The sequence below is a fragment of the Eublepharis macularius genome, chromosome 1 (assembly GCF_028583425.1).
Source record: "Eublepharis macularius isolate TG4126 chromosome 1, MPM_Emac_v1.0, whole genome shotgun sequence".
NCBI lineage: Eukaryota > Metazoa > Chordata > Lepidosauria > Squamata > Eublepharidae > Eublepharis > Eublepharis macularius.
The window spans coordinates 97173076-97317254 of NC_072790.1; the positions used below are offsets into that span (position 1 = coordinate 97173076).

The 144179-nt window shown below is 42.1% G+C and overlaps 1 protein-coding gene across 2 annotated transcripts; it reads right to left on the reverse strand.

Annotated features, from left to right (window-relative positions):
• Positions 1 to 1786: 1786 nt before the first annotated feature.
• Positions 1787 to 73172, reverse strand: SCML4 (Scm polycomb group protein like 4). 2 transcript variants are annotated; one of them, XM_054997419.1, is made up of 7 exons: positions 73002 to 73172; positions 59372 to 59501; positions 55016 to 55216; positions 46364 to 46555; positions 21409 to 21675; positions 6546 to 6691; positions 1787 to 1912 (listed from the first exon to the last, which is right to left on the reverse strand). In XM_054997419.1, the coding sequence occupies exons 1-7, from the start codon at positions 73155 to 73157 to the stop codon at positions 1787 to 1789; spliced, it is 1218 nt and encodes a 405-aa protein (XP_054853394.1). In that variant the 5' UTR covers positions 73158 to 73172. The 2 variants fall into 2 exon arrangements, with proteins under 2 accessions (XP_054853394.1, XP_054853402.1); XM_054997427.1 differs by having other exon boundaries at positions 21409 to 21678; positions 73002 to 73157.
• Between the last annotated feature and the right edge of the window lie 71007 nt (positions 73173 to 144179).

Here is a 144179-nt window from a genome sequence, read left to right on the forward strand (position 1 = left end):
TCTGTTAGAATCGCTGCCTGAAGAGCCAGAGAAAGTCAGTGGCGGCAGCAGCTTTTGCAAATCGTTCCTCCAGTCACAGGCCTGCTGGACAAGAGGGCTCTCAACGATTGTTTGGGGGCGGGCAGCTGCTACTTTCTCCCTGGGCGTCCTGCTCCCAGGGAGCTCCTCTGGAGAAAGCGGCCGCATCGGTGAAGCTCCAGCCGCAGCGACAGTGGAAGAATCTGCTGCTGCTCTAACATGCCCTTCCCCTGCTCCTGAGCTCCTGGAGAAAAACTGGAATGAGGGTATGGAGAAAGTAGCAGCTGCCCACCCCCCAAAATTGTTGAGAGCCCTCTTGTCCAGCAGGCTTGTGACTGGAGGAACGATTTGCAAAAGCTGCTGCTGCTGCTGCTGGCTTTCTCTGGCTCTTCAGGCAGCGATTCTAACAGAGAGGGGAAGGACACTCGGACTTCAGTTCCCAGGAAAACTTGTGAAAACAATCAAGTGTTCAGCCCCTTCCCTTGCAGATATATAAGGAAAAAGACATATCTCTGCAATGCAAGGAGCTAGAGACTTTAAAAACAAATGAAAGCTGGGAATTCAGAGAACCTGATACACCTGTCATGACAACGCTATACCACTATTGCACTAATTGCTATCTGTTTAAAAAATAGAATGAGTTGGAAATGGGCAAGAAAATAAAAAAGCAGCACTGGCAAATGCACTGCCAACATTCCCAACAGGGCACTGCAGCAAATGAGAAGCACGCAGAACATTTCGGAACAGAAGAAAGGGGGTTAAAAACAAACGGCTTGACCCCTCATTGCAAAGGAGACACAAGTGGCTTTGTCTGAAAAGATTTTAAACGTCTGTTAGCCACTAGCAGCCAAACTGGTTGTGTCTGAAATGGCAGAAAAAATCCATTTGCAACCAGCAGCCAGAATGGTTTTCAAAGGCGGTATGATGATAGTTTTATGATCCCTTACTCCTGTGTTAAGAAAATGTCAATAATTATACCACAAGGTTAGACTATTGTCTGGTTCAAACATGGCCACTTGATCACTGCTCACTCAGCATTAATTGACTCTCAGAGCCAAGCTACAAGTGACGCCTTACACAGGTTGGACACTTGTCAGCTTCCCTCAAGTTTTGATGGGAAATGTAGGCATCCTGGTTTTACAGCTTGGTTCTCCATTACAGCTGCAAGACCAGGATGCCTACATTTCCCATCAAAACTTGAGGGAAGCTGACAAGTGTCCTATCTGTGTAAGACGTCACTTGTAGCTTGGCTCTCAGTTGCATGGGCTTCTGGTTCACAGAACAGAATGGCATTTGGAACAGCAAGAAAGTTCTGTCCGGATGGCTCATTCATGCTAGAAAGTCAACTCTTAATGCTGCAGTCACCAAGTTATGAACATTTGTGAGAAGCAGAGAATTTTTCCTAAAGCCTCCCAACAAATCCTCTCAATCTAGCAAATTTCTCCTTGTGACAGATTTTCCTCTTGTAATTACAAAAATAGGACTCAACAATAATATTAATAATAACAATAATAACAATATGAATAATACAAAATAATTATCATTATATACTTTTTGGAAAATTATTAACACAAATGTGCCAAACAGACCCCCCCACACACACACACCTTGGATAAAAAAGGTGAAGATGTACCCTTTTATAAAGACAAAGTTCTCAGTACAAAAAAAGGAGAAAAGTTTGAAAATGGATCTGTTCCTGTAAGGCAGCTTGTTACCTTTCATTTACTTTCTCAGATTACACCAGGACTATTTTGGTAGTTCGAAAATGTCAGAACTTGGCTTGCTTCAGTTTATCGATGTGATAACAGAGTTTCAGTGCTGGTCCCAACTTCAGGCCCAAATATTTCATGATCATGTCACTCTTCAGTAGCAACAAAGCATTGCCATCAATCTCCTGGTTTAAAAAAGGAAGGACAAAAGAGGAATCAAACAGACAGATTGTCCTTTATGATCAGTGCTATATATGAAAGAAGTTGCTTAATATTTCTCCAGCTGAACAGATAAAAAATTGTGTTAGAATGAGAATTTGATTTCTTCTGATTTTATTCTACCTTTTATCAGTTTAAGACTGAGGAAGATTCACACAACCTTGAAAAATTGATAGACAATGATATTTGCCTAATTCATATTTTAGATGCCTATATGCAATATTGTTAATAATTTGGGCTAGTTTGCATTACTGGTGATGGAGTTTAATTGCAGCAAGTTGAGACCCATTTGTATGATTATATCAATGACCACTGGTCAATACATCTAGAATATTTTTCTCAAATGGAAGCTTATGGTCACTCTACACATTAATTAATTTAATTTAATTTAATTTATTATATTTATATTCCACCCTCCCCGCTTTCACAGGCTCAGGGCGGATTACTTCTTTTACAAGTCTTCCACAGAGCCAACCTATGCTCTGCACAAACACACATCAGCTTGAGGATTCTTATCTAGAGATGGACACGATCCGCATTACAATCGGAAAAAAACCCACAATAATGGCAATTGCACGATCGGGACACTGCGGATCATGCTCAGGCACGGCCAACGATCCAGCGGTCGGGGAGGGGGCTGGATCGGGGCTTGATCGGGGCAATCATGTTCGGATCGGGAAGCCAGACACTCAGGCGACAGCAATCTATTCCCCTGGCAATTGAGCCAGGGGAATGCCTGAGCTCTGTTTACTCTCCTTCTGTCGCCCTGGAAACCCGAATGGAAGCCCAGCTTGCCTTGATCAGCAGGGCTTCCTTACAACCACAGAGCAGCAAAGCAGTCACCAGCTGGGAGAAGACACCGAAGGGAGGGAGGGGGAAGGGGGTGTTCTGTAGCCATGGCCACTCCAATCTCATCCCTACAAACCCTGATAGGCAGGTCTGACGGCGAAACACAGACAGCCAAACACAAACACAGATGCCGCCGGCATCAGCCACCGTTCCTGTATCACTGGGAACAGCGGGGCACCCCTCCGCTTTTGCCTCCATGATCCACGATCCACGATCCATGGATCAGAAATCCATGGAGATGATCGGTGTGGATCGTTAATTCAGGATTGGCGCCGGCGCCGATCCATTATCAGCTTGATCGGTATTGTTTTTTTGGATCGTGCCCACCTCTATTGTTATCTAATAAAAGGAGAGTGCAAATGGGCTTGGAAAACTGCCATGGGGGGGGGGAGCTCCTGCCTTTCTCTCAAGCTCCCCCCACCCATGCAAAAACAGTGCAGGGAAGGAGAGTTTTCCCCTTTCTGCAACCACCCATGCACAAAATATCTCCATGTGGAACAGCAGAAAAGGGGAAATGTCTCCCCTCCGCACTGTTTTTGCTTGGGGAAAAGAGCTTGGGAGAAAGGCAGGAGCTCTCCCTCCCTCGGCAGCAGTTTCCTGAGCCCATTTGCATGCTCTTTTTTAAAATTGAAGCCAATCCCCAAAATGATATATGTCTGCAAGGAGCACGGGTTGGCTCCATGGAGAACTCGTAAAAGAAGTCACATGTACAATGACTGTAACTGAAAAAGTGTCCTGTATCTTTAATAAAGACTTAAAGTGTGGAAATGGACAACTGAAGCTTTTAATGGCATTGAGGTAAATAACATTTGGTAAAAAACATCCCATTAAGCCTCTATAAAAGAGACAAGCCATTTTTCCCCTCCAAGCTGTTGGCAACCCTAAAGGCAAGAGATAAGCTGCCACCACCATAGTCTCCACTGTCAGAGGTTGAATTAGAAATCTCACCTGTGTTAATAATTTCTGTAGTGGTTTGTAACTGCCAGGGGTGATGACCTTCACTAGCATTTCACACACTGCTATAAAACTGCAAAAGTGTTTAACAGCTGAAAATATTTCATGTTTTTTGTTATCATCTAATCTTGTGAATACTAATGATCAAAGTCAATATTTCAAATAGCCTTAAGTTCTATGAAAAGATCTCCTTGCATTTCCAGTCAAAAGGATCAGATAGTTTTCAACTGTCTGGAGAAAAAGTGCTCTGTCCCTTTAACAGAGGTTTAACAGGCGTTACTTCCACCCATGCCATGAAAAGCTTCAGCTGCCCATTTCCACAAATTAAGTCTCTATTAAAGAGACAGTACTCTTTCCCCCCAGGCCTGTTGGCAGACCTAGATAGTAGGTGACACAAAAGATCTCTATCTTTGACATTAGAGAGCCACTGCCAGTGCCAGAGGAGAAAACATTGACCTTAACAGACCAATAGGATGAGTCATAAGACAGCTTCCTGCAGTCATGTGATGATTAACTCAAATAGTTAGCTGGTTTCATTGTGACTACTTAAGGTATAAAACACTATGCTTGGTAACGAAACAGGAATGGAAAGATTGCTTTACCAGCATAACTAGTGTTGTGTTTTTCTGCAGTTCCTGCTTTGCAAGAAGATAAAAACACAAGATTAGCTTGGCAATAAAAGCTCTCTGTTTAAGAAATACTACAGAGGATGGTAAGCTAATTGGAAGAAAGCTAGAATAATCAATATAAAGATGCTTCAGGTCTAAGACACAACATGCTTTCGGTTATAATATCCGTCATTGGAAAAGGCAAGATATAACTCTAAAAGAGCAAGTTTAATTATCTTCAACTCAAAAGCGTTACTCTGCCTTCAATATTCATTTTCCAGTTACAGATCAGAATTAAATAAGCGGCACGTTTCATCACTTGGCTCACCCTCACAGCGCTTTTCGTACTCCATCTGCATTCCTTGTTTCCCAGCTGAGTGTCTAGGTCCAACTTCCTCTGAAATTGCTGGTGTTATTTGCCAAGAACAACATATCTGGAAATTTGGGGAGATGCAGGAAGGGGTTGCCAACAGGCCTGGAGAAAGTGTCCCCTGTATTTTAATACAGCCTTAATGTGTGGAAACAGGCAGCTGAAGTTTTTCATGGCATGGAGGTAAATAACATCACCTGTTAACTGGCATCCCACTAAGTCTCTATTAAAATGATATGGCATTTTGTTTCCTCAGGCAATTAGCAACCCTAGGTACAGGTTGTCCTCCTCTGCCATCTGGTCAGCCTCAAAGAATGAAACACTACTTACACAGACGCACCCCTATGGACAGAAATACGACTGTTCGCAGAGGACATGTTGGTGGTGGTAAGCTGTTTCTTTCTGGTGAGACATGGACACTGAAGAGTTCAACTAAGAGTCAACATCTAAGTTTCCATCTTGTTCTGTAGTCCAGGCATGTCATGACCAAATTAGCTGACTGCAATAGCAATGATTTCAGGTGCTTGTTGGGAATGTCAATGGCATTCAGGGCGGCAAACTAAATTATGCACCTGCTCCTTAGAATGATTTAACTGGAAGGAAGACATGGCTAAGGTTAATGGAGTAATCACGTCTCTCTCACCTCTGAGGTCTTCATGCTAATCTAGTTTAGAGATGAAGGTTGAAAAATTGTGTGGAAATGAGTAATTCAAAAGCATAGTTGAGCAGAATTAATCAAGCTTCAGACACCTTGCACGCTTCTCCAGAAAACTGACAAAATACAAACTTTACATAGGGAACACTTCCATATACAAATAGTGGAACCATGTAACTCTTAATGCCTACCACTAATATTAATCACTGTGCTGATGTACAGAACATAAAGAGCAATCCTAAACAGGTCTACTCAGAACCAAGCCTCATTTTATTCAATGAGGCTTTTCCCCAGGGAAGTGTTCTTAGAATTGCACTGATAAAGGTGCTTTGCCTTCCTGGAGGCACTACATGTCACTTTAGGACTCAAAGATAGGAATAAAATATTCTGCTCTGCCCCACTTGGTGCAGCAGCCAGGAGAAAAAGATGGTCACTAGAATTTATTTTACATTTGAGCTAAATTCTGATGTGGCACCCCCTGCATTGGAACAGTCTTGAGAAAGCAGAATTTCAGATAAACAGAAGATCTGTTTAGCTTGGTTATTACTGACGCTAACAGCAAGATTCTTGATAGTTCAAAATAGGAAACCTCTTTGGATTATATTTACAGTTTGAATGAGATGGTTGATTTCTAAGTACAACTTTTAACGTACACATGAAAATAAGTTACTTTAATCAAAGGGTGAAGAATGAGGCCTTCTGTGTTCTTAATACTGCTAGCAGAAGGGGGGAAACAGAGAGAGAAGTAGGATATTCAATATGTGAACATTCTGAAGGAGTAGTAGTTCTATCAACAGTAGGGCTTGATGTAGTCTTGACAATTTACATGTTAAAATTATGCAATAACAGCCAATAATCATGATGTGACAAATGTGAATAAATTTGCATTAACGAAAGGCAAATTCCAAGATAGCGTCCACACTAATTCATAGCAAGAACACCTCAGAGGCATATTGATGGACACAGGCCAGCACAATTTGTTATCTGGCAAATCAAATGCATCCTACCAGCCAGGAACTGTGGGATGTCTGATACTTCACAGCTGTGGTAGACCTCTGTACTGGGATTCATGTGCTTCATTCACAAGTTGTGCAGATTTGGTTTATTAACTTGAGGATTAGATATGGATAATTTCAATCTACTGTAGACAATATCATACATACATGTTTTCTGAAGAGCTCCACATGGGGTCCTAGAGCATGGGGGTCGGCATCCTTCACAAACCACACTACATCATCAACGGTCCACATTAAAGGGTTTTTGCTCAAGGGCCGAACTGCATCTTGTCTTTCTGGTGAAGGACTTGAGGCTAATGGTACAAAACCATTCAATAAATGCTTATTAACTTGTTTGGAAAGCAATGTGTCTGCCATTGTTTGTCAGTCTAATAAAGCTGGGAAAGGTACACACACAAGCTACATACACATGCTTCAACAAAGGAAAAATCAAAGTGAGGAAGAAATAGGAACATGGGATTCAATATGAAGAGGAATCATAACTTTTCCCAAACCTACAGCTACTATTTACTGATTAAAATGTTCTGGAAAGCCATCTACAGATAACAGAACATGGATCTCTTTACTAATTTGGCCCACAGATAAGTTCTGAGTAGATAAAAATGTTACATGTAAGACAGCCATCACTCCCTCTGCAGCCAAAGATGTTTTTCAGTATCCTCCTAATCTCTGGTTTTTATGAAGCAGGTTGTCCCCAAAGAGTGCCTGTTTGAAGAGCTACTAAAACTACACAAAGATGAACGTAGGGCATGTGACTTTTTAATGGCATCAAGTCTGAGATGATTTAAGGTCACATCAGCCCCCTTCAGCATTAAATCAAGACAATAAAGCACACTGGGATGAAAGTGCATTTATGCTTTTATTCTTAGTCTCTATAGAATTATAAATCTCAGTTTCTATCTCTGTGCCCCTTCCCCTCCTGAACTTGTCCCCATTCATTTGCTTATTTTCATTTTTAAAGTACCATATTAGATTAAAGGAAAGCTGCTTGTTTTTCACTTACATCTCCAGTGCACATGAGCAGAAGGGAGGATGGTGGATTAGGAGGAAGTAGCATATTTTCAAGTAAAATGTCAGTCGTCACTATTCTCCTTGCTGTTACACCTTTTTTAAATAGCTGTTGCAGAAGCAACAGTAATGCAAGAGCTTCCCAGTTTGGGATTTTGCATAGAACCGGGACTGTAGAAAGTGGTAATTGGCAGGTGGGGGAGGAGTACTAACATAAAGTGGCCTTTTTAGTGTCCTTCTGTTGTGCTGAGTTCACCACATAAACTAACCCTGCAGTTCCTCTGCTCCACTATGTGGACTATTAGGGAGTAGCTTAGGTCAGTGTAGATGCATGTGGTGCATAGGAATCAGATGCAGTGACATCCCAAAAACCCTAAAAAGGGGCTGCCTTAAATTCACAAATAGCAAAACAAAAGAAACAACCAAAAAAACCCATCTGAGATGCTGTATTGTCGAAGGCTTTCACGGCCGGAGAACGATGGTTGTTGTGGGTTTTCCGGGCTGTATTGCCATGGTCTTGGCATTGTAGTTCCTGACGTTTCGCCAGCAGCTGTGGCTGGCATCTTCAGAGGTGTAGCACCAAAAGACAGAGATCTCTCAGTGTCACAGTGTGGAAAAGATGTTGGCAGGTCATTTATATCTACTCAGGAGGGGTAGGGTTGAGCTGAGTCATCCTGTAAGAGTTTCCCAGGGCGTGGAATGCTAATGGCAGGAGGCTTCACTGTATCCTGAGGAGGTTCTTTTGCATATGGATTGGTGCTTGATGTGCTAATCTTTTCTGCAGAGCTATTGTCGGGGATTGAGTGTTTTGTTAGCTTGGTGTTTTTCAGAACTGGAAACCATGCTCTGTTCATTCTTAAGGTTTCTTCTTTCCTGTTGAAGTTTTGCTTATGCTTGTGAATTTCAATGGCTTCCCTGTGCAGTCTGACCAAGTAGTTGGAAGTGTTGTCCAGTATTTTGGTGTCCTGGAATAAGATACTGTGCCCTGTTTGAGTTAGGCTATGTTCAGCCACTGCTGAACATAAAGACAGGAAAAAAGACAGACAAGCCCAATGCTCGACAATGCACGCATTGTCATCAATCTGACAGACCGTCAACTCTCACCAGAAGAAACCTCCATTTTGGCAAAGGGAGGAAACTTTGCAGTCACCCCCACCAGAATTCCTGTGGAAGACATCATTGCAAATGTAGAAGCTGCCATTTAGCATCTACCTGAAGAGGAAGCTGAGGAAATAAGAGGAGAGACAGCCAGGATTCTACGAAAGGCAAAGCTTCCCACCAGCAATATAACACGCAAGGAGAGAAATGCCATCAAGACCCTCAATGCAGATCCAGACATCATCATTCTACCAGCTGATAAAGGCAATGCTACAGTGATCGTGAAAACAGAGGAATACAAAAAGAAGATTAAGGAACTCCTGGACCCCTCCACCTATAAAAAACTAAAACGAGATCCCACCTGCAAAATCACCAGGCTAACAAATGTGCTGATCAAGAATTCCTCACTACATCCCGACACGCACAGAAAACTATGCAAGACAGAAGCACAGCCACCTAGACTATATGGACTCCCTAAAATACATAAGGATTCAGTCCCACTCCGACCCATTGTGAGTGCCATTGATCCACCGACATATGAATTAGCTAGACATCTGGCCGATCTCCTGCAGGACCACATAGGGAAAACCTTGTCTTACATCAAAGATTCAGCAGATTTCATCAACAAAATCAGTTCTCTGAAACTCAATTCACAAGACATACTTGTCAGTTTTGATGTTGTATCCCTGTTTACCAAGGTTCCAGTAAAAGACACTATTGCACTTATTAATCAGATTTTCCCAGAGGATGTAACAGCCTTATTCCATCATTGTCTGACAACCAGTTACTTCCAATGGGATAACGAATTCTATGAACAGATGGATGGGGTGGCCATGGGGAGCCCTCTCAGCCCAGTTATAGCAAACTTCTACATGGAACATTTTGAAAAAACAGCTCTAGAATCAGCACCCCACAAACCTAGTGTATGGTTCCGGTTTGTGGATGATATATTTATCATTTGGAGCCATGGGGAGGAAGAATTGATGGGGTTTTTGATCATCTCAACAACATCCACCTGAACATACAATTCACAATGGAGAAAGAAATCGAGGGAAAACTCCCATTCCTGGATACCTTGGTCATCCGCAAAGCAAACTTTCAGTTAGGTCACAAGGTCTACAGGAAACCAACTCACACTGATCGGTACTTACACAAAAACTCCAATCACCACCCCCGACAGAAAAGAGACATAATGAAAACATTAGTGGATCATGCAAGACGGATATGTGAGCCGCACTTTCTCAATGAGGAAATTAATCATCTAAACCACGCACTTCAGGCAAATGGCTACTCCAGAAATGAAATCCGAAGAGCGATCAAACCCAGGATGAATCAAACAACCAAGGAAAAACAGTCTCCTACAGGAAAACTGTTTTTGCCATATATCAAAGGAATTACTGATCAGATGGGAAAGCTTATGAAAAAGCATAACCTTCAAGCAGTATTCAGACCCACCCGAAAAATACAACAGATGCTATAATCAGGAAAAGACAGTAGAAACCCCCTCACCTCTGCAGGAGTATACCGTATACCCTGCAGCTGTGGACAAGTTTACATCGGGACCACAAAGCGTAGCATCCAGACAAGAATAAAAGAACATGAAAGACACTGCAGACTTGGACAATTTGAATATGTTCATCACAATTCACAAATTGAATTCTTATTGACCAGTGATTCTGGCGACACACATGTGTAATTCTATAAGAAGTATACTGGTACTTGGATGAATTTTTGTAGAGGCTTTCCAGCCCTATTATAATTGTATTGGCTCTGTGGACATCGGGGATTGGTTTGAATGTTTCCCCCCCTTTTGTTTAGGTGAGGGTGTGATATACGTTCTACCATGCTTGTTTAAACAGAATTTGCTTTATTGTCCACTTAGAGTTCATTTTATGTACTAGTAAATTTTGTATTTTTGCATAGAACTGTGTCAAGTATCTTTAGTGTTATATTAGTTAGTAGGTGACGGTTATACTGTTCGTTCCGGTAGCCTCCACCAAATGCCTGGCGGAACATCTCCATCTTGCAGGCCTGGCGAAAAGATAACAAATCCTGCCGGGTCCTAGTTTCCTCAGACAGAGAGTTCCACCGGGTCAGAGCCAGGACTGAAAAGGCCCTGGCTCTGGTAGAGGCCAGGCGGACCTCCTTGGGGCCAGGGACCATCAACAAGTGCTTAGTGGCTGATTGAAGCGACCTCCGGGGAACATATGGGGAGAGGCGGTCCCGAAGGTATGCTGGGCCCAGTCCACATAGGGCTTTATAGGTCAACACCAAAACCTTGAACCGGACCCGGTACTCAACTTATAGGAATTCCATACTTTGATAGGAAAGTGGAGAGATAGATTCATATCTACCGATCTATTCCTGAGGAGGAAGTCCTGAGATTAGCAATCTACACATCAAATTATAGTTCAGGGCAATAAAGGAGTAAACAGTAAACAGATGCCCTGACCTGTTTATTGTTCTAACTCTGGCCGTTTCCACACTGCCTTAAGATAGTGGCAGGCTTCTGGAATGCTGGCAGCTTCTTTGCTGAAAAAATGCCTCGCGTCCATTTTAAAGAAAACATTGCACGAAGAAGCCGATAGCGTTTCGGGAGCCTGCCACTTTTTTAAGGTAGTATGGAAACGACCTCTCTGGTTTCTCCCCCTCTGAAACCTGAGGAAAGGGACAGTGTTAGAAATGGAGTCTTGTTGTTGTTGTTATGTGCTGTCAAGTTGCCTCCGACCTATGGTGACTCTATGAATGAAAGACTTCCAAAACATCCCATCATTAACAGACTTGCTCAGATCCTGAAAACTGGAGGACATGGCTTCTTTCATTGAATCAAGCCATTTCGTTTTAGGTCTTCCTCTTTTCCTGCTGCCTTCTACTTTTCCTAACAAGCACCTGAAGGTGCGTTGAGAATCAGCACGTGAAAGTTCGTTTTTGTGAAGGGAGTTGGAGAGATCGTTTTGTGGTGGTAAATATATTGCCCCATGAGGAAGTGTGCATGAAACAAGCCTAAGATATCCGGAAGCTTGTCGGGCAAAGGAGCCCCCTTTGGGGGTTTCCAGGCAGTTCATCATATACCCACCTGAAGATAACATCATCTCCTCCCACAGTTGACATCTTCTTTCCACTTCTCCCCTGAGGGACTTTGCATCGGTTTGTGTAACATCAGCGGATGTCCTCAGCACTGATATACGGAATACACTTACAAGAATATCCATAGGACTGGGTTCATGCTTGGGGACACTTACGCTATTTAGTTATGTTTCACTCTGCTGCTCTTATGAATTATGAATATTGTAGTGATTCACCATTTATTGCATTGGGTATGAATTTACATGCACCTTTTGTAGTGAATTATTGTTCATTGTCTTGTGTATAAATTTATGAAAAAATCTTTTATAAACAGTTGTACTATATAGTATATATGTACTGCTCACATTATTGCTACCGGTTCGGTTAGGTGAGCTGTAGGGTTATTGCCTCTCGATTGTTTCAGTAGTTTTTTTTCGGCCTGTTGGACTCCCGGGTTCACAGTTAAGTAGCCATGTTGGCTCCTTCTTTGGTCCTCACTTCAGAACCGGTATCTGGGCTTCTGGAGGTTTGCCAGTCCCCCTAAGCTCTTCCACCTTGTTCCAGCCTGCCTCCCCTCTCCGGGGGGAGGGCTTGGGGGTCCGATCTCTCGGCTCCCAAGGAACCAGGAAGGTCACGGGAGGGAGCTCATAAAACTCCCCTCTCATGCTTTCACTGTCTCATTCTGGAAGTCCATTACTTTTGTCTTCTTGATGTTCAGTTGTAATCTTGCTGTGGTGCCTTCTCCTTTAACCTTCATCAGTAGTCATTTCAAGTCTTCACTATTTTCTGCCAGTAACATGGTATCATCTGCATATCTCAAATTGTTTATGTTCCTTCCACCAATTTTCACTCCACCTTCTTCTAGATCTAATCCAGTTTTCCTTATGATATGCTCTATGCTCTGCATAGAGGTTGAACAGGCAGGGATATCATATGCATCCTTGTCTGACATCTTTGCCAATTGGAAACCATTCTGTTTCCCCACATTCTGTCCTGACAGTAATCTCTTGTCCAGAGTACAGGTTGCGCATCAAAACAATCAGATAGTGTGGTACCTACATTTCATTTAATAGTTTCCATAGCTTTTCATGATCCACACAGACAAAAGCTTTGTTGTAATCTATAAAACACAGGCAGATTTTTTTTTAATTCCCTGGTATGTTCCATTAGCCATTGTAAATTTGCAATGTGATCTCTAGTGCCTCTTCCTTTTCTGAATCTAGCTTGAAATCTGGCATTTCTCATTCCATATATGGTAAGAGTCTTTGCTTTAGAATTTTGAGCATCACTTGCTCCATTCTTTGGCAAGGACTAAGCTACTTGGTGTGGGCCATAGCCATAGGTATTTTAAGGCAGTTTATGAATTCTTTTTTATATAAAATTTATTTTTATAAGTATAGGCAGAACAGAGAAAATAAAATAAAATTATAATTGCATCAAAAGAAAAGAAAGAGTAAACAATATAAATAGCTCAGGGTTTTTTTTTATAACCAGCACATATCAATCCTTGAATGTGTTTGGTGTCTGTCAGAAAAGAAAGTATAGTCTCCAGTATTCAGATTTTTGACCCTGCAAGCATCTTCCAATTGTAACATTTCCATACAATTAAACACATTTTGGGGAAGTTTGTCTTCTTTGGGTTTTTTTCACCTATCTTTTTTTTAGATCCAATACCCCATTCATATCTCCGAAGATCATTATCTTCTTGAAAATCGAAAATGTATTTGAAAACATTTTCATTAAAAATTTTCTCTTGCATTGTTTGGCGCATATATTGTTGCTAGTGTGTAAATCTTGCCTTCCAGGAGCCTGATTTTCAAAATCATATATCTTCCAAGAAGAAAAAATGAGAATGAAATCCCGATTATGATCCAATAGTTTAACCTCTTTGTCTATCTGTTCTCTCTAACCTGTTATACTGTTTACGTGCTCTGAAGGGATAGGAGAGAGGGGGATTGATGGAGCTGTAGAGCCTTCTGGTTTTACTATTGTTATTTTGAAACAGAGAAAGAAGGAGAAACATAGATTATGATTTAGGTTACCTCTCTATGTTTAATGATATATAACACAGACGTACTGAAAGTTTAGATGTTTTATAACATGTTAGATATTGTATATTCACTGTTAAAGGACTAGTGATAATGTGACAATTGGGTCTTTGGAGTTCTTCAATTACTCCTAGACCTTAGATATTCTCTCTAGAATGTAAATTAGTGTTTAAGCTAAATACTTATCTGTTCTTCCCAGCCTCACTATTATGAAAATCCAAATCTACAAACATAGATGGCTTGGATAAAACAGATGAAAGAGCTACTCTTTCTAGAATATAATTTAGTGTTTAAACCAAATACCTATTTGGTGTTCCCAGTCACACTATTATGAAAATTTAAATATATAAGTTTTGGCGGCTTGGATAAAATAGATGAAAGACTGAGGGAAAACTGGTATAAAAATGTTTATTTTTTATATTGATATATAATAAGGATCATGTATCTTACTGCTCATATCTTCTACCTTTGTATTTCTATCTTCTACTCCTGGAATGATTAATGGATTAACAATTTTGGCTAAAATGCAGGGGATTGGAAATGGGACTTATGCATAATATATACAAAAGAAAGAATTATTAGAAAGGAAATAAGAAATAGAGTAAGTGGATAAAAAAGCATAGAAATGAAATAATGATTGAAAAGATTAAAAGGGAAGCTTGAAGGTATAAGGGGTGTTAACTGGTTATGTAGTGGCTTTCTGTATTTATGGATTGATGGATATATGCCTTGTGCACGAATCTGCTATTGAAATCTTTGTTCTTGTTTGTTGTAATCCCTTTCCCCATTTTAAAAATCTGATAAAAAATAATTTACAAAAAAAATCATATATCTTCCACCAGAGTCTCTTAATTCTTCTGTAATATTTATTTGTAAATTGTTTATATAAACTGCAACTCCTTTTTAAAATTACAAATTCTTAATAAACACAGAAATACATATGAGCAAAAAACAGGAACAAAGCCCTAAAGAATCATGGAAATTGTAATATGATACAACAGGAAGGGTAGACCATCCTGTTCTTCATCCACCATTATAACGGAGTCCCTCATGTGAGTTTGTCACTGCTTGCTTCCCTGACCAAATCCAAGGGGGCTTGAGTCCCTCAGGCCCCATGTAGTTCACCGGTTTCCCGGGGGCACACAGCCCCTCAGCCTCCCTCATAGTTTACACCTATGATCTATTCTGGCTTTCATATCTTTGGATGTCTTTCTTAGGGATAAACTATGTGATATGAGTTTAATGCCAGGTCTGCGTTTCCTGGTTGTGAGTCATTTTCTCCACAGCCAGACAGCAGCTAAGGTCAACAACTCTTTAAAAAGTCTGTGGAGGGCAGATATGGCTTGGGACAATAGCACGGGGGGAAGAAGGTCATAAGATTTCCCATGCAGCATTTCCCCTAAGACCAAATGACTGTGGGGGGAATTATTTGCCCCACTTTCATAGAATCATAGAATCACAGGGTTGGAAGGCACCTCTATAGTTTAGCTCTTAGGCATCTTACCTAAGATCCTTTTACCAAGGGGTTGTGAATTGGACCATCACATCCATAACATGAACTGTTAATGTGCACTGGCATTGTGCCAGTATGCTGACATCACTTCTTGTGAAACCTGGAAGTGATGTCATGAGAGGGTCTAGGATTTGCAAAAACATTATGATTTTATCAGAGTTTTTAGAAATTTTAGAGCATTCCATAAGTCACTTCTGGGTTTCTCCAGAAGTGACATTAGCTCACTAGAGTGATGCCATCACATCTTCCCCTGAACTTTGCATGTATGAGCCAGTGCAATGAGCTTGATGAAAGGCGTGCATATAATGATGTATCTATGGTAAAATCTGTGGTACTGAACCTATTGTTCAGTGTGCCAAATATTCATGTTCCGTGTATTAATTTTTGTGCCATAGTTGCATTCCAAGTATATATATTTCTGAAGCTATGAAGAATAGATTGCAATAACTTGTGATTAGAGATGGGCACGATCTGGATTACGATCAAAAAACCCCCACAATAATGGCAATCTCCCAATCGTGACCTGGTGGATCGTTGTCTTCCACGGCAAACGATCCAGCAGTCGGGACTCCGGGGCGATCGTGATAGGACCGGGAAGCTAGACATTCAGGTGCCAACAATCTGTTCCCCTGGCAACGGAGGCAGGGGAATGCCTGACCTCTGTTTGAAACTTGATAATATTTCCCCTAGTGAGGAAAAGCAAACAGTTGAGTGAAAAGGTGGCTTCCTGAGAAAAATATAAGCAAAGTGATTGGGAGAGGAATGGGTTAAGAGAGAAAACTTTGAGTGCAGCTATCATCAGCAGAAGCTGTTTTGCGCTCTTCCTGAGTTCATTCAGTGCCATTGAAAGAGTTAAGAAGAGATCTCTTTTCAGTGTTAACTCTTTCAAAAAACCCTTGCTTTGAGAGCAGCTATCAAGCTGTTTTGCGCTCCTCTCCTGAGTTCGTTCAGTGCTGAAAGAGTTAACTGAAAAGAGATATCTCCCTCCTCCTGGCTTCTCAGCCCAGTGCCTGCTTTTTGCAAGAAGTTGGTATGTGATTTGATGTTTCATTTGTGTTTTTCCTATTTAAAAAACCATAGGATCCGCGAGGATCCATGTGGATCCTGGTTTTACTTTCTTCCTGTTTAAAATATGCTTTTGGAAGACTGGCTGCTTGCTTTTAAAATCAGGTGGGATGGAGGATTCTATACCTGCTTTTTTTAAAAAGCTGGCTGAAACTTGTTGACGGGGTGTCTCTCTCTCTCTCTCTCTCTATTTGGAGAGGCAGGGACGGGTTAAAAACTTTTCCCCCCCTCTGCTCTAAGTGCGTGCATGTGTGTGTGTGAGAAAACATCCCCTCCCTGAGGGGAGGCGGCTCGTCGCTGGGTTAAAAACTTCCCCCCCATCTGCTCTAAGTGTGTGGGGGGGCGCCCCTCCAATCCCAGATCCCAGATCGGAAACGGGACTTGATCGGAGTGAATCGGTGATCTGGGGGTCGTCACCAGCATGGATCCACAAACAGCTTGATTGGTATTTTTTTTTGTATCGTGCCCATGTCTTCTTGTGATACTCTGAAAATCTTGTTTGTCTCGATCCTCTTTCTAATCCTGCTCTTCTGCTGCAGACAAATGCAGTTGCCCACCTAAACTATTGCAAATACTATGAATGCAGAAATCTAGGTTGATGTCCTTTTGTATTTGGAATTTGTTGTAAAACATCTTTGATTTGCTTAAAGGGCCTGAGTAGATAAGTGAGCTGAGAATAAAGGATACCATCCATTGGGTATCCTTTCTAGAATATTTATTAACAGGAAGATTTTTCCAGCCCTTCTGAATATCTGAGGGAACTGTATAAGATAAACCTCACTGAAAAGCATCTCCCAAAGCAGAGCCAACATAAACAAGCCCTTGCTATGGTTGCTATCAGACTGTATATCATGTAAAATTGAGGTCTCTTAATGTATACCTGTGTATTAATTTTTCATTTGTGCATCTGAAATATTATTTATTTACATTATTTATAGTCCACCTTTTTTGCTGAGACTCAAAGTAGATTACATAGTATAAGTCAATGCAACCAATGGCTGAGACATTTAATAAACAATACAGCAGGCAATTTCAGGTGAGTAGCTATGTTGATTTGTAGCAGAAGAGCAAGATTCAGGTCAAGTAGCACCTTAAAAACCAATTAGATTTCCAAAGTATGAGCTATTTAGAGTCAGAGCTCCCTTCATCAGATACGAGGAGTGGAAAAAGGAAGGGGTCTTTATAATCCAGACAGAGGGTGGAAGGAATATGGTAAATTAAAGTGTCAGGAAGCTAACTGTAATGTATATTGTAGGTAGCTTGATAGAGCCTAGGTGTGAAGGAAATTAGCATCTGTAATGCGAGGAAAATTCTACACCACAATTCAACCCTGGGGGTTCCATTGTTCCAAATTTGCAAATAAACTCAATTCACGCCAATCTCACGGCATAATTTTCCTTTGAAATTTCTCTTCTTGAGTACTGCTACTCTTAGGTCAGCGATGGAACATCCTGGCAGACTGAAATGCTCTCCTGCTGGTTTTTTAATGTTGTGATTTTTTTAATATCAGATTTATGCCCATTCATTCTTTAATGAAGGGACTGATCTGTTTGTCCAATACAGAGAGTTGAAGGGCATTGCTAACACTTGTTGTTATATATAACAAGATGTAAATAAGACTGAGATGGTATAGCTGGTGCTGCTAGGTCCAGTGATTCTGTTGTTGGGAGTGAATATGGGGCATATCCCAGGGCCTGCAAGAAACCAAGACACCAGCTCTGCTCCCATATTCACTCCAATAAGGTGTTACTAGGTCCAAATCTTGCTTCAATGCAATAGCAGAAATTTGTAAACAAGCAGAAAATTAATACAGAGCTAAAACAATAGTGCTGAAATACAACATAAGCAGATTGATGTGACATATTAAACAAGCACAGAACTATTCAGTAGGAGCATACTTAGAGCAACAGACCGTACGCAGTAGTATAGTCTACAGACCCTATCCCTGTAACCATGCATCTCTCTGAACCATTCCCTTACACCACTGTCCTATTATCTGTGTAAGAAAGGCCTCCTAAATAATTTCATTTTGCACAGTTTGTGGAAAGTCAGGAGAGCAGGAGCTTCCCCAGCCTCTTTAGGCAGGCAGTTCCATAAGGTAGGGGCCACTATAGAGAATGTGCCTGTATGCATAGCTGTTGACTTTGCCCATGTGCAGGGTGGTACCTGCAGAAGGCCCTCTTCAGATGAATAAAGCTGCTCTGGCAGAACATAGGAAAAAAGGTAGTCCTATAGATATGAGAGACTAAGGCCATGAGGGGCAAATTGTTATGGTTGCCTGTGACATTCCACGTTTCTAGGCACCTCCTTCTGGCTGTCCACTGCCTAGCCATCTCACAATGAGGCCAGGCCTCATTGAAGAATGCATTCTGCTCTTCAAAAAAGCCCTGGTTTGACTTAGCTGGGAAAAAAGGGATATGTGCACAGGGAGAAAAACCACAGAAAACCTGGGGGGAAATCTACTCTGTAGCTGATGCAGCCTTTTACCAAGCAGAATATTAAAAAATCTGGGAAGTAGTTTGGGGACTGAATCAAGATATTTTGACCATGCATACAGAACTCAGAAGAGAAATCAATGCAGGGGGCCAGAACTGACAAAAAAGGCCAGTGCAGAAAAGAACTATGTTAAAATTCAAAAATCGTTGCAGTATGTCAAATTATTTTAGATGGAGTATTTGCACTTTTTCTGTACAGCAATTGTAAATAGCCAGGTTTTTTCCCCTGTAGCTTAGAAGCATCTTAATTTTACTGTTGCTTCTTCTTGTATCTTCCTACCAAACTTCCTACCAAACTTTCTCAAACTGGGTCGTGCAATATGTTGTTGCAGTATGTCAAATTATTTTAGATGGAGTATTTGCACTTTTTCTGTACAGCAATTGTAAATAGCCAGGTTTTTTTCCCTGTAGCTTAGAAGCATCTTAATTTTACTGTTGCTTCTTCTTGTATCTTCCTACCAAACTTTCTCAAACTGGGTCGTGCAACGCACATATTGCTCATGTTGCCTTGAGTGCTCAAAAGTCTGCCGGAGCAATTCAAAAATTCTTCTGGACCAAGGGAGGCAGATGCCTGACAGCTGCGCTCAGGTTATTCTCTGCAAAATCATTAGCTCAATTAACGTATGGAGCTCGGCTTAGTATTAAATCCAACTGTACCCCGATGGAAATAACACAATCAAAATTTCTGAGAGGTATTTTTCAGGTCCCCCCTTGTACTACAAATGCTGCAATCCGACTGGACGCAGGCCTGATAACAGTAGAGGCCAGATTATGGATTGCAGCAATTCTTCATTGGTTAAAGTTAACTTTTTTTCCTAAAGGACTTGTAAATCTAATGCTAACTGATCATTGTACACCAACTTGGGCCAGCAAGATAGATAGTAAACTAGCCTCTTATGGCTTATCACAGCAATTACTGCTCAGTATGGGTTATAATCAAGCCAAAAAATCCATTAAGCAGAGAATAATAGAGGTCGAGAGACAACACAACTTGAACAGATTCAAGATGTTACTGTTTGATCCTGACCCCATGGTTAGGCTAACCCCTATGCCTTATCTTTTCAACCTTGCCAATCACGAACACAGGAGAACCTTTACGTTAATGCGTTGGGACGCTCTCCCATCAGCTGTACTGGAAGGCAGATACAAAAGAACGCAACTGGAAGAACGCCTGTGTCCCTGTGGTGATGGTCCCTAACTCATTAGTGAAGCATTTTAAAGGCTAACAAAATTTATTTCAGCATAAACTTTGTAGTAAAGCTTGCTTTATCAGATGCATAGGAGTATAAATCCATTAGGTTCTATACTAATTTATATACCCATCAGAAGGGTGGGTGGGCATTACTAGAGATCCAGCCCAAACTTAGATCCAGCCCAAACAGTAGTCAGTTCACTCAATATGGGTGTGAGCCACCTCCAACTATTTTTAGTCAGTGAAAATATAAAACTTATGCAGGATGAAGTGACATAAACAGACACAATAAGAAGTTACAGAGGAACACCTCCACTCATGACATTCCAAATTGTTCTCAAGGCCCCTCAACTTTATGAATGGCATTTGAGGGGTTGCAGTGAGCTGCACTGGGAAAGAAGACGTGGGGGAAAGCCCTTCCACGAACTTGCTCCATTGACACTCGGATAGGATCCAACCCATTCTTTATACTGTAGATCCATTAATAAATTAAGAAGAGGAAGCTAGTATTGACTTATATTAAGATGCTTAACAACTTGGATAAATACGATTTTAAAATGTAAAAGATATAAGCAATGCTTCAATAGTTAGAAATGAATGAAGATGATTTTAACATTTAATTGCTGAAGGCCAGATAATGTGATGCTTTCGCAAACTAATACATGATTCAGAATAAATGTATACCACCAGTTACAGAATTATCCAACATACTAAATAAACCCCAAGGAAAAAATATCATTTTGAAAAATGGGAAACAGTTGAAAAAAATGGAACAAAGCTCCGTAACTTCATTAAAAAAAAAAGAAAATATGAAAACTAGTCATAGCTGAAATAATGCATGCATCTTAGACTCCATCAGGGTTGTAAAAATACTGTATCTATTAACTACAATTCTGTTTCTTTCACTGTCTTTGCAAAAAAAGTCTTTCAAACAATTATTTAAAAATGGGTAGTTAAAATTTTTTATGTGCCTACAAATGCTTGTGCCTTTAGAGTTCATATTTCTTTGCTTCCTGGGGGAGTAGATAAGAGTTTCAAATGTAATCTTTGACATTTGAGTCTACACAACTTGTTACCAACCAAACCTAACATGCAGCCCATCAGTCATGGCTAATAGTCCACTAGATGTTTGATGGCTCTTTTGTTTCTTGGCTGCTTTTAGCTATTGTGCAGGCGTGGTTTATATAATAATGTCATGGCAAAAGCAAACGTTTAAGAAAGGATAGGTATATAAACCTTGGAAAGACTAGAACCTAGTACATTATATTTGTTGGCTGAGATCCAGTGACTTCTTTTCATCAAATGAAGAGCCTTCTTTTGGTGGAAAGAGCCTTGCTTCAGAAAAAGAAGATTTTTCGCTTAGCAGAAGGAAGACATTGAACCCAATCCAACAAAAACTCTACCAACACATTTTAAAAATGCAGAAAAGCAATTCTAAAATCTTATTAAACTTTTACTGCATAAGAAATATGTGGATGTAGATCAACACAATCTTAGCATTATCAAGATGAAATTGTTATCTTACCACTTCTGTTTCCTTCCAGATAGGTTCCATTTCTAGTTGGGCTTGATGTCTGATGCCTTAAACCAGTAGCTGATGGTCCTCCAGAAGGCAGCTGACCAGAACGAAGACTGCAGGATGAAGAAGAACCTCCTCCATGACGTCCATCTCCAGAATTCTGCCTCATGGAATACATGGAGCCCATACAATTAAAGGCAGAATCAGTGGGATCTACACTGTAGTGCTTTGTGGTCATTGGATCAACCAGATACTCTTCAGGTATGACCGTTCCTGCTCAAAAGAAAGTAGTCTGGATCAAAACCAGTGCATGATTAGCTTTAAAATTCTCTTGTCATTTTCAGTCAGTGTTAAATATCAGAAAACAAATTTATTAATAAACTACAGTATTAACAAAAAATTAACTTTGAGTTTTAATTAAACAGTAAGTATTAATAACAGGAAATACTCAAAATTGATTTCTGGGACAGTTCTCTCTCCATGTGTGAAATTAATTAATAATACATACAAGTCAACTTACTTGAGAATTTAGTTGACTATGATTGTAGTGCTTGGTTTGCTTCAGAAAGCTTTTCAATATAATTTGGTAAAGTGTACGGTTAAAGGTTAGGGAAGTGTACGAGCTGAGGAAGCTCCTGGTGGGCTGGGGCACAGGCCTCACAAGCTGAATTACACAGTAACTCGTGCTCATCAGTCCCTTTGTTTGCTTGCCCTCACAACGTGAGGGCGAGGAGAAAGGGGGTGCAACTAGCTGAGTAAGAACCTCTGTCAGCCAATGAGGAAGAATTATAAATTAAAATAGGTTTTGACGTGGCTAAAGACAGAAATACACAAAAGGCTTATATGTTCCTCAGCAGAAAATATAGCTAGGTGATGTTTGGCTACCAGGTGATGTTTAACTACCAGAAAAGATGGAAGGTTTTATGGATGCTGGTGACTGAATCTGACACTCTCTGTGGTTAATGCACTAAATGCACTAATGAATTCACTTAATGCATTAAATGAATTCAAAGGAGGACAGATAAATGTTTTTTTTAATGTGTGTGGTGCTTAGGATACCACCGTGAAACGGATGGACAAAGATTGGCACAGATAGAAAGATAGAACTTTCTAATGAAGGCTGTCTCTCTTACCATAATGGTGTTTTGTGTTGTTATATGCTGCAAATCTTACTGAGCAACTGTTTTATGCCAACATTTTCTTAGGCTCTATAGAAGACAGAAGAGACTAGAAAGGTGAGTTGAGGCAGGCTGGAGTGCACTACATGCAGGCCCCACTGGCGTCATTTCTGGTTTAAACCAGAAGCTATGACATCTCAGTGGGGCCAATAGTCTAAAAATTGTTTGCAGCATGCTAGGTTTGCCAGGTACCCCTCCCCTCCCATTGGAAGGGTTGAGTACCTGGCACTTACCTTTTGCAGAGCATGAGGTGTTGTTTTGTGCACGTGCACCCTGGAGCCAGCATGATGATGTCAGTTCTGGAAGTGATGTCACCACGCGGGCTGCATGAGCGCTCCCACGCTCTGCACAGGGCCAATTTGGTCTGTTTGGGGCTCCTGTTTGGGGCCCCAAATTGGCCCCAAACAAAGCATGGAAATGCTCCTGCAGGTGGTGCAACGACGCCACTTTTGGAAGTAATGTTGCCGCGCCAGTTGGGAGCACATGCATGGCACACACTCCTGAGGTGCCTGCTGGTGGCAGGCAATCTCTGTGAGCATGTCCCTTCCTGCCTATCATAGGAAGGGACATGCTCTGGTCTAGGTTGCCACCTCCAGTTGGTGGCTGAAGATCTCGGAATTACAAGTGATCTCCAGGCCATAGAGATCAGTTCTCCTGGAGAAAATCCCCCTGAGAGTGGATTCTATGGCATTTATACCCTAATGAGGTACATCTTTCCCCAAACTCCACCATCTCCAGGCTCCACCCTCCCAAATCTCGAGGAATTTCCCAATCTGGAGCTGGCAACCCTCCTGCCTCTGCTCACCAGGAGATATTGCAATTCTTCAACAAGAAGAAGAGCAGTGGGGGGGGGGATTCTCTCTCTCTTGCAAAAACCACCCTGGATTTCCTGCCTCTTGTTACTCCACCCCACCCCTCAACCCCGAGCTCCTGGAGGAAAATCCGAGCGGAGGCTTTTTGCAAGAGTCAGAAAGAGAATCCCTCCCATTGCAATCCCCCCAGCAGAGAATTGCATCAAGTGGCTGTTCTTAGTAAGACTACACTACCTAGGGAACCTTGTGGGACCCAACATGTGAAGAATATGAGTTGGGTGTCTCGTGTAGTTTGGCTCATAGATTTTAAAAACCAGCCAATGACCCCTCTGTGTTTTTAATCCTGTACAAATAGCAAAAGAAGTGTAACATAAAGATTAGGTAAAGGTAGGTAAAGGTAGACCCCTGTGTAAGCATCGAGTCATTACTGACCCTTGGGGGGATGGCACATTATGTTTTCTTGGCAGACTTTTTGTTACAGGGTAGTTTGCCATTGCCTTCCCCAGTCATCTACACCCCAGGAAACTGAATACTCATTTTACCAACCTCGGAATGATAGAAGGCTGAGTCAACCTTGAGCCGGCTACCTGAACCCGGCTTCTGCCAGGATCGAACTCAGGTGTAAGCCTGTACTGGAAAAAGGGTTTGGGGCCTGATTAATAGACTGCAGATACATAGATGGACCGGAATAACAGACAACTGAGCTGAACCTAGGGTTGTTTAATTTGCATGTTTAGCAAAGGCCCATGGCGCATGTATATAAAAAAGAGGTCACCACGACTAAGAGGAGTGGTGTTATACAGGACTAGGCTAGCTGGAAATACTAAAAAAAAAAGAAGAGCTGAAGCTGCTGCTTTTTGGAAGGCAAAGCTTGTTTCCAAGCTTTGGAGCTAAGATCATAGAGCTGAATCTGCTAGCTGGAAGAGCTGAACCCTTCTTCTTGGGAGAACTGCAGTAACTGACAAGAGCTGAAGAAGCAAGGAAGAGCAAAGAACAGGAATTGCTGGCAGCTGAACTTGTTGACTCTTTGAGACCAGCACCCTAGTACAGAGATGCCCCACTTTATCTTGCTAGGAGAAAAGGGGAACTGCTCCTAGGGCAACAAGAAAGCTCTAGGATTCAGACAGCATCTTTACAGAGTCCTGCTGTGGCAAGGCCTTTTGGATATTTCGGACTCTGTTCCAGGCATAGCCTCTGGCCAAATCCACAGAACTGTCTGCGTACTTTACCAAGGGATTGTGAGTAGAGATGGGCACGATCCGCATTACGATCGAAAAAAACCCACGATAATGGCAATTGCGTGATCGTGACCCGGCGGATTGTGATCATCCACGGCCAACGATCCAGCGATCGGGAGAGGCCTGGATCGTTGAACTCGGGCTCGGATCGGGGATCCAAACACTCAAGCACCAGCAATCTATTCCCCTGTCAATGGAGCCAGGGGAAAGCCTGAGCTCTGTTTGCCCTCCTACTGTCACCCTGGAAACCCGAATGGAAGCCCAGCTTTCCTTGATCAGCAGGGCTTCCTTCCAACCACGGAGCAGCAAAGCAGTCACAAGTTGGGAGAAGACACCCAGGGGAGGGAGGGGGAAGGGGGTGTTCTGTAGCCATGGGCACTCCAATCTCATCCCTGCAAACCCTGATAGGCAGCTCTGATGGCCAAACACAGACCTCCTGTGTTAATGAATGGGACCTGAGGGGAGGTGGCTCATCACCGCCTCGCCGTGCCCGCCAGGCCCGGCGGCGGCCGCCACCCACCTTCCCACGTAGCTGGGAATAGCAGTGTGGCCCGCTTTGGCCTCCACGATCCACGGCTCGGGAACAGGAGATGATCAGTGTGGATCGTTAATTTGGGATCGTCGCCGGTGCCGATCCACGATCAGCTGGATCGTTAATTTTTTTGGGATCGTGCCCATCTCTAATTGTGAGTAGGACTTGGTGCTGGGGTCACTGGTTACTGATCCAGTATTGATAACTTTGGGAAGGTTTCATAGTTGTGTTTAAATAAATTGCATTTATATTTTGAATTGATAAATACTGAACCTGGCCCTTTTGACTCTGGGGGTTACACAGGTCATGAGCAGAGCTTGGGCTGCAGTACTGCAGCTTACCACTCTGCGCCACAGTGCTCATAAAAATTAAAAATATTAAAGATAAATAAAGATAATGATTAAAGAGAAATAAATTAGAACTTTGTTTAGTGAACTCCCAGTTTTTAAAAAAATTAAAAGCAGTCACAGAAGACAATTTTGTGTGGAGGAAGGGGACGAGACAAGCATGAAACTTAACCCTTTCCCTGGTGGCCTTTTCCCATACAGAATTTCCTTCTTCCCAATTGTTTTTCCTCTGCATGGTTCTAGCAGGGCCAGTGCATCCATGGAGATGGGTCCAGCAGCCGCCTCGAGAGCTGAGGCGCTGGAGGGGGCGCCGGGGGCAGGGGTGTGTGCCGTGGAGCTGGTGGCAGCAGTGCTGGTGGCCGAGCAGAAGGGCTGGGAAGCTGCCCACATGCCGCCCTGGCCACCTGCTGTGCCCGGCCCGCAGCTGCTGCACCTGGCTGGGAGTGTGTGCTGACAGCGGCAGCGTGGGTCATTCCAAGTGGGCAGCTTCCGTTCAGTTGCCCCGTGCTGCTGCCACCACCTGTACGCAGCTGCAGGCCAGGGGCAGTAGGCAGCTGGGGCGGCACGGGGCACGGGGCAACTGAGCAGGAGGGCTGGGAGGCCACCCGTACACCGTCACAGCTGTCTGCCATGCCAATGGTGCTGGCTCGCAGTGGCATGTGCGCACATGGGGGCAGCAACAGCCCCGAAGCTGCTCCCAGCCTCAGGCGCCAGAAACTCTGACACCGGCCCTATGTTCTTGATGCATCTTCTCAAGCTGAACAACTTGCTGCAAAGGCTTATATCATGAGTCAAAGAAAATCCAATCAAGCCTTCTTAGCCACAGCAATTTAATTAACTAGTACAACTCCAGAAATGGAATTCCTTTTATGACTGAAAAGGACAATTCCTGATGCAACACCACGTTTACACTGTGGGAAATAATTGTGCTTCTGACAAATTACTGCATTTGTCCCCTTAGAAAAATTGTTCTTAGTATGATTACCGGGTGGCGTTTTGAGAGTATATAAAGAACAAAAGTGCTCTGTGGAAATTCAGTTCTAAGTAGTAGTACATAATTCATAACAACATGTTTTTGAATCTGAACTTTTACATTCTTTAAACTGCCTTTTAGCACTGCAGATAGAGGCCAGGTCTGGAACTCTGCCTCAGTATTTCTAAGAATATCCATGCCATCATGATTTGAGTAATTGTGGTAGCCTTTGTGGGGGATGGGGCGGCTGCAATCAGGCAAATTGCTCTGCATTTTTCAGACAGCAGGCAGGAAATTCTGTCCAGTATAATTCTCAGGGCCCTGAACTTAGAAATAAAAGTTTTAGCCTTTCTTGTGTGTCCAGTAGCTTACAATGTTTATTTTATTTTATTTTATGTCATTTATAGTTCTCCTTTCTCACTGAAATTAGTACAGTCAGTATCAAGGACAGTTCAATAAACAATGCATTAAGGTATATAAATGAGAATTTGCAAAGATGTAACATCATCAAAAATCCAATACAGAGGACTGTTGTTGTTGTTGTTGTTGTTGTTGTTGTTTATATTTATATTTATATTTATATTTATATTTATATTTATATTTATATTTAAAATTTTTATATTTATTTATATTTATTATTTATTATATTTTTATTTTATATAGAAAAATGCTGAAATAGAGCATAAGCGATGCTAAGACCAACATTAAACAAACAGAACTACCCAGTAGGATCACATTTAAAGCAACAGATAGTACATAAGACAACAGAGAATACATAGTAGTGAAGTCTATGATCCCTATCTCTTTAGAGAAGCATCTCTTTGAGACCACCTTCTTACAAAACAGCCCTCCTGAGTAGCAAGCCCTCTTGAATAAGTTAGTTCTGCATTGCTTGCAGAAAGCCAGGAGAAGTTAGGGATGCCAACTCCGGCTTGGGAAATTCCTGGAGTTTTTGGAGTAATACCTGGGAAAGGCAGAGTTCAGGGAAGGGGAGGAACTCAGCGGGGATGTAATTCCATAAAGCCCACCCTCCAATGCTTCCATTTCCTCCAGGGAAACCGACCTCTGAAGCATAAAGATCAGTTGCAATTTTGGAAGAATGCTGGATCCTACCTTGAGGCTGGCAACCCTACATTGGGTTAGACATAGCATTTGCCCTCTTTGGGCAGGCATTCTCTGACTGCTGGGCTGTCACACCTGCCCTTGTTTCTAGTGCTAACAGGAGAACAGTAGGGTACAGAAGTTATGCTGTGTGACATGCTGATGTCACATCCAGATGAAAAACTAGACATGATGTCCTGATGTCAGCTTACTCTCTGTAAACTCTATGGTAAAAACCTAGACATGATGTCGTGCAATATCACATCCACTCCTTGCCATGTTTCCAAAGCTCCCAGGGTTGCCAGGCAGAGACCTGGCATCCCTTCATTTAGTAGAGATTTGGATGTAAGGGAGTCCATGGAAGACACTGGGGTGGATCCAACCATCCTCCAAGTAGCCTTCCTCTAGAGCCTTCCTCCAACTTAAGTGACTCTTCCTCCAACAGAACATCCACTTAAGTTAGGGGAAGGCTCCTTAGATTGGATGATGGCTTGAAACTCAAACCAAATGGAAAGGTGGGATATAAATATTGAAATGATTATATAAACTTTGCTCAATGGAGTGGAAGGATCCACCTCAATGGAGACAGAGGGAAAATGGAACAGAATCTAAAATAGAGACCTGAGACAACTGAAAATACCTTTGTATACCTTAGACACTATTAGTTTATCAGGGAGAGAGAATGATTGGCTGAATTCCCCCTTCCCGCCCCCCACCAACAGATCTAAGTTTTCCTGCAGGCAGGATTGTTTTTGAAAGGGAGAAGTTACATGTTTGCCAACTGATTTAGAAAAAAGAGAGCCCTGAAAGACTATGGAAGCAATTCTAAACTGGTCTACTCAGATGTAAGTTCCACATTATTCAGCAGTGCTTAGTCCCAGGGAAGTCTCTTTAGAATTGCAGCGTATGATTGGGCTTTTATCAAGTTTGATTGATTTAACAGACCCCCCACCCCCCACCCCCTGGCGGCACTTTTACTTACAGGAATTGTCAAAGTGCTGTGATGGGGTGGGGGAGACCAGTGTCTGGGTAGCACTGAAAAACAAACAAAGATGCATCCCAGCAAGTCTATTCAGATGTTAAGTTCCATGTTATTCAACAGTGCTTACTCCCAGGGAAATGTCTTTCATATTGCAGCCTATGACTGAAATCTTCCAGGGCTTTTATCAAGTTTAATTGATTGAAAAGACCCCTGCCCCCACAGCACGTTTCCTCCCAGTGATCCCAAGTGCACTGATGGGTGGGGGGGGGGAGACACATCAGTCCCCTGGGTAACGATGCAAAACAAACCAAGATGTACCCCAGCAGGTCTATTCAGATGTAAGTCCCATTTTATTCAATAGTGCTTATTCCCAGGGAATTATCTTTTGAATTGCAATGCAGCCTATTCCTTCCATGTTTCCAAGTTTATAGGAGGGGAGGGGCCTCCCTGGATTGGCAAGGAGGGGAGACTCTTCCCAGGTACCTATGGGGTGGGGGGTGAGATGATGCACTCAAGACAAACGCATTGGTTTCATTTTCCCTTCCAGCCAACAGAGTTAATTAATAACATATGGTCTCTCTCCCCTTGGCATCTGATTGGCACTGTTCAGGAAAAATGCTGGAAGGCACGGACCAAAATGAAACACAAACTTTTTAGCGGGAGGGACTTGTTTGAATTTATTTTCCTGGATTTCTTTCAGCATTCCGGAAGCTGCTTTAATGAGCTGAACCAATGAGTTCTGTGTGTAATTTCAGCCCATTTTCCCATTATGTACACCCCTAAATTCTACTTCCTCCCAGATGGCTTCTTAGCCACCATGACTCTAGATTATATTTCCACTTTGGTACAGACAATGTATGGACCTTTCTCTCTTTTCTAATCTTTCTCCCTTTGTCTCCCTTTCCCTTGTCCCACCACCCACTTCACACAAGCTTTTCATTTTTTCATTCTTTCATTCTGTTCCAGATCTCTGATATCCACATTGCCAGCTCTCTTGCTCATTCTCCTCTGCTCCCCTAGAGTCCTGCTCAAGTGATACTTCCCCTTCTGCTAGCACCCTACACCCATTTCATTTCTCTTTTTGCTTCTGTGCTTCATGCCACTTTCCCCACCTCATCTCATTCAGAAAAGCCCCCAAACCCCTTAACCTCTCCTTTTCTCTTTCCTCTCTTAACCTCTCTCGTGCACACATGCCCTGTTTTTTGCTCCATCTTCCTCTTCTGCTTTTCTTTTGGGGACATGATATATATATCCATGGATGGGCTCTGCTTGGACTAGCCACAATAAGGACTGCTTTCACTGGGCATTATTGAAATGCTTTCAGTTGGATCTTCAGATTTGTGTGTTTGATTGCTTCCTTACTGCATATCCCAAATCTTATTTAATGCATTGCTTTGCATTTTTCAAAATCTGTGTACTTTTCCTTGGCTTTTTGTTTATCATATTCAATAAAGATGAAATGTTATATTCTCTCTTTTTTACCATCTCCCATATTTCCCCAGATATTACCCTAAGATTGCACCCATGTATATACATTCCTGAGTTGGAAAGTGCACATGTAAAGAGTATACACTTACATCCACCTTGGACCCTTGGGTGTAAGAAGAGAGATTAGTGAAAATCAAGGGGATCTCTCTCCCACCCTTTCATTCCCATTTCATTCCCATCTTTTCTTCACTTTGTATCTTTATTCTTTCACTAGATTCCTAGTTTGCATTTTATTATAACATAGTCACTTTTGAATTTGAGAATTAAATATATATACATTGTACAAACAAACATTTAATTTTATAACACATAGACCATATGGGGGTTGGTATAGATCACTGAGGAAATGTGACCTCCAGCCCATGGACATCAGGAGCAGACCCATGGGGGTGAAGGGATCAGGCCAGGCTGGCTTGATTCCAATCTCTGCCATGTTTTTTATCCAACATGTGCACAAAGCAATATAATTGTAAGATCATGGCTACTCAAACTGAATACATAAGCCTTAGGTATTTTCTACCACCTACATAGGAAAACAATACATATGTTATATTTTCATTCCTCTTAATCTTTATCCCACAATATGCAATATTTCACTATATTATCTTTCCTAATTAAATCTCTCATTAACTCTTTCCATATCCACCAAGATGTTCCCCCCTTCCCTCCCTCGCTCTCTCCTTTCCCCACTGCTCGAATTATTTGCTTCTGAAATCACCCCATGACCCTATCCCTGTACCTTTTAAGTGCTATAATATTTTTTCTTATAATGGGATGACCACTAGCGACCCAGTTGCAGCACCATGATCTCATGTCTCACCCATCTTGTCCTCTGTTTTATCTGTGTCGTAGTTCACTAATTGTCTGCCCTGTTTCTGAGGCATTGATAAGAGGATCCAACCAATCTTAAAGTCTTATTCTAAAGACTATCTAAATAGTTAATGTCTGTTTTTTTAAATTTTATATGTAACTCAGGGCCTGGCAAGGCTGGGCCTACTTGTACTTCCACAGTAGCCTCAAGACAGGAAACATCATGCAAAGGGGGTAAGTGAACATATCCCTCCCCCAAGGAAGACAGGTGGAACTCTTGTATTACAGATGCTAATTTTCTGCACTTCGCACGTATCAACTTAACTACGTCATATATTACAGCTAGCTTCTAATTTGCAATACCTCTCCCACCCTCTACCTAGATTTTAAAGACTCTTACCTTTTTTCACTCCATGTGTCTGATAAAAGGAACTCTCACTCTCAAAAGCATATACCCTGGAAACCTCTATGGAAATTGGTCTCTATGGTGCTACTGGATCTGGATCTTGCTCTTCATTTTTTGTTTCACCCAAACAAAATGCTACTTTTATATGGATTCCACAGTAGTGCAAATATCTGACTTATTTTAGAGAATGGAATAATTATACAACACATATGTAAATATTAATTAATATGAACAGTTTATAAATTATTCAGAAGTGCAAAGTGACTTGTGCTCCAATAAATACTAATAAATATTTTAAAATCATTACTAAAGCCAATCCATATTCTGTTGCCAAATAGGCCACCTCTCCTGCTTTAAGGCCTGCCATGGACTGTGTTAAAGTTTCCTGCATTGCTGTTTCACTGCTACACCAAGATTGCCCTGCACGTGTGTGCTCTGGTACACGTGTCAGTTTCCTGTCTACTGTTTGATTACCTTGCTGCTGCAATAGACTGTGTAGTTCCCTGACTCCATGTTTGGTTAACTGCACAAAGGACTCTTTTCCTGGGCAGCCCTGCCTAGACCTATATCTGGACTTCCCAGTGTGTGTTTGGACTTTATTACAAGTGCGCCCCGTGCCTGCATTGCCATCTGCCACAGACCGTGCCTGTTCCCTGCTTTGGACTGTGTTTTGTGGGCTGTTCCCCCTACCTCCATGGAAGCCTGCCTCATATGGGCCCAAGCTGCTGCTGGCAGCCGGGCGCCTGCCGGGGAAACCTCCAGTGAGCCTGGCTAGGCGCTCTCTGGTCAGTTCCCGCCTGGAGCCTCCCGCGGGCCGGTCGCCGAGCTTGCCCTCGCTACCGGGCAGCCTGCTATCCAGCCCCAGCTATGCCCAGCCGGCATCCATGTTCTCAGGCAGCCAGAAGACCCAGGGAAGAAGACTGTTTTGGGAAGCCATTTCGGCGAAGTGGACACACCACGTCCGCAGCGAGAGTACCTCGCCCCGCTCTGCATATCTTAGGAGCCGCCCCGGAGAAGGAACTAAGTGCCGACCATCCCAAGCACTTAGAGAATGCATCTCAAAGAAACCTCCGCATTCCAGAAACTGATGACATCAGGGCAAGCCCTGTCCGCTGGAACATCCATTCAGCTCACTCAGATTTCCCCCTCCCTCTTTTGTCCCCTCTTCCTGAGGTGTCACTTATCACAATCAGATTGCCAAAGTGGCCCATCCAAGCCATTCAGTAACCCATTAGAATCTTTGTTTTAATCTGTGAGAACCACCAAGTACAGCACCAGCCCCAGGGTATGTTTTGGGGTATTTAAGCCGGTCTCCCAGACTGCATGGTGCTTAGGCCATTCCCTATCCAGACCCCCTTGCTGTCTGTCTGTGGATCCATTGCTGGCATTGGAACACCTTGCTGTTGTGTCTCTGCTCCGCTTCAGGATAAGTGAGTATTTCCCTTACCATCGTTGGGAACCTGCTAATGCGAACGTCTCTATATTTCTTACTCTGTGTTTCCTAGTCCTTGTATGCTTTCTTGTGTGTATGTGCAAGTTCAGGCTTACGCCACACTACTAGTAAAGACACGTGTTTGTTGAACCTATTTGTAGTCTGCCTCTTTATTGCTAGAGTGTCTGGAATCGGGACCTCCGTAAACACAGGTTAGATCCACGCTAATTTTAGTTACAGACTGCAAAGCTAATTTCCCCCTTATAAAAAGCAGTTCTGGTAACAATTCCACAGATGAAAGACAATAAATAATTCCAATAAATATAACAATATTGCAAATTTACAACAATATCAGCTGTATCCAAGCAAAAGGACAATGTCCCAACGTTAGAAGAATATAATCCAATAAATGTATTCTTCTCTTCTCTTGTAGGTAACAACACTGGAAAGAGATACTCCAATGAAGACTTCAATCCAACAAGTATTCCACAAATGACTTTTTCAAAAAAACTAAATCTTAAACTGTTTATTTCAGGTGGAGCCATGAAGATGGGGAAAGGACCCGGAGGATCCCCCCTGTCCAAGAAGTGGCCAGCTAATTAATCAAACTTGTTTCTTGTCAGTCACTTCATCAGGGGCCAGATGATCGGTCCACCAACTGTTAACTAAAATTGCAGCTTGCTGTTTGGTGTAAATACTTTGAATCCAATTAAAAAACTCAGTCCCGCAATCCATTCTATGCAACGTTTTCATGAGAAACTTCCAAGAGACGTTGTCGAAGGCTTTCTCAGCATCAACAAACATAAATGCAGTTTTTTCACCTTTTCGTCTTGAATGTTCAATTGCACTAAGTAGGTATCTGATATTATATTTCATATACATCTTTGGGACAAAGCCTGTTTGGTTTTCATGTATCACCTCTGAGATGCATCTTTTCGATCTTTGAGCCATTATTATTGTAAATATCTTATAACTGACGTTCAACAAAGAGATAGGCCTGTATGATTGCGGTGTTAATGGATCATTCCCCTCTTTATGTATCTTTTTTTTTAAAAAAAATTATTTTCTAATTACTAATTACTAACATCAAAACTACAAACAGAAAAAGGAAAAAGAAAACAAAGGGAGAGGGAAAAAACAACATAAGAACACAGACTATAACTACAAGTATTGAATTCCCTTCATAATACAATTATTTAAAGTTAAACTTTCTAATATGCTATTAGATTGGTAGATCTTATAAAATACAAACTATAGTCAGGATCAGGTCTTCTTCCCCCCCCCCTGCGTCTCGGTCTCAGTTCTCTTTGAACAGCTACAATAGCTGCGCTCACTCCCTGCTCCCCACTCCCCCCTTCAGATTCTGGATCTTCTTCTTGCTCGAACTCTTGATGATTAAGCACAAAATCCTTCAGCTGTACTTCCGATATTATCTTGTAGGCTTGGTCTTTATATCTAAACCAGATGCCTTTCGGAAATAACCATTTGTATTTTATATCACGCTTTCTCAGAAGAGCTGCAAACCTTTTATATTTGAATCTTCTTTTCCGAGCTAAAAATGGAACGTCCTTCAATATCTTAACCTTGTTGCCAAGAAAGTCCAAGTCCACGTTGGTCGAATTGTATAAAATGGTGTCCCGAGTCTTCTTAGATGAAAAATCAATAATAATCTCGCGAGGCAGCTGACGCTTCATTGCATATTTTGAAGATGTCCGACGGACTTCCAGAATATCGCTTTTTAACTCTTCTTTAGTTGCCTTTGCGAATGACGCCAAAAGTTCCGACACCAAGTCCTTTAAATTTTCACTTTCCTCCTCCTTCACATTCTGTAAACACAATACCATCTGAGCACGATCCACTTGTAGTCCTATCAATTGATTCTCCAAAAGCTTTACTTCTTTGTTTGTAGCTCTCATGAATGTTGCATTTTCACGAGCAGATTCCTCTGCCTCGAGCGCTACATCTTTAATGGTTTTCACTTCATTTTCAACTGAGCCAACCCTTTGTCCGATTTCATTTAGCTTATCAACAAAGGGCTTCATAGCTTCAATGACCGACCGTTTAACCACCTCTTCAAGAGTATCTCCCTTCCCCTGCAACACAGCCGAAACCGATTTGCCCACAGCAGGGCTCTGCTTTTTTGTCGCCATCTTAGGGGGGGGAAGTCCACCAATTAAGTTCCAAAACTCAATGAAGGGGAAGATATCCAAGCCTTCTTAAGCTTCAACTCCCACCAATCCTTCGCATACGCTTAGAGTAACAGAAGGGATCCACTTACTTACAGGTTTTCACCTTAAATCTGCTTGTTGCCGTTCTCCATGGCCCGGCAGCACGCGATGTGCTGCGCAAGTCTGCCGGCCTCCATAGGAGCAGATGGGCTATTTACCCCCTGGATCGACTTCAGGGGGCTCTTCCCGCAGCGCTCCGGACCCTGACCCCCTACCTGGGAGTCCTGGGGGTTAACCCTCGCAGGTCAACCGCCCAGTCAGGCTGCTCGGCCGCTTCCTCCTGGACCTGTGGAGAGGAGCGTCCGACATGGCCGGGAAAATGAAACCGAATCCCTCCCCTCTTTATGTATCAAATTTATATTAGCTTCTTGCCACGTTGAAGGTAAGATCTTCTTAGTTTGTATCTTGTTCATGGCCTTTTGCAACGGTATAGCCAATACATCCTCAAAAGATTTGTAATAAGCAGCTGTGAATCCGTCCAGACCTGGAGCTTTTGCAGTCTTCAAAATTTTGATTGCAGAATTTATCTCTTGTATCATTATTGCTTGATTTAAGATAATTCTATGCTCATTAGTAAATTCTTTGATTGGTGTCTCCAATAAATATTTCTCCATTTCTTCTTCATTTATTGATTCTTCTTTATAGAGATTTGAGGAAAAAGCTCTGATTTGCTCTTTCATTTTCTGATCTCTGTAAATTACCTGGTTGCCTTCCCCGATTCCCGGTATCCTTCTCTTCTCTGATTCCTTCTTCAGACAGTATGCTAAGTATCTTCCAGGCTTGTTTGCAGCTTCAAAGTGTCTATGCTTTAAATACTTCAACTTTTTCTGAATTTCTTCTGTCTCCAGTGGATCCAATTTATTCTTCAGCTGCTTAATTTCTTCCCATATTCCACTATCCCTTGTTCTTTTATGGTCATGTTCCAGTTTTTTCAATTTTTGAGTTAAATTATGTCTTGTTTCAAACTTAATTTTCTTCTTTTTGGATGCTATTGCCATCAATATTCCTCTTAGATAGGCTTTATTTGTTTCCCAAATTGTTGTAGGGTTGGCATCATTTGTAGTGTTTATTCTAAAATAGTCAATTCTTGCCTGCATTTTTGCAATACATCCTCATTTAAAAGTAATGTATTGCCCAATCTCCATCTTCTTTCTCTCTTATTGCCTGTTTGACATACTATCTCTATCAGATTGTGATCTGCTATGATCCTTGGGTGGATTTCTACATTTTCTACCTGCATCAAAAGACTCTTAGATATCCAACACATATCTATTCTGGAGTATGTTTGATGTCTGTCTGAGAAGAATATATAGTCTCTATCCTTTTTATGTAGCGATCTCCAGGCATCCTCTACTTCCAAAATTGACATGTAATTGAATACATATTTAGGCAAATTTCATCCTGTCCGTGTCAATCTATCAGTTTTACAGTTCAATACACCATTCATGTCTCCACAAATTAGAGTTCTCCTTCTTGAAAATCTAAAAATTTCTGGAAGAATCTCACATAAAATTTCTTCTGGCCATCATTTGGTGCATATAGAGAGACCAAAGTCCATATATGTCCATGAGAAAGTCTTATTTTTAAGGCCACATATCTCCCATCATCATCTTTTAATTCTTGTAGGATGTGGTGCTCAGGGCTGGCCATGACAAGCAGGTGGCTCACTGGTACTGGAGATGGCCCCAAGGTTAGTTGCCAGGAAGTCAGTAGCAAAGGAGCAGGCAAAGAGAGTCCAAAAGTCAGGCCAAATGTCAGAGCCAATACATCAGTCAGAGAGAGAAGCAGGCAGGAGGGAAGTCAGAAGGGACGCCAAGGTCAGAGTCCAATCAATCAAGGAGCAGAGCAGAGCAGAGCAGAGCAGAGCAGAGCAGAGCAGAGCAGAGCAGAGCAGAGCAGAGCAGAGCAGAGCAGAAGGCAAGGGCAGGTCAGGAGCTTCCAGGCACAGAGCTCTGGTCACAGGGAGTGACAAGCTAAGTTGCTTCCACACTTGGCTTCTTCAACTTCTCTCTCTTATACTGTCCTAATGAGGAACAGGTGTTGTCTCTTTGCCTGATAGCCCCGGCCGGTGCTGTGCCTGCAAACGAGCACTTTTTCTCCTCTCCAACAGAGCTGCCTTTGCTTTATTTTTCCTCTTCTCAGCTGGCCCAGGGAGCTCTGGTTTCTCTTTTGCTCTGGGGGAGTCTTTGTCTCCAACAGCTTCAGCAGAGGTTTCTGGCTGTTCCTCGTCTCCAACAGCGTCTGCAGAGATTTCTGGCTGCTCCTGCTGAGTTTCCTCCAGAGCAGCAGCTGTCACAGCTGGCTCTGGCTCCAGAATAGATCCAGCTGGCTCTGGCTCTAGAGTAGCCCCTGCTGGCTCTTCCTGCTCATCCTCTGAGGAGGACTCTGGGCCAAGAGGTAAGGTGGCCAGTCGAGGCTGAGGCTGACTCATGACACAGGATTTCAAAGTTTGAATTATTGATATATATGGCCACACCATTTTTCTTCAATTTCAATGAAGATACATAAATATTACCTATTTTTTTTACAATTTAGTAAATATTCTTGGTCTTTTTTAATGTGGGTTTCTTGAATGCATATAATATCTGCCTTTAATTTCTTCAATTGATTGAATGTTCTTGATCGTTTGGTGTGAGAATTCAATCCATTCACATTAACTGAAATTATCTTAATCTCATTCATTTTCCTTCCTTCTTTTTCTTCTGCTTTCGTTTACTTATTGCTCCTTTCTCTCTATCTGAGGGGTTTGTGTCATCTGTGCCCGATGATTGGTCTGTTTTTTCTGATTGCAATTCTTGTAATAGAGCCTCCACTTCCATAACTGATGTTACTGTTCTCTTGCCTTGACTTAAGTATACTTCCAATCCACTTGGAATTTTCCAGCGGTACCTTGTTTTGTTCTGCTGCAGAAATTTCATCAGGTTCCCAAATTCTTTATGTTTTCAAATTGTTGTTGGCGATAGATCTACATATTGATAGCACGTCTCCTTGCTGTGCTGCATGTCACTAATATGGTGCATTTTCCTCATATGTTCACATCCATTCTGGTAGAAAAGTGAACTGCCCTTTCAATTATGCCACCACAGAGAGTTGCCTCTGCTGTTGAGGTGAGAGTGCCAGTCCTTCGTGCTGGCTCAGCAATCAGCAGCATGGACAGACACAGGACGATAGGCTACAGCTCCCAATGTATCTGAACTAAATATTCTGCCTAACTGCATACATTCTGCACATATTCTAAGCCAGGTAATAACCAAAAGGCCAGTTTAGTTTAAAACCCACTGGGCAACATCTTAGCATAACTGCTTCAGAGCAGCACTAAACCACTGTCATGAATGAAAAACAGTACAGTAAATAAATGTCAGTTTCTGCTTTGTGCAAAGGAGATGTTTACAAATGGCACATTATGCTAATATAATGTCCCCTTCCCTGAATCACTGTCAGCAAGTGTCTGAATAGAGGTGTATGGGTGGCAGTGCCATAACCCCACTTCCGACTTTAGCTTAGCTGTCAAAAAGAATGAAAAATCCATGTACGCAATCATCACATTCCATCTCATTGCAAACACTGCAGACAACATAATGACCTCCTCTTCACAAACCTTTTTAGATCAGGCAAATAGTTTTCTATTAAATTTTGTTGTGGTTGAGTGGATTGCACGGATCTCCCATTCCCCTTTTAAATCTGACCTTAATATTTTATTTATTGTTTAAGGGATAATGTTCATAGGAGAGGAATATATGAGGCAATAAATGGCTTGCGCAGGTAATTAAATGCTGAACCAAAGCTGAGACTACTGATAACCATAAAAGCCATTTATTTTGACTATGCTCCAAAGCCGTGTACTGCTCTTATTTCATGAGAGAAGACAAGAGCAAGCCTAGTGGGGGAGCAAATAAGAGAGAAAAGAGAACACAGCATCTTTATTGTATTTCAGTTATTGAACTTGTGTTGCTTTTGTCCCCTACAGAATATCACTTTGAATCCATACTGTAGACTTGCATGACTACTTTGTCCAGCCTTTCTACAAGATTTGCAATAAAGTTCTAGATGGGTTGAAATTATTTTCTTCTCCAAGATGGAGGCAAAGTTGTGTTGAAGTATAAAACGTGCAAAGTGTTTCAGATTTAGGCTGTCAAATGAAATTGTAATGCATTTCTGTTGCCAGTCAACTAGAAAGAACTAGTTTAGTGACTTACCTAAGATCCCAGAAAAACATAACAGAATAAGAGGTTGTAAGCAGGAAACCCATAAGGACTTAACAGGGTCACTTCATTTTTAAATCTGCAAGTGAATGTCATTATATTGATATAATGTTATGTATCAGGTTCTCAGAAGTCCCAGTTAACTTGCCATTGTTGCATATTCGTTTAATTTATTCTTCCATTCCTTCAAGTCTGGGCATTACAGCTTTCCATTTTGCTGCAAATATTACTCGTGCCACCATCACCATATGCTTGAATAGTTCTTTAGCTATTTGTTCTTTCAATTTAGACAGCATTTGATGATATAACAGCCACAAAATATTTTTTCTTCTGAACCACTTGCCAAGATTTTATTTTTCCTTGTTTGTCCATTATATACTCATAATTAATATTTTCAAAATTCTTTCTTGTGCTATTATCACAATAAACATCAACTGGGGATGTCAGTGGAGAGGATGGCAGACTTATTCTATTTCTTCATTGAAACCACATTCTTAATAAACCATCTCTCAATATATGCTTACCATCTTGCTTTTGAATTGTTTTTAGTGATCTTATTCCATAAATAGTTCTGTATTCCTTCTTTAACATCAATTGTATCTAATTTAACGTTCCTTTGATTTGAGTTTGATCCAGTCTGACACCAGATGAGTGCAGCTACTTGAAATTTGGTATGGCTAAGCCTCCTCTTAACAAAAGGGGGTACAGAAAAAAAGGGTAAGAAGGGAAGGAAAGACTATGTGCTGCAAAGATTACTAAAATACAGAGTTCAAGAACAAAAACTTTTACCAATATTAAAATAGAGATTAATATAATTATTAATTAATTATTAAGCTTAACTAACATATATTTTCCATCTGTACTACACAAACACAATTCAAGCCTATTCCTGCTTATTATTTAATATTAATAATAATAAAAAGACCTTGTTATTTCATTATTATGCCATGCTATCTTTTTCATTTTTAACAATAACAATTATTAGCAATTTTCTTGATGCAACTGATTACTATGACCTTTAGTATAAATATAAGTTACTATAAGAGATTTTAATGTATTTCTATTCCCTATCTTGTATAAAAAAGATATTCTTATATCCCTTCTGCATCTCTTTACCTTGTGTTTATACTTTACTTTTCAATAAACATATTAACTTTATACCAATATTTCCAAATTGTACAATCTGTTTTACCAATTATTTACCTAAACTACCAATTATCTTTATGTAATTGACCATGTTAAAATCAAATTATAAAATATATCAATATACAATTGGTTTCCAGTTTCCAGAGTTAAGACCTCCTAAAATTTTATCCACTATAAACAAAATTTCTCGTCAAATTTGTTGATAGATCTTCTATTGATATAATTCGTCAACTTTGCCATCACTGCATATTCTGACATTTTATCCTTTCAGATTTCTCTAGTGGGGCATTCTTCTTCTTTCCATTTGCTTGCCATTACTACTCTTGCTGCCATCAGCAAATGCCGAAGTAGTTCATGTAATGTTCTATCGATGTTATCTGGTATTATTCCCAACAGCATGATCTGGGGTTTCATGGCAAAATTAACTCTTAAAATCTTCTGAATCTCAGCATGTATATCTTCCCAATTTTTTTACTTATTTTGCATGTCCACCACATATGAAAGAAGGAGCCATCTGCTTCTTTACACTTCCAGCACAATCCTACATATTTCTTGTCCACTTTTTCAATGGTGTAATAAACCATCTAAAAAACATCTTATACCAATTTTTCCTAAGTGACTGACATGCTCTTTTTTTCATCCTATAATACTTGGGATCTTATTCTTGGTTTCTTTCCTCCCCATACAAAGTTATTAATCATTTTTTTGCTATTTTTAAAAAAATCTTTTCATATATATAAATTGGTAACATTAAAAATCTGTCCTAAATACAGGGGGGAAATTCCTCTTTCACAGCTGGTTTGAAACCTAGCCCTGAAAAAGAAACTATAAACAACTAGGAAGGATTGATTTTGATGAGGGTAAAATGGCCTGAATGGAAAAGTGCTTCCACTCATCTACCCCACACACAAACTTCAGCCACATAACAGACAAACAGAATTGCTACTTCCTGTGGCTACTTTGACATTAAGGGGAAAAAAACTCAGGGAAAACATTCATGTCACTAAACATCATGTGTAATTTGACCCTTAGGCCAGTCTTGGACTGGAAAAGCAGTTGAAAAGGATTTGGATGACAGGGAGCTTGATGGTATATTGTTCTCAAGAAATTGTTATATACTAGGTACTGATAAATTTATGGCCTATATGTTGCACATGGTTTGTGATATATTTATGAAATGTTTAGAAATCAGGTACCACCCCAACTAGTTTTAGGACCAGAATTATAGTGGGCCTGTATGAAGTTGGTCTATTTGTGCCTAAGGATCACTGAAAGTCAGCAAGCGGTTTGTTTTTTCACAGGGCTTTTTTCTGGGAAAAGAGGTGGTAGAACTCTCTATTATCACACGTGCGCGCGCAAAGTACATGTGCACTCCTGGAAATGTGTGATGATGTCACTTCCAGAAGTGCCGTTCCTCCTGAAAGTGACATCGCTCCTGGAAGTGACACTGCTTCCCGGAACCCAGCACAATGCATTACAATGAGATAAATATTAGTAAGCTTGGGAAATTACACTATTATGAGAAAGGGTTTTTTCTCCTTTCTGTATCCTCTACAAAAAGTGAAATCTTCCATTCCCTTTCCCAAACATTTCATTTTTTTGGAATCATATTTCAAAGGGGCCTCTAAAAATCCAAAAACCCATCTCACAAATCTAAAGTCTAACAGATTCCCTCTGCTAGCGTAGAAAAAAAATTCCAAAATTCTTTCTCAAAATTCCACAGAGTCTGAAATTCCTAATCTAATGAATATTGAATTTTCAAATTTTCAGGGAGGGTTTTGCTTTACTGGAACAATTCAAAATTAGATACTCAACTTTAGCTGCATTAGATTTATACTTAGTTTAAAATGGCTTTTTTTGTTGTCTGCCAACTCTACCTTGCCAATGGCTAAGCCATTGTGACATTGTGAAATGCTCATAAATAATCTAGTGACCCAGACAAACACCCATATGTCCACTGCAATTTCAGTGATGTTAATCAGCTGAGGGTGGGGAGAACCATTTGAGTTACAGCTATTTAGACATAAGAACACCTATATGCTGATGAATATATTGATGAAAGCCTTCTGTGACTTGGACACAGCTATCCGTTCCTAGTATAAAACTGGCATAACCATAACTGATATTTTAACTAACACAGAACAAATTTGCATTCAAAAGCTGTGGGAACCATAACAATGTCAACTTCAGTCAACAAAAGAATGAAAGCAACACACACACACACACACATACATGCACAGCCCCATCCATCCCCATGAAAAGAAAGCAGAATGAACTCAAAGCAGCACACACACACGCATGTGCACGCACATGCATACACAGCCCCACCCCACCTGAAATGAACTCAAAGCAGCACACATACACACACAGCCCCACCCACCCACGCCCCCAATGAAAATAAAACAGAATGAACTCAAACAGCACACTCATACACAGAAATCCCTGAATGAAATGAAAGCAGAATGAACTCAAAGCAGCTTAACTTCCTCTGGAGAGCTTGCCCCAGCAGTTCTGCTTGTTGTCTCTCTCTCACACATACACATGAATGGAAAATAGCAGAATGAACTCAAAGCAGCTAAACCTCCTCTGCAGAGCCAGCACCAGGCCCAAGCAGCATCTGCTTGCGCTCGCTCTCTCGCTCTCTCTCACTCAAGAAAGCAGAACAAACTCAAAGCAGCTTAGCTTCCTCTGCAGAGCCTGCAGGGCCGAAGGAGGAAGGAATCATGTGAGCAGATTCTAGAGCTTCCGGAACAGCGTTCTGGAGCATTCCCCCTGAAAAAAACCCTGGTTTTTCACCATCTATATGGAAAAGCAGAGATCCTGAAGGACATTGTGCTCCCCAGTTTCAACCGGGTTCAGCTGACCTTTGCAAATTCTGTTAAGAGCCTAGGGTTATACTGGATCTAGTGCTGCTACTAGAAATACAAGTTAACACAGCTGTAAAAAAATGCCTTCTACAAACTCAGGGGTTTTCTGCACAAGTTTTTTTTCTCTTGGCTCTGACCTTATATTTCTTCAGTTTGATTCCTGATTTCCACGTGCATTTGTTTGCCTTTAGTTTTTGCTTCAGGTATTTTGGTTTTTTCTTGATTTTTTTCTGGTTCTTTTGAGAACACTTTTTAAAAATTGATCTTTTTCTGGAAACCAATTTTGAGTTGATTTTTTCCTTGTGCATAATATTTTTTTGGTTTTGTTTGTCCCACCCACCTTTAGCCCACTTTTTGATGATTGGACATTCATATTCATTGAACAACTCCTCCCCCCACTCCCCACTCCTGGTTTTAGAAACATAGAAACATAGAGCTGGAAGTTACTCCAAAGGTCATCTAGTCCAACCCCAAGGGTCATCTAGTTAACAAATTAGGAAATTCACAGCTACCTTTCCCCCCTATATTTTTGCAGAAATATTAAAAAAGGTACATCTCCAAAACAACTGAACAGGCTAGAGACTTTTTAAAAATGAAAGCTAGGGATTCAAAGAATCTGCTACATGTATTGTTACAATAGCACATTGACAGAATGCTATGAAAATGATGATTTAAAAAAAATTGCAAAAGCCGGGGGGCCCAGGGGAGGGATGTGTATAGCCACTTCTGGTACCAGAAAAAGCACATCACTGCTGTTGCTCTGGGTTTCATTTCAGCAGAGGTCAGTTTGTCATGCTGGTGCTGGCCTCCACATCCTAACTCTGGGTCAGCCTGGGTCAGATTGGGGCAGGGGGGGACTTAGGTATAGATGGTGTTGCTGCTCCTCTTTTAGGCTTCACCATACAAAGACCTCCCCATGTGTTTTTTATGTTTTTTTTGAAAAACAGCCCGTATATTGATATAACATTATAAGCATATCCAAAAAATAAAATGTGTGTGTGTGTTGTGACATCACCAATGTTACCACTGATGGTGACAGCACCTTCTCTTGAAAATCTTAATTATTTAAGGCATGTTCAAAATAAAATAAACCATCTCCACAACTATAAAAATGCTAAGGGAGGTCAGATGTACAGAAGTACTGTATTCAAACTGATTTCAGTGCTTGTGGATCAACTGCTAAGAAAATCAGGAATACGTCAAGTGTGCAGAAGAGCCCTCAGTCTAGCCTGGAAGATGGCTCCCAACCTCAACATGGCTATTCTGGCCATCTGGATCCACAGCACAGTAACATTGAGACTAGACTATTGTAATACACTTTACATAGGTCTCCCCTCAAAATCAGCTTGGAGACTTCAGTTGACGCTATCCCTCAGTTACCAGGCTCAATTCAAGGTTTTGGCTATCACATACAAAGCCCTTCATAGCCTTGGTCCCTCATATCTACAGAACAGCCTTGCTCCTTATGCCCTGCCACAGCAGGTTCGTTCATCTGAACAGGGGCTTCTGCAGGTGCCACCTTGCTCATGGGCAAAATCAACAGCTGCCTGTACACATTCATTCTTTGTAGTGGCCCCCACCTTAGGAAATGGCCTGCCTGAAGAAGTCAGGAAAGCTCCCATTCTCCTGGCTTTCCACAAATTGCAAAACTGAATTATTCAGGAGGGTCTTCTTACACAGGTAATAGGGCTGTGCTGTAAGGAAATGTTTCAGAGGGAAGCTTTGGTAAAGGGATAAATATACTACTGGGTACCACCTGTAATATACTAGCATGTACTGCCTATTGCTGCAAGAATGACCCTATTGGATATGCAAGAGTGATCCTACTGGATAGCTCCACATTGCTTAATATATTGTATCAATCTGCTTATGCTTTGTTTCAGCATTTTTCCAGCTCTGTATCAGATTTCTGCTTGTTTTCAAATTCCTGTTATCCTTACCCTATTATATTATTTATTAACTGCTCCAGTTACTGATCATATTGACTTACACTGTGTAATCTGTCTTGAATCTTGGTGAGAAAGGTGGACTATAAATAACATAAATAAAATAAAAATAGAGTAAAACAGAATTATTATGAAGCATATTTATTCTGATATTTATATGCAATTTTTCTTCCCAATGGAGAGCCAAAGCACCTTAAAACATCAATCTCCCCTTCCTCCATTTTGCCACCTAAATGCTATGTCGGACTGCGTTGCGGCTAAGTAATCACACCAGACACTTGTATGGGTTAGAAATGGCCACAACTGGCACCTCGGCACATGTTGTTCTGTCGCCGGCTCTGCCTGGCGAACCTTGCATCCAGATCTGTCGGGGTGAGCAGTCCCGCAGGCCCACTCACCCTGTTGGGATCTGGTCCAATGCCTAAAAAACCGCCACAGGAGGCAGGCCAGCGGCCCGACTCCCGCCAATGCTCCAGCTGCTGCAACCAAAAAAGATGGAGCCACCCCTTACCCCCAGGGCCCCTAACTTTGATGCCCAGAGGGAGGTGAAAAAAACCCAAGTGGCCTCGGCCAACCTGGCCCCTTGCGGGAAAAATTCCTCCCTGGCTCCCGAAGGCTACCGGCTCAACGGCCCTGGTGGTCTCTGCCAGGGTCCTCCAGGGGGCCCACTCTCATCCCCCTGAGTGTGCTGCCCCATTGTCATGCCCGTCCTCAGCATCGATGCAGCCTCTTCTCCGGGGGTGCCTTGCCTGTAACTGAAGCTGCTCCTGCAGATGCTCGAGTAGCAATGGCACTGACCACGCGGATGGACCGGCGTTGGATGGACGCTCTGCCTCCACTCTTTGTCGCGCCTCCTCTCCGTCCTGCCCCGGGTGCCAACCCAGCTTGCCGGTGAGTCGGCAGCTTCCTTTTATCTTCACAACAACCCTTTGAAGCATGTTAGGTTGAGAAGGTGTGACTGCCCCAAGGTCACTCAACAATTTTCCATAGCAGCGTGGGTGTTTGAACCTGGTTCTCTCAGATTCTAGTCTAACATTCTTATCTACCGCACCACACTGGCTCTCAGAATCTTAACTGCACCATTGTTTTCTTCTTGCAACCACTTTCCAAGTGCTGGTTCTTTATAATTCTAACAGATTTTATTCTAGTTTTTGCAAGTTCACTTCATCATATGCAATTATACATAACTGCACTTCATAAAATATATTTTCCTATGAAATGGAGGTTGATTTTTAGTTATTTATCCATATGTGTATTCACTATTAAAACCTACCTGACTCCATTCGTCCATTTTCATATTCTTCTGGGTTTTCTGAAGTGTTGTATTGTGGGAAAGGCTGATTGCTGAAAAGATTGTCACACAATAAGCTACGGCAAAGCTTTTTTAGGAACCGCAAAACATAGCCAATGCTGTTCACTACTGGCAGGCTCAGGAGGTGTTGTTTCCCATCAAATGAAGCAGAAACTGAGGGAGAAATTGGAAAGAATTAATCATTCAATATAATCAAATGAATGCCATGTATTCTAAGACATCTCTTAACGGACCCCATCCCTTCGTTGTTCTTGGTTCAGTCTCAAGTTCTGAACATTCATGAATAAATGAAGGATGACAATGGCACAGATCTCTATTGAGTTTTACTGTTCTAAGTAGTAAAAGAGTCCAGTAGCACCTTTAAGACTAACCAACTTTATTGTAGCATAAGCTTTTGAGAACTACAGCTCTCTTTGTCAGCAGAGCCGGATCCAGGCGCGTGGGCACCTGGGGCAAACCTTGCCTGGGTGCTCCGCGCATGTGCAGTGCGTGCGCACTCCTGGCGCTGCGTGATGATGTCACTTTTGTGATGTCATCACGCAGGGTGGGAGCCACACCCACCTGCGCAGCAAGCCGTCCGCTCCAGCGCCCAGTGAGCCATGGAACTGGCAGCGGTGCAGGTGTGCGCTGGGGTGGCTGGCTGGCTTGCTGCGTGCGCAGGACCTCCCAGCCCTGCGCTCAGCCACCCACATGGCAAGCCAGCTGCCCCAGCGCACACTCTCGCTGCTGACAGCTCCGCGGCTCACCAGGTGCTGGGGTGGCCAGCTTGCTGCGCGGCCAGCTGAGCGCAGGGCTAGGAGGCCCTCAGTGCAGTTAGCATGCCCCACTGCCCTGTGCCGCCCGCGTGGCAAGCTGGCCCCCCCAGCACAGGTTGAGCCGTGGAGCTGGCGGCGGTGAGGGCGTGCGCTGGGGCAGCTGGCTTGCCGCGCTGGTGGCTGAGCGCAGGGCTGGGAGGTCCTGCACGCGCAGCAAGCCAGCCAGCCACCCCATCGGCAGGGCTGGCGAGGGTCTCCCAACTCTGCACTCAGCCTCCTGGGCAGCTGGCAACCACGCCCAGCACCCCCTCTTTGGCGGCACCCGGGAAGACTACCCCCCCTGCCCCCCCTCAATCCAGCCCTGTTCGTCAGATGCAGAGAGCTGCATCTGAGCTCTTCGTCAGATGCAAAGAGCATATGCTGCAATAAATTTAGTTAGTCTTAAAGGTGCTACTGGACTATTTACTATTTTGCAACTACAGACTAACACGGCTAAGTCCACTGTTCTAAGTATTTTTCAGATAGAGGCATTTGAATTTCTCTTCCAGAGCTACTGAGTCTTGATAATCTCCAGATTCATATAAAGCTTTTGCTACTGATCAGATCAGGAGAGGGAGTGCATGAAAGGACAAGCCAGCACTGGGGTCATTGGGGAAGGTGGGGGTGAATTTCCTGCATTGTACAGGGGGCTGGACAAGATGACCCTTGAGGATCCCTTCCAGCTCTATGTTTCTTACTGGTTTATCTGTCTGTATTGAGCTAAGCCAATCCTCCACCATCCAATGAAAACTGATCTTTAGTTTTTTCCGTTTTGTAACAAGAACTTGAGTCCTTGGTAGCTTTTTCTTTATGTATTATGATTTTTTTCATATTGAGTGACATAAGTGCAGGTCAATGCTAAATGTGGTACATCAGAACTAAAACAAACACCATCAACAAATTCATCACCACAATTTACTATATGAAGTGACAAAAAATGTCACAACAGTTTGGGGAAAGGCCTCTCTATTGACTGTGTCAATTGATCAATAGTAGACATCACACAAGTTGGACCCAGGTCTGAATGGGAACTAATCTGCACTCTTTCTCCAGTGTAGATACAGCCTATGTTATCTGCTGTTGTGGATTTATATCATGTTAGTTTATTATGATCTAAATTAACCAGTGTGTTAGTTTAGACCTGTTAAGAAACTCCCTCCACTTTACTTTTTAGGTCTGCTAACATCTTCTAGACCAGTATTTGTGCTGCTGAGTTCTATGATTTGTATTCTGGTATAGCAAAAACAATTTTAAATATATTTAATTTTTAGCTCTGATGCTTCAGTTTGTGAGTCAAATTAATTTGAAGTCTGGAGTCAGATCCACAGGGCAATAATTCTGTTCATGTTACCAGTAATTAAATAACACTTGTGCAAGAACAAAGGAATGGATCTCATTGGCCACAATTGATTTTCAGGAACAAACTCAACTAATTCCATGAATGACTATATATGTGGAAATCACTGAATTGCCAATTCAAAAACAAAATAGATTACATAGTTGGAAGCAGAAGATGGAGAACCTCTATTCTCTCTGCTAAAACAAGACCAGGAGCTGATTTTGGTACAGACCAGGAATTGTTAATATTAAAAATTAGAATAAAGCTGAAGAGAAATACTAAAAGAATCATAGTGCCAAAATATAATTTAAATAACATTCCTGAAGAATTTAAAGACCAAGTTGTAGTGGCACCTTGCAGAAGAATATTGTGATCTCAAGTTGTGTGTGGTGTACTATAGTCCCTCTCAAGTTGTGATTGGTGTACCATAATCCCTCCCTCTTGTGCCCAGTTGCAGATTAGGCCTGAACATTCTTTTCTGCCAATATAAAGTACTTTTCTCTTTAAAATCTTGTTTTTCACTCTAATGTTCATTTGTCTAATCATAGTTTCATGCTATTGAATTTAGGAGTGAGGTGTTTAGATTAGCACCGGGGACAAGAGTTTCAGGGAGGATAGTAATACTCTTCAACACTTGCTGGACACACTCCTTATCAGTTGTCCTTGCATACATCATCTTTCTCTTTGAAGGCAGTTAGGAGAAAACAAGTACCAGGTGTAACTATGTAACTTAGTATCTATATAAGCCTAAGAAACCCCCTCCCCTGTTGAACCTCAACTCAGGCTGAACCATAGAGCAGCGCTGTGCAACCTGCCAGAACCAGGGGTCCACCCGTTGTCATCTCCTGGGGTTCCCAGCAGCAGTATAGGGGCGTAAGAATAAGTTGTATCTTTTGTCCCTTTTTTTGCATTTATTCATTTATTTCCTGTACATTACTGGAGGGATTTAATAATTCTGCTTTCTTTCTACACTTTTGTACTTATTGTCTTCAAATCCAAAATAATCATTTCCCCTTGTAAAGACATGTAAAGAACAGATTACTAAATTTAATTGATTCTGAGCTGGAAGAACTGTGGGCTGAAACCAGAGATATTATCAAGAAATAATGTGCAAAGACTATTCCTGTAGCCAAAAGAAAAGATAAGCCTACATAGATGACTGATAAAACTCTTAAAATTGCTAAAGATGGAAGAGAAGCAAAAGTAAAAGGTGACAGAAACATAATGAGAATTCTAAATGCAGTTTTTGGTAACTTGCACACAGAGACATCCATGAACAGGGACTCACGAACAACCACAAACATGGCCCTGTTCACGAACATGTTTGTGGTTGACTGTTCATGGGGACCAGCTGGCTCTTCTCCAGCCATCATCCAAGTCAAGATCCCTACTGCACCACTCCCAGAAACCTGACCTGAGCAGGCACCAGGAAAGGTACCAATAATAAATAATAGCTTGGCCCAGAGCCTGGCAGCAGCCCTGGAACTTGAAGGGGTAGATCCCTATCCCACCACACACAAAGAAAATTCAAGCTCCAATGCACTCTCTATATCAAAATGCCAACAGCAGCTGTCTCTCCCTCTCCAAAGCCAGAGCTGGGAGCCCCCCTCCCCCCTGGTCTTTGTTCCCTTGTAACAAATTTGGAGCTCTACACTTGAAAGGAAGACCTGCCTATCAAGCTAAATTGGGCTTAGATTGGGGTTTCCAGGGCAACAGCAGGAGTTCAGACAGAGTTCAGACAATCCCTGCCTAAATTGCCAAGGGAATTGATTGCAGGTGCCAGACTGTCTGGCTTGACGAACAGCAACAAACAAGGCTTGCAACAACCACCTGTTCATTTAGAATGGAGCCTCACGAACAGCTTGTTCGCAAACAGCAGATTGGGCTGTTTGTGGCTTTTTTTTGTTTGTATTGCTATTCATGCCCATCTCTAGTCATGACAGGAATTACATTGTTCCTGGTGCTACTCGGACATAATGGGTTGTGCTGGGGGCTGACAGAGTGTAAATTGGCCTGCTAAATTGCATCCAATTACTAGTTTGGTAAGTGCATCCAATGTGACTCCCCCTGCACCCCCCCATCCCCTGGTTTGGTCCCCCCAGGGCCCTAACAACCCTACTAAACTGAGACACCAAAGAGTTGTAATGTTTTGCATCTAAGTATTTCAGATTTTATTTCTGCTTGTTAATGTATTTAAAACATTTTTACTGTGGGTTTAAATGAAGGCCTCTGAGGAAAGGAGGAGGAGGGCTGGATAGTTGAATGGAGTTGGTAGCTATACCCAAGAGGCGAAGTGAACAGCAGTTTTTAGTCAGTGCTAAGGAAAAGGTTCAGACAGGCTTTATATACCCTCAGAGAGAGGTTATTCAGACTAAAACAGGCACACTGTGTGAAAGCCTGAAAGGGGTTTTATTCTGGCTAAGTTAGGCAAACTATGTGTGTGCCTGGGTCAGTCTGTGTATATCTGAGACAGAGATTATTCAATCTAGGTCAGGTAAGCTTTGTGGAAAGGCCCAAGCAAATCTATGTCTGTGTGGATGAGATAAAAGTTTATTTAGTGATCCCATATTTGTCTCATAACCGTCCTCACATGCTGACTGTTCTGTCATACTATCATCTATAACAAGCCTTCCTATTTCACCAGTTAAGCTGAGGAGATCTAAGGTGAAAGCTTTTGGTGGCAGCAAAAAATTTTCAAGGGAGTCGGGGAGGCAGCAATATATAGATCATAGAAACAAAAAAGGGAAGATGTTCTTGAGGTAAAAGCCTGGGTAAAGTACAGAACACCTGAAGCTTTGTGTAAGTGGAAATAAAAGGAGTGTTGATTGTGACAAGAGCCTTCCTGAGGTGTAAGGTAAGGAGGATCTGAATTGAAGATCCAAAGGCAAAGGTTATTAAAAACAGCAAATGGTTACATGAATGGTTTCCAATTGGCAAAAATGTCAGAAATTGATGTATATTATCTCCCTATCTGTTCAATCTATATGTAGAACATATTATAAGGAAAGCTGGATTAGATTTAGAAGAAGCTGAAGTGATGTGGAAAAGGCCATTTTATGGATAAGAGCACATCTCTTAGACAGCTGAGTTACAAGGATATAAAGGTCAAGGAAAGATCAGTCTGGTAGCTCATCTGTAAGGAAATGAAACTTCTTCAGCAATTCTCTAAGAGAAAATCGAGTAACTGCTCATGTCTATTTTTTGGTGTTTGGCATTAAAGGCACTGACAGTGTCATTAAAGTGACTTCTTTTTTATTCTGTGCACTCACTGTATGTAATCTGTTTCTACCTGTGCCTTTATCAATAAACATTATTCAAAATGTGCTGGTTATTTCCAGACTTCCACTGTGAAAATTGGTAGAAGGTACATTAACAATTTGAGATATGCAGATGACACCACATTAGTGGTAGAAAATAGTGAAGAATTGAAATGGCTACTGATGAGGGTTAGAGAGAAATTGACCTCAACCCTTGCCCACAGTCCTAGAAGACAAAAGGCAAAGGACAATGACTAGGTACGTTTTAAGGTCCAGCTGGAGGAGGGGTGTCAAAAGATGTCCAAAAGGGCTCCACAAAACATTTGGTTTGCAAATGCACGTACTAAACCAACTCACAGTGCAATCATATGCAGGGTTAGCTCTTATAAGACCATTGAAGTCAATGGGTTTAGAACATATGGCTCTTGCTTAGGATTACACTGTCACTCACTCTTGGGGTTTTAGGCTATGAGCAGGATAGTCATTTTAAAAGTCTGCATTGTACAGACTAAAAAGGAATCCTTTGCTTTCTTGTCAAATCAAAGAAGTATACTGGGCTTAAGAAAGGCCCAGAAGGAGACTAAACATGTCTTGATTAGTGTCTGTGTGCGCCTTGACTTTTGAGAACCATCCTCATACTTGGACTTCACCTCAATTGTCCTAGTAAAATGAATACAAACTCAATGCTAGCATCCATTTTCAAAGGGCAAAGGCACAAAGCAACACAATGATCTCCCTTTAAAACCGAGGTATCAGAATAAACATTGATGATGTGCAAGGTCAGGACAGAATTTTCATTAGTCCTGCCAGATCTGGGTTGAGAAATTCCTAGAGATTTTGGGGTAGAACCTGGGGATTGCAGGGTTTGGGAAGGGGAGGGACCTCAGTTGAGTATAATGCCACCCTCCAAAGCAAGCCCATCCTCCAAAGCAAGCTTTTCTCCAGGGAAAGTCATCTATGTGGTCTGAAGATCACAACGTTCCTAGGTCCCTCTCCCCACCCCCAGCAATCACCAGGGGTGGGAGGAAATGCTATGTCATGGGGGGCTTGCCAGCAACATCATAACATCGCCTGTGATATACTAACATTACTCCTTGTGAGCCTGGAAATGATGTCAGCAATGCACTGATGTCACGTCTGAATCCCCCGCCACCAGCATTAGAATAGGATTGCCAGGTGTCTGGTTTTCCCCCCAGACAGTCCAGTTTTTTATCGGGCTGTCCAAGGCAAAGGAAGTTAAAATACTGGACATATAAATGTCTGTTATTTTTGCCCATGGCGGAGGAGCAGCTGGTGGCTAGCCTTCAGGAGATGGCAGCAGTGCCGGCAGTCCTTTCTGCACTCCCTCCCCCCTAGGGGAGTGGCCATCAGGTCTGCCCAGCCTCCTGTGCCACCTGTACCACCTTCCCCCTGCTTCTAGCCAAGCAGTGGAGAAGTGCCTAGCCAGCTCAGCCTCCTCTGCGCTCAGGAAGTGGCAGGCCCCCTCACCCACCCTTAAGAGCTGAAGAAGTGCCCAGCCAAAGAAGCACTCAGCCTGTCCAGCCTCCTCATGTGCATTGGAGAAGTGACCAGCAGGCATACCCAACCAGGGGCAGCAATAACGTCACTGAAATGATGTCCTCATTCAAGAGTCGGGAGTTTGTGTATGCTTTGTGCACTCACAAGAAGGTTCACTTTGGTGAGTGCCAGGGCCCCTGACCATTTTTTGTGGGGGAGGCCATCTGGAAACCCTACACGAGAATGGTTAAGCCTGGAAGATCAGCTGTAATTCCAGGAGATCTCCATACTGTACCAAGAGGTTGGCAACCCTATCCTCCTGTTTTCAAGAGTAACAGGAATCTGTAAATCACATCACAATGTATTGTCTTCCCTGAACCCCAGCATGACCCTGCAGTGTTTTCAAGGGGAAAGCTGCAAAATACAATGCAATGGGATATTTCCTGTGAAGGCTGTACCATTGGAAATACACTTGGTCTGAATGCTTAGAATTGTCAAGAAACTGACTTTGCCTAGTCTGTTTCTTGGCTTTCCAAACCTTTGATTCAGGTTTCTAGGCCTGGCTAAGCGTAGACAGTCTGTCCCTGGGAGAGTGCAGGCATCATGACTCTGCAGGTTTCAGAGGTGAAACTGAAACACACAGCTGCAAGATGACATCAGAGGTTCAAGGTCAGAGGCTGGAAGGGCAGTTTTGTATCTATATTTCATCATCAGTGCAAGGGATTCTGAATGTGAGTACATGGCCGCTTTAGAGGAATGTGCAACACCCCTGATTGTTCAATCCATATCAGACCATTGCAGCCGGTGTGGAATAAAGCAAATGTCTTCATGCTAGTCTGCCCTCTTGTTCTGTGAGGTTGCTGGTAGATGACTGCACTACACGTTCTTTGGATCTGATTACCAGGATTATTGCTCTTGGATTTTGGAACTCTATCTGGACTTTGTGCTTTTAGCCTGATAAGGTAACATCTGCATCAAAGGACCAAACTAGTACTTTAGGATAGTTATTGAGCTTTGTTATTTTTTTTTCTTGTTTGCACATTTCTATGTTCATAATCTTTTCACTCTTCTTAATAAACTCTATTGCATATACTTGTGTGGTGTTATTTGGGGTGTGAGTGCTTCAACTTGAATCCAGTACTATGGTCTATTTGCCATAGCTACCCAATTAATTTGTAGAAATCCGTCAGCAAAGTGGTCTACATAGATGGCATTATAGTTTGCTGAAGTCCCTCTCCTCCCCAAACCCCATCCTCTCCAGGCTCCCTCCCTCCACATCTCTAGAAATTTTTCAACCTGGCGCTAGCAACTTTATTCAGGGCTGAGTTCTTGTTGTTTAACACCTAGTATGGCTTTGAGATTTGTCTCTTGGTCTCAAGCCGAGGGTTAGCCAGAGAGACTGTTGGTGGAAACCGTTATCCTGGGAAGTGAGGGTTCACTCCCCAGTTTTGAATGTTTGGCTCTTGCTTTTCTACTCAGGGCAGCTTGTGAATACAAATATATTGTTCCATGTTTCATATTTGAAGACCATCTTAATTCCTTTGCTTGTTTACAAGTTGAGGAAAATGCGAGATTATACTACAACATCCTAAGAGAGGCCTCTAAAATACTGGGCTTTTCTAATTTTTTGTCAGTGATAACTGAATGAAAAGTTAGCTTAGAATCTAGAAGCTTCTGTTGTAAGAGCATATTGTATTTTAATCACAAAATACTTTCTCACTCTTACCTGACACCATTTCACCTCCATAGCCCTGCTTGACAAGCGAGAAAACTGTTTTTTGTTGGTGTGCGCAGTCAATGCATGCTTGAACTGCCTGCTGTAGCACCGTGGAAGGCCGTTCAGGCCCAAAGTGGTCCGGAAGTTGTTGTACTCTTTTTCTCTCAAGATATGGCCCCATATTAGCTTGTTTGTTGACATAAATGCACACTGATGAAAGAAAATCCCACAGTAATTATCACAAGAGGTACCAAAAGGTCATCAAAATATCATTTCTGTTTTCTGTTTATGTATGGATACATTCCCTGAACAAAAGCCAATAATATCAGGGTACATCTAGACCAGTGGCTTTTCATGCAACTGCACCTCATCTGCATGTAGAATGTCCCATTTCTAAATTGGTGAGGGGGGGGGGTTACATTGAAGCTTGTTACATATCAACAGTCACAACAGAAGTCACTACAAAACAATGAGATATTTGTATATTTTAAAATTTTGTATACCTTAACTTTTAAAAATATATATATTTCACATCAACAGAGCTGGAGAGGTGGTTTCCCCTTAATTGCAGTAGTGTCCTCTAGGGTATCAGAGTCGATGGCAACCATTCATCTGGGAGAAAATAATCTAAGGGTCACTCTACAGGTTACTTCTTTTATGATTTCTCCATGGAGTCAACCCATGCTCTGCACAGACTCATTTCAGCCCTGGAGACTGGCTTCTATAAAAAAATGAGAGTGCAAATGGTCTCAGAAAGTTGCTGCCGGGGGAGGGAGAGCTCCCTGACTTTCAAGTTCCCCCCCCAACCAAAACCAATGGAAAGGGGAGACTTTTCCCCACTGCTGTTGGTCCACGTGGAGGTACTGTGTGCACATTCTGCTGCTGCATGTGCACACAATACCTCCACGTGGGAAGGGGGAAACTCCCCCTTCCCTGCCCACTGTTTTTTTTAAAAGCCAAGCTCTGGAGCTGACATGTGTCTGCATAGAGCATGGAGTGGATCCGTGGAGAACTCAAAAAAGAAGTAACATGTAGAGTGACCCTGCTTTCATTCTCTGCTGGTTACCATTGAGAATGAAGTCTGCTGGTAGCTACATAAGCCTCTCCTGGCTGCTGTTCCTTTTAGGGATGCCAGGGACCTAATCAGGGTGCTGGAGGCAGGTGGGCGGGGACAGTGGTGCACTTACCTCCCATGCATGCTTTATGCATGCACATGCTCCCACACTCCCCCTCCACAGAGGAATCCTGTTACACACTGACTGAAAATTGCCCCTTTGGAGGCAGTTTTTACTTTGAGCATGCGTGTGCACATCATGGCACCTTCCTTCATCACATTAGAAAATGAACAGGAAAGAGGAGGAGACAATCCTGTTCATTTTCCAACAGGATGAAGGAAGGAACTGCAGCTCGTGCTTGTACGCTCAACCTGAAAACTACCTCCAAAGGGGAGGTTTTCAGTCAGCATCACTGGGATTCCTCTTTGGAGGGAGAGCATGTACATGAGTTTCTCCCACCCCCATGCTCCCCCGCTGCTGGCCAGGTGAGCAGCACCAGGGAAATGGCAGGTGGAGAGCAGGGGATCCCCCGCTCCGCATAGGGGGATGGCAAGCATAGTTCCTTTATGTATAAAATGTGTAGTGGAATGTTAAGGATTGGCTTTCAGAGAGAAAGAGAGAGAGGATAATATATATGGATACTGAGAACTATATCTTGTGTTCAATTGAAACTTCCATTTTTCCACTGGAAAGGACTGTATTTTAAGGAAATAATTACTTCATATGAAGTCCACACAAAGGTAAAATTTACACATATGGTCTGTTCTCTCAAACTGTAAAATCCAAATTTCAAACTTTGACCCTGAATCATAATTACATTTGCATTAAAAATAGATTTGGGGGTGAAAATTGGTAGTAACTAGACAATCTGTACAATTGGTTTCCATTCAGGGAGAGGAACAAAAAAATGAATGTCATTTTTAGAGGTCAGGTGGAAATGGATTAATATCTGATTTCATAATAGATGATCAGATGACTTCAGCAGACACTATGGCAGATCTTATGTTAATGCCAAATATGTTTCAGTATTAATGTTAAAGTTAACGTCCTCAGAAAAGGAGAGCTTTTTATGCATAAACGAGTGGTGGCAGATTTCTCTGAAATCCATAAATCCATAGTGGGGGAAACTCATCTGTGAAAAATGGGAATTGACCTCAGCTGCTTCCTCAGAAAAAATGGCCAACTATAAAGAATTTGTTTAAATACTGAAGGCTGAGTGTACACTATATTGCATTATGGATATACTGTTTCCTGAAGATAAATTGTTTCCTGAATATATATACTGGATAAAATTTAATACAGTAGACCACAGAAAGCTCTTAATGACAGCACAAGAAGTTTTGCAACACTTCTCTGACAAAACAGAAATCACCCCTGCCATTCAGTTCTTAGCTTGAGTTCTCAATATAATCTATCTATTGTGTTCTTCTATCACTCAAACTGCCTCCTTTGATTAACTGCAGATGCAGACACTTAAAATTCCTTGAAAGGGTTTAGGACTAGAGTTACTTTCTGTGCTGCTTCTACAAGTACACTATTTGTACATCCTTGCAGAAACTCATTAGAAAGCACAAATGATTTCTCTCAGAAAGGGCACTCTTACCTTTGGGTAAACATATTAGAGTCTGTCCACATAAAAAGAATCAAGGATTGAACTCCAATTTTCAGGTTGGATGGGGGCCAAAAGACGTTCCAGTGGCACCCAGAAAAATATCTAAGCTTGCAGAGTGCAAAGCAGTATTTACTGTTTCATATATAAAGAGAAGGACAAAATGAAGAGCCTTCACTTTTAAGAGGCCATTAAAATACCGTGCTTACTTCAGGGGAAAACTTGGCATTAATCCAGGGTTGGATTACATATACATATTCAAAAATGAAGGAAAAGATTTTGTCTGCATATATTAATATGTCTTATACTGGTGATCTACTTTGTGCTTAAACCTTCAGCAGAGGATGCTGCTGAAGCTAAAACAACAGCCGTGGTCTGAGACAGGCGTCAGGAGCTTTTCCATATCATTACATGAATCAGTAAAATGCTTTGTAGCACAATTCAGCCTCAGCTGTAATGGGAGAGTCCTGTGTAAACATTTTGCATACCAGTATCTTGTCATTTAAAAGAGATAACAGAGATTCTAGGCTTTCTGGCAAGTGTGTGTATGTGTGTGTGCGTGTAGGTGTGCTGTTTATTATAGGCAAGGTATAAGTCTATCTAAAGTAAGATGTATTATTATTGCTGGCTGCAAGCCTGCTAGAGTTGTCATCTTTCAGATCATATAGAATTACACTGTGACAGAAATCAGATAGGTGACAAAAGGAATTATAACAGAGCACAGGACATAGATGATGGCTGTGCAGTATTGGAGATAATATACAGTTAGTATCACCTTAATGAAAATCTAGTGCTTAGAGTGTTAACAGCCACTCAGGCTGAACAATAAAAAGACTCAAAGCAATCTATTCTGGGTAAATAGGACTATAATGGCAATAACACTTAGCATTACATAGCACTTTAGGCCATCAAAAGGCCATACAAACAAACAAAGGAAACCATTACTAGCGCAAACGGACACAAAGTATATTACAGCAATCTGATGACAGATTTATTAATACAAAGGAGAACAGAGTTAACTCTCTGCCCATTGTGCTAGGCTTCTTAGTTCAAAACTGGTGAATTTTTTTTGTGTGTACAGTTGATTTTCTACTAGGTACAGTCTTGATTGCTAGAAACTGAGAAAGTGAAAAGGGTGCAGAAGAAAAATGACGTCTCCAGTTGATATGGCTACCAGAAAATGCTAATTTTCTTTATCTGATATTAGTAATAAAAGTTTAAATATTTGTTTTATTGACACAAATATCTCTGAAGCATGTGGCTCAAAACATGTATATGTTGGATTTTATTTAAATGATATGTTTTCCTACACCTGTGGAGTGTATTTTTTTCTTTGTTCATGCAGCATTGATAAGCAGAGACTTCCTGTGATTCCTCTATAAAAATCTGAGATCCAAGATCCAGTTGCCAGGATCTATGAACAAAACTGGCCCCATCACAGCCATGTAAGAATGCCCCTTTTATACACAATAAAGGGTTTTTTTGAAAAGAAAGTGGCCGTTTCCACATGGCTCCCCGCTGCTTGTAACAACCTGGAAGATCGCGCAAAAAACACGGAAGATCGCGTTTTCTCGCGCGAGAAAATGTGATCTGCATTTTTTTCGTGATCTCCGGGTTGTTACGAGCAGTGGGGAGCCGTGTGGAAACGGCCAGTACTGCATTAGTCAACTGTTTTTCAAAAGACAATTTGAGTCCACGTACCTGTAAGGACTTGTGGGGCTGCTGAATTGGGGATTGTGGCTGCATCCTGCGGGATTGAACTAATATCTGGTTCTGGTGTGCTTCTTGGTGGGGAGATTGCTAAAGGAGTCATTAGGACACGAGATTTCAGCTGCAAGACACAACCAATTTGAGTAATGAAAGCACATATAGGACCAATTCTAGCATACTACATCTTTGAACTCTTAAAATGCTCATATTACAAGAGTATCACATTCTTTCCAGATGCATTAATGCTTCCAAGGCAAATGGAATATGGACAATGAAAATAGCTTGCAATATGCATTAACATTTTATGCTGTGAAATACAAAAATGTGTGCAATTCACTGTGGAGTTGTTTATCCCTTTCCATAGTGCTATCAAACTATAGTACTATTTATAAAGAACTGTGTTCAGATGAAAAAATAAACAAGAAAGGCAATGTGAAATATGATTGTTTAAACTGTATAAAGCTGTCAAAATGTGACCTCTACCTACCAAAGTGTAACTGCCTCAATGGGCCAGGCTTCAACAAAATTATTCCATATTTCCGTTACTTTCACCACAAGTGGAGTGGAATTCTTGACTAATCCTGTCATTTTACAATAAATAGACATTTAGATTCAGTCCAGCTAAATGTAGTAGTTTTGACTGAATCCCATTACAGCCTGTGGAACGCATATTTGCAATGATATCTGTCCTATTGCTTTTAGTGGGTCTTAGAATTATTTTTCACATAGAGTAGCAATGTGAATACTAGTTACTACAATAAGATCACGCCATCACTATGGCATTAAAAGAAAATTCTTGTATCACAGAATGTTTGTTGTTTTATTCCACAATTTGCATGAAAGATTTTGCTTCCTTCTTCATCATGATTATGTTGCTGTTCAAAGCTACATCGATGCAACTTTCTTTAGCATTCTGAGAGCAATTGCATTCTACAAAATCCATTTAAAATGTCCAGCTAGTCATTGATTTTTTATTGATTGCTAATAACAGGATCTCTCTCTCTCTCTCTCTCTCTCTCTCTCTCTCTCTCACACACACACACACACACACACACACACACACATTTTTGCTTTAAATATATTTTACTGTCCAGTGTATGGAAAGAGAAGCTATTGAATGCTATTCAGAATGAGGAATAATAAATAACATAACCATCTTGGGAGATCTTGAAGTTGGCATGTGCAAATTAGGGAGGGCAAGTGTATTGCTATAGTGGGAGATCTCCCAGACTAGGACTCTGTTCTCCACCACTGGTCAACAGGGTGGTGGTGCAGAGGGCCCTCAAGTCAAGAGTTGACTTATGGTGACCCCTGGTGGGGTTTTCATGGCAAGAGACAAATAGAGGTGTTTTGCCATTGCCCGCATCTGCAACCCTGGTCTCCGTTGGAGGTCTCCCATCCAATTACTAACCAAGGCTGACCCTGATTAGCTTCTGAGATTTGACAAGATCAGGCTCACCTGGGCTATCCAGGTGACAAGCAATGCCAAATAGCTTTACCTTGCTCCACAAATTTTCCCACCACAAACCTAGCGTAAATATCTTCAGCAAGTTCACAGTGAAACACAGAGGGAAAGCACCCACAGCTAAAGTTTTTAAAATACTAATAGTGACTTAGTCAACCCGCTGGGTCTTGCCACAGTTCAGACATATTGATTATTAATCAGTTCTTTAAAATGTACTAAAAGATGTAGAAAGACTGAAAGATGTAGAACACTTTCCGCTTTCCCAGAAAAGAGTGCTGAAAAAACAGAAAAATCAGAAGCCAAATGGCCTGCAGCCCTTTTGCAAATGTAGCCATCTGGATTCCTGGGGGGAAATCACCAGTATTCGGTGAGTAGGCTATCCCTTTAAATTTAATTTCCTATGGGAAGCTCAAGTCAGAAATTTCTGGTGGCTGAGGGGAGGGGTCATTTTTTGACAAAATTTCACCAAATTTTCTGGGGACCTACTCCAAACTGTCATCTAACTACCTACCAGGTTTCATAAATTTTGGGCTCAGGGGGCCATTATATGCCCCGCCAAAGAAGGTGCCCCGAGCCTCCTCCAATCTCCATTATTTTCTATGGGGAAAACTATGGGAGATATCCAGGGGGCTCGGGGTGGCATTTTTAAAGCAAAATCCACCACATTAGCAGAGGATCTACTCCTAACTTTTTTCTAATGCAGCAGGGCCCTTTAAACTGCCCAAACCCCAGCCCCCCTACCCCCCAGCCCCAGCCCCACACTTATCTTATCCTGCAATGCAGCGTCCTTCCTCTCCTCCCAGGAGGGGTGGGAAGGTCATTTTCAGCCTCTTCCACCACCCTGGGAGCCTGCAGGGCGATAGAAGAGGCTGAAACCGGCCTTCCTGCCCTTCAAATGGCTGCCGTGGTGGCCATTTGAGGGGCAGGGAAGTCGAAAATGGCCTTCTTGCCCCTGCCGCCTGCCAGCTGATAGTTTAAAGGGACCTGCCACTTGCAAGGCAGGAAAGGGCCCTTTAAACTGTTAAATGCCCCTTCCCCGGCCACTGTTAAGGCCAGAAAGGGGCATTTAAACCCCATGAACCACAAACCACGAACTGGTTCGTAACTGGTCCAGTTCCGTGGTTCGGGGTTTTTTTTGTTCCGTGCCCATGTCTAAAGAAGAACAACCAACAACAATTGAACACCTGACCAGACCAAACTTCTATGCCAACAGAAAACAACAACCAAACTTCTGTAAAGAAAGCTCAGTAATCAGGGAAAACAACCCCTCCCCCAAAAGAACAAGCAGCAAAATGAACTGTAAATATAACTAACTTCAAAAGCCAGAAATCAAAGCAGACTTTTATTTTGCAGGCTTGCCAATTCATTTCAAATATCTCCGTTCTGATTCTACATATCCCGTCAGAAATGAAACTGACTCCATTTTTTGTTCTCAAACTAGATTCTTTCCATTAAAGTCTGCATATTTTCCAACTTTGTGTTGATTGTGGATAAATGGTGTAAAATGGCATATTGTTTCTGAAAGAAACAAACAATAAACAAAAACCATCAACAGCAACAAAAATGAAGCAGATCAAAATCAATGACAATGAAAATATAAGGAATTAAAAGGAAACTGAAATGGTCATATAACTCATCCCTATCTAATAAGGAACCGTTCCATTACAAAACTTATTACACTGCTGTTTTTAACGTAGACTCAGAATTACTGTTAAATACCTACATAGAAAACTGAATATTTCACTTTATTTTCCCCTGTCATTGCTTGGCAGTAAAATTCATACCATTATTTATTACCTATAAAATGTAATATAATGATAAATAATATGAAAATGTATATTTTAAAAGTCAATTGTTTGAAATTTACATGTTCAGAGATGCATTTTCAAATGCCATTCCTGGTATAGCACGTGAAGACTATGTTAATACTGGAAAGCATATGTGATTAAACTCCTCTAGTTTCCCCATATAAATGTTACAAGATACGTCCCTTTGCAGAACCTGACCTGGATAGCCGAGGTGAGCCTAATCTCATCAGCTCTCAGAAACTAAGCAGGGCTGGCCTTGGTTAGTAACTGGATAGGACACCTCCAATGAAGACCGGGGTTGCAGAGGCAGGCAATGGCAAACCACCTCTGTTAGGCTCTTGCCATGAAAACCCCACCAGGGGTCTCCATAAGTCAGCTGTGACTTGAGGGCACTCCACTCCATTTCCCTTTGCAAATAATATACAGGGAAGACCTTTTGCCATTTTTCTCAACTGACCTTTTGCCATTTTTCCAGACTACACACAGAGGCACCTGCCCACAAACACACACATAAATACACACATAGAGACACACATACACGCATGCACATAAAGCTGGACATTAATTCCATTCCTTTTCACTCACCTTCTTCAGGCACAGTTTCTTTTATGCGCACAGCACCTCCTGTGCCACCCACTTCTACTACTATTATATCCTTCTTCTTCCACTACAAACAGGTTGCCGAACTGAAGGGGCAAGCCTGCTTAACATCTGCAAATCAGGCTAGAACTGTCTCATGTGTAAGCAGGCCACAGGGACATGTACTTTGGCAGAAGAGGCTAGATCAGGGGTGACTGATATGGCATCTGTGGAACAGCACCTTCCAACATGTCACAGTGAAATTAGAGAGATGCTTATAATGTACTTATGGTTGCCAATCGCCAGGTGGGGTCTGGAATTCTCCTGGAATTGCAACTGATTTCCAGACTACAGACACCAGTCCCTTGGAGAAAATGGCAGCTTTGGAGAACAGACTCTATGGTACAACATCCCCATTGAGGTCTCTCCCCATCCCAAATTCTTCCCTTTCCAGGCACGACCCCAAAATCTCCAAGCATTTCTCAAGCTGGAGTTGACATCCCTAAAAGCATCAATTCCCACACCAAAGATCTCTTTCTAAATCCATCTTCCAACTACCACAGGTCACTGAAGGCTCTTTTCCAACTGCTGCATAGATAGGTAGCATTTTCTAATTTAGAAGGAATGTTATACTAAAAAGCAAACACAATCACCTACAATAGGTTAGTAACATAGGTTATCAGTTCAAAATATACCTTCTTAGCTACAATGTGCAAAAAGTCATGTACGTAGCATATATTCATGTGTATGGTACCAAAGTCAGGTTCCCCACAGCAGCAGCTGTGGTGAAGGGCTTGTAAAAAAATGAAGGAGATCTTGTTTGGGCTCAGAATGCTGCTGTGGAAGGAAAAAAGACTCTTAATTTTCCCTCAAGCCTTTTTCCTGCACAGAAACTGTATGGGGGTGTAATTTCTCTGGTTTTACTGCTCCACATGGAGCATTCTGTGCATGTGGAACAGAAAAAACAGGGAATCAACTCCCACAGCATTCCCCTACCCCCACCCCCAGCAGCATTCATAGCCCATTTGAGTTTCCCCTTTTTTAAAAAAAATCCATTCCTCCCCACATCTGCTGTGTGGCTGCAGGACACCCAGACCCAACTCTTCAAAAACACAAACATGTCGTTTGGCCCTCAGAGATTCTAGAGATTTTGAATCCTCAAAAATGGCAACTGTAGTAATTCTTACTAAAAATGTTGGAAGTCCTCCCCCTAAAATAAAAATAGGGATAAAATAGGGACAGTGATACATTTTCATAGGGATGCTTTTTGCAGGGCTGGATTGACAGGGGGGCAGGGGGGGTAGTCTGCCCCCGGCGCTGCCAAAGAGGGGGCGCCGGGCGCAGATGCCAGCCCCGGAAGCGTGCCTGGGGAAAGGCAAACGGCGCGGGCAGCCTCCCAGCCACCCACGCTGCCTTTTGCCTTTCCCGGAAGACAAGGGGCGGCTGGCTTGCTGCACGCCCCTTGTCCTGAGGAAAGGCAAACGGTGTGGGTGGCCTCCTAGCCACCCGCACTGCCTTTTGCCTGCCTTGGGAGGCTGGGAGGCCACCCGCGCCGTTCGCCTTTCCCCCCCGCCCCCGGGGCAAGCCAGCGGCAGCAGCGCGAGTGGCTCGGAGGCCGGCCGCGCCATTCGCCTTTCCTCAGGACAAGGGGCGTGCAGCAAGCTGGCTTTCCCCCCTGCCAGCCAGGTGAGTGGGGATGGGGGGACAAAGGTGGGGGTGGCATCCCATCCAGCATGAAAATACTCTTACTTACAATCTAATGCCTGGATCAGACCTTTAAGGAGAAACAGATGCTTTTCTAAGGAACGTGCTTCTGTCCAGGCTGTATCCGCCAGAATAATTTTATGTACAATTTTATTTAAAAAATAAAAGTTCTAAAGGCCTATATGAAGCCTACTGTAGACCTATCACAAAGGCTCCGGATACAAGTCTGCTAGTTAAGACCTCAGCATCGCTTGAGCTCCTGAATATTTTTAGACACCTCTGCATTTCTGCTTTTCATGTACTATGGTAAAAAAAATGAGTATACAAAGCTGGGAGGGAAAGCTGTCTGGTGGTAAAGAGACTTTTCAAGAAGACAATAAAAAGCAACAGAGGAGAAAATTGCATGTTACAAGTCCTAATTTGGATTCAACATAGACTTTACAGAACACAATAAATCAATAAGTGAAATTATCCCTTTGTCTGGAAGCCACCAGATATAAATAACTAAAGTTGCAGCATCCATCCCACCCTCAAAAAATTCAAGTAAGGGTACTAAGTTGCTACTTCAATCATATTTTGCCTGTTCCCTCTGTTAACTGACATATAGTAGTGTGCATGCTCATCACCTTGGGGAGATTTGTGTGAAAATTTATAGCATGTTAACCACTTCAGAACTTGCTTTAGCCATTCACTGACAGATCTTGTGCTAGTCACTTATTTTTTTGCCTTTGGTCAATTGCACTTGGGACGAAAGTCCTCTAAAATAGTATAAATGTAATAAAGTGTATGTATGTGTATTATATGTATTTTATTTTACTGTTTTTGTCATCTGAAGCCAGTTTTAGTTCCTCACACTTTATGTGTTCCTCACACCTGTTTTATGCATGTTATTTTTAGCGCTTTTCCAGTTGATTGTAATATCTCCTGATGTATAAATTGCATGAATTTTTCCTGTCTTTGGCATTTTCTGCATGGGTTATTTATTCCTCTCTTTTAGAGTGTTCACTTCTCAAGGACTGGATTTGTGTTGGCCACTTACCTTCCCACACACCACTTTTAATCCCACTGCGGGTGCCATCTTTTTTCTGTCCACATCACCATGAAATAAAGAGGATTATATGGTGATGTGTGAATGTCATTGTTGGCATCACTGTCAGTGTTACAAGTGCTGTCACATTACCTCCACCTCAAAGAATTTTTGTGTATGCATAATCATGTTATTACATTATGACATTATGACAACCAGAGGCACTCAGCTCTTAAGACATTAGCAGTGGGGAAAAACAAAAGAGATTCAAAAGTGAAAGGAATCTCAACACTGCACATGCAGTGTTGGCACAGAGTAACCCCAAACAGAACTTTTTACACAAAAAGGATAGATAACTAAACTTTGAAAACCTAAAAGAGAACCATGTAACTACAACACAAAGTAACCCTGTCATTATATATGACACTAAAATGTCATTATGCTTGGTTTTTAAAAAAATTCCCTGTTACACAGCAGTCATGCTCCAAGTAGTTATGTTTATGAATTATGACCCTCCCTCCCAAACCAGAGAGCCCTTCCTGGACAGACCCAGAGCTGGGAGGCAGAGTCTGGCACTGATAGGGCAAACCGACACAATGCAATAACAACATTATGACATTCTAACATCATTAAGTATTCTTCCAAAAAATGGCATGTCTTGGGAAAGGAGGGGAGCTGATGGGAAGGAGGAGGCGAAAGGGGGAAGGAGGAGCTGAGAGGAGGATAGAGAGACCAATCAGCAAGAAGTGGCCTGCAGATGCTCAAATGACTTATTTTCTGTGTTGTCTTGGATTCAAGTGTACTCTGTCTCCCTAGAAGTGGACGTGTATCCACAATGGGATAACAAGTTTAAGATCTTTCACGTGATCCAACTTGTGTAAGATGTCTTGTTTAGAGAGACTCTCAGTGTTTAAAAAAGATTTAGGCAACTTGGGGAAAGTCCTGAAGCTAAACAAAGGCAGACATTTACAACTGTTATCTATTAAAATATGCAGAGGGAAACATTTATAGTTGTTGGTGGATGGACTCTTAATAAAAAGAAACTTGTAACAAAACCAGTACCTCTCACCTAATTTCTCTAATAAGCTTTTGTCCAATGACTTTCCTTTGCCTCTGGATGCTATGGAGGAACATTAGAGTGCTAATGATCGAGGGACATCAGACATTTGTGGGCTGTTGCCCTTTCTGGTTATTCTTCTGTCAGGAGTGTGGGCGCCCCCTTGTGGTGGGGGTGGCGGCGGGTCGGCGCGGGACGCCCCCGGCGGGTCCGTGCTGGGTCTTCGTCAGGAGGTTGGGGGAGGGTTCCCCGAGTGAGGGCCGGCTTGACCCCTGGGCGAGTCCCCCTTAAGGCCTCAGATGGGCGGCCACCGTCTGGTCTGGCGCTGCCAGCCAGCAATTAGCTCCACCCGGCCAGTCACCCTTCCAACACCAGGGTGAGCTGGCCCAGTCACATGTGACTTCCTCCTCCTCGGCCTGGGGGCTCACCTCCCTAAATACCCCCTCCCCTTATGGCCAACCCCACCCTTCCCTTCCAGTGCCCGCCCTCAGTGCCATTCCCACCACCTGGGCCAGGCGTGGCCACATCCTGCTGCCCCATCTGCCCTGGCCCCATTGGCTGCCTCGTCCCTGCCCCCGCCCTTCTTCCTCCCTGCCCTGCCCCCGGCCTCCTCCTCCCCCTCTAGCTGGCCTCGGTGGTTGGCTGCACAGGCTGCCCTTCTGCCGGCTGCGCCCGCCCCCTCCCTTGGCCTGCTGGGGGTTGTAGGCCTCGTTGGGGCTCTGCGCCGGCGCGGGCGTCTCGCTGCGGCCCGGCTTCCTGGGCGGCCGCTCCTTGCCTCGCCCATGGCCGCGGCGTCCCGCCGGCGCAGGCCCTGGCTGCCGGGGCTGCGGCCGTGGCCGGGTTGACAGCCCCCTCCATCCGCGGCCGTTTGCCGCTCGGCGCCGGGTTCCTGGCCTCGACGGGTCGGCGGCCGCGGCCGTCAGCTCCGCCGGGGGGGTGGAGAGGCCTTCTTGGCTGGACGGCGTTTCCGCGGCCCTGCCGGCGTCCCTCCCGGCGCATCTCCCGGCCGACTCCAGGGGCCGCAGGTGGGTGTCGCCGCGGGCGGGGGTGAGGGAGGGGGTGGGGGCCGCGGAGTCCGAGGGTGCGGCGCCGCTGCCCCTCGGACATCTTCCAACCGTTCTGATGACTATAATCTTTTAATATGCTAGATCAGTCACACAGGCAGGGATGTTATAGTGGGAGATCTCCCAGCAATTTGTTTTTTAAATCCTTTTTAATGTTCCCTAATATTTTAATGCTTTGTTCTGTTTGCCTCCTTGTAGACCAATAAGGTGAGAGGTGGAACAATGTTTTACTTGTAGCCATCACTTCATCCACTGGCAGCAAATTCCACCATTTACTTGATGAGTAAAGAAGTACTTTCTTTTTTCTGTCCTGAACCTATTCCCGAATCCCCAATAACTTCATTGGATGCTCCTGTCCTGAGTTCTAGTATTATGAGAAAGGGAGAAAAGCTCCCTCTATCCGCTTTCTCTACCCTATACATAATTTTATAAATGTCCATCATATACCTCCTTAGCAGTCTTTTTTCTAGACTCAAAAGTCCCTGAGGCTGCAGCCTTTCCTCATAAGTAAGGCTGTAAGAAATGAGACAAATCTAATTACAAACAAAATTAATTGGCTGTGAGTGAAGAGGAAGCTAGACTGATTAAACTTTGGGGTTAATGCCTTTTATGCTTATTATGCATCCCATAATGCATGCTCAGCTTGTATGGTTTATGAAATTGTTACAAAGTTTGTTTTTTTCTATCCAAAGGAAATTGACCTTACAGTGACTAATTTATCTACACAGGCTTTCTTCAAGATCAATTTTCTGATCGATCAATCTCCATGGAGACCAGTTACTTGACCAACTGAAGAAGGGAAAGCATGAAGAAATATAATTCTGTGGGTGCTTTCAGACTGCTGTTTCAGAACATACCAGTTAGAGATTGCAACCTGACACAAATTAAGCATTCTTACAATGATTCCATTCCATGAATGGATTAATAATGAATATACATGGACTCCATAAGCATGAAGAAAATGTAGATCAATTATATCAGACACTGGTCTGGTGAAATATCATGTTGATTCATTCTTCAGGAAGGAATAGTTTCCAGGGTTGCATTCACACATCATCAGATATTGTGTTATCATTATGAGCAATCACTCATATCTGGATTTTCCCTTGTGGACAAAACAAACCATACTGTTTCTACATGGGGGTGGGATAAGCTACCCCTGCTGTGGAAGAGCAATGAGCAGTGCTGAGACAGGTGGGGTCGGGTTTGCACTAGAGATGGGCACGGAACAAAAAAAATGAACCAGGAGGTTCGTGGTCCGTGGGTTTAACAAACCCACTGGACCCACTGGAACTGGACCAAATTACGAACCAGTTTGTGATTTGTGGGGTTTAAATGCCCCTTTCTGGCATTAACAGTGGCAGGGAAAGAGGCATTTAACGGTTTAAAGGGCCCTTTCCTGCCTTGCAAGTGGCAGGTCTCTTTAAACTATCAGCTGGCAGGCGGTGAGGGGGGATCCCCAACTGCCACCTGCCAGCTGATACTTTAAAGGGATCTGCCACTGGCAGGGCCCTTTAAACTGCCCAAACTCCAGCCCCCTACCCCCAACCCCCAACCCGCAGCCCCCAGCCCCAGCCCCACTCTTACCTTCCCCTGTGGTGCAGCATCCTTCCTCTCCTCCCTGGACGGGCGGGAAGACCATTTTCAGCCTCTTCCACTGCCCTGGGGGCCCACAGGGCAGTGGAAGAGGCTGAAAATGGCCTCCCTGCCCCTCAAATGGCCACTGCCTCAGCCATTTGAGGAGCACGGAGGCCATTTTCTGCCTCTTCCGCTGCCCCGCGGGCCCCTAGGGCAGCGGAAGAGGCCAAAAATGGCCTTCCCGCCCCTCCTGGGAGGAGAGGAAGGATGCTGCACCACAGGGGAAGGTAAGTGTGGGGCTGGGGCTGGAGGTGGGGGTAGGGGGGTAGGGGGTGGGGTTTGGGCAGTTTAAAGGTACCTGCCCTTGCAAGTCTCTTAAAGGGGCAATTTAAATGCCCCTGTAATTATGACCCAACGAACCAGTGTACAGTTTGTGGAAGTTCCATGAAAAGGAGCTTCCACGAACCCTGGTTCGCGAACCCTGAACTGGCCTGGTTTGTGGGGTTTTGGGGGTCGTATTTAGGTTCATGCCCATCTCTAGTCTGCACACCCTGCCTCTGTGTTGCTAGCTGCTCCAGTTTAAATGGAAAGCCCTGGGAACCTTACACATTGTGCTTGTAAGCAACATGATGTTTTATGGACTCTGCCCCCAAAACAGACATGTGCTGTGTTTCGCCTGGGGAGAAATCCCCATGGGGAAGCAGCTTCAGCTGAAAATTATTGCTATCGCACGATGATAGTGTGATAACCGATGATGTATGGATACAGCCAGGTTGTGAGTGATCTAATTGTCCAGATACAGATGACTATAGAGGCTTGTGGAAATGGGTAGTCTGAGAAACTATGGTGAAAAATACAGGAACAATCAGCATTTTATAGATACATAAAGACAGACACGAAAGGTTTAATGTCAACTGGGGGGGAAAGTCAAATGATATACTGGAGGCAATAAAGATGTCTTCATTCAAATTTCCATCAAAATAAATTTTACCTCAGATTGTAAATTCATATTTTTGTTACATACAGATACAATTTTGTCCATCTGTTCTGTAATAATCCAGCATCTACTTGGTATAAAGAAGTTGGTCGTCTGCCATTTTAGTGTTCAGGAGCTTTAAAAACGCACATAAAAGTCTCACTGTAGCAGGAACCCATGCCATTTGTGAGCTAATTAAATCATGAGATCTACCCATCACAAAATATACTCTCTGACTTTAGCTGCAAGTGGATGTTGATTGAGAGCTGCCTGTTTTAACAGTAGGAGCTGTGCAGCAGAAAATCTCCCTTTGCAGAAATGTTGGTTCATGAACAAATCTCTCAATCCTAATGAAAAGCAGAAAACTGTATACGTTGAGTGTTACAGATTACCAACATCAACCTCAAAACCTGAACCCATCAGTTACAAAAGGATGTCTTATTTCTCGTCTTTATTCATCAAGAGACAGCATCACCCCTGAACGTGCTATTCTTACATACTGGATGACAAAAATGATTGCAGTAAACCACCCCCCGCTACCTATCTTCTCCCCTCCCATTATTTTTACTCTAGTTGCCAGCAACTGTAGTGCCTTACATGTGACAAAAAGGAAATGCATCTTTGTCGGGTTGCACTGAGACACTTCAAACTTTTCATATTGCTGCGAGAGTTAAAATATGATCTTCTAAGGACTCTTATAATTACACTCAGTAGTAAGTGCTTAACAAATAGGGATGCCAGGTTCCTGGTGAGAGCAGGGAATCTCTCTCCTCCAGATCCCATTTCCTACCACCACTCTGGAGGCCAGAGTGAGAAAAAAAAATTAAACCACTGTTGGCACAATGGTATTATGCCCCACATTTCTCAATACTTATTCAGGGTATAGTGTGTCAGTATTCTCAAAATACTAGGTACTCTACACTATAAATCAAAATTCTGCAATAACAACAACCCAAATTCTGTATTAAGATGGATTGGGGGAGGAGTCAAATTCTGACACATTAATTGTTTACATTTGATAAGCTTTACAACTTTTTAATGGGCATCATTTGTTACCATATTTTAATTTTCATTACGGTCAGGACTCTCAGCACCTAGAAGCGGAACATTCCTGTCTAGACCGCTGAGACAGCCCAACTGCATATCGTTTGAAAATTTAACACATGTGTATATTATCACTTTATTCATGTCTATTCACCCCCCCCCCCTGTTATGTGCATGGTAGTTTGCAATATTTTTGAAATAACAGTAAGCATTAAAAGATATTAAAATAATTATCTAACACCAAGCAATAAAAGAGCAGTAAAGGAAATTTCACTAAAAATTAACATCAGATAAAACTAGCAACAACAACAACAAAAAGCTAGTACAAGTATCCTAAAAGATATCCCGCTTGATGGTCTTCCTTAGGCACAGAAAGCTGCCAGTGAGAAAACATATTGTCCAAGAGGAGTCCTTCTGGAAGCATGCTATGCAACATCACAGAAGATTCTGGAGGGTGTATACTTATGTATAACTGCATGCAGTTTGACATGTGCCCTGCATTCTCTATGATACTACAAGTATTCTGTGGTCTAGTGCGTGCATGCATACATGCACATATGCACACACAATACAAAGCTTTTATCATTTCTATCATATAAGAAACTCTATACTTATTCCGTCCATATATTATTAGTATGCGTGTTTCTTCTAAACACCTTGGCCAAAGAAGTTATTTATGAAAACAAGAAACATCAGTGGAGGTGCAAGGTTAATACTAAAGCAGTTTCCACTGCCAAAGTTATAAACCCCTGCTCAGCTTAAATATTGACTTGACCTTCCATCTGTCAGAACTGCTACTGCTAAAACAAAGAACCATCTGAAATTCCTGACATGAACATTGTACCACAATCACTACAGGAGAGGCAACTCACACAGGGCAGGTATATACATTGTACCTCCACAAAAAATTTAGAAGGTCTGCACTGCCATGAACCAATGATGTCATCAGCTTCTCCTGTGGTTATATAATTGGAAGATTGTCTTTCCTGTTCCCTGATTACTACTCAGATGTCAAGCACCAATGGGGCGAAGCTACCCTAAGCGTACTACTCAGATGTGGCAGGCAGTACTGCCACATGCCTTCATTCCCTCTTTTTTTTGTCTTTCAGCAACTGGTGGCCAGAATTTGCAGCATTCATAGCCATTGGTGAGCAGCCTATAGGAGGATCACCAAAGGCAGTAGCAGCTAGAAAGAAACAAATAGTCAAGGTTCCCTACCACGTTCAGCAGTGCTCTTAATACTCTGAAGTCATATATTTGAACCAACAGATTCTAAAGAGATAAAATGGTACATTAAAGAACTGGGAAAGAATATGTACCTTATACCCAGGCTTTCTCCCTCGTTTCTTAGGGATCTTCACAACTGGCAAAGAACCAGCTGGTGCAGAATAAAGATTATGAACAGCCAATTTCATAGGAGTGGAATGAAGGGGGGGCCTTCCTCTTTTTCTTCCTGGTATTCTGGGAGACTGCATGTCAACAGTATCTAGTCTTGGTGGCAGTGATGGCAAATGATTCATAAGCACGGTATCTGTAAATTTTTTAAGAAAGAAGTATTATTAAAAATGGGAAAATACATACCCAATTTTCTTTTCTTTACCATCAATAGGAAACGTGCAAATGTTGTAGCAGTATAGATATTATATATCTTTGTAGTCTCAAAATTCTATCCAATCTACAAAGAGTTTCTGTTAATTAATTGGAATCTCATGTTTATTCAAATAGCATTGCTCTAGAAAAAAATACAAAAGACAGCCTAAATATTTAGGAAACCAAAGAGACAATTTAAAAGCTTTGAAGAGGCTGATCCTGCTGCTTTAGTATTTAGGATAGTCAAGTCAAATTCTGCTCCTATGCTTCATCCCCCACCATCCTATCAGTTTATGCAGGCATTGGAAGTGGTCGGGGGGAGATATGTCACTTATCATCAGTGGTGCTGTCAGAATTGTCTGATGGACATGACAGATGGTCATGCAAATTTTAATGCAATAGACCTACTAGCTGTGGAAAGGGTTGCATTTTTCCAGTGACAATTTGTTGAAGTCTGAGTGCTGACAAACTGCAATTTCCCAAGTATTTCCTTGTGGAAAGAAGGTTGATCCTGCACCAATAGCGTATTTGTTAATCTATAAAGTGATCATTTTATCTCATATGTTTGTGGATGACTGACAACTCCTTGAATTAAAGGAATATACAATGCAATCTATAATGCAAGCAAATTTGTTACATACTGTTTGTAGAGTTCATAGCACTTCAATGCATCGCAGTCTGCTCAGTGTAATGCTGCGGAATGCTTTTGTGTTCAGTGTTTATTTAGGACAACAGAGTTGCTCTAACATGTGAGGGAGTCATTGGAGATACGTGAATTCTTTGATTCCATGCTTACCTCCTACATCTGATTGAAGTATAGGATAAACTGGTTTAATGGCAAGTCATCTAGTGTCATGTGCATAACGTAAGCTGGTGGAGGTGGAGAGTATATCCAAACAAAGATATATACTTCCCATGGAGCATGCACAAAGAAGCAGAGGAGGAGAGATTAGGAATGCTGGTTTTACTGCCATCCCATTCCCAGAGCCTTAATCTTAACTTGAAAATGTTCAGAGTATATGTTAATGAAGCTAATCTGAGCCAGAAGTGAAAGGTAGTCTTGGTACCATTCAGCCTGGTCCTGTCCAACTTCATCCAAAGCCCAGTGCCACTCCATAGAGGAAATGAAGCAAGTTCTACTATAAGAAGGACTAGGGAGGGAGAAGAGTGGTAGAGAGAACTATTCTTCCAGCAGATGCCACAAATATCAAACTATGCAGAATATATGGTTGCATCTAGCAACCATTGCATTGGCTAGTTCACGATCGTCCCAATTGTTCAGGGTATCCAGACACCTTCTAACCCCTAAATCTGAACCTTTACAGTCCCAAGAACAGACAATTAGCTGTGAGGCCTTCGCTAAGTTTTTCACTGATAAAATAGCATGCTCTGATCTAGATGCTAGCTGCAATGCAATGAGACAGAAGAAATGCTTAATACACCATCTGGCTTATATTTGGACTGCTTTGAACCAATTATAATGACAGACCTTAACAGGATCTTGGCATCTATGAAAGCCACTACTTGTGCACTTGATCCTTGCCCATCTTGGCTGTTAAAATCAAGTAAAGATCACATAAGTGAACCACTGAGATCTATTGTAAATCAATTGCTAACTCAGGGCACCTTCCCCCGACCACTCAAACAGGCAGTTATTTGTTCGCTAATTTTTAAAAAATCCCTAGACAAAACTGATGTGGCCAGTTATCATCCAGTCTCTAATCTGCCCTTTCTGGGCAAAGTGATTGAGAGAACAGTAGCTGACCAACTCCAGATCTTCTTGGAAAACTCTAGCGCTGTAGACCCTTTCCAGTTAAGATTCAGACCAGGGCATGGGACAGAGACAGCACTAGTAGCGTTAGTGGATGATCTCCGTCTGAATATAGACAAAGGCCATGCCTCCTTATTGCTCCTCCTGGATCTATCTGCAACCTTTGACACTGTAGACCATGCCATCCTGTTAAGGCATTTAGAAACAGAAGTGGGCATCAAAGGATGTACCCTGGACTAGTGTAAATCGTTTCTCATGGAACGGACTCAAAGGGTTGCCATCGGAGACCAGCTATCTTCAGAAGGGGAGCTAACTTGTGGGGTTCTGCAGGGTGCAATCTTATCTCCCATGTTATTCAACCTCTACGTAAAACCTTTAGGAGAACTCATTCACAGCTATGGAGTTGGATGCCATCGATATGCAGACGACACCCAACTCTGTATGTCGCTACCCAGGTCCCTATAGGATGCAACAGAAATCTGAGATCACTGCCTGACAGCCGTGGTGAAATGGCTGAAAAACAACAAATTGAAATTTAACACAGACAAGACTTAAGTGATGCTTGTTGGGAAGGCAGAGATCTTGAAAGACATTGTACTCCCCACTTTCGATGGAGTTTGTCTGACACTTGCAGACTCGGTTAAGAGCCTTGGGGTTATACTGGATCCAGTGCTACTACTAGAAAAACAAGTTAAGGCAGCTGCAAAAAATGCTTTCTACAATCTCACTCTAGCCTGGAGGATGGTTTATCTCGACACAGCTTACCTGGCCATCTGGATCCACACTATGGTAACATCAAGGCTTGACTATTGTAATGCACTATACATTGGTCTCCCATCTAAGTTAACTAGGAGGCTCCAATTGGTGCAAAATGCTGCGGCTCGACTATTATCAGGAGCGAGCAGGAGCATGAACATCACTCCCATCCTACAGTCACTCCATTGGTTACCTATCAGTAACCATGCTCAATTCAAGGTATTGATTATTACATACAAAGCTCTTCATAGCCTTGGCCCGACTTACCTATGGGACTGCTTCCCTCCCTATGTCCCTCAATAGCAGCTTTGCTCATATGAACAGGGTCTCTTGCAGGTGCCAGCCCGTACATGGGTTTTCTTTGTGGTGGCTTCTGCCCTATGGAATGGCCTGCGTGAGGAGGTCAGGAGAGCTCCTACGCTCTTGGCTTTCCACAAATAATGCAACACCAAATTATTCAAAAAAGCTTTTTACTCAGATAGGAGGGCGGTATTGTAGGGAGGGGGTCTCAGATATTTTGCTAATGAGTTAGGAACCATAGACTTCACCATTATATTGCCTTTCATATTATCTGTTGCTTTAAATATGTTCTCCTATATACTATTTGTGCTTCATGTTGTCTAATGTCAGTCCTAGAATTATTGTTATGTTCTGTTTCAGCAATTCTTCAACCCCATATTGGATCCTTGCTAATGCAATGCCTTTATAAACTTGTATTCATTTACCCTATGACATTGTTTATGGAAATGTCCTTGATACTGTGTGGAAATGCCTGCCCTTGTCCTTGCTACTGATTATACCAATCTCACACTATGTAATCCGCCTTGAGTCCAGTGAGAAAGGCGGACTATAAATGACATAAATAAATAAATAAATATTAAAAATTCTTTTGCAGCAGCTAACCAAGTAGAAAATAGGAATTAAAGAAGTGGAGGGCCTACAAGGACTTGCAAGGAGGCATCTCATTTTCCCCTCCCCCATAATGTCTTCTTTCTCTTCCCTGTCTCCCATAGCTTCTCCCTTTCTCTGCCTCCTTCTCTCCTTCCCATCCACCTTTGTCTGCCCCCCCTTCACCTTTTCCCCTTCCCCCTAGGCAGCCTCTCCCTTATGGCCAAGTTGCGTGGTGCTGGCTGAGCTGGGCCCAGCTGTTTGGTGGGGAACCTGTAAGGACTTGTAGGGTGTGCTTCACTTTCCCCATTATCTCCTTTCCCACCCTATTTCTTCTTTCCCCTTTCCTGGCAGCTTAACTTTCCCTATGTCCTTCTTACATTCAAACTCACTAAACAACTTACCTTTTATCTGTCCCCCATCCTCATCAATATTAATCAATTAATTAATTTATAGTCCACCTTTCTCACTGAGACTCAAGGTGGATTACACAGTGTGAGTTACTACAGATAATTTCAAGGACATTTCAATAAACAAATGCAGATTTGCAAAGATTGCTGCCTTTCTCCACAATAGGGAACCCAAAACATCTTACATCATTCTCCTTGCCTCCATATTATCCTCACAATAACCCTGAGGTTAGTCTGATCATACTCACCCAGTAAGCTTCCATAGCAGAGTGGTGATTTGAACCCAGGTCTCCTAGATTCTACATTGAAATTCTAACCACTAAATATAAGGACTAAATATAAGGAGCGATTAACTAACAATATTTTCTTTTTTTTCTGACAAGTTTTGTACCAAACTGAATGTCTGAAGATATAGATGGGTCAAATTGATTGACTACGTGAGGAGAGATATATAGAACTATTATAAAAAGATAGAATGAGTAATATATATAGAGAATAAGTCAAATTGTTTGATATAAACGAACGTATGATCTATATGGTTTATGATATATAGAAATACCTGAAATTGAAAAATTGGGATAAATTGTTTATCTAAGATGGAAACAAAGGCTTACAGTTTGGGCATATAATGTTAAAAATAGTTAAGGATGTACTGCTTAGAATAATGGAGAATATATATTTGTTTTAGATAGAGGAAGCTAATAAAAGTAAGGGAAAGGGGACAAAGGGTTGGAAAGCTGTTGGAGGTCAACAAAAAGGGGGGGGAAAGGGAGGGGGTTAGAGATGAAAAAATTGGGGAAAATTGAATGTAATGTGGAAATAATGGATTCTAACCCAATAAAAATTTTTCAAAAAAAAAGAAAAAAAAAGAAATTCTAACCACTACAATACACTGGCTTTGAGGGGGGGAGGAGCACTGAGGGGGGGAGGAGCACTGTTGTTGAACCGTAGCAAGTAGCCAGGCCTGAGTGACTCATGCAAGTCATGTGATATCAAGTTGCTGGTAGTTGCTTCTGGTCCTGTCCCCAATGAGCCCTCCTTCAAAGGCCAAAACAGCTCTGGGAAAAGCCCTGCCTCCCCCCCCCCTGCCTTTTACTGACAGAAACTAAGCCTAGAATATTTATTTATTATTTATTTTATTTTTAACCCGCATGCGGACTCAGGGCGAGGTACAACATTGATTAAAATACAACTTAAAATCAATCATAAAAACAGCAACAGATAAAATACTGTACCACTTTCGGGCCAGCCAGCCTGAGCGGACTCTCCATACTCCTTGTAGGCGGAATACTGGCTAAACTGTTGCAGTTGCCTAGCAACAGCCACTGAGGGCATCTGATTAAAGCTACAGGCGCTCCTTTTGTTATTTTGTTCTTCTTTTATTTGTCTTGTCTGTTCATGACTCCAATTTCCAGATTTAAGTATTCATGGATCCATATATAAGATTTGAGAACAGTTGTCTTAATACATTCTTACTTATAAGTCTAATAATTTATTTTCCTGTATTTGTGGAATATACACCTTGACCCCCTGTAAAAGATATTAGTCCTACTACTTCAATGATACAAGTGGTATTCTCACATTAATGTTAATATAATCAATTACTGCATTAAATAGGTTAACAAAGTACCAATTGTTGATTCTGATCACATTGCTTAAATTCTAAAGTGAAAGCTACAAAGACTCAGGTTTCTTTGGAGGGTATACATTATGGTTTGCAAGCCCTTCTTCATACTCTTTGATGTGTATTTGTTTCATATTTCTGCAATCCATGTTTATTGAATGCCCCAGCCATTGATTGTATTGACTTACACTGTGTAATCTGTCTTAAGTCTCAACAAGAAAGGCGGACTATAAATAAGCAAACAAATAATCAAATAACATTTGAACATGGCTGGAAAAAGTGTCCATATTATATCAGAAGTGACTAAACTGAGCACTGAAAACTGATACTGGAGTTCTAACATGGATTGTTAAGGGTTTTTTAAAATTCCCTATAAGTCAAGTATGAATTGAAGGCGGGATTCTTTTTTTTTTTTTGAGATCCTATTAAGGTGAGATTAAAATGCATTGCAAAGCCAGAAATTATATTAGATACCATCAAAATTTCCATATTTCTGATTGTATTAAAACAAAACAGACCATTTCCTACTAAACAAAATTCATTTATTTTGAAATTAATAACACATCTTTTAATACACCTTATAATAGAATTATAGACATTTACTTGACTCAGATAGATCCATTATGTGCTACAAGATTTAAAGATGGGTTGTGTGATATATGGCCTTTAGTTCTGCCTTCCAGTTGTCACAGCAAATCTCTGCCTACTGGGGGTATGTTAATTCCCAGTGACATCAACCACCAGGTTGTTGTTGAGAGAGGGGGGAAGAAGAGGAGTTTTGGAGGCAGAGAAAGGCTTTCAGTGCCTCTGATATAGGGTTGCCAGCAGGAATTGGGGGACGAGGACATAAAGGGTGTCATTGTCACGCACAAAGTGATGTCACTTCCAGGGGGAAATGGAAGTGATGTTACATCATTCTAGGATCACTGTTCAGCAAGAGTGATTTTTTTAAAAAAAAAAATTCTCCCACTACAGAGTAGCAGTGGGAAGTGCAAGGTGCTGGCTTGGTATCTTCCACCATAGCAGGAGATCTGGCAACTCTACTAGCCCTTGTCTAGCCAGACAAAGGTGAAGAGATACAGAGACATGGCTTAACAGGGAAAGGATAGGTTTAGGTATCCTCCTGAGTTAAGCAAGATAGGTTATCTCTGGGAGAGAGGAAGTTAGACTGTAGGTATTGTATCAGGGAATAGGATCCAAAAGTAAGCTAACCTTGTCTTCAGCCTAGAGTTTTAAGTTAAATTGGACTGGGGAAGTTTAGGGACTGAACAGATAAAGCCCCCCACTTCTGGCATTCATCTCTTGGATTAGAGAGAGCAGTAAGGAACACTTCTTACTGAGCCTTAAAAGCAAACTCCTCCCTCACCAGGGCAAAGTGGCCTGTCATTTGGGTATATGTCTGAGGGCAGATTGTGTGACACTCTAAAAGAAACTGCTGTCCAACTTAGCTGTTAATATTGGGGATACATTTAAGTTATAATATCTGACAACTAAAACTTTTACTCTTCTTCAGAACTAACAATAAACTCCTTGTTTCGTTAAATTTAAGGCATCGATGTGAGTCTTCTGGGAGGATGGAGAAAGAATAATTTACCTCAGGATTCAGGAACAAGAAATTGCTTTCCACTGATCTACAATTTACCTTTGCACAGTACAAAAATGTCAATATATATAACTGACCACTTGCATTTTAATCACTTATTGTATGTTACTATTCTTTAATAATTCGCAAGAGGGGAAAATCCTATTAAGAGGACCTTAATGCCCCATACCCCAGATGCCTTTTTATCAGAATTCATATAACCTCTGCCTCATTGGTTCTAGTTTGATGTTGTTTGCTGCTGGTTGCTGTTGCTCTTGGTTACAAGCCCCGCCCCCTACTGTCCTGGGGCCCTGCTGGGCTAGGCAGGAAGTGACCTTTTGAAACAAAAGGCTCCTTCTCACCAGAGGCGCGAGTCAAAGGGTGAGAGCTAAAGGGCTCTTGGCCTGTGGCTCTTAGCCTGGGGGTCTGCCTGGGGGACCCGAAACTCTGCTGAGAGTACTCTGGGTATATATTTGGAAGGCAATCATGTCTACTGAAGCCCCCTTCACAGTCACCTGCATGGAGTGTGCCATGTTTGTTTTCCTCCCAGAAGAGAAGACGGAGTTCACTTGCCAGAAGTGTAAGCTGATCAGACTTTTGGAAGAAAAAGTTCAGAGCCTGGAGGAGAGGATCACCACCCTTCAGGAGATCAAGGAAGGGGAGGATTATATTGACAAGAGCCTGGGGGCTCTGTACAGCCAAGAAGAGGAAAGTCAAGGAGAAGAAGAAAGAGTCGATCTCCCTTCTGAGCCTCCTCTCAGATCTATGGTACAAACCCAAAGACGTCAACGGGACTTCCTGTTTGGGATCCATGGAGGTCTAACACAGCTCTGGGAGCAGAGCTGACTGGGCTGCCGTGTGAGGTAGTCAGGCAGTACTGGGGGGAAATAATAAGAGTAATAAGTGAGATTTTACAGTTTCAAGTCAATAAGAACCCAGAACTCCTGCTACTGAACTTGGGAATGGAAGATATTTCAGCACAACATAGGACATTGCTTTTTTACATGACAGCAGCGGCTAGACTTTTGTATGCGCAAAAGTGGAAAGTACAAGAAGTGCCAACTATCGAGGACTGGATTCACAAATTGCTGTACATGGCGGAGATGGATAAACTGACAAGAAAACTAAGAGACCTTATCCAGGGCAGTATAACACAGATTGGGAGAAGCTGAAACAATATTTGGTGAAAAAATGGGAGGTGGGAGGAGAACTGTGGCAGTTTGAAAATTATTGAAGAAAAACAAAAGAAGAGAGAAGTGACTATACCGGGGGGAGGAGAGTTAAAGAAGAATTACTAAGCAATTATTCTATTTGATTATTCTATACAGTATTAAGTAATAGTTATTATGTGATATATAAGAATAGAAATTAATTAATTAATTATGTTGCTGGCAGATAGGGGTGTAATTGAGAATTAACAGAATTAAAATTCATGAATACAAGAAGGGGGGGAATGAGAAGTAGCATATAGAATATAGGTTAAATTGATTGACTTATGCTGAAGGTATTTTTGGTTATAGCGATATTTAGAAATGTCCAGAACATGGGTCAAATTGATTGACTTACGTCGAATGTATATGGTGTTTATAGGTATATTTAGAAATGTGTAGAATACGAGTCAAATTGATTGACTTTATGTTATAAAAATAAGAGATATAAGAGGAAGTAAAGAGTAACATATAGAGTATAAGTTAAATTGGTTGACTTATAAATGTATTCATCACTTATGAGTACTCAAGTTATGTATAGGGAGGGATAAATTGTTTGTCCCATATTGATGACATTAGAATGAATAAGTTAGAGTACAGGATATTGAGAATATTACCAGTATTATTACTATTGAATAATATGCCAGGAATGTATTAGTTAGTTGATAAGTGAAGGGAAATTGACTTAGCACTGTGTTATAATAGACTAGCTTAGAAGAGTGTGAAAGTATATGTTTAATTGACAAAATAAGTTGAAATGAGTAGGGGAAGAATAGACAAAGGGTTGGAAAACTTTTGGAAGTCAACAAACGGGGGGGAAAGGGAGGGGGTTAGAACTGGAATATTAAAGTAATTTGATTGTTATAAATGACAAAATATTTCTAATTCCAATAAAAATTAAAAAAAAAAAGACGTCAACGAAGACGCTCTGGTCCACTTGAGCTCAAGAATCGTTTTGAAGTGCTAGAGATGAGATGAGAGTGGAAGGAGAACCACAAAGACCTGGAAGAGGGTGTGCAGAGGAGATGAGAGTGGAAGGAGAACCACAAAGTCCTGGAAGAAGGAGTGCAGAGGACATGAGGCCACATGGAAGTGGAGAAAAACAGAAGGTGGTAGTCGTCGGGGACTCTCTGCTCAGGGGTATGGTACGCCATGTCTCTGGGCCAGATCCCCTATTCTGAGAGATGTGTTGCTTGCCGGGGGCCAGAATTCAGGATATTACCGACCGACTGCCGAAACTCATGAAGCCTGCTGATAAGTACCTGTTTGTGCTGATTCATGTGGGAACGAATGACACGGCTGCGAATACTGTCACAAGAATTAAATAGGATTATGAAGCTCTTGGAAGGCAGTTGAAGACATAGGGGGCTCAGGTGGTATTCTCTTCTATCCTTCCAGTCATAGGAACAGGAACGCACAGGGAGCGGACCATACTTGAGGTGAATCGTTGGCTGAGATGGTGGTGCCGGCAGGAGTGCTTTGGATTCTGGGACCATGGGATAGGTTTTGTTAGAGAAGGCCTTCTAGCACATGATAGGCTTCACCTCTCAAGGGCAGAGAAGAAAACGTTTGGAACAAACCTGGAGAACTTCATCAGGAGAGCTTTAAACTGGTGCCGCAAGGGGAAGGGGACGATCGACATGGCGATTTCAATGATTAAGTGAAAACAGTGGGGACCCACCTGGGTAGGAAAGGTCAAACAAAGGTACAAGGCTACAAGTGTCTATATACCAATGCCCAAAGTATGGGTAATAAGAAAGAAGAGCTTGAGCTTCTATTGCAAACAGAGGGCTATGATATAGTAGGAATTACTGAGACTTGGTGGGACTGGAATGTGCTAGTGGATGGGTATGAGTTGTTCAAGAAAAACCGGAAGGGTAGAAGAGGAGGTTGAGTGGCGTTGTATGTGAGGAGAGGGCTTGATTATCAATAAGTTATGGAGAATGGGGTGGACAGCCCAGTGGAAAGCATATGAGTAGAAATAAAGGGAGGAAGGACAAAGGGTATTGTTGGAGTCTGCTACAGACCACCTGACCAGCGAGAAGAAACGGATGCTGCCATCTTTGAACAGATTGGTAGAGTATCCAAACATCAGAACCTTGTAATTATGGGTGACTTCAACTTCCCTGATGTGTGCTGGGAGACAGGGGCCGTCATCACACGGGCATCTCTTCCGTTAAATTTACAGCATATAGCGTCCTACCTGTTATCGGCACAGTAACGTTTCTTTGGGTCACCTAACGGCTCTTTGCGCCACCAGCTGTCCACACCGAAGCACTCTGTTCTGTTCTCTCTAACCGTGCAGACGCAGCTCCTCCCCGTTTTTTTTTTAATATTCTGGCGTTTAATTTCGCTATAACGGAATAACAGCATATAAACATTCCGTTAGAGCAAAACATTATGACCCTTTTGTTTTTCCAACTTTGAAATTATATAAATAGCCCTTTGCCCGCAGAAAACTCCCTGTCTGACGTGATCCCCATCGCTGATGACTCTGCCATGGCGATTGAGTCATTTTTACTTCAGCAGAAAGTTTGCATTGTGTTATGTCGTTATGGCGTTATAAGGACATAATAAAATTAAAAAAGGGGAGTTGCAGGAAGAAATGGATTCTGGGATTGAAGGGAGGGCATAGGACGTTGCGAGGCGAAATACATCGATGTGAGGCATTCACACTGAGGCACAAAATAGCGCGACTATCAAGCACAAAGCAGAAGAGAGAAAATCGCTACAGTGTTGGAATACGGTGGGTGTTTGCCGGGAAATAGCGCCATTTTAGCGCTAAATAAAAGCCCGTGTGACGACGGCCAGGCTTAGCAAAGTGTCATGAATCACGCAATTTCCTGACCTGCCTGGCCGATAACTTCCTTTTTCAAAAGGTGGAGGAAGCTACAAGGGGCTCGGCCATACTAGACTTGATATTAACCAACAGGGAAGAATTGGTAGATGAAATTAAGGTGGTGGGGACCTTAGGGGGAAGTGACCATGTCCTCCTTGAATTCCAGCTGCTGTGGGGGGCCAAGGAAGTTCGTAGCCAGACTCGTAGGTTAGATTTTCATAGGGCCAACTTCAATGAACTCAGAGGCTTGATGAGAGTCATTTCGTGGGGGAGTGTGCTGGAAGGGAAAGGAGGGAGTGAAGGGTGGGCCCTTCTCAAACATGAGCTTTTGCAAGCTCAAGTCCTCACTATCCCAGCAAGACGGAAACATGGTAAGGGCTCCAAGAAACCGATGTGCATGTACAGAGAGCTCCAGAATAAGCTAAGGGAGAAAAAGGAAATGTTCAGGAAATGGAGAGAAGGACAGACCTCTAAAGAGGAGTATATGAGGGTTACTAGGTACTGCAGATCAGCCATCAGAGAGGCCAAAGCTCAGTACGAGCTGGGTCTGGCCAGGAGGGCTTGCTACAATAAGAAAAACTTCTACAGATACGTGAGAAGCAAACGCAAGGCAAAAGAGGCAATTGGACCACTGTTGGGAGTAGATAGAGAAACTCTGATGCAGGACAGAGAAAAAGCAGACAGGCTTAATGACTTTTTTGCCTCTGTTTTCTCCCTGAAGAACTCAGGCACATCTAGAGATAGTATAAAATGTGGCAGGACACCTGAGTGGCTAATTGACATTGACAGAGAGGTTGCGGAGAGGCATCTGGCTGCACTGGATGAATACAAATCTCCTGGGCCGGATGGGGTGCACCCAAGAGTGCTGAAAGAACTTTCTAGAGAACTTGCAGAACCCCTGTCCATCATCTTCAATGCCTCCTGGAGGACTGGGGATGTGCCACAAGATTGGAGAAGAGCAAATGTTATCCCAATCTTTAAGAAAGGGAAGAAGCGTGACCCGGGAAACTACAGGCCGGTCAGTCTGACTTCTGTTGCTGGGAAGATATTAGAACATATTTTAGAGATCAATCTGTAAGCATCTGAAGGACCGCTCAGTGATCCAGGGAAGTCAGCATAGTTTTGTCCCTAACAGATCTTGCCAGACCAACCTGGTTTCCTTCTTTGGTCGAGTGACCAGTTTACTGGATCAGGGGAACTCTGTTGACGTGATTTTTCTGGATTTCAGTAAAGCTTTTGATAAGGTCCCCCATGACATTCTGATGGGCAAACTGGAAGACTGTGGACTGGACTATAAGACAGTTAGGTGGATAGGGAACTGGTTAGAGGACCACACCCAAAGAGTGGTGGTCAATGGCGTTTCATCAGATTGGAGGGAAGTGTCCAGTGGGGTGCCGCAGGGCTCGGTTTTGGACCCGGTACTTTTCAATATTTTTATCAATGATCTGGATGAAGGAGTGGAAGGGCTGCTCATTAAATTTGCTGATGATACCAAATTGGGAGGAGTAGCAAACACCCAAGAAGATAGAATTAAAATTCAACAAGACCTGAATACTCTGGAGAAGTGGACAGCTGCGAATAGGATGCAGTTCAACAAAGACAAGTGCACAGTATTACATCTGGGCCACAAAAATGGGAAGCACAAATACTGAATGGGGGATACACTTCTGGGCAGTAGTATATGTGAAAGGGATTTTGGGGTAAGAGTGGACTGTAAACTAAATATGAGCAGTCAGTGTGATGCAGTGGCAAAAAAGGCTAATTCAGTCTTGGGTTGTATCAAAGTGGCCATAGCGTCGAAATTGCAGGAGGTCATAGCCCCTCTCTATACTGCCTTGGTCAGGCAGCACCTGAAGTATTGTGTGCAGTTCTGGAGGCCTCACTTCAAAAAGGATGTGGACAAAATCGAGAGGGTGCAGAGGAGAGCAACGAGGATGATCAGGGGTCTGGAGACTGAGCCCTACGAGGAAAGGCTGAGGGCCTTGGGAATGTTTAGTTTGGAGAAGAGGAGATTGAGGGGGGACATGATTACTCTCTTTAAATATTTGAAAGGCTGTCATTTGGAGGAGGGCAAGGAGCTGTTCCAGTTGGCAGCAGAGGGTAGGACCCGAAACAATGGACTTAAATTACATGCACAAAGGTACCGGCTGGACATTAGGAAGAACTTTTTCACGGTCAGAGTAGTTCAAAAGTGGAATCAGCTGTCTAGGGAGGTGGTGAGCTCCCCTTCACTGGCAGTTTTCAAGAAGAGGCTGGATGAATATTTGGCAGAGATGCTTTAGGCTGATCCTGCACTGGGCAGGGGGTTGGACTAGATGGTCTGTATGGCCCCTTCTAACTCTATGATTCTATGATTCTATAATCCTACATAAATAGCCTTTTCTCGAATCTTTTTCATATTTGCTTTGAATATACCCAAGTAATGTGGATAAATCAGAGAATAATTCATAAGGTCTTCTAAAAAACAGATATTGACTTCTAAGCATTGATAAGACAATATCAAAGGGATGTGTGTATCAATCACTGGGATGATATCGTTATTGGTTCCACCATCTATTGGTATCACCAGAGTAGGAGTTATTCTCAGGAAACATATGCCTTCAGTAACAACTGCCTGAATCTTCCTACAGAACTGCATAGTCTCTGATAAATCATAGAAGAGCAAAAAGAACAGAAAATAAACTGGAAAAGACTTTTTTGCGAGTCGAAACTCATCAGCAAATGAAGATAAAATACTGTCCAATATTAGTCCTTCTCTCAGAAAGGAGCAGGAATTCCACTGCTTATTTGCATATGCTTAAATTATTTTAAATTATGTATTTATTAACAGTAAGGTTGAATGAAACAGTTGGGCCATCCTAAATTTCCAAAGTGGCAATCCTACATCAGTGATTTCATCAATTTTCTGAATGAATTACTGAAAGATGATGTTTTCTGTTACTAACTTAAAAAGAGCCCACAAACAGTAGTACTTGCTCAGTAGTGTTCTTTAATTTGAGTAGGTAACTGTTAAAATTGTACTCTTAAGCTACTGGCTGTCCTGACCTGGATGACCCAGGCAAGCCCAATCTTATCAGACCTTGGAAGCTAAGCAGAGTCAGCCCTGGCTAATACTTGGATGGGAGAGCACCAAGGAAGTCCATCCTACAGAGAAGTTACCTGTGACTTGACAGCACTTTCCCCCATCAAGTTAATAGCTGCTCTCCATACCTTAAAAAAAAAAACCTAGATCAACCTCTTCAATAAAATATCATATGAACACATTACATTTCAGATTCAGTTTTATGGAATAATGGTTTTTTTCTATCATTCGATTAACAGAGTTAAAGGGTTTGTTCTACGGAGAACAAAAAATTTGATATGCAAGAGATAATACTTGGAAGAAGGAGAATTCCCTTCATATTTCTGAGCCTTGTGAATATGAGAAGTGCTATATAAATTAACCTGTAGTATTAATGGCTTTATGGATTTTTTTATATCATTTGCAAAAGGTCAAAATTGTGAAGTTGTAAATGAGTCGTATTGACCTTCTGCTGCCGTTTGTATTAATCTTTCACTCTTCTTTCAACTGTAATTCAGAGTACTGATTCTTAAATATGGAGGTCAGAGCCAAGGCATGAGCTACAGGAGCCTTCTGAATTGGCAACTCATCATGCAACTCCATATGAAAATCTCTGTGTCAAAATACAAATCATTGATTTCTGCATGCCTCTTTGTACAGACTTCCATCCCTTGAGAAAACTATAAAATGGCTGCAAAAGAAAGCTAATTGCTTCCTCTGGCAGATGTCTCTCTGTGCCAAGCCTTTTACATGGCTTGTCACATGGAACAGAAAACGGTTTCTCTTTCTGGCTACTTTGTGGCAGCATCAGGAAATCCCCTAATACATGTAGGAGTTTGCTTCATATAATGATTTGCTGAATGGAAATAATCACAACAGAAAACAATTAAAAGTGTTCTATACTTGGCAGACATTTTGCGTCTACCAGCACTACAGTGAATTTTGCTAAATTTGTTTCCAGTTTAACCTTTTCTCTCTTAAATTTATTTTTAATTAATAAAATGTAAATACAGCAAGGCATGAACAAATACAAGTATAAACAATGAAACATCCATGAATGCTTATGCCAAACCATGCTGCAAATAATTTTTGCCCTTGAGAAAACTACAGAATGTCTACCTCATGGGAACTACATTAAAACTGCTCCCTTTGGCAGATATTTTCAGTACTGGAGTCAGTTCTGGAAATCATGCTTATTTGGTTTGGGTGTGTGTGTGTGAGGTATTTCATAGTAGACTGTAAATGAGCAGTCAGTTTTGAGATTATTAACAGGTCCCAAATCTTTTGAAACCATTCCTGTTTAGTCTTTTTGTATTTTCTAGTATTTTGTCCGCAAGTGATACATATCAGATCGAATGGCTGTTTCTTGTTTATCACTTTTAACATTCCTACTTTCCCCCACCCTTAAACTTCTGTGTACTATGAATTTTCCATGGATGAATTCAAACAAGTGTCTGAGGAAATGGAAGCTTTGGTGAAGCCAGAGATTTTTCTCATTGTTTCAGCATGACCTTGTTGTTTGAACATTTTGACATGTGACAGATGTACAATGAGAATGTAACTGATCGTCTCCTGATGCAAGCCTGAGGAAGATTCCTAGGAGATGATGACTTCAGCCTCAGCACATATCTCTGGCACTGGTTTTAGAGTCAGCAAGTGCACCCAGGTATGCCATCAGGACATCACCTTCCTCTACACCCAGCACAAATATTCATAATACAAGTATGGCACGTGAGGGTACGATGTTAGTAAGAATGGATCCAGAGGAGTTAGCCGTGTTAGTCTGCAGTAGCAAAATAGCAAAGAGTCCAGTAGCACCTTTAAGACTAACCAACTTTATTGTAGCATAAGCTTTAGAGAGCCACAGCATTGCATCTGACGAAGAGAGCTGCAGCTCTCAAAAGCTTATGCTACAATAAAGTTGGTTAGTCATAAGGTGCTACTGGATGCTTTGCTTGTAAGAATGGAGGAAATGTATCTCCAGTGGGCCTTTTGTCCTTAATTTGTGTTGTTTTTTCATCTTTTTAGGTAACATGGAACTTGCACAAAGGAAAATGGACAGAGCTGCCAACCTAGTAAATGCTACATAAGTTACATGTTATGATTGTGTGCTTAACTGGCAATGTACACCCCTGTTGTAGCCAGACAGAGGGCATCACAATATCCCTGCATCTGCATGGCTTCCTGCAAGTGCAGAATGCTGAAGTGCAGCCCATGTAGACAAGGCAGTTATGAATAATTCACTGAAAGAAAAGGTCTCCTACTGGGACTAGCTATTTCAATTCATGCTTTTTTATTTGGGGAAGAATAAAAATAAAAGCAGCAGCAGATAGTCACAGTGGGCAACTGGCAGCTACAAGCAACATTTCAATGACATATATCTCTGCAAACCAATGTGAGCGGCTTCTTGTTATGAATTGTTAACAGATTAATTCACAAATTGCCTCCATGCTTCTTTCCATTCACCGGTTCATGCTCAGTTACTTGCCTTTCACGGTCACCATTTTATGGGTTGTTAATTATTCTGGCTGTATTTGTGGTGAAGTTAAACCCAGAGTTTCATGGCTATGTTTTTCTTACAGCCGTTGACTGCACCTCAAAGGAACCATAGTTATCTGAGAAGAAATTCTCCTCAAATCCATCAGGACCTCAAAATTAGTACTGTCTGTATCTGCTCATTCCTCACTTTAGGGAGAAAGAAGAATGGAAGAAAATGGGTCCTTGGTGTCATTTCACAGTACGTTTTTTTAAAGCCAAATTCACCAGAATTGACACTTTGCTGTCCATCAGGAGATGTTTCTTTAAAGTATGACACTCCCGTGACAGTAGGAAGAGCAGTAGCTGAAGATGCTGCTCACTCAAGTTTGGTTAATGAGGCAAAAGAGTTTTTGAGAGAACAGGAGGACCCAGAAGAGTAGAAATTACCAACTTCTTCTCCTGTAGCTTTACCTTTCTTCATTTGGTCTGACATTTTTGTTGAAGACTAGCAGCCTATGGCAATGAACTGACGATATAAAAATCTAAAGACAAGAAAGATGCAGATGGATTTGTCTTGAAGTAAATATGTGAAAAATGTAGCTGACAAGGTTGTGCGACTGTCAGGATTTTCCAAGTAGAATTAGTGCACACAAGGTACATAGAGGATAAAAAAGAGAATTTAGATATGAAAAAGTAAAGATTAAGTTAATGACTAGCAGTGAAATTCTAAGCAGAGTTACACCCTTTTAAACCCATTGACTTCAGTGGGAAATATTTTGAAATAATTGAATCTTGAAGAAGCACTTCTGGAAACAACTAACAAATGCAAATCCAAAATATTTGAATAGTGTCACATATATCAAATCCTTGATGGATCCTTACAGCCTGATCCTAACCCCTGTCTTGAAAGGGTTTAGGATGGTGACTAAGCCATGCACTGGTGTATATGTAAGATATATACCCCAGACAGGCCTGCATGGCTGAAGTTATCATTTCAGCAAGTCTCTACCCCCCACCCCCAGCACTGAGATGGTATAAACTCTATGACAGTGTAGAATTGGTAGCTTCATGGAAATTCCATGGGCAGAGCAGGACTTAGTCATCTCTGCCCATGGAATTTAGTCTTAAGCCCCTCCAGCCTTGGGCATGTCTCTGATGCCAGCACAATGTTACACCACCAAAAATCTTGACAATCTCAAAAACATCCCATAGATGAATGCAAGAAGGGGGAGTGTACCCCACTTCCAGCACAGAATATTAATTAATCTCTATCTAGCCACAGCCCTAAGAGGGTGTTGAAGGCAGTGCACATCACAGTAAATATATTTCTGCCAATCATTACCATTAATGCTGTCTCTCTGACTGAAGTCATAAGGAATTCTAGTCATAGCCAGAATGTGGAATAACTATACTTCTGCTGCTGCAGTTTTTTACTTCTTCATGTCTTTTTCCTGTTCTATCAATGTACCTGCATTCCTTAGTGGTACCACAGCAGCAACTATTTCAATTCAATATACTGCTGCCATTTTGCTAGTTGCTAAGCAACTGAATGTACTCTCCCAGCTACTTTCAGGTGTATATTCTATTTTCCTAGGAAAGTGGCCACATGATGGTGAAGAGCTGTTCTCATAGACCGAAGCATTCAAGAGTAAGATGACAGCTCAGTACAAGGGCCAAGCTACACATGACGAATGACTCTTGAACAGCAAGTGTATTTCTCCCTGTTCACTTGCCCTCCAATCAATCCACTTGCCGTTCAAGTATCATTCGTCATGTGTAGCTTGGCCCCAAGATTCAGGGTTGACAGACACCTGGGGCAAATGACCCATCGGTTTTATGGCTATGGTCTGAAGTTCAGAATACACAGTCCATATTTTTCCAAGAGTAGTAAACAGAAACTATTTACTTCTATTGTCTGAATACCCAAAATACCTATTGTAATAAGATAACACTGAAATAAGTCTGTTGCTCAGGACATGGAAAAATGGAGCTCTTACTTTTATGACTAAAGCTTAATTGAGTCTGTGCAATAAGGAATCTTACTGAAATAGAGATATATTATTATTAAGTTCCTCTTCAAATGGCTGCTAGAGGCTGTCCAGCATCTTCCAAATTCATTACAATTTTGGAGTATTTTGAACCATTTTCTTAAATCAGTAACAGCTGCAAAGCTGTTGAAGAAGTCAGGCATTCCACTGGTACTTCTATCATATAGTTGTTTTAGAAAACAAGCATCACATTTTGAAACACCTAGAAGATGGCAAACACTAAGACTGTTATGCAGAAATACAGCCCAGCTGAAAGAATAATTGAATTTCAGAAGAGAAGCAAGATTCTGTGAATAGGTTGTACAATCACACAGGTGTGGAAAACCTGTCTCAAAAATTGCAGATTTATAGTCCTTTAATAATGGAGTAGACTTGTATGGAATTATGTTCCCACAAGCCATTTATAAACAGTTTATTAACCAATGTAAAAATGTAAATATAGTTATTCAAACCATTCAAAGATAGTTATGAAAAACATTAAACAAAAAGTTTCTCAACACATTGTTTCAGCGTCATCAAACATAAGTAAATCAGTTATTTAATTCACAAAGAAGGAAGCCTGGTGAACAGGGAGCGTTAGAAAAGTAGTACTTCCATGCACACACAAAATGTACAAAAATCCAACATTGATTAAGGAATGTGTTTTGAACCCAGCAACAGAACCCTCAAGCAGTCGATAGGAATGCCAATCATTTTAGTGTTGCTTGATTAATTGGAGGGATCATCTCTCTCTCTCTCTCTCTCCATTTAAATGTTCAGGCTCTTTTTGGGGGTGGGCCCACCACAGGTGTGCTTCTAGCCTGCCCACTTGTACTTGGAGTTGGATCAGAGGATGTGCCAGGCACCGCTCTCTGCTCCCTGACAAATATTTCTGTCAGAGAGTTCAACGCACTTACAGTCTTGTTGAGTCCCTCCATATTCTGCTGTTGAGCCTCTACAAAAACCCTTCTGTCCTCCCTTGCCTCATGCATAATGTCATCATGCCTTTGCTTTTTGGCTTCTAGGAGTGCAGTTCGCCATTCATGCACTTCCTGAAGATATTCTCTGCACTCCTGAACGTTGGCTTGCTCCTCCCTCTCTGACTGAGACAACATTTTTTCGGCCACATTGCTGAGAAGAGCGATGAGCCTGTTCCTGGTCCTTGCCCACTCCAAATGTGTCACTGGCAACAGCTGGTCAGCAGGAATGGGAGGGTTGGGGACGGATGGATTTTTGGGAACTTCTACAAAAAAGAATAGTGGTTAGTCTAGCTCATATGGTGTGCTGCAGCAAATATGCAGAATACAATGCCCACCTACCTTCCCTAGGTGGTCTCCCCTCTTCTACTTCCACTGGAACTTCATCAATCTGTGTCAGGTCTGGATCTGGAAGAAAGAGATGCAGGGTTTAATCAAGGCAAAGAGTAGATTGTGCTTTATAGATGACTGTTCCAGCAGGCACATCGGGCACTGGCATTTTATGAGGAGTGCCTCCACAGTCATAGCCACAAAAGAGAATACCACTCTTGACATAATTTTGGGTGTTCACTGCCATCTTAGAAGGCGACATACATACAGTCACTTGATAATGACCTCTCCCATGACATTACCTTCTTCGATTTCACCCTCATCCTCTGGCATGGCTATGAGGTGGGCATCACTGGTGGATGGCTCCTGATCGGTTGAGGAACCTGCAAGGCATCGAGGCAATTGTCACTATTGGCATGCACACACATGAATGGCCCACTTTTAGCAAAACCAATCCTCTGGTAAGAACTGTCCAGTTGCACACACCCACCAACATAGCTGGCTACCATGGGTGCAGAGTCGCCATGCTCCAGGCAAGGGCTGACAATCTTCAGTGAGTGTGTCTGTACTTGGCAGCCCTGAGTTTACCTTAACTGCATGGTGAGCGTGCAGCAATTTTCTGAGAGCCAGTTTGGTATAGTGGTTAACAGCACGGGACTCTAATCTGGAGAGTCAGTTTGATTCCCACTCCTCCACTTGAAGCCAGCTGGGTGACCTTGGGCTAGTCACGGCTCTCTGGAGCTCTCTCAGCCCCACCCACCTCACAGGGTGTTTTGTTGTGGGGATAATAATAACATAATTTATAAACTGCTCTGAGTGGGCATTAAGTTGTCCTGAAGGGCGGTATATAAATTGAATGTTGTTGTTGTTGTTGTTGTTGTTGTTATTCTGTGGCTGGACTCAAGAGGGATGGTCCTGCCTCCCCTGGGACAGCAGCTGCTTGAGAGGAGCTAGTCAAAGTTCTGTACCCCATCCCCCGCCCTCCTCCCTTGCAGGCCTGGGACCACACACCTCTTAGGGACCGCTCTTGGCATCCCCAAACCTACCTGAACTGCATGGTGAGCATGCAGCTCTCTTCTGTGGCTGAACTCAAGAGGGATGGTCCTGCTTCCCCTGGGACAGTGGCTGCTTGAGAGGGGCCAGTCAAAGCCTTGTCCCCTGTCCCCCACCCTCCTCCCTTGCAGGCCTGGGACCACACACCTCTTAGGGACCATACTTGGCATCCCCAAATCTACCTGAACTGCATGGTTAGCATGCAGCTGTCTTCTGTGGCTGGTCTCAAGAGGGATGGTCCTGCCTCCCCCAGTACAGTGGCTGTTTGAGAGGGATCAGTCATATCCACCCTCTCCTGCCTCCCTCTCTTCCAGACCTTGTCCCACTCACCTCTCCTCTAGGAATCTCAGTGCCTGGACTTGGCATCCCCATGTTCACCTGGATTATTTGGTATTTCCTGAAGATTCAGTCACAAAAGCTCATCTGAGCCCTCCCACGGTGGTGGCATCACAGGGTTTGCTGGGATCTCAGGCTTGGCCGGCAACACAGGATTCTCAGTGGTTGCGGTCTGGAGGTTAAGACTTCTTGCCACCCTCTGGGGCCTTATGCTGGCATCCTCTCTGAAGATTTGAAGCAGCTGTGAATAGTAGGGGTATGACGTTGGGTCGTTGCCTGATCTAGCATTGTGGGTCACAACCCTCTTGTATTCCTGCCACAATGCCTTGGTCTTAGTTCGGCATTCCTGCGCTGTCCTTCCATGCCCTCTCGCTGCCATCTGCTCCGCAATCCTCTCAAATACATCGATGTTCCAGTGACATAAATTCAGTGCCTCCTGCACTTTCTCCGCACCCCAAAATTCGAGCATGTCAAGCATCTCCTTCTCTCTCCATGAGACCCCTCTTCCCCCCAAGGATTTCTGAGCAGCCATATTCTTGCTCAAACACAGTAGAAAATGGCTCAGAGGGATCTTGGGAAAATTCTTCTTCCCAAAACACTGCAGCTCATCATTGGTCCCTCCAAGTCACATGACCTCAGAACTGGTGGAGATGCTTTTGGTTTTGCTGAAAATGGAGCCCTCCTCATGCCATTTTTAGGTTTGATGAGGTCTGAAAACAGGAAAAGTTTAAATCTTCCCATTTCTTGGTCAGCCACTGTTCTTGGTACACACCTAACAACACTGTGAAAAGTTGCTGTCCTACCTGAAAATTAACAATAAATACCAAAGGAGTAGTTGGGGTGCCACAGGGGGAGGGTGTGATCATACTCTCACATGGCATGAGCCCATGAGGGAAGGCAGAGGCGCAGAAACAGAGCTCCAAAAATTTGCACAGAGGCCACTCGCGCATCAACCCACAACGCCACTGCTTATGTTCTTCATTATTTTTTTAAAAGGGCAAAAATTGTGGAGCGGTATGCTGAGAAGGGTGTGTGTGCTCAGATCCACACAGACAGGTTGCCATGAGGGAAAGGCGAGGGTCAATAAGAAAAATTGGTGCTCAAGAAAACAATACACTGAAACGTTGCTGCGCATCATAAAACAAAGAAAAAATTAAGCCAGAAATTGTAGTAAGGGATGCTGCGAAGGGAGTGTGATCAGATAAACACAGACCATGAGGAGCACAAGGGGAAGGAGGGGGGTGAGAAGAAAAACTGTATGGTGCTTGAGAAAACATAATGCTGAAACATTACTGTCCACCACAAAATTTTAAAAAATGGCGGACTGGCTGGTTGAGGAGCTGCGGAGGGAAGGCATGGTTGCATCCGCACCCACCAATCAGCTCCCGAGGAAAAGGAGAGGGGGGAGAGAAGCAAAAAGGGGGCAAAAATGTTCACATTAGCAAAATTTGGGCCTGCTGCCAGTCGGTAGCGGACTTAAAAAAACATTGCGGTATGTCTGCAGGGGGGGAAATCAGGGATACAGTGGACAAAAAGCAGGACTGTGTCCCAAGACTGCCTTGAAAGTGTGAAAACCTTGCAAACATGGGACGCGGAACAGGTACAAATGCGCTCTAAAAACCGAGTGTGAAAAGTACCTAGGTTTGCATTTACTACAGAGATACCTAAAAATAACTATTAGTAGAGTAACAGTGTAATCCTATACAAAGTTATTCCGTCCTAAATCATTTGAAATCAATGGGCTGAGGCTAGAGTAATTCTGGATAGACCTACACTGTAAACAACATTCTTATTTCTTGGAAATGTGTAGAACAGTTTTTTAAAAGTACACACTAAAAGCTAGATTCCTATCTAAGATGTATCAGAGTGGTTCTATTTACCTATAATAATGGGAAACAGATGTTTTGTTTAAGATGTGTGATACCAAATGGAGTTTTCTGTTTTCAGATAAGATAGGCATCAGGAGAGTATATAATATATCCTAATGCAGACAAAATTTTAAAATTAAAGTTGTGGCTTTTCTTAATCTGGAAATCATTTATTTAGCAAAACCCGTAACAACAAGGTTTTTTTTGTTAACCATATTTCACAAAGAGAAAGAATGCAACACTGTTATAAGCTGAGCTGTCTTGGTTACTGTGACTGGTTCTGTCACAAGGTCAGGGAAAGAAAAAAAAGTAAAGCTCGACTTCCGGTTTGGGATCCATGGAGGTCTAACGCAGCTCTAAGTGCTGAGCTGACCGGGCTGCCGTTTTAACGGCCGGCGGGGCAAAATAAGCTCGCGGCCAACTGTTCTCAGGCGGAGAACAGGCATAGAACGCTTAAGAACCTCAGGGCACGTCGATCTTGGGCGAGGGGGGGTCCTGCGCAATGGACTCTCTCCCGTCCCTTGAGGTCCCACCCAAAGACAGGTCGGCTAAAATCTCTGCAGCAGTCCTGGAGCCAATGCGGTTGGCATAAGACCTACATGCCCAAGCTTCAACAGGGGCAAGAAGAGTTGATGGGAATTTGAGATTGAAACAGCGATTACAACCCACAAAAAGTGTTGGAGAAGGTAAAGATCACTATCTCTTGAAACGGGACAGATTACTTAAAGTAATGAAGTACTAAAGTAGACTTTTAAACTACAACAGATTGATTATAAGGAGGGGAGGATCCGGCAAGAACTATATTATAAAAAGGACTAAGTTAAACGGAGTTATTAAAGAAATTGGACTATTGTTTTACATACCTGTGGTCACAAGGAGATATCAGGCTGTGAGAAAGCTTTACCATCGCGAGAACTGCTGTGGGAGGTCAGGAAACAGGAAGTACGTAACAGTGATAGAGTTGCTGGAGAGAAGCGGCCCTTGCCGGATGACAGGAAGAAGGGAATCGCCATCTTTGAAAGGGGAAGAGCTGCGGCTTCAGCAGAAGAGGAAGTAAGCCATATTGGATTACAAAAACCATAGAGGAACCATAGAGAAAAGATGCCCAACATTTTGGACTCTTTAAATGACCTTTTTGTAAAAAGACCGGGACATTTAAAATAAAAGGACACTAAGCCAAGCGCCACGGAGTTAAGGAAGCGAGCGGACTCGTGGGAGCGAGGTAAAGCAAGCCCCACGATGTTGAAAAAAGAGTGGCAAACGGCTATAGAGAACTTGGATAAAAAACTTTCAGAAGCGATTAAAGAACTCAAGGATATGAAACCTGAGCTGGTGAAAGAGGTTAAAGAGACAGTAAAGAATGAACTGGCAGAAGTGAAGAAGGGAATGGAAACAATACAAAATGACCTGCAGGCGACACAGCAAAGAGTCAACGTAGTGGAAAATGCGGTGGAGAACCTTGCAGACACGCAACGAACAGAGATGAGGGTGATGAGGGGAAGAATGGCAGTTGCGGAGAGCAAGCATATGGAGAAGCAGCTGAGGTTTCGCGGCTTGCCAGAGGTAGAAGGAAAGACGGCCCAAGAACAGATTACCGAGGTGTTATCTGAATACCTGGGAAAGGAGGAGGAGGAAACTGTGGCTATCCTAGATGTGGTGTATCGAATAAATTCAAGATTTGCGACCCAGAGGAAATTACCAAGAGACATGATTGTGCAATTTACGACTAGAAATATAAGAGAAATGATTGTGAGTAAACAATTTCAAGAACCATTGGAGGTTGATGGCAAGACGGTTATTATTATGAAGGAGTTACCCAGATCGGTGTTGCTAGACCGGAAAAAATACAAAGCCTTAGTCCAGATTCTGAAGGACATGAAAATAAGGTACAGATGGGAATTACCGGAAGGAATTTCCTTTGAATTTGGAGGAGTGAAAAAGCGCATCAGATCTGGACTAGAAATGGAAAAGTTTTTGAAGGACAATGAAAAGGACTTACCAACAACAAGGTTATGAATATGGAGTGTAAAGTTTTATCCTGGAATGTAAATGGACTTAATTCACCGAATAAGAGAAAAAGTATTTTCCACTGGCTATTAAAACAAAAATGTGATATTGTGTGTTTGCAAGAGACTCATATTAGAAAGCAGGATGTAAAATATCTTAAACTGAACAAATTGGGCAATGACTTTGTAGCGGCCTCAAAAAAGAAAAAAAGGGGAGTGGTATTGTATATAAAAGAGGAGCTACAGCCAAAATTAGTGATGAGAGATGTGGAAGCCAGATTTTTAGCAGTGGAATGTACATGGAATTTAAAGAGAGTGTTGGTGATTGGAATTTATGCACCCAACGGAGCAAAAGAAAGCTTCTTTGAGGATTTGAGGAAGCAATTAGATGAACTTTCTTATGACCAGATAATTCTTGCAGGAGACTTCAATGGAGTTACAAATTTGGAACAGGACAAAAAATCAGTAACTGTACAAAAGAAAAGAGGACTACTACCAAAGACTTTTTTTGTATTAATGCAGCAGGAAACTTTGGAAGATGTATGGAGAAGACAGAATCCCAAAGGTAGACAATATACGTTTTATTCTGCGAGACACTCTACGTTATCACGAATTGATATGATCTGGGCCTCAAAAGACTTAGCACTTTGGACTAAGGATGTAGAAATAATGCCTATGGTAGGCTCAGATCATAATCCAATTATGTGGAAGTTTGGAAAAAGAATTAAAAGGAAAGGATGGAGAATAAATGAGGACTTGTTACAAGAGGGAGAAAATATGGAGATGTTGAGAAGGGAAACTAAGTTCTTCATACAACACAACATGAATAGAGAAGTACCAACCAATAAGGTATAGGATACCTATAAGGCAGTAATTAGAGGTATACTAATGGACTTAAATGGAAGAGCCAGGAAAAAAAGAGAGGAGAAGAGACAGGAGATTATGGAGAAAATAAAAGCCAAAGAAATACAACTAAAGAAAAGACCAGGGAAAAAGAAAATATACCAGGATATTAAAATCCTTCAAGAGCAGTTGACGGCAATGAATAATAAAGTACTGGAATGGAATCTTAAGAGAATGAACCAAAAGTCGTTTGAAGGTGCAAATAAACCTGGGAAATATTTGGCGTGGCAATTGAAGAAGAGAAAGGAGAAGAAGACAATAAATAAAATATGTGAGGATAATAAAGTATATCTGGAACAGACGGCTATTAGTAGAGCCTTTTACAAATTTTATGCTAAACTGTATAACAAAAAAGAAGTGAATAAAGACTCAATAGAGACGTATTTGGGGAAAATGAAGCTCCCAGTAATTTCGGAAGGATGGAGAGATAAATTGAATAGTGAAGTAACGGAGGAAGAGATAAGGAAGGCAATACAGTCAACAAATCTGGGAAAGGCGCCAGGACCTGATGGACTTACAGCCAAATTTTATAAGGTAATGGTCAATGAACTGGTGCCATTCCTAAAAGAAGTGATCAATGGTGTTTTGAGGGATCAAAGGATTCCAGATACTTGGAGTGAAGCTAACATATCATTGATTCCCAAAGAAGGACAAGATTTGACTAATGTTAAAAATTACAGACCTATTTCGTTACTCAATAATGATTATAAAATATTTGCGAAGATATTGGCGGAAAGAGTGAAGGGATGGCTATCCGAAGTTATTGAGGAAGAACAAGCTGGTTTTCTACCAAACAGACAAATCAAAGACAATTTAAGGACAGTTATAAATGCTATTGAATACTATGATAAGCGTTGCGACAAGGAGGTTGGTTTCTTCTTTGTGGACGCTGAAAAAGCATTTGATAATTTGATTTTATGTTTGCCACTATGGAACAGCTACAAATGGGGGAAAGATTCATAAGAGCAGTGAAAGAAATCTACAGAGACCAGAGTGCAGCAATTGTGGTGAATGACGAGGTGACTAAGAAACTGACTATAGGTAAAGGTACAAGACAAGGTTGCCTGTTGTCTCCACTGTTGTTTATTTTGGTCTTGGAAATATTGATGATACAGATTCGAGAAGATAAAGCAATCCGTGGAATAAAAATAAAAGACTTTTCCTACAAGGTCAGAGCATTTGCGGATGATATAATGTTAATTGTGGAAGATCCAATTGAGAACATGCCAAAGGTAATAGAGAAAATTAAGGAATTTGGAGATCTGGCAGGATTCTATGTAAACAAAAAGAAGTCAAAGATATTATGTAAAAATATGACCAAACAAAAACAACAGTTACTAACAGAAATAACAGACTGTGAAGTAATAAGTAAGGTGAAATATTTGGGAATTGAACTGACTGCAAAGAATATAGATCTATTCAAGAATAATTATGAGAAATTGTGGACTCAGATAGAGCAAGATTTGATTAAATGGAATAGATTGAATTTGTCATGGTTGGGAAGAATTGCAGTAGTCAAGATGAATGTGCTGCCAAGAGTGATGTTTTTGCTACAAACAATACCAATTATTCGGGACTCTAAGCAGTTTGAAAAATGGCAGAGGAAAATATCGGACTTTGTTTGGGCAGGCAAGAAGCATCGAGTGAAAATGAAAGTATTACAGGACTCAAAAGAGAGAGGTGGAATGCAACTGCCCAATTTAAGACTTTACTATGATGCAATTTGTTTGGTGTGGTTGAAAGACTGCATGACGCTGAAAAACCGCAAATTACTGGCCTTAGAGGGATATAAAAAAATATTCGGATGGCATGCATATCTGTGGTATGACAAAGTAAAAGCAGACTCTATGTTTTTACACCATTACATTCGGAGAAGCCTCTTCACAATTTGGAAGAAGTATAGAGATTACCTACAGGAAGGAATTCCCTCCTGGGTGGTTCCTTATGAAGTAATAGATCCGAGAACTGTCAATAATGAACAACAGTGTTTAACGTACAAGGAGATAACACGAATAGAATTTTCTAAACTAAGAATAAAGACGCAAGATGAGTTGTCTCCAAGTTACGACTGGTTTCAATATAGACAGATTAGAGATCTTTATAACTCGGACTGTGTGAAAGGAGGGGTAAGAATGGAGAATTCGGAATTAGAGGAGGTAATTCTACAAGAGGATAAAAAGGAAATCTCTAAGACTTATAAAGTGTTGTTAAAATGGTACACAGAAGATGAGACAGTTAAAGTGCAAATGGTGAAGTGGGCTATAAACTTTAATAAAGAAATAACAATGGAGGCGTGGGAATACTTGTGGAAAAATATGTTGAAGATCACGACATGCACTAATATTAAAGAGAACGTCTACAAAATGATTTATCGTTGGTATTTGACACCAAAGAAAATTGCGTTAGGGAATTTGTACATGTCTAATAAATGCTGGAAATGTAAAAAGCATGAAGGATCTTTGTACCACATGTGGTGGACTTGTGAGGTAGCTAGGCAGTACTGGGGGGAAATAATAAGAGTGATAAGTGAGATTTTACAATTTCAAGTTAATAAGAACCCAGAACTCCTGTACTGAACTTGGGAATGGAGGATATTCCAGCACAACACAGGACATTGTTATTTTACATGACAGCAGCGGCTAGACTTTTGTATGTGCAAAAGTGGAAAGTACAAGAAGTGCCAACTATCGAGGACTGGATTTACAAATTGCATGGCAGAAATGGACAAAATGACAAGGAAACTGAGAGACCTTGATCCAGGACAGTTCAACATGGATTGGGAAAAGTTGAAGCAATATTTGGTGAAAAAATGGGAGGTGGGAGGAGAACTGTGGCAGTTTGAAAATTACTGAAATATAACAAAAGAAGAGGGAAGTGACTTTACCGGGGGGAGGAGAGTTAAACGAGAAATTCTAAGCAAATATTTTATTTGACTACTATATATAGTATTAAGTAATAGAGGTGTTATTATAAGAATTATAAGGATAGAAACTAATTTTATTTCTGGCAGATAATTGTATAATGGAGAAATTATATAACTAAAATAGAATGAATATAAGACAGAAGAAAGTAAAGAGTAACATATAGAGTACAAGTTAAATTGATTGACTTATAGTGAATGTATACAATGCTTATAGAAGTACTTAAAGTTATGTAGAATAAGGGACAAATTGTTTGTCCCATATTGATGAGACAAGAATGAATAAGATAGAATATAGAGTACAAAAATTAGACAAATGATTGTTATTATTAAAGAATATATGCCAGGAATGTAATATTTAGTTGATAAGTTAAGTGGGAAAGGGAATAGAGATAGCACTGTGTTATAATAGAGAAGCTTAGAAGAGAGTGAAAAGTATATGTTTAATAGAATAAAATAAGTTTGAAATGAGTAGGGGGGAAAATGGATAAGGGGTTGGAAAACTGTTGGAAGTCAATAAAAGGGGGGGAAAGGGAGGGGGTTAGAAGTGGAATATTTAAAGGAAATTGATTGTAATGGATATTATAGTGATTTCTAATCCAATAAAAAAATTTATTTAAAAAAAAAAAGTAAAGCTCTTTGGTAGCTGGGCATCTCCCTCCAGACTTTGGAATGCAATATCCATCAGAGTCTAGAGATGGGAAATCCTCATGCTAGTGGTATGTCAGAGGAACAGTTTTATAGTTTGAATTTGTTCTCAGGAAGATGAAGACACCAAGCAGAGAGTTTAGTGGACTGAGATTCAGCTTTGGATAGAACAATTGTTTTGTGTGAGAATCTGAGGAAGAATTAGCATTTTTCCTGTATTTTTTAAAATGTAAGCTTTCATCCCATAGGCTTTGCTTGAGCATTTGTAAATAAAGTAAATATTACAAAGACACCATAAGGCTCCAGTGTTCTCTCATCCATAGGAAATTGCACTGCACCACTCCTAGATTTTGCACCATGTGGGGAAATTGGGAGGTGGTAGTAAACAACAGCAAAGAACAACAACATCTGCGCTTATATACCGCTCTTCTAGACAGATTAGTGCCTCACCCAGTTAGTGTTATTATTATCCCCACAATACAGCTGGGGAGCTGGGGCTGAGAGGACAGGCTTACCCAAGGCCATCTACTGAGATCATGGCAGTAGTGTATTTGAACCAGGAGAGTGCTGATTCACAGCCGATCCACTTAACCACTGTGCTACAGCAGCTCAGCAGTAAAACCAACACTGCCATGAATGGAGGGAGATAATTTCAACAGACTGTGTAAAAGCATAAGTATTAATGAATGACCGTATACTAAGACTTGCTGTTTAGCCCCCTCCCCAAAAAGCCCAACAACTTTTGGTTATATTTTTAATTCAAATACTGTACAAGCATATTGTCGCAGTGTCACACAAGCACCACTCCAAGCTAAGCATGTATCTGCCAGGTCCATTTTACATGCTTAAGAGAACTGCCACGATTTACAGCCCAGTTCTAAGACCCATAGGCAGCACATAGACATCCAGCACAGTGCTAGCTCTGCTAATCAATATCCTATGCTCACTTAGCAGAGGAGAGAAAAATAAACAAAAGATCACATGCTGTGGTGCAGAAAGCATAGCAATTCACTGGATTCCATGGCAACCCTGCTGCAACTTACCAATCACATGAAGTTGCTTTATACGGAAAGAGACCACAGATCCATCAAGGTCAGTATTGTCTACTCAGACTGGCAGCAGCTCTCCAGAGTCTCAAAGCCAAGCTACAAGTGACACCTGACACAGGTTGGACACTTGTCAGCTTCCCTCAAGTTTTGATGGGAAATGTAGGCATCCTGGTCTTGCAGCTGTAATTGAGAGCCAAGCTGTAAAACCAGGGCACCTACATTTCCCATCAAAACTTGAGGGAAGCTGACAAGTGTCCAACCTGTGTAAGGCGTCACTTGTAGCTTGGCTCTCAGGTAGGGGTCTTTCATGTCACCTGTGACCTGATCCTTTTTAAACTGAGGATGCTGGGGATTGAATCTGGGACTTCTACATGCTATGCAGAGGCTCTTCCACTAAGCCACAGCACTTCCTTAATAATAATATTAAGGCGAATAATAGGTAAAACCTTGTTTACAGCTACATTGGACTACTGGCAATATTTCACAAATAGCAAGTAAATTTAATTCCATATCAGTGTATTAGCCCATTGATAAATGACTATACTTCCTGTCAGAGATTTTCTCTTGGAATGGCTCTGTGCCAACATAGAGTAAAAGGATACTACTGGTGTACACTGTTTGATTTGTCCCATCCTATACACATCTATGAAATGTCAGTTTGTTCATTAATACAGTTTGACAATGGAGGTGTTGTGGCATTGTGAAGTACCCTTGGTTCCTGAGAGTTCCAGCCTTTCTGCTATTCCTGCATCTGGCTGCATGAATGCTTTGTGGATGTACTAACATTTGTTAGTAATAAATGTATTCCAGCTTAACTGCAACACTCCATACTTACACCCTAGCTATATTACTAGATACAAGATTCTTTAAGAGTTCCACAAACTGAAATGTTATTTCGTTTCATTTTGGCTTTGTCTCTCACGTTTATTAAGGTGCCCAGTCAGAATCAAATTTATATGTAGTCATATTTATACCCCACATTTGTTTTATCATTTTCCCACACAGCAAAGATTTCTTAGTTCTTTTATCAGCTTCAAGAAGGTCAGTGGGACATTTTTAATCAAATTCTCATACCCCATTCAGACACGTCCTTAACTATCACAAAAAACAAAAGCTGTAGGAGCTGTGGTTTGGTGTCCACAATATATAACAAACCAAACTTGGCAAATATCTGGATGGGTTTTACACGGCCAACTTTACTTTAAGGATGTAATTTCCCCTACTTTTGAAATCCCATGCTTCTCATTATGTTTCTGTAAAGCACAAGGAGAGCAAGCTCATTACCACTTTGTGTATGTGTTAGTGTATGTGATTAGCCCTAATTAAAAGACACAGAGCCAAGCTACAAGTGATGCCTGACACAGGTTGGACACTTGTCAGCTTCCCTCAAGTTTTGATGGGAAATGTAGGCATCCTGATCTTGCAGCTTGGCTCTCCATTTAATTGAAGTTTACAGAATGGCAGTTTACGGGAGGGAGAACATGCGGTTGGGAGGGGAGTGCAGGTGTCGGGCTCTTGCCGAGCACCCCCCTTCCCCTCCGCTGGGTGTGGGGGAGGGGCTTCTGTAAACTTCAATTAAATGTAGAGCCAAGCTGAAAGACCAGGATGCCTACATTTCCCATCAGAACTTGAGTTAAGCTGACAAGTGTCCAACTTGTGTCAGGCATCACTTGTAGCTTGGCTCTCAGTCCAAGCCTGTTGACACAATGTGCACATTTATACACACATAGAGACTCACAGACAGGCAGGCAGACAGACACACACTCAAAACAGGGGGGAAGTGATTTCTCATTAACTTCTGTTAATTCTTCCTTATTTTAGCACAGAGTCTATGCACATACAAATAATATATAAATATGGTAGGGAGACTGCCCACCCTCCACCCATACTGCCTGCTGTCACTTTGCTGAGTGGCTACAGAAAATGCTAGGGGAAATGGGGTGGGATCGGTGTTGTGCCAGTGCCATGACATCACCTACAGAGTGGCCCAGAAGTGATGTCATGGCATTGAGATGGCACTGTAACATTTCACCAAAATTCTATGTTTAAAACCGTAGAGATTCGGGGCAAATGCTAGGGTATCACCCCAAAGCCACAACATCATTTCTGGGTTACCCTGAAAGGGTTATCATGGCTTTGGCTGAAAAAGTAGGTCCCCACCCCTCATGATCTCCCATACCAGTTATCAGCCATGTTTTGGTAACCCTAAAATATGTACAAATTATTTGTGTACAGGCTTTGTTCCTGTTATGAGAAACACTTTTTTAGGATTCCTGATGATGGGGACAAAGCCTGTACATGTACAGTGTGTAGACATGTAGGCTCTGTGCCAAAGTTGCAGTGAATACATCTATACAGGGGGTGGGGATGCTCCTATCTCTACTCATACATACACATGTCCGAAATCCAGGTCTAGTATTCTTCAGATTGTCAGACTCTGGGAACAAATTGGATAATCTGCCAAGGAGCTCAGGCGCATTTTATCCTCGCAAGAATTCTTTGAGGTAGGTTATGCTGAAGAAAAGTTAATCAAACAAAAAAAGAAGCACCCTTAGCAACAGCCTAAATGATCAAAGTGGAAACCCACGACTAAGGGATACAGTCAGTCAGGTTCTGAAGGTCAAGTGTATTAAAGTGGCACAGTGCAATAAATAAATAACAATGCTGTTATAAGCACATGAAGTCACAATATACAGTAAACAACTTGAAGTTGGCCAATACAGAAATCTTCAATGGTGCAATAAAGTTCATATCAGAGTTCATAACAGAGATGAAACGTAGATAGCAAACCAGAGAAGCCGTGAGGACCCCTCGTTCCTGTTCAAGGTAAGCTCTTAATTAGCTGTACTCTTCTCATTTTCTTTAAACAGGTGGAACAAGGAGATGGAATACTCTGCAGGACCAAGACCCGACAAGGAACTGGTCATCAACAACGCTTGTTTCCAGACTGCATCAGGGGCAAACAGACCTCCTCACCAAACATCTCTGAAAACACTGCTGCTGCTGTTACAAACTTCAGCCGCAGTCCGTCACACCTCTCTTAATTGGCCATGTGCCAATTATGCAGGTTATGCTGAAGAAAAGTTAATCAGCAGGCTTCATGGCTGAGTGAAGTAAGTCTCCTCGGTCCATGGGAGGAAATCCAACATTTTAATGCAAACCTTTGTCAGTACCAATGTAATTAAAGGACAGAATCTAAGGACTACTTTAGGCATGATAATGGCCTTCACGAGCCATTGAATTGTTTGGAGACCTTCTCCCACCCATACTATATGACAAAATAGAGCATGCTCCTTGAGAATTCAAGTCTACAGTCCACAGTCAAGTCCACAGTCCCCTTTTTGTGCATAGTTGCATGATTCTTCAGCCCCTGGGCAAAGTTAAACAGCATTAATGAAGAAAAAGTTAAATCAAAATTGCATTATTTTATTTTATTTTTAAGTTTTCTCTGAAAGTAATTTAGAAAAACACATCCTCATTTTAAACATTGTTTATTTATTTATTTATTTATTTATTTATTTTATTTATCTCATTTATTGTCCGTCTTTCTCACTGAGACCAAAGGTGGATTACAGAGTGTGAGATTAGTATAGTCAGTATCAGGAACATTTCCCTAAACAATGCCACAGGATAAATAGATACAAGTTCACAAAGACATAGCATTAGCAGGAATCCAATACAACATAGTGGTGAAGTCTATGGTTCCTAATTCATTAGTGGATCACCTGAGATCCCCTCCCTACAATACAGCCCTCTTATCTGAGCAAAAAGCCGTTTTGAATAATTCAGTTTTTCATTGTTTGTGGAAAGCCAGGAGAGTGGGGGCTCTCTAGTGCAAAAATATAGCCACAGCACTAATTTTAAAAGCACAATTAGAGACTTCATTCAATCAACCTACCCCATTCTGTTAAAAGGAATAGAGCCATCATTTTCCTGAACCAGGAAAGAAGGAACAGTTGTGGTGGGCTTTACTCTCACAGAGCTGAACCAGAAAACTTAAACCCTGCTTGACCTTGAAAATGCGATTAAGTGCTTAATCTAATCTGGACACCAAGTGCTCTGAAGAAATATCGCTGGAACTGGGATGCTTAAATCGACCTTTGATAAAATAGTTGCCCAGAGGGCAGCTTCCTTTTCATTCTCGTCTGATCCACAGAAGCTCTTTCTTCACTTGTAAGATGCCTTGTCACATGCTAGCTTGGTTGATGGTGAAATGAAGAAAAACTTGAGAGACTGCAATTGCACACCCAAGAAGAAAAACTGGGGTGTGAAATTTATCACTAAAAAAAAAATTAGAACTCAACTTTCAATTTCTTTTTTTAAAAATAATCTCCACAAATAAAAAGATTCTGATTTACTGCCAGCTCTGGAAGTGTAGTAGAGTTCATCGGGTGGAGCTGACCTGAACAAGGGAGACGGGGGAGGGAAAGCTGAGCTCAGCTTCAGTTCCTCATTTAGAAAGTCTTCAGAGGAGGTGGTGGAGACTGAGCTAAGATATGATGAGTGGCTGCTAAAGCAGGTGGGTCTATTTTTGCTGTGCTGTCTGTCCTCCCCTGTCCCCATTGCCAATATAAGGTAGTCTCAGACTGGGGTGAGTTAAACACTAAACCATGTTTACATAATGGGGTGATCTTGAGTCAGTCACTTGTTCTCAGCTCAGTAAACTTCACAGGGTTCTAGATGCAGAGGAGTTAGCCATGTTAGTCTGTAGTAGCAAAATCAAAAAGAGCACCTTTAAGACTAACCAACTTTATTGTAGCATAAGCTTTCGAGAATCACAGTTCTCTTCGTCAGATGCATGGAGGGCAAGAAGAAACTGGTCAGATATATAGGTGGAGAGGGGAGGGCGGAGTAGATGCAAACAGTAGCTTCTGATATGGAGATCAGTTTGCTTCTGTTAAGGAAGTCAGTTACTTCTGATAATGAGATAACCATTCAGTCTCTATTCAATCCCAGCTTGACTGAGTCAAATTTACATATGAATTCCAATTCAGCAGATTCCCGCTGGATTTTGTTTTTGAAAGGTTTCTGTTGAACTACAGTGACCTTTAAGTCCTTGATGGAATGTCCTGGTAGATTGAAGTGTTCTCCCACTGGTTTCTGGATGTTGCCATTTTTAATGTCAGATTTGTGTCCATTTATTCTTTTGCGCAGAGGTTGGCTGGTTTGTCCAATGTACAGAGCAGATGGACATTGTTGGCACATGAGGGCATATATCACATTGGAGGATGAGCAGCTGTAAGAGCCAGAGACAGTGTAGTTGATGCCATTGGGTCCTGTAATTGTATTCCCTGGGTAGATATAAGGGCAGAGCTGGCATCTAGGTCTGTTGCAGGGCCTGGTACCTGTGCTGGTGACTCTGCTAGCTGATTCATGATTGTAAGTGAGAAGTCATTTCAAGTTGGGGGGCTGTCTGTAGGCAAGACCCCCATCACCCAAGTGCAGGCAGATATCATTATCATCAATCTACCAGGAGTAGATTGGGTTTTTTTTCTGAATTGGAATCCCGAATCACACACCCCTAGTAATGACCTTGGCTCACAGGGCATGGCCCTTTCCTTACAGGCTCACACAGACTTGCAGCACCCATGCAAGTAGTGGTCTGATGGCTCAACGGGAGGTGCAGTTCTCTGCCTCACGTTCTGTTCTTTCACTTGGGTGGTAATGACCTTGGCTTACATGGCATAGCCCTTTCCTTATAGGCTCACACAGGCTTGCAGTGCACAGACCTGATGGATCAAGGACTTCACATTCCGGTCATTCACCTGGGTGGTAATGACCTTGGTCTGCACTGTTTCCACATCATGTGTGGTGGGAAGGTTGAGATCTACTAGGTGAGAGGGCTAGGTGTATGGCCATCAGCCTTGAAAGGGTGATGCATATGGCCAACAGAGCCCTAGAGAAAGCTGTAGGAAGGGGCTGAGCACTTACTTGCCATGTCCCTGCAGAAAGGCTGAGTTTGCTGAACTCTACAGAGGTGATGAGAGGGCATGGTGTAAGGCCAATAAGGCCCTTTAAGAGGCTGTGGGAACAGGATGAGCTATTTATTTGCCCCTTCCTGGAATAAGGGCAAAAGTTGCCAACCACTACAGAAGTGACGGTGTTCACCTATTGGTGAAGGGAAATGCAATATTTCTTGGTAACCTATGGCAAGGACTGTGGTTAGTACTAGGCCAACTGTGTGGCGTGAGGACCTAAGCAGAGGCTTAGCCCTGGCAGTGGTAGGTTAGATTTGGGTAGACAGAGCAGGCCGGTGAGCACCTAGTGATACCTCTCCATTGGTGGTGAATTGGGATCTGTCAGGAATTGGCTGGCGCGCTTTACAGCTGCCAGCTGAGAGGGCAGACTGCCTGTAGATCCCCCTGTACAAGTCCTTTCCTCAGGCTCCATGGCGTGGCGAGCTTGGAACTTTAAGGTGGGTTACAGCCATGCGCATGGATGGCTTGAAACTGAGGCAGTGGGTGACTCACCCAGACAGGTTGGGGAGGAGGTCTGGGGTGATCATGTGGTCCTGACTTGTACCACTAGTGATGCCCTTGCTGTTATTAAGTTTAATATTGGTCAATAAAAGGCCCAGATTTATATCCAAGCCTTGTGTCTGTCTCTTCATTCCGAATTGGGGGGGGGGGAGGCAAACTATGTCTACAGCATTCACCTGTAGGTGTAGTAACTTTCTCAAAAAAAGCAATAAAGTTAGTCTGGTATGACTTGTTCTTGAGAAACCCATGCTGGCTCTTAGTAATCACAACCATCCTTTCTAAATGCTCAGGGACTGACTGATGATTTGTTCTAAAACTTTTCCAGGTATAGACATCAAGCTGATGGGTCAGTAGTTACCTGGATTCTCCCTTTTCCCCTTCTTGAAGATAGGGACAACATTTGTCCACCTCCAATCTTCTGGCACCTCACTTGTTCTCCAAGAATTCTCAAAAATGATGGACAGAGGCTCAGAAGTTACATCTGCGAGTTCTTTTAGCATTCTTGGATGCAATTCATCTGGCCCTGAGGACTTAGATTCGTTTAAAGAAACTTGGTGTTTATGTACTACCCCTAGGCTGTCACTCCCTTCTCCCATCATGTATTCTGTTATTGCCATGTTGAGGACCATTTCCTTCACGGCAGAAGACTGAGGAAAAGTAAGAATTGAGCAGTTCTGCCCTCTCTTCATCACCTGTTACAATTTCACTTTCCTGTCAATGCAATGGGCCTGCCATGTCTTTGCTCTTTTTCTTACTTTGAACATAAGCAAAGAACTGAGCTTTAGCTTTTCTAACACTCTCCCTACAAGCACTGGCTGTTTGTTTATATTTATCCTTGGTTATAAGCCCCTCCTTTCATTTCCTAAATGAGTCTTTTTTATTTCTCAATTCATTAGAAAGTTGTTTATGGAGCCACCTTGGCTTCTTTAAGTTCCTTTCATTTTTCCTTCTCATAGGAATCGTTTGTGATTGTACCTTCAATACTTTGACTTTAAGAAACTCCCACCCCTGTTGATCTCCCTTCTCATTAAGTATAAAAGGCTTCCAAATATCTAAAATAAGTCCATATGCAGTTGTCTTCTATATGTGATACATACAAAGTTCATAAGGTCTTCAATCCAGTGATTTACAAGAAATGGGCTTTTGTTTTTCCAGTTTTAAAGTACAAGTCTTTTAGCAACTTTAAGGGTACGGAGGATCCTTCTTCCCCCCACCCCCTCCTGTTTGCTTTTTTAAAAAAATTTCTATTTGCACTAAAAGATTTTTTTTTTTAAATGAGTGTGGAGAAACGCCCTTGTGGTTTCTGGAGTTACCTTTCTATGGGCTGCAGAGGGGAGGGGCGAGTTCTGGAGTGGAATGTGATTGGAGGGAGAGCGAGTCAGTGGGAGTTGGAAGTTGACAGTTGGTGGCTGGAGAGTGGAGGGAGAGATGGCTCTGAGGGGAGAGCTAGATCTAGTGTAACCCCAGGTATCAAAGGATTGGGCCTGCCCTACACCACATCTAATTAGGTCATGAGGGAGATAGAGTAGGGGTTTCTGTTTAGGTTTTATTAGTCCTTCCATTCACTGTTTATTTACCTGTGTATAGTTAGCAGTTCAATAAATGAGTTTTGGAATTGATGACGGAGGAAAGCTCTTCTGTTCCACATAGTCCCCCAACCACTTGAGCCCACTAGCAGAGGGGTGGGTTTAGGAGGCTGTCCCACCTAACCAGGATCCAATACAGGGACAGTGGTGGCAGCGAATACCCGTAGACAGGGAAGGGAGACAGCCCCTTCAGGTGCCTGGCCAGAGGCAGAAAGGGAGGGGTAGGCAGAGCGGGGTCTACCAGTGGGAGGAAAGGCCCTGTTCTGCCACAATGAGAAAAAAAATGCCTGGCAATTGCAATTCTTTCTCACTCAACACACTTTTTTAAGAAGCCTAACTTTACAAGAGAGCTGTCTCCTTTAACTGGAGTCATGGAAAATAATCAGGAAAAGTACACTACAAAAGGTGACATCTATTCTGCTGCCCCCTGCCATTTCTCTAAAAAATTATGGGAGGGAGTTGCCAGTCTCTCCCTTTTTCTTTATTAATGAGTATTAGTGAAGCTTCTTGTGTCAGTGTGGACAATATATAGATAACAGTATTCATAACTCTCAAATTAAGGGGCCTTATCAAAGATTATTCTTGTTACCACTTGGTGGGATTTTGGATTTGTTGTTGTTGTTGCCCTAGGTACAGCTGATGGTTTGATGTTGTAAAAGCTAAGCATTCTGCCTTGTGTAAGAGCAACAGAAAATGAATTTTGTTCCCTGTCCCTGGCTGCCAATAATGGTAATTTTCAACAAGGCAACATGTGAACCTCTATGTTGCTTCATGAAAAACTGGGCTTTGTCCAGAAAAAATGCACTTAATTTCTGCTATTTTCCTTTCCCTATAGACCTCTGGTCTGATGAAGCAGCACACTGTTCTCCCCAGCCCAATTTCTTGGACTGAAGTCAGCAGGGCTTACTTGTGAGTGTGCATACGCAGTAAGTGACAAGTGCTTGAGAATCTCCAGTTGTTGGAGGCAAATCTTCTAGTTTTATCTGTACTCAGGGAGAAGAAGGAAAACACTATCAAAGAGCTGGGCACTTAACAAAACAGCTTCCTCTTCCTTCAACAACTAGTCTCAAGTTCAGAGGAGCCAGTTACCTGCTCTGCTATGCTTAGGCCTAGGGGGAAGTGGAGTTTGTCTCTCAGAGTATCTGCCTCCATCCCACAAATAACTCAAGCCTGGGCAAGCCTAGAAGAAATAGAACCCAGGTGATCTCCATCAACCTTTCCAAAGACAGCTTCATCTTCAGCAGCTTCACACAGAGCAGAGCCTGCTTCTGCTATTCTCCTTTGTTCAGATGAGTGTGAACATTAAATATTTTCTTAGTGATTTTTTAACATGACCCCTTTTTGCTATAATATACTGGGATGGGCTTTATAGTCACTGAAAAGAATGAGGATGTTTCTAAGGCCACCTGAAAAGGTGGTAGAGCATTTCACCCTAACCCACCCAACACTGAGTGTCAGATACACCTCCAGCATATCTGTTATGGGTTATGGATTTCTTGCTGCAGTGTGTAGTTTACCTCTGAGAACATGCAGAGGGAACCTGTTTTGCTGACTGGTTGCTAGCTGCTTATCTTGCAGGTGTTTTGATTACCATTTCCTGACCGGCCTGAGAGTATGGCCTTGAAGTTCCAGCCGAGACCACACCAACCTCCTGAGAGACTGAACAGAGCTCATCCTTTCCCTCCTCCCCTCTCTCCTGGCTCCCTGGCTCAGCGTGCCAAAACCTAATGGACTTTTTTTCCCACTGGGGGGGCGTGGACTTTGTCCTATAATTAACCTTGCTTTGCTACCTTGAGTCACTTCATTCAATGATCCTGTCTGACCATCTTAGAATCATAGAATCATAGAGTTGGAAAGGGTCATACAACCCCCTGCCCAGTGCAGGGTCAGCCTAAAGCATCTCTGACAAATATTCATCCAGCCTCTTCTTGAAAACTGCCAGTGAAGGGGAGCTCACCACCTCCCTAGACAGCTGATTCCACTTTTGAACTACTCTGACCGTGAAAAAGTTCTTCCTAATATCCAGCTGGTACCTTTGTGCATGTAATTTAAGCTCATTGTTTCGGGTCCTACCCTCTGCCGCCAACTGGAACAACTCCTTGCCCTCCTCCAAATGACAGCCTTTCAAATACTTAAAGAGAGCAATCATGTCCCCCCTCAATCTCCTCTTCTCCAAACTAAACATTCCAAAGGCCCTCAGCCTTTCCTTGAAGGGCTCAGTCTCCAGACCCCTGATCATCCTTGTTGCTCTCCTCTGCACCCTCTCGATTTTGTCCACATCCTTTTTGAAGTGAGGCCTCCAGAACTGCACACAATACTCCAGGTGCTGCCTGACCAAGGCAGTATAGAGAGGGGCTATGACCTCCTGCGATTTCGATGCTATGGCCGCTTTGATACAACCCAAGACTGAATTAGCCTTTTTTGCCACTGCATCACACTGACTACTCATATTTAGTTTACAGTCCACTCTTACCCCAAGATCCCTTTCACATATACTACTGCCCAGAAGTGTATCCCCCATCCACTATTTGTGCTTCCCATTTTTGTGGCCCAGATGTAATACTGTGCACTTGTCTTTGTTGAATTGCATCCTATTCGCAGCTGTCCACTTCTCCAGAGTATTCAGGTCTTGTTGAATTTTAATTCTATCTTCTTGGGTGTTTGCTACTCCTCCCAATTTGGTATCATCAGCAAATTTAATGAGCAGCCCTTCCACTCCATCCAGATCATTGATAAAAAATATTGAAAAGTACTGGGCCCAAAACTGACCCCAGCAGCAGCCCACTGGACACCTCCCTCCAATCTGATGAAACGCCATTGACCACCACTCTTTGGGTGCAGTCCTCTAACCAGTTCTCTATCCACCGAACTGTCCTATAGTCCAGTACACAGCCTTCCAGTTTGCACATCAGAATGTCATGGGGGACCTTATCAAAAGCTTTACTGAAATCCAGATAAATCACATCAACAGAGTTCCCCCGATTCAGTAAGCTGGTCACTCGATCTTGATACTGGTATTCTTCTTTAATAAAGTAACTTTAACTCATACACCTGAGTGATGCAGTGAAGTGCTTGGGGAAAATACCTGGCAAGACCTGACACTGAGTGCTGAATAAACAGTCCCAAAAAGATGATGCTTGGTAAAATGGCTATAGAGGAAACTAAGTAGACTTTAAAAACCATTTTGAGGTTAACAAGTTTACAGTGCAATCCTATTCAGAATTACTCCAGTCTAACCCCATTAATGCATCGATCCTGGATAGGATTGCAGCATTTATGTTATTATGGACATTGCTGTAAATCAGATACAGTAACACTCAGAAGGACTGTCTGTTGTGGCTGATACACTTGGGATTTTAACACCAAAGAGCTTGGCAAGAATGAAGTCAGTATGTGAGAGAATGAGAGCAGCAAAAGTTCCCTCACAATTGCAGATGTGGAGTTATGTAAATGAATTTGTACCAGAATGTAAGTCACTGAAACAGGTTATCTCAGCTAAGGATGTACAGTCAGATATTGCCGCATTTGCCCATCCCACAGTGGGGCAGAGGATTCCCCACTCACAGCCTCTGACCCCTGCTACCACTCACTTGGCTGGTGAGGAAGAAAGGCATGGGAATGGGCCTTCTGGGGCATGTTCCTGGTGCAGCATGACAAGGTCATCGCACAGGCTGCGGGAGTGCGCCCACACTTTGCGCTGGGCCAGTTTGGGCCCCAAATGGACCAATTCTTTAAGAATTGGTCCATCACAAAGTGTAGGAGCACTCTCACAGCCTGCACAATGACATCACTCCCAGAGCCCCAGAAATAATGTCATTGCACTGGTGCTGGGATCTTGTGTGCACAAAGTATGCACATGAAGACTTTGTAAAGGTGAGTGCTACCCCACACACACACACTGGGAGGGTAAGGGGACCTAGAAACCCTAGATATTGCCAACCCTAAAAGTCATCTGACTTATTCAGCATTGGATTGGGTAGGCTATATCCAAGGTGATCAAAGACTTCCCAAAACAACTTCTGGATATCTTAACATTGTGAATTATTTGTTGGGAAATTAATAGAGCTTCCTTCCCTTTTTAAAGAAATGTTTCTCCTCAGTCCCTGGGAAATAGCATTTCTAGCAACCAATCTTAGGCCTAACTTAGATGGACAGAAACTTCCTAGAACACGCTTCTTGACATATTGGTCTGATTAATTTATTAATTCTACTAGTTTTTGTCATTTTCCCTTGAGGGAGGATTAGTAAGGGTGAACATTTGGTTGCTGGGTGGAGAGTTCAGGAGATGAATTATTTTCAGTGCTGTTTTGGGTTCTGTGTTGTTTAATATTTAGTTTGTTCTGATCTTTTGCCTTTCCTTTTTTTCGGTGTGTTTCTGAATAGGGTTTTCTCTTGTTTTTCATTGTGAGGGTTTTAGGGTTTTTTTCTCTTTGCCTTCAGTTATTAGGTTGCCTGTTTCCCACCTTTTAGAAGATTAATTAGCAATTTTAGGTAATGTCAAATTTCCTTTGCTTAGGTTTAGGTAGGTAGGTTCGCTTTCCTCCACAATGTGATTGGTGGGGCGAGTGAGTGCCTCACTAGACAAGTACTTTGGAAAGACTAGTTTTAATTGCAGTTATTAAGTTCAGTTTTTAAAAATGCCATGTTAGAAAACTAGCAACCGTTTTTCACCTTTTTCCATCATGCAGACAGGATGGCTGTGACATCTTATTCCAAGGGCTGTAAAATTAGACCCCTTTGTGGGGTTACTAGTTCCCCCTAGCCTCCTAGGGGGAGGCAGGGGACCTGGTGCTTACCTTTCCAGCCTTCCCATGATCCTCCTTGTGCACATGCTTTGTGCATGTGTGCTGCCATGACCATGTGATGACATCACTTCCTGTGGTGAAGCACAGAAGCGTTCTTGAGGCAGTGAAATGACATCATTCCCAGGAGTGATGTCATTGTGCCACCCCTGGAGCATGCCCAGGAGGCCTGTTCCCACACCTTTCCCCCCTACCAGCCAGGTGAGAGGTGGCAGGGGGCAGAGGGTGAAAGCAAGGATCCCCCACTGGCAGAATGGGATCTCTACCCCTTTGTTCAAATTGCTTAGAATTCGTGGAGTCTTTAGGAGAGAGGATGGACTAGGTTCCCTGATAATTTGATACCATTTGGAGAAAAAAATGCCCCTTCAGGAAAACGTGCCATTTTCTGCTTACGGGGAACAGTGGGCAGAGTGATCTGATCTTAATGAAAACAGAAATTACACCCAATGAATCTTTATGATACAATAGTATTTCTAAGAATTTTTAAAACTCAGATACCTTCCCTAGCTTAAATTACAATATGGAATCAAAGAGATAATTTTTCCAGTGCACATTTCTAATTTCAGCCCATTTCATAAAATCACAAAATGGACATGTACAGATGTTTTTTAAAAAATCACAGTTAGTATATGTGTTCAGTCATCTTTTTGAACTAGATATATATCTGTGAATGTTATGTCAGTTTACAAGATTGTCATTACCATACCAGTATCATCTGTACCATGTGAAAGGATCTTCAGTAAACTGAAACTCTTTAAGTCATATCTGCATTCAACAATGTCTCAGGCCTGTCATCACTGGCTTTGCTAGCAATTGAAAGAGGCCTTGCAGGAACACTAGACTTCAATAATGTAATCTCTGGATTTGTAAACATGAAATCTCAGAGAAGTGAAAAAATTGCATTCTAGCTTATAATTTAATATGATGATAGCTAAACTGCCCTGACCTGGATAGCCCAGACTAGCCTGATCTTGCCAGCTCTTGGAAGTTAAGAAAGGGTCAGCCCTGGTTAGTAATTGGATGGGAGGCTACAGGGAAGACCAGGGTTGCCAGTGCCACACAAAGGCAGGGAGGCAGGCAATGGTATATAAAAAAATATTGTCTCTGGCCTTGAAAACTCTATGAGGTTGTCAAAAATCAGCTGTGATTTGACAGGACTTTCTGTCAGGACCAATGGCTAAATTAAAATTTTGCTAAAATACCAGTATTTAATGGCCCACAGACTGAAAACGGTCAGTCTACATTCCAATTCCAAAGGGAATGCCAAAGAGTGCAGCAACTATCAGACTATTGCATTAATTCCCCATGCAAGCAAAGTGATGCTCAAGATTCTACAGCAAAGACTCTTACCATTTCTGGAACAAGAAATGCCAGATGTTCAAGCTGGATTCAGGAAAGGAAGAGGCACTAGAGATCACGTTGCAAATTTACGATAGCTAATGGAACGCACCAGGGGATTTCAGAAGAAAATCAGTATGTAGTTTATAGATTGCAGCAAAGCTTTTGATTTTGTGTATTATGAAAAGCTATAGATAGTGTTAGAAGAAATAGGGGTGCCACAACATCTGATTGTTTTGATGTGCAACCTCTACTCTGGACAAGAGGCTACTGTTAGGACAGATTATGGGGAAACAGAATGGTTTCCAATTGGCAAAGGTGTCAGACAAGGATGCATATTATATCCCTACCTGTTCAACCTCTATGCAGAGCATATCATAAGGAAAGCTGGATTAGATCTAGAAGAAAGTGGCATGAAAATTGGTGGGAGGAACATAAATAATTTGAGATATGCAGATGACATCACATTACTAGCAGAAAATAGTGAAGACTTGAAATGACTACTGATGAAGGTTAAAGGAGAAAGCGCCAAAGCAGGATTACAACTGAACATCAAGAAGATAAAAGTAATAACTACTGAAGAATTACACAATTTTAAAGTTGACAATGAGGAAATTGAAGTTGTTCAAGATTTTCTATTCTTTGGCTCAATCATCAACCAAAAGGGGGACTGCAATGAAGAAATCAGAAGAAGATTAAGACTTGGAAGAGCAGCTGTGAGGGAGCTAGAGAAGATCCTTAAAGATAAAGATGTCTCTATAGGAACCAAGATCAAGATAATCCAAACAATAGTATTCCCCATTACGATGTATGGATGTGAAAGTTGAACAGTGAAGAAAGCTGACAGGAAGAAAATTGATTCATTTGAAATGTGGTGCTGAAGGAGAGTTTTGAGGATACCATGGACAGCCAAAAAGATAACTAAGTGGGTACTAGATCAAATCAAGCCTGAATTCTCCCTAGAAGCTAAAATGACAAAACTGAGACTATCAAACTTTGGTCACACTATGAGAAAACAAGATTCTCTGGAAAAGTCAATAATGCTAGGAAAAGTAGAAGGCAGTAGGAAAAGAGGAAAACCTAGAACAAGATGGCTTGACTCAATAAAAGAAGTGACATCCTCCAGTTTGCAACATAATGATAGGAATTTTTGGAGGTCTTTCATTCATGGGGTCACCATAGGTTGGAGGTCACTTGATGGCACATAACATACACACACACACCAGTATTTATATATATTGGGTTGTGTTCTGTGGAGGATTTCTCCTGAAGCAAGGTGGGGTTACTGCCAATTCCCTTCCCCACTGCAGACCTCTTCATGTTGTTCCTAGGATCCCTGTCCCTCAAGAGCAGCATTTTGTGGAACATTTTGAGCTGCAGCAGAAGAGGGGAGGCAAAGAAAGTCCGTTTCACTAGCAGAAATAGTCTGTGCGATCCAAGCTGTTGTTGTCATGTCCATAATATTTGTGCTCTATCTTTAAAATTTATTTTGTAAAAAAATTGCCTCTTGCTTCTAGTTTTTGGTTTGACCCAGAAGGAAAAAAACATTAAGAGATATATGGTGAGGTGGGGGTATTATTTCACTGCTCAGCACCAGGAGAAAAAAAACTTTTTAAGGCCTTGGAATGAAGAGCACAGGAAATGTATGAGTTTAAAAATACAACTTCATTCAGCTGCTGATCTGTAAGCTACCTGTGTCACCAGCCTAGTATTGTCTACCACTTGCCCCACATGGACAAACCACCTTGGCTCTTAGCTAGTTCTAGTTCTCACAAATACTCTTGGGCCATGGCCTTCATCTGGCTAACTAATAAAATCTAGGGAAGAGAGTAAATTTGGTGTCCCTTCCAGAGGTCCCTACTTCAGTTGCACTCTCAAATTGACAAACTGCAAGAGGCTAGTTTAGGAAAACATCCCATTATTCTTCAGATGCCTCCCCTTAAGACAATATTTAGGGATACCAGGCCTCTTGCTATAGCTATAGAAGGAGACCTCCCAGCAACTCCCTTCAATGCTCCCCTCAGGCACTGGCAGGAGAAAATGGTAGGGGAGAAGGCCTGGTGTGCCAGCATCAATTCCATTTTAAACTGAAAGTGAAAAGAGATTTTGGGGAAATGCCAGAACATCACCAGGCACTCTAGGGTGCATGGGGAGTGATATTAGCATGTCATCTTTGACATCAGCACATGAACGTTTTGACAGCAATCCCCCATCCCATAATTCCTCCCATCAGCTCCCAGACTCCACAAGGAGATTCTTCTCTATTTTAGCAACTGTAATCATGTGCCTTTTCTTTTGTTTGTTTCCATACAATATCACCTTCCACTGCTGCACAAATTGTGAACAGCCTGTTTTGTTCACCTGAAAATCTTTCCCGGTAGGAGGATTTGTAGGAGGATCTTTTTCATGTGTTTTGAATCAAAGTATGCCTTGTTTTTGAATGAAATGAAATGCTCATTTCATTTCCTTCCTCTGTATTTTCACAGTGAACTGCCTTGGTTTCACTGTAGGCACCATCATAACTGAGTTTTAAACAGGGGGCAGGGCAATGTTTTAGAGATATCACTACATTACAATATAAAGCCACTCTTCTCTGGGTAGACATGCATTGCAATCCTCTCTGTGGGTAACATTTGTACATCTCTCATCAATCCTTCATGCATACCTATTATTTACGATACCTATTCTCTAATTTTGCCTGTATACTTAGTATTATTTATTTACTTCATTTTTACCCTATTTTTCTCCCAGATTGGGACTCAAAATTGCTTGCGTCATTCTCTTCTCATCCATTTTATCCTTACTGTGAGGTAGGTTAGGTTGAGAGTAACTGGCCCAGGGTTACTCATCAAGCTTCAATGGCACAGTGGAGATTCAAACCTGGGTCCCCCAGATCTTAGTCTGACATTCTAATCACTATACCATTCTAGGCATATATATATGTTAAGTTACAATTTTGGACAGATATTAAAGAAGAGTGCAACTTCACAATAACATGGTATGTCATCAATGTATTCCTTTAATATCAGGGATTTTCCTGCTTGCAGCTACCAAGAAATGGAAAATATTCATTAACTAGGGAGAGTGGAACTGGGAAGGAACTAGAGGGAATCATCACCAGTATCTTGCCCAGTACTGAAATGGAACCAAACGTGTTTAATTAAATTGAGACCTCATGCTACTGTATTCTGAGATCTTTGTGGTCATTTTGGTGGTTGCTGAGCAACCACAAATGTATTGCTAAGCTGGCTTCTATCAGGCAGGGGGAGAGTCTGAAAATGGTAAAAAAAATAAAAGGCAGAGAAGGAAGCAGGGAAGGGGGAGAAAAGACGGAGAAGCTGAAGGAGAGAGTACAGAAAAAGGGAGGTAGATGGGTGGGAGAGAAGAAGACAGATTGGTTAGCTGGTAGGTGCCAGAGAAGGGAAAAAAAGAGGAGAGGTTGGGGGATGTTGGGGTTAGAAAGAGAAAATAGTTGAGAGTGGAGAAAATGAGATACTCCTTGTGAATTGTCATGGGTCTTCTGCTTAAATTGCTTTATAAAACAACCTCACATGTCAATATAGTTAATTCTAAGACAATCCCAGAACCTCTAAGTTCTCTAATTTTGCCTGTGATGGATAGGAGGGAGAGTAGCAGGATACCTTGAGTTTGCAGTGTAGGATCCAATAAAAATGCATCTTGGCACCACCACATTGCTTGCTACATGTCCTAACTCTCTCCTGCCAGAGCTACAAGAAAAATCCATTCTTCCCTCTTTTTTTCTCCCTTCATTTTTAAATACTAGCCCAGCCTATGAACTGGCACTTTTCTTTGGCTATGCATACATCAACTCCCCTCCTCCACATCATATGTGGAGAGATTTGTTACAAGTTAGTTAATTGTTTCTAAGAACCAAGGGCAATGTAGTATGAGATGACCCAGTACTGCTGCTGGCCATGTGAGTGAGTGATACAGATTAGGAAGCTCTGGCTGTATTAGCAACAGCAGAGTAGAGAAATGTAAACAAAAAAATGGAGACCTGAAAAATATTGTTTAACTGCACTGGGAATTATTTGCCATGGAAACAAATGCAAATATTTCCACTTAATTTGGGTTCTCTTCATACATGTCATGTGCTTCCCTGTCTATGTCAGATATGAATACAGACTGAATAATTTCTTCTGGATTACTTGACAAAAGTAATACTTCTTAGGTGACAATTTGTGGTGTGTAAAAAAATTGTAGCATTTTACACTGAATATGAATTTTTAATATAAATAAAAATACTTTGATTTTTTTTCAAGAGCTTTCATGAATATTGGAATGCCATTTCTTGGGCTTTATCGGGCTGTACCCTTTTGAAACACAACTGATTAGATCTTCAATGTCCAACTATTTACTCATAACTAGACATGGGCAGGAACAGGGGAAAAAACCCCGAAAACCCTGTTCGTCATTCGGTGCCAGCCACGAACAACGAACAATGAACGTAGACAAACATGGACTGTTCCTGGACATGTTCGTTGTTCATTGTTCATGGGGGCCAGGGATCCCCCTGCTGCCTGCCAGCTAATAGTTTAAAGGGCCCTTTCCTGTCTCGTGCAAGGAGCAGGGCCCTTTAAACATCCCACAAATTGACCTTCCCAATGTCCAATACCCACCAAATTTGCAGGGGACATAGTCCTCACTGTCCTCTGAAGCCCCCCCCCTCAAGTTTCAGAGAGATTGCACCCCGGGAAAGGCATGATCCATGGGTCTCCCCGTTGGCTGTCATTTTCTCTTCACAGTGGCAAAAACGGGACTCTCTGCTGGAAGTACCTTGAAGGGTTAAAGCCAGAAGCCAGAAGCTGGAAGGAGTTCAGACAGAGTTCAGTCCCTCCCTCCCTCCAGTTGCCAAAGGAATTGATTGCAGCAGGTGCCAGACTGTCTGGCTTGCTGAACGGCTGCCGAAGGCAATGAACGAGGCTTTTAATGACCACCTGTTCGTTTAGGATGGGGCCTCACGAACAGCTTGCTCGCAAACAGCAGATTGGGCTGTTCATGGTTTTTTTTCTGTTTGTAATGCTGTTCGTGCCCATGTCTACTCATAACCAGGGCTTTTTATTAAGATACTCACTTGCACTTAGTACTGGCTTCTTTTGTGGGGGCTCTCCTAGGTTCTGATGGGGAATTGGTAGAAATTGGCACAACTTTATGTATGAGTACTGGCACCTTTCTGTTTCTGTCTCGTTCTCTCTTAAACAAAAAAGCACTGCCTATAAATATCCTAAAGTACACCTATCTTTCACTTTATCTCTACATGATCTATATTTAACGTGAGTTGCTGTGAGTTATGGAGTCCAGGAGCTTCAGCATGCAAAACAGATACTCTACCGCTAGACTTGCTAACTCAGGGTTAGGAAATTATTGAAGATTTTGAGATGCAGCCTGGGGAGGGCGGGGTAAGAGGAGAGACCTTAGTGGGATATAACACCATAGAGCTGCCATTTTCTCTTGGGGAATTGATCTCTGTAGTTTAGAGATCAGTTGCAAATCTGTGAGATCTGGAGGTTGGCAACCCTTTCTACCACTGAGCCATGGCCCCTCCCACCACTTCTCCTTCCATCCCCTCACACCTAAATACAATTTCATTCTCAGCCTGAGGTAATTGGATCCACAATAATGAGGGACTGGCAACCCCACTTCATTTCAGCAACTATAGTGAGATTGTCATTTGCTGAAAACACATTTGGGAAAAATCTAAGGCTGCTTACAGTCCTTTTACTATTCCTGGTCTTTCCCCACCCCATTTATAGTTTATTCTACATGCAGCACTTTCACCTTTATTTGAGAAAAAAAGAATTTCAGAACAATTGTAAGCTCCTTGGGTTAGGAATCTATCTTCTTACACTCTGTGATGCATCATGCATATTGATGACATTATACAAATAGTAATTAGGATTACATTATTTGGATATACAAGCTTTTTATAGCAAGTTCTGTAATTCAAGATTATTTCATGGGAGTATGGTATTGTTTTGAAACCCATACTATGAACTCTTCACTCCTATTCAATGTACCATTATTCAGGTGAATGGCTCCATTAACATCACTCAGATAGGTCATTTCTGTCAGAAGTCAGTCATCATGATGAATTAAGATGTGTCCCATTGTGTAAATGCTCATTCCATAATTGACTTGTACAGCAAAATCAGAATCCTTGCTCATTGCACGTGTATTGCTAACTGACCCTTACATTTTGGTGTCATTCAGGAGGGGGGGAATCTATACGCTGAAATATTGAATGTAAGGGTGAATGAAGGGTAACCAAGAGCAAGGCTGAATGTAAGGTAAAATTCAAGCCTGAAAAATGTGAACATAATTTTTTTGTAAAATCATTGATTTCAAACAGCATCACAGTGCCTTGCCAGATAATGTGTATGCAGGGAAGTTGTAAAGGAAATGTTCTGTGAAAATCTAACAGTTTTATTTGATCCAGATGATGTTTATCAAGCTACTGAATCTAATATGAGGACATTGATAGCAAGTTCCTAACAAGTTGTGAGGAGGGTGGAATATAAATGGAATTAAATAAATAAATAGGTTGTTTCTTCAGCTAGTACAGTTAATAGGTTACAACCAGTATTTTCAGTTAATCTCACCTAATTGTCCTCTTTACAACAGCCCCTGTCCCAGATGGCTTTTCTCCATGCATGTCTCATGTTCGCTCCAAAAAGACCACAAAATCAACATGAAAATACAATGTCTGATCAGGACAAAATAAAGAAAAGATGGAAAAATATACTGAAGAACTATACAGTAGAGATGAAAGGACGAGATTCTTTTGTTGAAGAATCTTTTGATTAAAACCCTGCAATTTTTGAAAGTGAAATGAAAGCTGCACTCAAAGCAATTGGGCTAAACCAATCACCAGGAGTAGATGGGATATCAATTAACCTATTTGAACCTACAGAAACTGAATCTATCAAAACCTTAACAAGAATATGTCAACAAATATGGAAAACAAAACAATGGCTCACAGACTGGAAACACTCAGTCTCTCTGTGCAATACTTTTGACACATGTCCTTCACGTGTCAGGAGACGCAATGTTAGCTTAGTTTTAAATGACAGAGCCAGTGGAGATCACTTTGGAAGGGATGGATTCTCTCACAGCCCTCCATCGCCTCTGGCATCTCCCCTTCCAGAGCCTTCGCCCTACTGAGGCTCAGTTTAAAGCAGCAAGGGTAGAAGGGTAAAAGCTCCGGAAGAGGAGACAGTCCAGTACATCAGAGGCAATAGTAGACTATGAGAGAATCTGTCCCCTCCAGAGCAATCTCCACCGGCTCTGTCTTTCAAAACAACACTTCCTGGCTAACATTGTATCTCCCAAAACTTGACAGACGTGCGCCTCCATGTCTTGTGTAGAGAGACTCTCAGACTACATTCTAATTCTGAAAAAGGAGCTGCCAAAGATTACAGCAACTATTGAAACCATTGCATTAATTTCCCATGCAAGGGAAGTGATGCTCAAGATTCTACACCAAAGACTCTTACCTTATATGAAACAAGAAATGCCAAGTGTTCAAGCTGGATTCAGAAAAGGAAGTGACACTAGAGATCATGTTGAAAATTTACAATGGTTAACGGAGCATACCAGAGAATTTCAGAAAAAAATCAGCATGTGTTTTATAAATTACAGCAAAGCTTTTGACTGTGTGAACCATGAAAAACTATGGATACTGTTAAAAGAAATGGGTGTGCCACAACATCTGATTGTGTTAATGTGCACTTTGTATTCTGGACAAGAGGCTACCATTAGGACAGGATATGGGGAAACAGAATGGTTTCAAATTGGCAAAGAAGTCAGGCAAAGATGTATATTATTTCCCTAACTGTTCAATCTACATGCAGAAGATATCATAAGGAAAACTGGATTAGATTTAGATGAAGGTGGAGTGAAAATCAGTGGAAGGAACATTAACAATTTGAGATAAGCAGATGACACCACATTACTAGCAGAAAATAGTGGAGACTTGAAACAACTACTGATGGTTAAGAGAGAAAGTGCCAAAGCAGGATTACAGCTGAATATCAAGAAGACAAAAGAAATGACTACTGAGGAATTAGACAATTTTAAGGTTGACAATGAAGAAACTGAAATTGTTCAAGATTTTCTATTCCTTGGCTCAAACATCAACCAGAAAGGGAGATTGCAACCAAAAAATCAGGAGACTGAGACTGGGAAAGGCAGCTGTAAAGGAACTAGAAAAGATACTTAAGAATAAGGATGTGTCACTGAGGACCAAGATCTAGTTAATTCATACTATGGTATTCTCCATCACTATATATGGATGTGAAAGTTGGACAATGAAACTAACAGGAAAAGAATGATTCATTTGAAATGTGGTACTGGAGGAGAATTTAACAGATACCACAGATGGCCAAAAAGGCAAATAAGTGGGTTCTAGAACAAATCAAGTCTGAATTCTGATTAGAAGCAAAAATGACAAAACTCAGGCTATCATTCTTTGGTCACATCATGAGAAGACAAGACTCACCAGAAAAAACAATAATTCTGGGAAAGGTATAAAGCAGTAGGAAAAGGTGAAGACTCAATAAAGAAAGCCACGGCCTTGAGTTCATAAGATCTGAGCAAGGCTGTTAATTGATAGGACATTTTGGAGGTCATTAATTAATAGAGTTGTCATAAGTTGGAAGCAATTTGACAGCATGTAACACAAACACAAAGGGACCACCTCTACCCTTTTTCATCAGCGGAAAAACTGGGAGGCTCCAACCCATTATGTTTGAGAGGAAGGTATGGAATGTTGCTGTAACAGCCCTGGCAAATTATGTAGCTTTGAAAATGGAGCAGGTATTCATGGTAAACTGTATCTGGGTATGAAAATAAGCAAAAGGGACATCTAAGTGGATAGCTATATTTTATCAGAAACACAGAGCTACCAATTGAAAATAGGAGTCCCACATAGAATAATAATAATAATAACATTTGATTTATATACCGCCCTTCAGGACAACTTAATGCTCACTCAGAGCGGTTTACAAAGTATGTCATTATTATCCCCACAATGAAACACCTTTGAGGTGGGTGGGGCTGAGAGAGCTCCAGAGAACTGTGACTAGCCCAAGGTCACCTAGCTGGCTTCAAGTGGAGGAATGGGGAATCAAACCCAGCTCTCCAGATTAAAGTCCCGTGCTCCAGAAAAATTTCTGAAGACTTTCCCCCCAATCTTTCTAACAGAAAAATTGGAAAATTTAGGGGAGCACTGGAAAAAACTATTATGAAATATTTTCGTGTTAGACTGAGTGCAATGCTTGCTAAAGTATATAGCATGAAAAGGTTCTGAGATTTCCCCCCCCACTTTTTCTAACAGAAAAATTTGAAAATTTAGGGGAGCATGGAAAAAGTGTTGATAGCACTTATTACACCTCTGTGACCCCCCCCCCTTACATACTGCCACCCATTATAAACCTCCCTGCACAGGTTTGGGGGTTTCACAAGCAGTTAAGGGTAGTCTCAACTAGAGATGGGCACGAACAGGGGAAAAAACCGAACACGATGTTTGTTGTTCGTTGCCATCCACGAACAGGGATTCACGAACATCAACGGACATGACATGTTCAAGAATATGTTTGTAGTTGGAGGTTCATGGGAGCCAGAACAGCCCCCTTGGGACTTAGCTGAGCTGGAGAAAGGAGAATCCATGGGTCTCCCCCTTTCATGTCATTTTCTGTTTACAGTGGCAAAAACTGGACTGTCTGCTGGAAGCTACTTTGAGGGGTTACAAACTGATCTTCCCAATGCCCAATACAACCAAAGATGCAGGGGAAATAGTTCTCACTATCCTCTGAAGACCCTCCCCCCAAGTTTCAGAGAGATTGCACCCCAGGAAAGGCATGATCCATGGGTCTCCCCCTTTCACGTCATTTTCTCTTCACAGTGGCAAAAACTGGACTGTCTGCTGGAAGCTACTTTGAGGGGTTACAAACTGACCTTCCCAATGTCCAGTACCCACCAAATTTGCAGGGGACATAGTCCTCACTGTCCTCTGAAGACTGCCAAAGTTTTAGAGAGATTGGATCCTGGGAAAGGCATGATCCATGGGTCCCTCCCTTTCCTGTCATTTTCTTTTCATAGTGGCAAAAACTGGACTGTCTGCTGGAAGCTACTTTGAGGGATTACAAGGCAGAAGGAAAGCCAGAAGGAGTTCAGACAGAGTTCAGACAGTCCATGCCTATGTTGCCAGGGGAATTGATTGAAAGGTGCCAAACTGTCTGGCTTTACGAAGAGCTGATGAACACTATGAAGAGGGCTTGGAACGAACACATGTTCGCCGGGAAACAGGACCTCACGAACAGCTTGCTCGTGAACAGCGGATTGGGCTGTTCATCACTTTTTTTTTGTTCGTATTGCTGTTCGTGCCTACCTCTAGTCTTAACCCACCACCTGTCTAACCTTTATTTATCAGGCAGAGAGCCCTGACCCAAATCCGTACCTGGTCCCTTCCTATAGGCACCACCAGTTAGGCAGTTTCCTATATTTACTTCTACTCACCCAGCTACTGCCCAGGCCTATTGGGAAAAGAGAACCTAGAGTTCTACTTTGGCTAATATGCCACCTCCATTTATTTAAACTTGGCCTATTTGTCATGACCAGAGTGTTTGAGTTTTGTGCGTGTGTTTTATTTCCACTCAATCAACTTCACACCAGCCAGGGTTAAAACAGTACAAAGAATAATTTTTATTTATAACATAAAACATAGGAGTGAATTATTTAAAAATTCCAAGATAAATTGTGGTTAAACAGGGAAATAGTGCCATATAACAGAACAGATGTTAACACGCAAATATATCTCTGCTGCCTCCCTTAGCTGCTTCCAAAACCTCCTCCCCAGTAACTGCCATCCAACAGATTTTCAACTGTCACTGGCCCACCATTCTGCCAGCTATCAACTGTTTCCCTAGGAGAGGCTGAACTGGAAGGAGTCCCGTCTCTTACTTTAACCTCCCTTACTTTAATTTCTGCTTTTCAAGAAGTGAAGCTAACTCTTCAAATTTTGAAGTTAAATGCTGGTGGTCTTGCTACAAGGGAATTGGCTAATGAAAATAGTGACTGCTGAAACATCAAATCTTAATTTGCAGAGTTGTCACAAACAGATGTCAAGAGGACATATTCAGTAAATGTTACCTACTGAGAACTAGATGAAACATCTGTGTGATATGACAATTATTACTCTGCTTACATGTTCATTGTAAGGACAAACTGGTGCATATCCTTTATAAGGGCACAGTGCCTGTGTGGGATATCAGACAGGCAGGAGTGCTTTGCTCAGCAGGGCAATGCATCTACCATTACTTTTTAAAGTTGCATGAGGAAAGTACAAATCCCTCTGAGAAGCTTGCATCCCTAGATCCCAGTATCTTGAGGGCAAGAATAATGATGTTATACACGTAATCATATAAAATGCCTTGATTTTACTGGGCTTTTAAAAGTTATATGTGTACATATATAATTTAAATCTAAGACTGCTTCTTATACAGAGTTTTTTTCTTTGTCTTGGTTTCCAAATGAGTATTTGGTAGGAAGGAGAGATTCCACATGGCCTTGTACTGTAATCACCCTGTTCCCAGGTCTTCCCCATCCTCAATGTGCTCTTTCCCAAACGTGTTTTGTTTGGATCATTTTGGAAAGATTACCATCCAGGCATGTTAGTATGCTGCTACAAGGAATGGTGAACATATTCCTGCCTGGCAAAGGTCCTGCCCAACTTCACACTGTTTCCTCCACATTCTCTGGATTTGATGCTGTGTGAAAACAGCCTAATTTTATCATCTCTCTCGATTTCTGCATTTTAGGTATAGCCAAACATAAAAGACAATTGAGTGCATTCTGCTCTAGACATTTTTGTAGTATTTGGGAAGTAGCTGATGAATGATGCATGGGACATAAAAATGATATCCTGGATCTCAGGTTGAAGTTGCCAAATCCAATAGATGAGAATCTATATTTAAGGGAGAACAATATGTTTTAAATAGAGTGATACAATGCAGGCAAATCTACAATGAAGCTGTGTTTTGGTTTTTTGCTTTGCTAGCAACAATAAGAGTCACTCTCTTCTTTACATAACTATAATACAGGAAGAAAACAAATAGGAATTCTCTTCTCTGAATGTGCTTGCAATGTAGATCTTTATAAAATTCTTCAAGAGTTAAAGGCCTGATGTACTAATGTGAATTGAATGGATGCACTTTTCAGCAGTGACAAATAATTTAGTCTCCTTACAGGCTCCTTGTCATAAACAAGGACAGCCTCTGCTAACTATTTAAAAATAACTGGCTAAGGCTTCAGAACTCTATATATTCCTTTTGGAACATTCTCCACATGTTGAATAACCTTTGTTAATTAGGAATAATGCATGTCATTCATAGAGGGTAAATTGAATATAGGTCCTCCTGACTTTGCAAAATGTTACTATCTATATTTTTCTTGTTAATAAAAAAGCCAGTTTAAAAAACACCTGTTAAAAACCTTGTTAACACTAATTCAGTGTCAAGCTGCTTGCTTGCTGCAAGGCAGACTTTATCTGAAACCCAGTATGACTCTGTTCCACAAAAAGGAAGGAAGGAAGGAAGGAAGGAAGGAAGGAAGGAAGGAAGGAAAGGGACTATTAACTAGGGAGATTCTCAGATGATGAGAATGGATCTGCTCTACTGAAGTCATTCAAATTAAAGTAAGTTAAAGTACAATTCCAACAGTTATAATAGGGACTTATTTAACGCAAAGATTTAGTGGAGTCAGGTAGTTCTGCTAAATGTACAAGAAGTAGTTTAAAAAAACAGTGCTAGTACTCATATTTACATATGATTGCACTGATTTTGACCAATTCCTCTTCCCTCTGCATATACTCACTAGGCTGTTCCTGAAAGTCTACTCTCTCTTTCTCTGGCTGAGTGGGGCAGGCCAGTACATGAGGCTCAGGACTTGGGAGAGCCCTGCACTCAGAACCAGTGAGCATTGTCACAAAAAAAGTCTTGATTAGAAGTATAAAATATATGTAGTATGATCAGAGGCTAAGGGAACTGGTAAACTAAGCCTAAAATAAAGATCATGTGTGTAACCATATGAATTAGGGTTGCCCACTCTGGAGAAGAACATTCCTGGAGATTTGTGGGGTGGAGCCAGGAGAGGGGAGGGTTTGGGGAGGGGAAGGACCTCAGTAGGGTATACTGCTATAGAGTCCACCCTCCAAAGCAGCCATTTTCTCAGGGGAACTGATCTCTGTCACCTGGAGATCAGTTGTAATTCCAGGAAATCTCCAGTCACCTTCTGGAGGCTAGCAACCTGAATGCATACTTGGGAGTAAACACTTTTGAACACAATGGGACTTACTTTTGAATAAACATGCACTGCAAGATTGCAATCCTATCCTACAGATACTTACCCAGGAGTAAATTGTATACATTGAGTTTCTGGTGGTTCTTAGAGATGTCACTTCTAGGGAAAATCATCCAACTGCACCACAGGGCTGGGAAGCCTGCCTAGCAATAAAGTTTACTCCCAGCAATACTACAACAGTTTTTATATCCTTAGAACTTATCATAAATGATAAATAACCAAATGCCTGTAAACTTTAAAATATCCTTTTTGTAAAAAGTGGCCTTTTTGTTACTATCATGGTAAGACCTCCATTCCTTAACAGTGTGGTTGAAGGAACATAAGATGCAAAAGACTGAGAACTACTGCATTATACTATGTAAAATATTTATCTTTTAAAAATACCACAAGGGAGTCATGTTGTCATGCAAAAAACCAATACTCACTGAAGAAAAGGAAACCTTCTGAAAAAAATATCTTGACTGATATAGGAAACCTATGAAAAGAAAAACAAACACATTCCTAGTAATCTTTAATCGTTAACTATTCTCTTTATTAGCAGTATCCTCTTGGGAATACATGTGAGATGCTCTGATCTTCCTGTCAGCAATTCTAGGAAGATTTTTGTATGAAAATTCTATTAAAGGAAGATCAATGGGGAAATGGGCAACTGGATGTTAATTTGTTACAAGCTCCCATGTTGTACATACAGAGACTTTAAAAAAAACTTTGTGTCTGCCATTATGAATTAATATAGGCAAAAAAATTAATAGTCACTCAAGGTTTGTTGGGGGTGCATGTTTTTCTACCATTGTGAAACTCAAACCCAGAACTGAATGACCACAGCAAAAATTCAGCAAAACAACTCTCCCTTGGCCACCTAGCTGTCATCCGTATTGATTTACTTCTTTGTAAATCATGCATAGGATTGCACTGCAAGTCTCTCTTATCTCAGTATGACTGATTCCCAAATGACTTTAGGACTGCAAATTATGGAAGGAGAACAAAGGGAACCTCAGGAAAATTCAATGACTTTTGAGTAAAGTTAAGTTAAGCTTGATGGTCAAATCCAGCTCACAGCCTTGCTCTGCTTACATTATGCAGACATTCTAATATTGACATGTACTAGGATTGCCAGGTACCTTTACCCTTCTGGTGGGAGAGCGGACCTGGCACTTACCTCCTGTTTCTTCCTGCATAAAGTCTCTCAATGCAGCACAATGACGTCACTTCCAGAAGTGATGTCATTGCACTGTGCCGGGAGTGTGCCTCGAGAGGCCCATTCTCGTACTTTTTCCTCCACCAGCCAGGTGAATGGTGGCAGAGGGAGGAGGCTGGGGTTCCCGTCCCCACAGGGGATCAGCAAACCCTACATGTACTCCACATTTCAAATCAGTGCCGATAGCTACAAAATGAATGAATTGCATGAATTATGAATCAATGCCTTGAGGTTTACAAAAAAATACTTTATTTATTTTGAGAAGCATCCATAGGGGACAGGTCTCTATATAGGAAACTCACACCAGAGGCATGAGCCTCTTGGCTCAAGCTGAAGGGCAAGAACCCTAGGGCTTTTAGGCCATGGCTATTAGCCTGGGGCATACAGCCAACACACAGCAGTGCCTGCACCAAGAAGACCCCCACTATAGGAAAGATCTACCCCAGTAATCATACCTGGAGCTGCTGGCATAGAACAACACCTGTTGGACAATGCTAACATCAGTACCTCATGACTGTAGGCCACATCTATTGTATGGCTATCTGTGTCTACTAACTTGTTGAATTTGAGGTATTTGAGGAATATCTTTATTGTTGTGGGGGTAATCTCTACCTGGAGCAGAATGTATGGTAAATGTACTATTCCAGAACACATGAAAGCTGGTCAATATGAGGTGAGATATATCAAAGATGGCCAGTGTCAAGGGGAAGGTTGTTTTCTGCCTACCCGATCTCGGTAGCATCCCTAGAGTTGATAAGGCAGGGCCCCTTCTTTTCTTGCCTTCTCTCTAATACTATGCAATGTCAGATCAGTGAGACAAAAAGCTGCATGTCTCAGTGTGCTATTTCTGGCAGAGGAAATTGACCTGCTTGCATAACCAAGACATAGTTGGAAGAAAATGAAGTGGTGCCTCAGTCCCAGTTAACTCCACCTGATTATGTGGTCCTCCACCAATTCTACACAGGGAGTGTGTGTTGCTGTTATACTCCATGAGTCTTTCAACTTCCATAGACTTCAGGTACAAACTGTAGCTGACATTGGCTACTTACATTGGGAACTGAGGATAAACTGGGCATTCTGCTTGTTTACTGGCTGCCTAGTTCCCCAGTGAACACTATTTCTGAGTTGGCAGAGGTGCTTTCAGGTGTGGTGCTGGAGACGCCTGAACTGATTGTTCTGAGTGGCTTCTTCATCCACGCTGCACATTCCTTGTCAGGGCCAGGCCAGGATTACATAGCTTCCCTAGCAGCTCTAGGCTTCTCTCAAATAGTGACAGGCCCAACACATTAAAAAGACTATACTTTGGACTTAATTTTTTTGCACTGAGCCTTTGAAGAAAGGTCTTCTTTTGAAATTGGAAAGTCAGCGTGAACTGTAGTCAGACCATTGCGTAGTTAAGTCAAGGATGAATATGGCCCTAACTCCCCATGAAAAGGAGGGGGCTGCTAAAATGGTCCACCCATGAGGGCTCAAGGATTTTTCTGGATTTCAGAATGTTCTGGGGGATTTTAGAGCTCAAAACATATACTCTGTTGAGGCTGCAGTAGAAGCTTGGAATGTGAAGTTCCTTGAAGCTATTGATAAGATTGCTCCTCGCTGACCTCTCCCACCATTGCAGTGGAAGCAAGCCCCGTGGCTCACCGCTGAGCTGGGTGATCTAAAGATGTCTGGAAGATGGCTGGAGGGACGCTGGCAGAAAATGCATGCTGAATCTTACAAAGCCTGCTGAAGAGCCCATTGGAAGACCTATGAAGCAGGTGGCAAAGAAACATTACTTCTCTGCAACCATTGCATCAGCTGGTTCATATCCATCCCAGTTGTTTAAGGTATCCTGATATCTTTTGACTCCTAAATCTGAACCTTTACTGGCTCAAGGACAGCTAGTTGTGACACATTTGCAAAGTTTTTTGAGGATTAAACAGCATGCTCATATATGCTGTGATCTGGATGTCAGCTGTAATATAGTTAGGTAGAACAAATGCTTAACACACTGTCTGGTCCACTTCCAAACCATTTTGACCTAGTTACAGTGATGGATATTGACAAGATTCTGGCATCTGTGAAGGTTACTACTTGTGCGCTGGATCCCTATCCATCCAATCTCCTAAAATCTTGCAAAGACCGCATAAATGAGCCCTTGATGTCTATCATAAATCAGTCACTAACTCAGTCAGGATACCTTCTCTGCCACTCAAGGAGGCAGTTATCCACCCATCCCTAGGGGAAAAAAACAATGTGGCCAATTATCACCCAGTCTCTCATCTGCCCGGTCTGAGTAAAGTGATTGAGAGAACAGTAGCTGACCAACTCCAGGTCTTCTTAAATAACTCTTGTGCTCTGGATCCTTTTCAGCCTGGTTTTAGGCTGGGCTATGAGATAGAGATGGCTCTGATGGCTCTAGCTGTTGACCTCTGCCTGAATATAGACAAAGGTCATGCATCTCTATTGCTCCTCTTGGATATATCTTCAGCCTTTGATTCAGTAGACCATGCCATCCTATTGAGGCATTTGGAGGAAATCATTCCTCATGGAATGGACTCAAAGGGTTGCTGTTGGATCCCAGATATCTTCAGTGTGGGAGTTAATTTGCAGGGTTCCACAGGGTGCAGTCTTATCTCCCATATTATTTAACCTCTATGTAATGCCTTTAGGAGAAATTATTCGTAACTATGGGATTGGATGCCATCATTATACAGATGATATCCAGCTCTACATCTTGCTATCTAAATCCCCTGGTGATGCAGTAATGTCCTATGGTAACCCTCACATTATAGAATTGGCCTGCCTGAGGAGGTCAGGAAAGCTGTAAGAAATTGCTCAGAGAGATGCTTAGTACAAGGACAGGGAGTGTAGACTGTTCTACTGGGTACTGTCTGTTTATGTAAATATGCTCCTACTGGGTAGTTTCCACATCATTAAAGATGTAATATTTAATTGCTTATGCTTTGTTCCAAGCAATGTTTTCATTTTTGTTTCTGGATTTATGCTTGTTTTCAAATTTCTGCAACCCATTCCCTATTGTGTTTGCTCATCGAATGTCCTAGCTGTTGATCATACTAACTTGAGCTGTGTGATCTGCCTTGAGTCTCAGTGAGAAAGATGGATTATAAACAAACAAATAAATAAACAAAGAAGAACATAAAAAGCTGCTATTCTAGAGTATATTGGAATTTTGCAAGACACCAGAATGTACCACCTATGGATTTCAGGGTACACTGTGCCCAGGGCTTTTTTCTGGGAAAAGAGGTGGTGGAACTCAGTGTGTTGTCTTCGGAGAAAATGGTCACATGGCTGGTGGCCCCGCCCCCTGATCTCCAGATAGAGGGGAGTTTAGATTGTCCTCTGCGCCGCTCGGTGGCGCAGAGGGCAATCTAAACTCCCCTCTGTCTGGAGATCAGGGGACGGGGCCACCAGCCATATGACCATTTTCAAGAGGTTCCAGAACTCCGTTCCCCCGCGTTCCTGCTGAAAAAAAGCCCTGACTGTGCCTAACATCTTTAGATGACAACAGAATGGGTTTGTGACGACCTTGGTTCTTTGTATGATATGATATCACAAGGGTTAAAAGGCTTTGCCAAAGCTGATTGGTAGGAAGCCTTGAATAAACCTCACTGCAGCTGCAGCCCTAACAGTAAAGTTAGTAGGGTTTTAATTAGGACTACAATCTATGTGCAACTTCATTTTTATGCATGTTTTGTTTAGTTTGTTATATAACTAACATTACACTAGCATAATAGATTTGAATGTCAAAGGACACAAACGGACATCGTACACCCACCTTGCTTAAACAATTCAAGGAGGAGAGTGTTGTAAGTAGTACTTGTGTGGACTATCAACCCACAGAGAAAGTTGCTAGAATGCACTGTGGCTCTGCTGCTTTAATATAGTTCACAGGGAATGCAAATCTTGCTGTTTGAACAGCTACTGTCAACTGTCAATATCCTGAAATTGAGCACTTGCAGCAATGGAGATGACAAAATATTAAACCAAAGTGGTCTTAAAACCATATAATAAAATGCTTTGACTGTCTTTGGAAGGAAGGATTTTATTTATGTGTTGTGCATTAAACATACTATGAAACTTATTTACTATCAAATAATAACTGAATTTTTCAATCCCCTCAAATTATGTAATTGTTACCAAAAATTCCATCCACCTTTGTGACACAGAATCCCATCCAGTTTGTGAATACATAACTGGTTCTCCAGCAAATATGGTGTTTGCCCTGGCATCTCCCAAATACGACACGAGACAATAAGGACACATGACAACTGTGCATTGGTTCAGCTTGTTTCGTTTATTCATTTAAACTCATGTAAATGGCTGATCCACACTCTTGGTTGTTTAAATAAGCATATCATTTTGAGGGCAGGCTGAGCTAGGCTACCACTCTGGGCACCCACCTAGCAGGTCCATCCTGGCTCCAAACTTAGCAGGCAGATATTGCCGGCCTTGTTTATCACCACCTACACTGTCTTTCTGTACCAAGGGGTGACCAGCTTCATCTGCCTCCCTTGATGGGCCTCTAGGCACCTACCAGGTTTGAAGTATGCCACTCAGCACCTGGGAACTCTTTCACAGTGCTACGCAGCCACCCAGCTTGTGATGGCTTGTTACGAACACATCCCTCTCACTGTGATGCCTCAGGGAGTTTGCCAATTAACCCTACCTATCCTAAACAATCCACTCTATTCTTGCCAACTACTTGTGGCCTAACCAGTATTTACACCAGGTGTATTTGAAACAACTCCCAGCCCAAAGACAGCACAGAGCAGGCAGAAAAGGCTGACCAGATGAAGATGCCTCTCTCTCAAAAAAAATTCTTGTTCAGCCCCATAATGGTGCCCAACTAGTACCATGCTGTACCTTGGGAAGGAAGGTGGGTGAGTTGCTGTGGCAAAATGCCTGGTAAGCTTCAGGGAAGCACATAGCTCCTTGCTACTGCCCCCTAATTGGCAGAGACCTTTTTACCACCACCAGTAATGTCTCATGCCCCATTTGCTTTGCTGTGGGCTGAGACAAAATGAACCCACAGCATTACTGCCATGAGTCTCACCACTTCATTCATTGCCATATACCATGTTCTTCAACAACACTTTCATCTAGTCAGCTCAGACAGAAAAGTCTCACTAAGGGCTCAGCAAGGCAAACACATACCATGAAACCTCAACTTCCATTACTAAAGAAAACCACTCCTGGGAGTGGACAATTTGGTGCAGAAATGTAACGGGAGACAGTGGGCACTAGTAGTATGCACAGAGAAAAAAATTGTTATAATTTCTGATCTGGACTTGGGAGGAGGGGGGTTGGGTGTTACTGTGATTACTTATTTCCCAGTAGGATACTACTGGTTCAGGAGTCAAATCCATCTGTTTTTTCTTTGGGATCATTATTTTCAATTGGGAATCTATTCTAGGGTCTGGGACAACTGTTTATAAAGATAATGGCATCAAATTTGTAGAGAACACAGTCTTCCCTATAATCTAAAGACCTCCTAAATTTCAAGCAGATTGAACAAAGGGAGTCTCTGCACTCCTCTCTCCTGATATGTAAAATGGCAGCAGCCTAGCAGAAGAGTGCCAGACAATATCAGTGTTTTTTAAAAAAAATGTCTGCATTCATTTCATTTTCTTCCTACTTTTACAGACTGACAGTTTAAAAAGTTTACCTTTCTACTGAAAACTCTCCTTGCCATGCTTCCTTGTTGTGATCTGGTTAACAAAGTAAGGAAGGAGATGGGCCGTTTTCCCATTTTTCCCTATGGGGGTCTTTTTCAGGGCAGCCAGAGTAGTTGTTTTTCAACCAAAGATCACAAAAATTGCAGTGGAGCTTTTTCTATCTTTCTACCAAAGAACCCCAAAGTTTCAAGCAAATTGGACAAAGGGCTTGAATTTTACATGCTCCTGAACAAGCCCAGAGTTTCTGCTTTCAAAGGAAAAAGAACTCTCTACTCCACAAAAGAGTTGGGGGGGGGGTGGGAATGGCATCTCTCTGCAGTTTGGGATTGGCTGGGAGTGCTCTGTACTTCTCCCTTGCAAGGATCTGACTGGAAGGGGAAAATTCCATTGTGCAGGAAATCAGTACAATCAAAGAAAAACATGCTCATTCATCACGGCTGGAAAGTATAGGAATTTGAAAGAAAAAAAAGATCTTATCAAGGACTCTAATTTGGAGAACCGGGTTGATTCCCCACTCCTCCACTTGAAGCCAGCTGGGTGACTTTGGGTCAGTCACAGATTCTAGGAGCTCTCTCAGCTCCACCCACCTAACAGGGTGTCTGTTATGGGGATAATAATGGCATACTTTGTAAACTGCTCTGAGTGGGCATTAAGTCGTCCTGAATGACGGTATATAAATCAAATTGAATGTTATTAAGGAGGGAATATCATGATTCTAAGCATTTTGGATTTGCAGTGCCATTCTAGAAAATCAAACTCAGACAACTAACTGAGAATAATTATATGTAGATATATAAATATTAATATAAATGTTTAGGTTTTAGTTTCAAATCACCCAATATTCTTAAAGTGCAAGTGCCTATACGTGCTCAAGAGGTAAACCAATACAAAAGTTCAAGCAGTTAATCAAAATACAATAGTCACATTCATAACCCTCAATAAAATATAGTACACAGTTGATGTAGTTGATACGATTATATCCAGCAAATATCCCAGGTAAGTCCAAGATAAGTACATAATCAATATCTGTTTATTTCTTTTTCTTTTTCAAAGATGCTCAATGGACTCCGGACTGTCCCAAGCTTTGCAATTCCAGCACAGTATAAAGATTGCTTGCACCAAATTCTGTCCTCCATTTGTCCTACAGGCTTGCCAACATGTAATACACCTATTTCGCTGCACTTTCTCATGGGGCATTTTAATCAACAAGACAATATACTGCAACAAAACATACCATAAAACACAGTATCCCAAGCATTTCTATAACCAAATTGTTAATAAATTATTAACCAAACAGTCTGGGTTGCTTTCTTTATACTCACTCAGTGAAGAACTTAACTGGTGCCAGTTTTTTGGTGTTCTGTGTTATGTTTTGTTGCAGTATATTGCCTCGTTGATTAAAATGTGCGGCCCATGAGGAAGTGCAGCAAAACGGGCATATTACACATTGGCAAGCCTCTAGGGCAAATGGAGGACTGAATTTGGTGAAGGCAAAGTATTTGCCTTGAACTTTTGTATTTGTTTACCTCTTGAGCGCCTTTAGGCACTTGCACTTTAAGAGTATTGGGTGATTTGAAACTAAAACCTAAAAATTGATATTAATATTTATATATCTACACTGGATTCCAGATGCATATTATTAGAGCCTCCTCCCATCAAAAGTACCAGCTCATCTTTCAGACACAATCCAAGTAACTTAAAATAAGATTAATTGGCCTCTTTCAAACAGAGGTTTTGGTCTGCCTTGGCTTCCAACTGGAGTACCTGTTTTGGAATCCTTCATATGATGTTTGTTCTAATCATCCTCTTTCCAAGTTTTTCCCATCCTGAGAATGTCGTAGCCCACACCTGCTTTATTCCAGTTAAAGAATGGGGGATATCGCATGATCGACTTTGATCAGACTTTCTGAGCAGTTGTGCTATAGTGGAGTCATATGAATCCACCGCTCTCCAATTCCACATTAAGGCTTTTGTTTCGCATTGACATTTTGGGTGATTCCTCACTAGTGGTTTTTCACGGTTCAGCTTCTAAATGACCTCGAATTTTTTTTGCGTTTCCACATGTGGGAAGACAATCCTAGCAGCAGCTTTGAAGTCACTGCAGGTTTTGTCCGTTTTTTTCCTTCCTGCTTTCCCCCAACTTATTTCTCCATTCGCGGCAGATTAGGGATTTTAATAGTGCGAAATTCTTTATCCAATGTTCTACCCACCCTTGCCCCTTTCTCCTGCCCTTCAAAACAACTAAATTTGATTGATTGATCATGTTTTCCAAGCCACACCCACTACCCTTTCTCTTCCCCTCTTGTTTATCTCTCTTTTTTAAATGAAATGTCAATGCGAAACAAAAGCCTTAATGTGGAATCAGAGAGCGGTGGATTCATACAACTCCACTGCAGCACGACTGCTCAGAAAGTCCAATCAAAGTCGATCATGCAGAATCCCCCAATGTTAGTATCAAAGCATGGAAGGAATGTTGCGCATTTCCCTGCCCATATCAGCATCATTTCCCAGACATCAGCAGCTCATAGGTGCCATTTCCTCAACATTTTTTCTTGCTGTGCTATTTCAGAGCTTTTCGGCAGCTTTTTTTTCCTTTTTGAGGTAACTGATATTGTTACAATATAGCTAACCATCACTTATGTAGTTCCATTTCAGATTTTCGTTCTTCTGAATTCTCTGTTTTCATTTTTTAAAATAAGTCTTCAGCCCTTTTCATTGTGGAGATAGAAATGTGTGCGGCATTTTGTCCCAATTGCCTGGGATACATTGCGGGGGAAAGCCAAAAGGAAGTTGTGCAAAAGAGTGCCATATGTGGAAACTCAGTTGCCAATATGCATACTTCTACCTGTGTAGTGGCAATGAAAGCAATAAGAATCTTCATATGTGGAAGCAGCCCTCCCTGCAAGCAAATTGAGGCTGTCAATCAGACACCACCAGTACTCCCAAGCCCTAAACCCACAGGGGAAGCCCAGTCGGGGGCTTCCACTCCCCCAGGTTCACCCATGCCCAGAGAGCGCAGCAGGCAAAGGCAGAGGCTGGCGCTACAGGAAAGATGGCGCAGCGCTCACTTGCTGAGCCGACACCAGCTGCTGGAGAGCGATGATGAGTAACATCAGGGTGAAGCCCCAGCAGCTGGCTGCAAACCATGCCTGGCTATAAAAGCCAGCCTGGAGGAAGCACCAGGCATGGAAGCAAAGTGTTACACTATCTGTAATCACTCTGTGTACCTTGTTTCTTGCTTGTGCCTGCCTCTAGACCTGATGCCATTGGTAACTGACCTTGGACTGTACTTGACCTAGCTTTTGGATTCTCGACTCACTTCCTGGTGCTTACCTTGGGCTCTGACTATGGGCTGGACTTGGCTTTTGACTCTTGAACTCCCCCTGGGCTTTGTGTTGGTGCTTGGACTTGGACCACCCTGCTTGGGCTGGCCCAGCCCGTGACAGTTTCCCATACTTCTGGATCACACTTTTTTCTGAATTCAGATTGGGGTGAAAACATGTACGCAAGACATGGTTTCCTGCTGTGGAACTTGATATGCAGAGATGCACCAGGTAGGGTCTTCTGGAAGCAAGTAGTTTGGAATTCCAGAAGCCTTTCCTTATTTTATTTCTCATCAAACAATAACAGCCTTCTTATGGATCATTAGCATGTCTTGATACAGAATTTGTGAATTACAGTGCTGAGAGACCCCTGTAAAAATACCTTGCTAATTTAGTTGAACAATAGCATGTTTCATAATCAGCTGCATGGATTCCTTTGAAAATTCATGGCCACCTGATTTTTAGAACAACCAAAGCAGAATGCGGTACTCCCGGCTGCCACACAGTGGCTTGAGCTGGGGACCGTACTTTGCCACTTCGGAAGGAGAAGCAGGCAGAGACATCTCCCAGGCATATGGGGATATAGCTGGGGGGGCGGAGACAAAGCCTTCAGAAGACGGCTCCGCCCTCCCTGCTGGCAGTTGCTCTGCGTGCTCGGCCTGAGCAGAGCACATCTCAAGCTCTCTCAGCCGAGCTCCTCTGAGGCTGGTTTTACTAAAGGCCCTCAGGGCTAGGCAGCAGTAGCTGCCTTGGAGAGCTGTGAATTTCTCATGCTTGCTACCTTCAGACTTCAAGAGGAGAGCCAGGGCCCAGCGCCAGGCTCACTGGTTTGGCAGAGTCTTTTTTCTTATTTACATTTGGGGCCTGTTGTCTATCAGTCAGGAGGGCTAAAGCAGGGTGAGGCCCAGCCCTTGCAGGCCTCTGGCCTACCTAGGCTCCTTTCCCCCCACCACTGTTTTACTTTGTTGGGAGAGAGTACTTCAGCAGCAGCAATAGATAGGCTTTGCTGTAGGCCAGAAGGGTGAGTTGCAGCCCCCTGAGGGATAGATTAATTCATACTTTATTACTACTGGCCTAGCAGGGTGGATGCTGGTAGCCCCCCCCTTCCTCCCATCTAGGCTTTTCCCTCCCTCGCCATTTACACTTATTTGGAGGGAGTAATTCTAGCAGCAATAGCTTGGCCTAAGGCCTTCAGGCAGCAGTGGCCATTTTGCAGTTTATTCAGTTGGGTTCAGCCATTTTGTGAGTGGCACCCAGTGACCTTAGTTTCCTGGCAGTGCAGCCATGTTGTGAAGGCATCTACAACATGCACAGCTCCAAGAGCGGCCATTTTGAGTGTGCCATTTGTGTGGCCTGATTTGCCTCCTACTTACTGGCATTAGCAGTCATTTTGGTGGGGCTTGTGCAGCTACCTGCAGACTCATTCTTTGAGGATGATGATGAGGCCAAAGGGATGAAGAAAATATTGGGTTATCACTGTCTTATCAGTCAGGAGGGCTGAAGCAGGCTTAGGCCCAGCCCCCGCAGGCCTCCAGCCTGCCTAGACTTCCCCCACCCCATTGTTCTACTTTGTCTGGAGACAGTACTTACAGCAACAGCAGAGAAGGCTTGTCTGAGGCTAGTGGGGGGCGGGGGAGGAGGCTTGCAGTCATCTGAATGGTGAATTGCCTCACATATTATTTCTGCCAGCTTAGCAAGGTTCTACAATCCCAGGGTCGTGGCTAGTTAAACCACCTGCTTCCCCACCTTCCCCTGCTCACTTTTGCAGCCTTTGTAGGCCTAAAGGGTTGTTTTTAGGTTTTGTCATTCATGTCACTCATGCCACCTAAAGGCATGCTGTGTTGTTGCATCTGCAGAGCTGTCATGCAGAGCATAGTAGTCTAAGATGTGGTCTGATCTTTCTACCAGATTCGCACAATTGACAGCCAGTAGTGGATCTGGCCTAGGCTGCTGTAATCCAGTCATGCAGAGGAGACAGTGGATCTGATTGACAAAATTACTGTAAGTGATGGGCAGCAGCTGAGATGCGCTAGTCTGCCATAAGCCGGTCCTGGGACTGTTGCAGTGGATTGATGAAGTCAAGTCTATCTGGCAGAAGGGGATTGTCCAGCGCCCTCGGTGGCAACCAGTCTGGCACACAGCCTCTTGTGAGATGATGGGGGAAGATGACATTGATATGGCTGAAGGAGATTTATAGTTGGAGCTTGTGCTGGTAACAGTAGAGTGCAACCACCAGTTAAGGAGATAATGGGGGCATTTGTTATGTTTTGCATGGGAAGTGTATCCCAGACCATAGGGTGTGGGACTGCCGTGCGAATGTGCTGTCAGGTACCGAGTTTGTGGAGTAAACTGGGCTGGTATCTGTAGCAGGGAGCCTGTGGGCAACGAGGGT

Coding starts and splice junctions, on each gene's coding strand:
- SCML4 (XM_054997427.1), bottom strand. CDS start 73,157: ATGCAGTCTCCCAGAATACCAGGAAGAAAAAGAGGAAGGCCCCCCCTT. Junction 55,217..59,371: donor AGCCCCACAAGTCCTTACAG/GTACGTGGACTC, acceptor TTCTTTCATCAG/TGTGCATTTATGTCAACAAA. Junction 21,679..46,363: donor AAATGGACGAATGGAGTCAG/GTAGGTTTTAAT, acceptor CTTTCTTTTGAG/CAGGAACGGTCATACCTGAA.